Source organism: Oratosquilla oratoria, chromosome 43, assembly GCF_046742065.1.
Source record: "Oratosquilla oratoria isolate Oo_2021 chromosome 43, ASM4674206v1, whole genome shotgun sequence".
NCBI lineage: Eukaryota > Metazoa > Arthropoda > Malacostraca > Stomatopoda > Squillidae > Oratosquilla > Oratosquilla oratoria.
Window position 1 is genome coordinate 17,962,685 of NC_134819.1, and position 144,179 is coordinate 18,106,863.

At 41.6% G+C, this 144,179-nt stretch overlaps 3 protein-coding genes and 1 pseudogene across 7 annotated transcripts in view; 3 read left to right on the plus strand and 1 right to left on the minus strand.

Annotated features, from left to right (window-relative positions):
* The window catches only part of LOC143021950 (uncharacterized), a 62,309-nt gene extending 46,533 nt beyond the window's left edge, over window positions 1-15,776 (plus strand). For 2 of the 3 annotated variants that reach the window (XM_076179864.1, XM_076179865.1), the window contains exons 9-12: window positions 4,112-4,279; window positions 12,888-13,046; window positions 14,901-15,044; window positions 15,149-15,775. In XM_076179864.1, coding sequence (XP_076035979.1) covers window positions 4,112-4,279; window positions 12,888-13,046; window positions 14,901-15,044; window positions 15,149-15,204 — 527 coding nt within the window. In that variant the 3' untranslated portion in view covers window positions 15,205-15,775. Of the gene's footprint in view, window positions 1-4,111; window positions 4,280-12,887; window positions 13,047-14,900; window positions 15,045-15,148 lie in introns of all 3 variants that reach the window. The other variant, XM_076179866.1, reaches the window with a different exon arrangement.
* Window positions 7,115-7,233, plus strand: LOC143022132 (5S ribosomal RNA; annotated as a pseudogene).
* A 20,910-nt stretch (window positions 15,777-36,686) lies between the features above and the next one.
* LOC143021880 (nonsense-mediated mRNA decay factor SMG8) lies at window positions 36,687-119,083 on the plus strand. Of its 3 annotated transcripts, none has more exons than XM_076179675.1 (19): window positions 36,687-36,704; window positions 52,316-52,389; window positions 52,806-52,968; window positions 53,285-53,407; window positions 64,378-64,529; window positions 66,212-66,379; window positions 69,239-69,370; window positions 70,928-71,052; window positions 72,409-72,552; window positions 75,183-75,283; window positions 91,313-91,405; window positions 95,450-95,590; window positions 100,872-101,062; window positions 102,812-103,014; window positions 103,894-104,142; window positions 109,348-109,494; window positions 109,851-109,985; window positions 115,954-116,134; window positions 117,912-119,083. In XM_076179675.1, exons 1-19 carry the CDS (start codon window positions 36,702-36,704, stop codon window positions 118,225-118,227), a joined length of 2,841 nt encoding a protein of 946 aa, XP_076035790.1. In that variant the 5' UTR covers window positions 36,687-36,701; the 3' UTR covers window positions 118,228-119,083. The 3 variants fall into 3 exon arrangements, with proteins under 3 accessions (XP_076035790.1, XP_076035791.1, XP_076035792.1); XM_076179676.1 differs by lacking the exon at window positions 36,687-36,704 and adding an exon at window positions 36,802-36,937 and having other exon boundaries at window positions 117,912-119,082; XM_076179677.1 differs by lacking the exon at window positions 36,687-36,704 and adding an exon at window positions 36,943-36,961.
* An 8,337-nt stretch (window positions 119,084-127,420) lies between these two features.
* The window catches only part of ND-24 (NADH dehydrogenase ubiquinone), an 18,346-nt gene continuing 1,587 nt past the window's right edge, over window positions 127,421-144,179 (minus strand). Inside the window, exons 3-8 of the mRNA XM_076179730.1 lie at window positions 141,059-141,118; window positions 137,669-137,731; window positions 137,361-137,551; window positions 134,412-134,619; window positions 129,022-129,174; window positions 127,421-127,547 (exon numbers count right to left, since the gene is read on the minus strand). Coding sequence (XP_076035845.1) covers window positions 127,530-127,547; window positions 129,022-129,174; window positions 134,412-134,619; window positions 137,361-137,551; window positions 137,669-137,731; window positions 141,059-141,118 — 693 coding nt within the window. The 3' untranslated portion in view covers window positions 127,421-127,529. The remainder of the gene's footprint in view (window positions 127,548-129,021; window positions 129,175-134,411; window positions 134,620-137,360; window positions 137,552-137,668; window positions 137,732-141,058; window positions 141,119-144,179) is intronic.

The window sequence follows — 144,179 nt, forward strand, 5'->3', positions numbered from 1 at the left end:
CCTGGGTCAGAAGCAGTGTCGCAAGACACAGCACAATCCTCTATGCACTCATTTAAATCAATCTAAAAAGCCTCCCTTTCTTCTACACTGTTCTCACTGCCAGGCCCATATGCACTTACAAAAACCCACAACTCCTTTCCCAGTTTCACCATCCACATTATCCTTGAGGAAACCTCCTTCCACTCCACTACACATTTACCTATCTCTTCACTTACTAGTATAGCCACTCCTTCCCTCCCTCACCCTCTCTTCACTCCTGATAACCTCCCACTTACACTCACCCTTCCCTTTCAGCTTAGTTTCACTCAAAGCCAACACATCCATCTTGCTTCTCACAAACATACTACCTATCTCTTCCCTTTTACTCTCATCTGTACCACATCCACGCACATTAAAAGACCCAAACCTTAGGGTGCTGGTCGGAAAACTCATAGACCCTCTTATGTCCCCTGTGGGGCTACAAGGAGAAGGATGCCTAGTCCCAATCCCCGTCCCTTTCTTCTCGCGTCTTACGATCCAAGTGGAAATACTTGGTGGCAGTATTCTTTTCCCCCACCACAAGGGAGGCAAAAAAGGAAATGAATATTCAGAGAAATTGTACAGGACAGTAACAAGGGGTTGGGGGACAGCATAATGGAGGGACAGTCATATTATAAAAGTGTCATCATTTCTCTATGAACAGAGTTTTCCTCTATCACAGACAAAATGATGTGTGGCTCTGGTCCATAGGGGCGCCCCATATAGACCCTAAAGTATCAACTGCATGCTACTTTGCCACAATAAAATGCAGCCAATACCCCTGACGGGGACATCATCCCAAACTCCATCACTCCCTTAATCCCCCATCTTACCTTGCCACAAATGTAGTGTCATCAGCAAACAACTGGCTCACCTCCCACTTTTCTCCATTTTCTGTAATTGTCTCCTGTCCCCTGCCCATTACCCTCACCTTTACCTCCCATGGTGACAATGACACATTCCTGATGCACTCCTCCTACCTTTACCTGAAACCAATGGCGCTCTCCATTTCCCATTCTAATACAGGCTCTACTACTTTCATAAAAACTCTTGACTGCCCTTAACAACTTTCCCCCAATCCCAAATATTTGCAAAACCTCACACAGTCCCCTCTGGTCTACCCTGTCATAAGCCTTTTCCAAATCCATAAAGGTCAAAAAAACATCTACCTTTTGCTAAAGCTTTCACAAAAGCTTACCACAAAAATCTGATCCACATAACCTCTGCTTTTCCTAAACCCACACTGTTCCTCACCAATTCTCCCTATGGTCTCCTAATCCTCTCAATCAGAAATAAGCTTTCCCAACTACACTAAAAAAACTGATCCCTCTGAAACTACTACACTCACATTTGTCCCCTTTTCCCTTATAAAGTGGAACTATACAGACACTCCTCCAGTCCTCTTGTACTCTGCTCTCCCTGAGACACACATTAAACAACCTCACTAGGCAGTCCACTAATACTGTAACTACCTTCTTCAGACACTGCATGACACCCATCAAACCCAGGTGCCTTATCTGCTCTCATCATTTTCAGAGCTACTTGCACTTCATCTTTTCTTATTTTTTCCTCCATTTTCCTCTCCCATCATAGTCATTTCCTTAGTGCCTCCCACTGCTACCACCACTCCCTCATTATTATCTTCCACATTCAACAGCTCACTAAAATACTCTGCCCATCTTCCCCTTATTGCCACCTCTTCTGTTACTATCTGTCCATCTGCACTTATCTTTTCTTCTCTACTTGACTCACCTCCCCTTCCTCTCTTAATTTTCTTCCAAACCATCCTTTAATTGCTTTCAAATTTTTCTGTCATACCCATCCCCCATTTTACATCTGGTCTCCTTTTGCCTCCTTTATCTTATGTTTTGCTTCTCTCCTTTTTTCTTTATACCTATTTTGTGACACTGCTTCTGACCCAGCCAGGGCAGTGGACAAGGTGCACGGATGACCCGTCGTCCAGGAGGTGCTAAGATGAGAGGGAGGGTGGAGGGGTGTGGAGTGTATTCAGAGATGGAATGGGTGGGAATGATTTTATGCCTTTTCCTTTTTGGCTACCTCCCTTGTAAGGGGGAAAAAGCCTTGGTATATGTATGTATGTACCTCATATTTTTCTCTTGTCCTGCTTTGCAACCAGTCCATGAATGCTTGCTTTTCCTCCTCTACTACCTTCTTCACTTCATCATCCCACCACACTCAACCCTTCCTTCTATTTCCTCCCATCCTCCTTTTCCACATACCATCTTGGCATACCTAGTCACTTCCTCTTTGAAACACCCCTATTCTTCTTCCACTCCAACTATTCTATCCTTCTTCACCATCTTCCACACTACTCTCAGCTTCTTGTACTCCTGCTCTTTTTCCATCTCATTTAAACAGTTTGCTCAAAGCAACTCTACCTTCCACCCTTTACCTCTTTCTCCACCTATCCTCCTCTCTCAACTTACCTTCCACCAAAAAAAATTATCTGCTATTCCTCCACTCACTCCCCTAAGAACATACATACATACATATACCAAAGGCTTTTACCCCCTTACACGAGGGGTAGCCAAAAAGAAAAAGGCATAGAAACCACTCCCACCCATTTCATTTCCCATATGTTCCACTCCCCTCCACCTCCTCCCTCCCTCCTATCTTGGCACCTCCTGGATGACAAGTCATCCCTGCATCCTGTCCACTGCCCTGGGTCAGAAGCAGTGTCGCAAGACACAGCACATCCACAGCAAGGCCGCTTCATAAATTCGGCGACCCCCCTCTCCGTCCCCTCATGCTGGAAAGGAGAAGACGGGGAGAAACCCCTCTCTCCGTCCCCTCATGCTGGAAAGGAGAAGACAGGGAGAAATCCCTTTGGGATGTTTTTTCCATCATCATCATCATCACAGCCTCATCTATACACAACCCTTTTCCATTCACCCCTATCTTCTGTCCTCTCCCGTCCTTCCTCTACAGACATTCCTCTCTTTTGTAAAGCCCCTTTCACCCCATCAATCCATCTCATCCTAGGACGCCCTCTCGTATTCACTCCTTCCACCTCCGCCTTCCACACTTCTTTTACTATATATAGTTATGTTTTACAAAGGAAAATGACATGTAAATAAAGTAGTTTTAGTGGGATAAAAAAAATTAAGTGTAGTTGGAAAGGTATATGGGGTGTACTTATCAAGAGGAACAGTGGGCTCAGGAAAGGAAGAAGGTGCATGGATCAAATTTTAAGACACTTGAGAGAATTTTTTTGTGAAAAGTAAGTGTTTTTTAGACCTTTATGTATTTGGAAAATACTTTTGACAGGATAGGCAGGAAGGCATTGTGGGAGATAGTGCAGGTACATGGGATTGAGGGAAAGCTTTTAATGGCATTCATAAGCTTTTATATGAGTAGTAGAACTTGCATTAGGATTGGGAATGGTGAGAGTGAGTGGTTTGAGGTAAAGATGGGTTTGTGTTATGTCTCCATTGTTTTTCCATGTGTACATGTATGGGATGGCACAGGAGGTAGATGTGAGGATGATGGGCAGAGAATTGGAGATGGCTAGAGAGAGAATAGAGGGAATTGAGAAATGAGCCAGTTGTGTTTTGCTGATGACACTGCTTGTGGATGGGTCTGAGGCAGTTTGGGAAAGTATATTATTCAAGAAGCTGAAAGTAAATTAATTAGATGTGCAAGGGGTGTGGGTGGCAGTAAGGAGATCAATCTCACAGGAGAGAGGTTAGAGGAAGTGAATATTTTTAAGTATTTACAGTAATGTGTAGCAGGAAATGAAGTAGTGGTGAGTGGAGGTAAATTAGTGAAGGAAGTAAATTAGAAATAGGTATCTGGGGATGGATGGAAAAAGAAGACAATGAAAGGATGATTGTGCCTGTTTAGGGCACTTCCATCTGTTCATCTGTACCCTTTACATTTTCCTCTACTTGACTCCCCAACCCCCCTCCCTTTTCACTTCCTTCTAAAACAACTATTTATTCTTTAAAATATATAAACTCATGCCCTATTTTACATCAACTCTCCTCTTTGCATGTTGATGTTATTATTATTACTTTTATTTTTCCTTCCATGAAACTTAATAACTCTTGATATCCTTTTATATTGATTTTAGGTTCACCTCTGCCAGATAATTACCTTGCTTCAATTTTGGGTCAACTCAGTCCAGATACAAGGTCCAAAGAAGGATGTAAAGAACAGGAAATGGCTGCACAGGATCCTACATGCACCAACCTGTTAGCAGTACTGGAATCTACATCTTCAACAGATATCACTGATTCAGGTAATTTGGAATTCAACATTTGTAGTGTATAAATCAATTTAGTATACAGTATTGTCATGGTGTTGCAGCATGTTGTATCTTGCTTCTGAACTGTGCATTATTCAGGAGACAGGGATGACCCTTCATCCACAAGGAGCTGAGATGAGAGAGAAACAAAGGGTCAGGGATGGGAGTGAATACATTCCTTGACTAGCTACCTCTCTTGTAAGGGGGGAAGAGGCACATGGTATAAAGATAGATATACATATACCAAAGGCTTTTTCCCCTGTACAAGGGAGGTAGCCAAAACACAAAGGCATAAAATCCACCCCCACCCATTTCATCCCCCCATCCCCCTCCCTCCCTCTTGTCTTGGTTCCTGCTGGATGACGGGTCACCCCTTCATCTCGCCCACTGCCCTGGTTCAGAAGCAGTGTTGCAAGACACAGCTTATCCACAGAAAGGCCACTTCATTAAATCAGCAATCCTCCCTCTCTGTCCCCTTGTGCTGAAATGGAGAAGACGGGGAGAAATCCTTTCAAGCTGCATCAATTTATTTTTCACACATACTCCCTCACTCCCATCCCCCACCCACTCCCTTTCATCTATCACAGCATCATCTATACACAACCATTCTCAATTGAAAAGGCTTATGACAGGGTAGACAGGAAGGCACTGTGGGAGGTATTGCAGATATATGGGATAAAAGGAAAGATTTTATGAGCAGTCAAGAATTTTTACGAGAGTAGTAGAGCTTGTGTTAGAATCAGAAATGGAGAGTTAGTAGTTTGATGTAAAGGTGGTACTTTGCCAGGGCCCAGGGATGTGTTATGTTGCCTTGGTTGTTCAATTTATACATGGATGGAGTGATGCAAGAGTAATGGGCCTGGGATTGGAGATGGTTAAGAAAATGGAGAAAAGTGGGAGATTAGCCAGTTGTTTGCTGATGACACTGCACTTGTAGCAGGATCAGAGGAGGTATTGAGGAAGTTAGTGACAGTTTGGGAAGGTGTGCAAAAGAAGAAAGTTGAAGATAGCTGTGGGTAAAAGTAAAGTGACGAGATGTACAAGGGGTGAAAGTGGCAGCAGACTGGAAGGGAGTATTAATGGAGAGAGACTGGAGGAAGTGGATAGTTTTAGATACTTGGGTGCAAATGTGGCAGGAAAGGGAGGAGTGGGGGTGGAGGTAGAATGTAGATTGAGAGAAGTAAATGAATGCCTTGGGGGGGGTTAAAAAGTGTAATGAGAAATAGACATTTGGGAATAGATGCTAAGAGGGGATTGTATGAATGACTGTATGGGGCAGAAACATGTAATATAAGAGAAGATTTTTTGAGATGAGGTGCCAGAGAAGTATGATAGGGGTTACTATGCTAGATAGAGTGAGAAACAAGGAGGTGAGGAGGAGAACGGGGGTGGAAAAGGAGTTGGGAGATAAGGTTGATGAAAATATTGGGATGGTTTGGACACGTGGAAAGAATGAGTGAAGAAAGATTGGTAAAAGAGGTGTGGAAGGTGTGAACATGAGGGGGCAACCAAGGATGAGATGGATGGATGGGGTAAAAGTGGCATTGGGAAAGGGGAATGTGTTGAGGAAGGACAGAAGAAGACAAAAGATAGGGGTGAATGGAGAATGTGTTGAGGAAGGACAGAAGAAGACAAAAGATAGGGGTGAATGGAGAATGGTTGTGTATGGATGATGCTGTGATGCATTAAAGGGAGTGGGTGGAGGATGGGGGTGAGTGAGTATGTGTGAAGAACAATTTGATGCAACCCAAAGGGATTTCTCCCAGTCTTCTCTTTTTCTGCATGAGGGGACGGAAAGGGGTGGGTTTGTCAATTTAATGAAGCGGCCTTACTGTGGATGTGCTGTTTCTTGTGACACTGCTTCTGACCCATGGCAGTCGGCAAAATGTAGGGATGACCTGTCATCCAGGAAGAACCAAGATAAGAGGGATGGAGTAGGGTGAATGGGAGTGCAGTATGTGGGGATGGAATAGGTGGAAGAGGATTTTATGCCTTTTTTTTTTTTTTTTTTTTTTTTTTTTTTTTTTTTTTTTTTTTTTTTTTTTTTTTTTTTTTTTTTTTTTTTTTTTTTTTTTTTTTTTTTTTTTTTTTTTTTTTTTTTTTTTTTTGCTACCTCCCTTGTTAGGGTGAAAGAGCCTTTGGTATATGTATGATTGCAAGTAGTCTACCTGTGGCACACGCACAAAGAGGTCCACGACCTATGTAGATTTCCACCAAGCTGTCTTGGACAGCTGTGGCCCTGGCTTGGATCAATAACAATATTCTTTAAATTTACTGCTCCATTGAGGAGGTGGGGGGGGTCTCTTTCTCTCTCTCTCTAAGATTCCCCCAATATTTGAAATGTAGTCAATGTAATATCTTCCCAGCAATTTTTGTAGGCACATGAGAATTTTTTTGCATCAAAGATGGGCCAATTTTGGCACGAGTGCTTAAAAAGGTTGCCCACTGTCTCCCTACCCGTGTATTCTTGTGCTGTACTTGGGACTGTTCTTGCTGTGGCTATGCTTGTTCTGCACTTGTGATTGTCCCCCTCTTTACTTCATGACCTACTACTGTAATATGACCACAGTCCTTAAGATACCATCCAAAACATCAGAAGGTACAAAGTGCCGAAAGAAGGTGATGACTTTGCAGAATAAGATAGAAATGGTGGGTAAATTATAGGAAGGAAAGTCCAATTATGTTGTAATGAGACTACTATGTGAACAAGGGCAATTTGTGTACAGTCAACAAGAAAGAACTCTGCTATTGTTTAATCTAATGCTTCATGTACAGTATTTTTATATACTGTATATACAATACATACATGCAGGTATTTTGATACTTTAATGGTATGGCCATACCACTCTGAACACACTGCTTCTCATCCGATCAGCGAAGTTATGCAGCGTTGGGTCTGGTTAGTACTTGGATGGGTGCCTGCCTGGGAACAGCAGATGCTGTTGGTTTTATCCCCATCTGGGGTATTGGCTGCATGTTATTGTGGCAAAGTAGCATGCAGTTGATACTTTAGGGCAGTGGTTCCCAAACTAGGGTTGCAAGGGTGTTTTTGAGGGTCGCCAGAGGGTATGAAATAAAGTTTCCTTTCTTTTTTAACTTTTTTTTTTTTTTTTCCATTCAAGTTTCAAATGTATTTAAATTCATTGTGCTAGTAAATATAAACTGAACTATAAAAACGAAAGTTTATAAACATTATGCAAGTATGTAGAAATATAACATGAAATGGTAGAATTTATTATTACAATTAGGGTCGTAACTCCAGTCTAAGAGTGGATTAAGGGTCGCAGCCAAAAAAGGTTGGGAAACACTGCTTTAGGGTCTATATGGGGTGCCCCTACGGACCAGAGCCACACATCATTTTGTCTGTGATAGAGAAAAAATCTGTACAGAGAAATGATGACACTTTTATACTACAGTACAACTGTACCTCCATTATGCAGTCCCCCAACCCCTTGTTACCGTCCTGTACCATTTCTCTGTTTTTATATATATATATATATATATATATATATATATATATATAGCCTAACCTGTGGTGGGGGCAAAAGAATGCTGCCACCAATTATTTCCACTTGAGTCGTAAAAGGCGACAATAAAAGGGATGGGGGATGGTATTAGGAGTCCTATTACCTGTAGCCCCAAAAGGGGACATTCCTAAAAACAAAAGTAAAGGCATAATAGGGTCTGGGAGCTTTCCAACCAGTACCCTAAGGTTTTGGGTCTTTTAATGTGCATGGATGTGGTACAGATGAGAGTAAAAGGGAAGAGATAGGCAGTATGTTTGTGAGAAGAAAGATGGATGTACTGGCTTTGAGTGAAATTAAATGAAAGGAAAGGGCAACTGTGAGTTTGGGAGTGTAGCTGGGAAGTACTCAGGAGTGAAGAGGGGACGAGGGAGAGAAGGGGCGGCTATACTAGTAAGTGAAGAGATAAGTAAGCAGGTAGTGGAGTGGAAGGTGTCATCAAGGTTGATGTGGGAAAGGAGATGTGGGTTTTTTGTAAGTGCGTATGGGCCTGGTAGTGAGAAGAGCGTAGAGGAAAGAGAGGCTTTTTGAGTATATATAAATGAGTGCATAGAGGGATTAGGGAGAAATGTCAATGTAGTTGTATTGGGAGACCTAAATACTAGGGTAGGAAATGAACCAATTGACGGAGTGATTGGGAAGTATAGAGTTCCAGATAAAAATCGTAGTGGAGAATTGATGGTGGAGATGTGTATTGAAAGAGAGTTGATGATAGCAAATACAGTGTTTCGGATGAAAGTCAAGCATAAGTACACATGGGAGAGGGTGGTGGATGGAAGGGTGGCAGATAGAGCATTAATGGACTATATAGTGGTGACCAGGAGTATGGTAGGAAGAGTTAAGGAATATCAGATCATTTCCTGGTGGAAGGTAAATTGAGAGTGGAGAATAGGTGAAGAAAGAGGAAAAGGGCAGAAGGTAGGGAGGTACTTAGAGTGAACTACTTAAACGAGGAAAAAAAGGAAAATGAGTATAAGAAGTTGAGGAGTGGGAGAGAGTAAAGGATAGAGTAGAACTAGGAGTGGAGGAGGAATGGGGATGGTTCAAGGAGGGAGTCATAAGGTGTGTGGAACAAGGAGGGCAGGAGGAAATAGAAGGAAGGGTAGTGAGTGGTGGGATGAGGAAGCAAAGAAATGTGTAGAAGAGAAGAAGCAGGCATTCATAGATTGGCTACAAATTAGGATGAGGGAATCGTATGAGAGGTACAAAGTAAAGAGAAAGGAAGTTAAGCATAAGATAAAGGAAGCAAAGAGGAGAGCAGATGTGAAATGAGGAAAGAGTATCACAGAAAATTTGGAAAGTAATAAAAAGACATTTTGGAAGGAAATTAAAAGAGGAAGAGGAGGCGAATCAAGTAGAGAAGAAAAGGTAAAAGGTGCAGATGGAGAGATGATAATGGAAGAGAAGGCAGTGAGAGGAAGGTGGGCAGAGTATTTTAGGGAGTTGCTAAATGTGAAGGAGGATAGGGAGGGAAAGGTAGTTGCAGTGGGAAGCCCAAAGAAAATGAGAGTGATGAGTGAGGAAAATGGAGGAGAAATAGGGAAGGATGAAGTGGAAGCAGCTGTTAAGATGATGAGAGCAGGTAAGGCACCTGGGTTGGATGGATGCCATGCAGAATGTCTGAAGAAAGGAGGTACAGTTATGATGGACTGGCTGGGAGGTTGTTTAATGTTTGTTTAAGAGAGGGTAAAGTACCGGAGGACTGGAGGAGTGCCTGTATAGTTACGCTTTACAAAGGAAAGGGGGACAAGTGTGAGTGTAGTAGTTGCAGAGGGATCAGCTTGTTGAGTGTAGTTGTTGTTGTTGTCGTTCCCTAGACTCTGTCCGAGCAGTCCCGTCTCCCCAAGGAAGGCCACAGCCGAAACTGGGTTTTCCCACAAATCCTTTATAGAGTGTATGTTGTGTTGTTTGCGTGCATGATTGTGTATAATGCAGTCTTCCATTATGTGTTGTATGGTATGGGGTGAAGTGTTACATCCTGGGCAGCTGTTCACAACACGGTCGTCCAGCCTCTTCTGGTAGCTTAGAAGTGCTGGGTGGTGACCGCATCGCAGTCTGGCCAAGTGGACTCTGTCCTTTCGTGGGAGAGAGGATTCAGAAGGGTGGATATCAGGGGGTCTGGCATGCAGCAGTGTGTTGTCTTTCAGTGTGTTAATGGAGCGGTGAGTGATATGATTATGAATATGTTTCCGGAGGCTGGTATTTGGTGGTTGTGGAGGAAGAGAAGAGAGTATCTGTGCGTAATAAAGGTCTTTGGGTGTAGTTTTAATGTTTCTTGGTGTGTGTGGGTGTTCTGCTATGTAGTGTAGCGGGTGTGATGTGTTTGTGGTGGCTGCAGCAAGTGTTTGTGTGCCTCTCATGTCGAGGTGGTCCTTGACTTTGAGGACTTTTGTTTCATGGTGTAAATGGTCTGTAGGTGATGTATTTGTGCAGCCTGTGATTGTTTTTAGGGCTTTGTTTTGTATGATTTGAAGGGTGTTGTGGTGTGTCTCACTGAGATTAGGAGCCCATGCAGGACTCGCATAATTCATCACTGAGCGTATGCATTGTTTGTATATTGTTATATTGGTTTCTTTGTTTTGTCCAAATGTTGTTCCAGTGATTGACTTAAGTGCGTTAAGTCTAGGTGTACATTTGTTTTTTATGTTTGTGAGGTGTTGTTTGAAAGACATGGATGTATCGTATGTTACACCAAGAATTTTCGGTGTGTTTGTGTGTGGTATTAGAGTGTTGTTGATGTAGAGATGAGGTATGTATTTGTGTTCTTTTGTCCAGTTGGTGAGAAGTGTTGCTGTAGATTTGGTTGGAGCTATTTTGAGTCTGTTTGTGATGAACCATGTGTTGAGTGTGTCAAGGTAAGGCTGGATTATTTCTGCAGCTTTGTCTGTGTTACGATGTGTGCATGTGATTGTTATGTCGTCTGCGTAGGAAGAGATTTGTATTTCTGAGGTGTCTGGCGTGGGTAAGTCATGCATGTATAGATTAAATAATGTGGGGGATAGAACTGAGCCCTGTGGTACTCCGTTCTTAATGTTTCTGATGTGCGATGATTGGCCATTATATGACACATGAGCATTCCTGCCTGCCAGATAATTGGCCAGCCATCTTTTGGTGTTATTGTGCATGTCTGTGTTATATATTTTATTTGTTAGGTTGTGGCGGGGGATAGCATCAAAAGCTTTACTAATGTCCAATGTTATAAGAAGGGTTCTGTGGTGGGGCCTATCTGAATTGATGCCATCTAAAATTCTTTGTGTGAGGTTTGTCAGAAGAGTGTTTGTGGAGTGTAGTGGCCTAAAACCGTGTTGTGAGTCAGCAAGGGGAATATATGGTGTGACAAGTTTAAGTATTAGGCGTTCAATGACTTTAGAGGGGGTGCAGAGAAGTGTGATTGGGCGGTGCGATGTTGGGATTGTTGGGTCTTTGTTCGGTTTTGGAATGGTGATTATTTTACCATGCTTCCAGATGTCGGGTATAGTGTTGTGTGAATAGCTGTAGTTTGCAATGTTTGTGAGTGCGTGTATACCTTGTGGTCCAATGTGTTTTAGGTGGATGTTGCTTATGTTATCAGGGCCACAGGCAGATGAGTGCTTGAGATTATGCATTATGAGTTTTGTCTGACTGTCTATGAAGGGTGTATAGTCTGAGTCTGTGGGGAAGTCTTTCTTACGTCGAATGGTGCGTCGGTCGTCAGGGTGAGATGTAAGATGGCTCGTCTGTGCAAAATGACGTATGAGTGCGTTTGCTTGTTGTCTGTTTGAGGGTAGATTATCTGTTGTTGTGATTATTGCTGCGTGAGAGCGTGTAGTGTTAGTGTTGGATAGTGTGATGCTGTTGAGTGTTTTGTACAATTTGCTGGTGTTTGTTTTGTGATCAAGTGTATTGATAAAGTTTTGCCAATTTTGTGTTTTTTGTTCATGTATTTTATTGGCAATCACAGTGTTTAGTGTTTGTATTTGGTCTGCTATGTTTTGAGGGATAGGTGTGGGGGTATCGTGTTTAAGTGTGTCACGTTGTCTGATGAGGCCTTGGATTTCTGGTGTGAAGTTGGGGTTGTGTGATTTTCTGTTGCCTCTAGGGATGTATCTCTTGTCTGCGTTTTGTATGATTGAGCTGCAACGTCTACGTCGTGGGACCACCCCCCAACCCCAAGAGTTGGGGGCCAATCAGCAGCAACCACCCCTGGCCATCAGCTCTACGCAGATGTTGAGTGTAGTTGGGAAGGCTTGTGGGAGGGTCTTGATTGAGAGGATTAGGAGAGGAACAGAGGGAGTAATTGGTGAGGAACAGTGGTTTTAGGACAGGTAGGGGATGTGTACATCAGATTTTTGTGGTAAGATATGTGAGAAAGCTATAGGAAAAGGTAAGGGTGTTTTTTGGTCTTTTATGGATCTGGAAAAGGCTTACGACAGGGTAGACAGGAAGGCACTATGGGAGGTACTGCAGATATATGGGATAGGAGGAAAGCTGTTAAGAGCAGTCAAGAGTTTTTATGAGAGTAGTAGAGCTTGCATTAGGATTAGAAATGGAGAGAGTGAATGGTTTGAGGTAAAGGTGGGACTTCGTCGGGGGGGTGTTATGTCGCCCTGACTATTCAATCTTTACATGGATGGGGTGGTGCGAGAGATGAATGCAAGGGTAGTGGGTCGGGTTGGAGATGATTAAAGAAAATTGAGAAAAGTTGTAGGTGAGCCAACTGTTGTTTGCTGACGACACTGCGCTTGTAGCAGGATCAGAGGAGGGATTGAGGAAGTTAGTGACAGAGTTTGAGGTGTGTGAAAGAAGGAAGCTGAAGATAAATGTGGGCAAAAGTAAGTTGATGAGATGTACAAGGGGAGAGAGTGACAATAGGCTGGAAGTGAGCATTAAGGGTGAGAAACTGGAGGAAGTGGATAGTATTCAGGGATGGAATGGGTGGAAATGATTTTATGCCTTTTTCTTTTTGGCTACCTCCCTTGTAAGGGGGAAGAAGCCTTGGTATATGTATGTATGTACTCATTAGTTTTTCATTCCATCTATATGTTTCCTTACTTTTGCTATAAAATTATATATTAAGTTTTTACATTTTGCTCCTACAGAAAATGAAGTAGCTCAATCAAATTTGGTCACACCATTAGTTTCTGAATGGAAAGCTGATAAAGTACGTCGTTCTGTAACATTCAGTGTTGAAAAACCAGAAGACAGTACTTCATTCAAGTTCCCAGTGACACCCCTTCATTCTTCCACCAGGAAAACGGGTGAGGAAAATTATTTCCTGTAAGATATCCTTGATTTCTCATAGGATGATGAACATGCAGAGGGAAGAAACCGTAGTCCTATCACTCTGTCCCACTTTATTGCCTATTGTCAAATTGAATGACTATATCCCTCGCATGGAAAATTACCCTAAAATTCTAGACCCAACACTTGATACTCATGACTTGCAGAAGACCAGTGGCCTTCAGGTAACCTGCAACAGCCACCAGTCAGGACCACAAGTCACTCGTTGTGTTGGTCTCTAGGGATTGTTAATGTGGAGCATTATAGTACAGGGTATTCTGTGTCCTCTGTGTGGTGGCTGCATCTAGGGCATATAGAATCTGTGGCCAGGCCCATTCTGTGATGTTGGCACTGTTTCAGTGCTGGACAGTGTCCTGAATCTAATAGTGCCAGTGTCATTCTTATCAGGTGTAGTAGCAGTAGTAGTATATATATATATATATATATATATATATATGTGTATATATATATATATATATATATATATATATATATATATATCTTTTCCTTCTCTTTTCTTCTGAAATTTCATCAAGCAACCCCGTGTTAAATGAAGGATGCATGTACTTGGAAAGAAGACCCCTTTCCCCTCCAGGATATGAGATACTCATGTTCATAGAGAATGTTGGCCTTTTAAAAAATATGTCTCTCCACTTTGGAACTCTCTCTCTCTCTCTCTCTCTCTTTAATATTTTTCATTATCACATTACTGGGACGGGTTGGACACATGGAAAGAACAAGTGAAGGAAAATTAGTAAAAGATGTGTGGAAGGAGTGAACATGAGGGGGTGACCCAGGATGAGATGGCTGGATAGGGTAAAAGGGGCATTGAGGAAGGATGGGAGAGGACAGAAGACAGGGGTGAATGGAGAATGGTTGTATATGGATGATGTTGTGATGCATGAAGTGGAATGGGTGAGGGAGTATGTGGGAGAAATTTTTGACATAGCCCAAAGGGATTTCTCCCCCATCTTCTACTTTTCTGCATGAGGGAACAGAGAGGGGGGTGTCGCCAATTTAATGAAGCAGCCTTGCTGTGGATGTGCTGTGTCTCACGACACTGCTTCTGACCCAGGGCAATGGACAAGATGTAAGGATGACCCATCATCCAGGAAGTGCCAAGATAAGAGGAAGGGTAGAGGGGAGTGGAGTATGTAGGGGATGGAATGGGTGGGAGTGGTTTCTATGCCTTTGATTTTTTGCTGCCTCCCATGTAAGGGGGGGGAAGCCTTTGGTATATGTATGTATGTACGTTTTACATACTCTTTGGTCTATTCCCTAGTATTCTAGCCCTTTCTCCTTATCTTCTGAATACTTTTGCCAGTTTGCTTTTTGGTAGTTTATAAATGGTCTCTTGATCATAGGTTGTAATTAAATTTCCAGTTCTAATGTAATCTTGATTGGTAAATGACCAGATGATAGATCCATGGTTTCCCATGTAGTTTGAGTTTATAGGGAGGGTGAACACATTGTTATGTTAGGGGAAGTTGGTTGCTGATTGTGACAGAGAAGTTTTCTAGAGGTGTTGTTACTGGAGTAAATTTTGTTTAGGTAGAGGAGTTGTTCAAGAAATTTGTCCTTTGGTCTACTGTATGTGTGTATTAGACTAGACACCACATGAAAGACAAAGCTCCACTCCCCCCTCCCTTTTCCACTCCCCTTATCCCTTCCCTCTTTCTCTCCATACCCCTTTATTTATTGGTAAATATATTTTTTATTCTCTCTCTCCCATTCCTCTTTTTTCCCCTCATCTTTTATAGCTCATTCTCTTTCCCTCCCACTATTTGTCTCTTGAATTACCTTTATCTGTTTTATATTAATTTTTCATACAGCTATCAAGAACCGTTCCCGAGTTAGCCTTCTTCCAGGACTGTCCATTAATTCACCAAATGTTATTGGTGATAGTGTGCATGAAGATCCTCCAACCATGCAGTTCTTCTCTCTTGATACTCCTGTGAGAGATACAAATTCTTCAGGTATGCTTTTCCCAAATAAATTTGTCAGTGGGATTCCATGACTATTTTATATTTGTTTTTATGCCAGAAGAAGTGTCTGACAATGTTTCTTGTTTTATATTCAGGTCCTGTGGCAGTAACTCCCAGAAGATCTCGAAGATTGAGCAAGGCAGTCCTTTAATTGAAATTGAGTTTCATTTTATAATTCAACACTTTATGATATAGAATTACTGTTTTTTATTGCATTTCACTGGTGAATTCCAGTTATTCTCTAAATATAAGAGTGCCAATTAAATGAAGCAGTCTTCCTGTGGATGTGCTGTGTCTTGTTGCATTGCTTCTGGCCCAGGCCAGTGGGCGAGATACAGGGAAGACCCATCATCCAGGAGAAGCCAGGAAAAGAGGGAGGGAGGGATGGTGAATGGGAGTGGATTTGTGCCTTTGATTGTGGCTACCTCTCTTGTAAGGGGGAAAAACCCTTGGTATATTTATGTATAAGCATTTTCATCTTTAGCATATACCAAGGACTATTACACAGGACATGCGCACCTAGATCCCTGGGTCCGCTAGCGGAGGCCATTGCTTTTTTTTTTTTTTTTTTTTTTTTTTTTTTTTTTTTTTTTTTTTTTTTTTTTTTTTTTTTTTTTCATTTTATATTGGACAAATATATCAAAACTAGAAACCTAACATTGTATATAGGACAAATATATCAACTATTGACATATTCAATGCAGTATAAGTTAATATAAACTTTTATAGTGAAATAAGAAACTATTTTGAGGCACTGTTATGCTTTGAAATGGCAATTTTAGCCAGACTTAACAGGTATTATTGTATAAGGTTAGTGGACACCAGGGTTGGTGGTGTGTTTTTTCAGATTTATTTGATTTAGCTCGGTACCCTTTGCCAGAAGCTGTTGGTAGTTTTTCAAAACAATTCCAGACAGGATCATTTTTTCTGCCTGAAGGAACCACTGCCAGGTCCAAAATACATCCTTCCTAGTTGATTTCAAAGCAGCAACTGACTCCGTGAGAAACTGCTTACCTAGAACAAGTTTCAACAAGAATCTTGTTGAAACTTGTTGTGGGCTGCACATGTAGCCTTATACCGTTCCTTGTATACTTGTGGCAAGTCTATATAACACTGCTCCTTATATTGATATGCTAAAAATATCCTTTATCAATCAGATCACATATCAGATAGCAATCCCATAATATTTAAAATCTATAAAAGAAAAAATCTAAATCAAATAAGTATGATTTAAATAAAAGAATATATATATATATTTTATATTTCTTAAAAAGATTTAAAAAAAAAGGCCAACCCTGGTGTCCACTAACCTCATACAATAATACCTGTTAAGTCCAGCTAAAATTGCCATTTCAAAGCATAACAGTGCCTTAAAAATAGTTTCTTATTTCACTATAAAAGTTTGTATTAACTTACACTGCATTGAATAAGTCAATAGTTGATATATTTGTCCTATATACAATGTTAGGGTTCTAGTTTTGATATATTTGTCCAATATAGAATGTTAGGTTACAAAGAAAGCAATGGCCTCCGCTAGCGGACCCAGGGATCTGGGTGTGCACGTCCTGTGTAATAGTAGTCCTTGGCGTATACATACATATACCAAAGGCTCTTTCCCCCTAACAAGGGAGGTAGTCAGAAAACAAAGGTATAAAATCCACTTCCACCCATTCCATCCCCACCTACTCCACCCCCACTTATCTTGCCCACTGCCCTGGGTCAGAAGCAGTGTCACAAGACACAGTACATCCACAGCAAGGCCGCTTTATTTAATCGGCGAACCCCCCTCTCCGTCCCCTCATGCAGAAAAGGAGAAGACGGGGAGAAATCTCTTCAGTCTACGTCAAATAATTTCTTCACACATACTCCCTCATCCCCCACCCTCCCACAGTGCCTTCCTGTCTACCCTGTCATAAACCTTTTCCAAATCTATAGAAGCCAAAAAAAAAACATCCTTACCTTTTCCTAAAGCTTTCTCACATATGTCTTACCACAAAAATCTGATCCACACAATCATTACCTGTCATAAACCCACACTGTTCCACACCAATTACTCTCTCTGTTCCTCTCCTAATCCTCTCAAGACCCTCCAATAAGCCTTCCCAACTACCCTTAACAAACTGATCCTTCTGAAACTATTACACTCACTCTTGTCCCCTTTTCCCTTAAAAAGTGGAATATACAGGCATACTCTAACAGTCCTCTGGCACTCTACCCTCTCTTAAGCAAACATTAAATAATCTCATTACCCAGTCCACCATAACTGTATCTCCACCCCCACTTTTTTTTCTCTCTCCACTCATCCAACCCTGGTGCCTTGCCTGCTATCATCATCTTAACAACTGCCTTCACTTCATCTTTCCTTATTTCTTCCCCATTTTCATCACTTGTCTCATTTTCTTGGTGCTTCCCACTGCAACTACCTTTCCCTCCCTAAAATACTCTGCTCATCTTCCTCTCACTACTGTTTCTTCCATTATTGTCTCTCCATCTGCACCTTTTACTTTTTCTTCTCTACTTGATTTGCCTCCTGCCTCTCTTAATTTCTTTCCAAAACATCTTTTTATTACTTTCAAATTTTTTGTCATACTCTTTCCCCCTTTCACATTGCTCTCCTCTTTGCCTCATTTGTCTTATGCTTTTCTTTATACCTCTCATATGATTCCCTCATCCTGTTTTGTAACCAAACTGTGAAAGTTCGCTTCTTCTCTTCTACAACCTCCTTTGCTTCCTCATCCCACCACTCACTCCCCTTCCCTCTATTTCCTCTCATTCATTCTTGTTCCACACACCATCTCAGCACATCTTGTGACTCCCTCCTTGAACCATCCCCATCCCTCCTCCACTCCTAGTTCTACTCTATCCTTCACTCCCTCCCACTCCTCTCTCAGCTTCTTCTTGTATTCCTTCTCCTTTTCTTTCTTTAGCATATAGTCACATCTAAATACAAGAATTCTCATTTGGAAGTACTTGTGTTCCTTCTTTTTTCTTTCTTTAGTGTATAGTCACACCTAGATATAAGAATTATCATTTTGAAGTACTTGTACTCCCTTTCCTTTTCTTTCTTTAGCATATAGTCACATCTAGATGTAAGAAGTTTCATTTGGAAGTACGTTTCATTAATATCAGTAAATTGCAACTGCTTGGAGTGTATTTTAGTTTACTTTTCCATTATTAGATCAAGTATGGAAATGATGATTTACTGCATCCTTGGATACTCTTTTATCATTTAATTTCTCAGTACATTCTTAAGGTATGAGAATGTATATTATTATAGATTATGGTATTGAATTTGTTCAGATAAAGTTACTTGTAATACCTCTCCCATTTTCTATATTATTAGATATATATATATATTATATTTGTATCTTTGTAATAATAAAGTATGGTAAATTTGAATTTTGTTATATCTGTATCACATAAAGATTTTGCCTTTATATCCTCCCCCTTCCCCTCCTCTCATAATCATTCACTTCTGGGTACCTGCTTGTGGTGGTACAGCAAGATGGACAAGAGAGCTGCCTGGTCCTTGTGTGGTAACATGTATGACCTGGGACCACCTCCAGCAGCAGGATGGGTGATAATGGGAGGGGTCAAACTGCCACAAGAAGCCCTTGCCACCCCTCCTGTAGTAGATGGCACAGATCCCTGGAAGCAGCTTGGTTACCCAGGGAAAGTATGACAACCCTTACCCAAAAATAGGCCTTCGTGTTTTTTTTCAACACTGAGGGGTGATCATCCTTCTATGAGCTGGGGATGTAGAGACCAACCCTAGACCTATCACAAATTATACTCGTCCAACATGCTCCAAACCCATCACCTCAAACCGTCAAAAGGCTCAGTTCAATGCAATTTATGCAAAAAATGAGCCCACCTCACTTGCTGACATAAATCAATAGACAAATACCTGGACCTGTTCCTCATGCCCACCCAAACTGTGAAAGTTCGCTTCTTCTCTTCTACAACCTCCTTTGCTTCCTCATCCCACCACTCACTCCCCTTCCCTCTATTTCCTCTCATTCATTCTTGTTCCACACACCTCCCACCCACTCCCCCACCTAACCCTAATCATCTCCCAACCACAAATGACAACCTAAAACATGTGCAGAACACTCGACCTTTTCCAATTTAACATTCGTGGTATCAACACAAAAACATGAACTTGAACACCTTTTCAAACAACACAACATACATGTTGCCATCATACAAGAAACAAAAATATGACATACATACATATACCAAGGCTTTTTCCCCCTTCCAAGGGAGGTAGCCAAAAAGGGAAAGGCATAAAAACACTCCCACCCATTTCATCCCTAAATACACTCCACACCCCTCCCACCCTTCCTCTCATCTGAGCACCTCCTGGATGACGGGTCATCCCTGCACCCTGCCCACCGCCCTGGGTCAGAAGCAGTGTCGCAGGACACAGCACATCCACAGCAAGGCCGCTTCATTTAATCGGCGACCCCCCCTCTCCGTCCCCCCTTGCATATAAGGAGAGGACGGGGAGAAATCCCTTCGGGCTGCGTCAAAACTCACTCACACACACTACCCCACCCCCCCGCCCATTTCTCCCCATGCAGTCACAACATCATCCATATACGACCATTCTCCACTCACCTCTGTCTTCCGTCCTCTCCCTTCCTTCCTCAACAGACATTCCCCTCTTCCCCAAAGCCCCCTTCACCCCATCCATCCACCTCATCCTAGGACGTCCCCTCATGTTCACTCCCTCCACATCTGCCTTCCATACCTCTTTTACTAGTCTTTCTTCACTCATTCTTTCCATGTGTCCAAACCATCCTAATATTCTTTCATCAACCCTCTCTCCCAAATCCTTTTTCACCCCTGTTCTCCTCCTCACCTCCTCATTTCTCACTCTATCTAGCCTAGTAACCCCCACCATACTTCTCAGACACCTCATCTCAAACACATTCAAACTCCTTCTCTCTTCTTCTCTTATGTTCCACGTTTCTGCCCCATATAGTGCTGTTGGCACAATCACTCCTTCATACAGTCTCCTCTTCGCATCCATTCCCAAATGTCTATTTCTCATTACACTCTTTAAACCACCAAGGCATTTACTCGCTTCTCTCAATCTACATTCTACCTCCACCTTCACTCCACCTTTTCCTGCTACACTTGCACCCAAGTATCTAAAACTATCCACTTCCTCCAGTCGCTCTCCCTTAATGTTCACTTCCAGTCTACTGCCACTTTCACCCCTTGTACATCTCATCACCTTACTTTTACCCACATTTATCTTTAGCTTTCTTCTATCACATACTTTCCCAAACTCTGCCACCAGCTTCCTCAATCCCTCCTCTGACCCTGCCACAAGCGCAGTGTCGTCCGCAAACAACAGCTGGCTCACCTCCCACTTTTCTCCATTTTCTTTAACCATCTCCAATCCCTGACTCACTACCCTAGCATTCACCTCTCGCACCACCCCATCCATGTATAAGTTGAACAGCCAGGGCGACATAACGCATCCTTGACGAAGTCCCACCTTTACTTCAAACCACTCACTCTCTCCATTTCCAATCCTAACACATGCTCTACTACTCACATAAAAACTCTTGACAGCTCCCAAAAGCTTTCCTCCTATCCCATAAATCTGCATAACCTCCCACAGTGCCTTTCTGTCTACCCTATCATAAGCCTTTTCCAGATCCATGAAAGCCCAAAAAACATCCTTCCCCTTTCCTATAGCTTTCTCACATATCTGTCTTACCACAAAGATCTGATCTACACAACCTCTACCCGTCCTAAATCCACACTGTTCCTCACCAATTACTCCTTCTGTTCCTCTCCTAATCCTCTCAATTAAGATTCTCCCATAAGCCTTCCCTACTACACTCAACAGGCTAATCCCTCTGAAATTACTACATTCACACTTGTCCCCTTTTCCCTTGTAAAGAGGAACTATACAGGCACTACTCCAGTCCTCCGGTACTCTACCCTCTCTCCAGCAAACATTAAATAATCTCACCAACCAGTCCACCATCACTGAACCTCCCTTTTTCAGACATTCTGCATGACATCCATCCAGACCAGGTGCCTTACCTGCTTTCATCATCTTTACAACTGCCTTCACCTCATCCTTCCTTATTTCTCCTCCATTCTCCTCACTCATCACTCTCATTTTCTTCGTATTTCCCACTGCAGCTATCTTTCCTTCCCTATCCTCCTTCACATTCAGCAACTCCCTAAAATATTCTGCCCATCTTCCCCTCACTGCCATCTCTTCCATTATCAACTCTCCATCTGTACCTTTTACCTTTTCTTCCCTACTTGATTCGCCTCCTCTTCCTCTCTTAATTTCTTTCCAAAACATCTTTTTATTACTTTCAAAATTTTCTGTCATACTCCTACCCCATTTCACATCTGCTCTCCTCTTTGCCTCCTTTACCTTTTGCTTTACTTCTCTTTTCTTTTCTTTGTACGTCTCATATGACTCCCCTGTCCTCTTTTGTAACCAATCTGTGAATGCTCGCTTCTTCTCTTCTACAACCTTCTTTGTTTCCTCATCCCACTATTCACTACCCTTTCTTCTATTTCCCCCTGTCCTTCTTGTTCCACACACCATCCTTGCACACTTTAAGACTCCCTCCTTGAACCATCCCCATTCCTCCTCCACACCCATCCCTGCTCTATCCTTTACTCCATCCCACTCCTCCTTCAGCTTCTTTTCGTACTCCTTCTCCTTTTCCTTTTCATTCAAGGAGTTCACTCTAAGAACCTCCCTACCTTTTGTCCCTTTCCTCCTTCTCCATCTATCCTCCACTCTCAACTTACCTTCCACCAAAAAATGATCTGATATTCCCCCACCCTCTCCCCTTAGCACATGTACATCCTTAACTCTTCCTATCATAATCCTATTTACCACTACATAATCCATTAGCGCTCTATCTACCACCCTTCCCTCCACCACCCTCTCCCATGTGTACTTATGCTTGACTTTCTTCCGAAACACTGTATTTGCTATCATCAACTCTCTTTCTAGACACATTTCCACCATCAACTCTCCACTACGATTCTTTCCTGGAACTCCACACTTCCCAACCACTCCATCGATTGGACCATTTCCCACTCTAGCATTAAGGTCTCCCAGTACTATTACATTGACATTTCTTCCTAAACCCTCTATGCACTCATTTAAATCTATCCAAAAGGCCTCCCTTTCTTCCATGCTCTTCTCACTGCCCGGCCCATATGCACTTACAAAGACCCACATCTCCTTTCCCAGTTTCACCTTCATCCACATTATCCTTGAGGAAACCTCCTTCCACTCCACTATCCCTTTACCTATCTCCTCACTTACTAGAATAGCCACCCCTTCCCTCCCTCGTCCTCTCTTCACTCCTGATAACCTCCCACTTACACTCCCAAACATACACTCACCCTTCCCTTTCAACTTAGTTTCACTCAAAGCCAACACATCCAACTTTCTTCTCACAAACATACTACCTATCTCTTCCCTTTTACTCTCATCTGTACCACATCCACGCACATTAAAAGACCCAAACCTTAGGGTGCTGGCCCGAGGCCCGCCAGCACCCCTTATGCCTTTTCTTTTTGATTTAGGAATTTGCCCCTTGGGGCTACAGGGAGAAGGATGCCTAGTCCCTCTCCCCGTCCCTTTCTTCTCGCCTCTTACGATCCAAGTGGGAAAACTTGGTGGCAGTATTCTTTTCCCCCACCACAGGGAATTCCCCCAATCAGAAAGAGAATACTCAGAGAAATGGTACAGGACAGCAACAAGGGGTTGGGGGACAGCATAACGGAGGGACAGTCGTAGTATAAAAGTGTCATCATTTCTCTATGAACAGAATTTCTTCTATCATAGACAAAATGATGTGTGGCTCTGGTCCGTAGGGGCGCCCCATATAGACCCTAAAGTATCGACTGCATGCTACTTTGCCACAATAACAAGCAGCCAATACCCCAGACTATATATATAGTTTCATGACCGTCAGACAAGACTGGGCCAACAGCATTGTTGGAGAACTCATCACCCTGATCCACCAATTCATGTTTTGTGGACACACCACCAAATTCCTCCTCCCTCCCACCAACAGCCATTGAAAGTTAATCCAAGTCTGAACTGGTAACAAACCCAGTCACAATAGTTAACATGTACTGTGACCCAACCTCCAACCAACCCCTACCATCTTCCACAGTTTGCAACAAATTTAGGCCTAACCGAACCTCAACCAACTGGCCACCATCCCCAACCTTCTAGGTGGTGACTTCAATGCCAAGTCATTGGCCTGGTATATCAACAACCCCAACACAGACATAGAGTTTGATTTACAAACAACTTGACTCACTTACCATCGTGAACAACACCCATAATCACACACATAACCTTCAAGCCCTCTACACCCCTTTGTCTCCTGATATTACTTTCTGTTCCCTCTGATTAATTAATCCCAACAATTTCTTGGGAGGTCAGAGCCCTTGGATCCAACCCTCTCCCAATCATCACCACCACCAAAACACGATACACCCAATTTGGTCATAGACACACACCCATTTCAAAAGAGCAAACTGGGAAACTTTAACTGAAAAGACAAAACAACACTTCAAGTCACCGAATAGTTCACCAATCACAGATATAGATATGGGTGTGCATGCCTTCAACACAACCATACAAAACACAGATTAGAAATACATTCACTGAGGCAATAGAAAATTACACAATCCAAATTTCACACCAGAAATTCAAGGCCTCATCAGATATTATGACACACTCAAACACCACCCCCACACCTATCCCTCGAAATATAATAGACCAAATCCAAGCACTTAACACTGAGATCAACAAAAGAATATGAGAATGAAAAAAAAATAGATTGGTAAACCTTTGTGTCAGGAAGGTAGTGATGTGGGTCAGGGCCTTGTTGGAAGGAAAGGTGTTTACTTTAACAAGTGAAAAGTGTGGCCCAGAGGACCACAGCTCAAAGGGGTTGGGCGCCGAAAAGATTCTGTAGAGGGAGAGGGACTGGTAGTTTCGATAGTATTAGAGACTGCTGAGTTTGATGTACACGTCGGCAGCAGGGGAAGAGGGAGAGAAGTTCCAGGCGATGATTGCGGCTTGAGAGGTGATGATGCTCGTCGTTTGGGCTCTGAGGCGCTCACTGGATTACCACCTAGAAAAGACCACCTGTGCACACGGGATCGGTGTTTGTGGCACACAGGGAAAGAGAAGTCTGTAGGAAAATGAAAAGATGGTTGTCACATCCCTCACCCACTCCGTTTGCGGCGGTCGTCTCCCGCTCTGCGAGGTTCTTTACGGCGGCGGACGCCCTTCACGGTTATTGGCAGGTGGACCTCGCCACGTCCATCACCCTTTACGGACGGTACAAGCACTGCCGGGGTGACGCCTACTGGCTCCGTGGAGACGCGGCTCTGCAAGGCGTGGCCAACTGCGTTAAAGTGGTGGATGACAACAACCTCCTGTTCGACGAGGACCTCTCCTCCCATCTCCAGAGGATCCACTAGGTGCTGCAACCACGGCATCACCCTTAACAAGGAGAAGTTCGTTCAGGGTCGCTGTGGCTACCTACCGTCTCTTTGCCGACGAGGACAAGGTCAGGGCCACACGGGACTTCCCCACGCCCGCCAACTTGACCGACCTACCTACGCTCCTTCACGGGCCGGGTGAACCAACTGGCGGGCTTCACCCCGGTCATAGCGGCGACGGCTCAACCCTTACGACCCCCGATGAGCTCTAAGCGCTCCTTCACCTGGACCGCGGATCACGACAAGGCTTTCGCCGACGTCAGGCGAGCTCTGTCGTCACCCCCGTACTGGCGCCCTTCGACCCCGACCTGCCGTTGGGACTGCAGACGGATGCGTCGCGCCTCTACGGCATCGGGTACGCCCTACTCCAAGACCACGTGATCAGGGGCGCTTGCGTCTCGTCCAGTGTGGAACGCGGTTCCTGACGGACGCCGAAACCCGCTACGCTACCATCGAACTGAAGATGCTCGCTGTCACCTGGGCCACGTCCAAATGCAAACTATATCTGTTTGGTTCTCCCCACTTCACGTTCAAGATGGGCCGTCGTCCGCTTATCCCCATCCTCAACTCCTACATCCCGGACGCTGTCGAGAACCCCCGCCTACAGCGGCTTAAAGAGAGGCTCTTGCCTTTCGTCTTCACGGCGAAGTGGTGCGCCAGGAAGCAGCTCTATATCCCAGACGCCCTCTCGCGAGCACCGGTTTCCTACCACAGCCGGAGGACGAAACAGACTGTGACAAAGACGCCGTGCGCGTCAGAAGTGTTGTCACCGGCAACGCCGGCGTTCATGGGGACCACTCGACACCGACAGGAACTCCGGGCCGCGGCACGGATGGACCCTGCCTACGGCCACCTGCTTACCTGCGTGTCCTCCGGGTTTGCCCTTCCTAGCTCCGTCCTCCCGTATTAGAAGCTCCGGGACGCCCTCTCCGCTGACGGGGAACTGGTGCTGTACGGCCAGCACATAGTGTGCTGTACAGCACAGTTCGGTGTAACGAGACACGGTGATGCCGATGTCACACGCACGTAACACCCAGAGCGCGGAGCTGCTATGTAGAAATTGCGAACATATCAATATGGAACATCGGCAGCGTCTTCGCCCTGTGAAGCGAAGGACACGTCTCGTTGGGGCACACGTCAACGGGTACCCGTTAGCTCTCCTGCGCGTACCACGCGCCCTTCCACTTTTCTAGGTGTGGAGCGAGGAAGTACAAGGGGCTCGTAGTCTGTGACTGCCCTGTACCACCTCGCCCTCTCTGACACCTCTGCCTCCAGTCTGTGCTGAAGGAATCGTTGTACCTGATTAAGAGCCCTGGTGCGTAGGCGCAACTGATTTCTGCTGAGAGGGACGACAACATCGACTTTGTGTCTTTGGCGCGCCGCTTCTGCTGCGGCGTCGGCTAGCTCGTTACCTGGGACGCCCACATGGCTCGGCACCCAGTTGAGCGTAACACTCCTGCCTTGCTGATGTAGCTTCAGCAGGAGTGCTAGGATGGAGATCAGTAGGCGTACATTGTCCCTGGGCTGTGTCGATTCCAAGCTGCCTAGCAGAGACTGTGAATCCGTGTGAATCACCACAGGACCAGCTCGAGATATTAGAGCATGCTCTAACGCTCTTTGGACCGCTATGGCCTCAGCTTGGAGAGTGGACGCATGATCAGATACTCTCCTGCCGAAGGTCAAACCATCCGTCACGAAGGCAGCCCCCGCACTACGGGGCCTGTTGGGGTCTACGGAGCCATCCGTATAAGACCGCCATTCCAGGTTCCGACGGTGCGCGGATGCCTTGTAGGGCCTGCGCTCGTACTCTTTCCTGGCCACATAACTTCTTACTGGGAAGCTTTGTGACAACGAAAGTTGCAGGTATCGACAGCCATGGTGGTGGGGACTTGAACTCTGAGTGTGGAGAGTCCCTACCCTTCTCAAGGAGAGCGCTGGTGAGCCTGAAGGAGTCCAGGAGCCCAGCCGCCTGTGATAGCCAGGTACCGGAGTGTATCCTCAACTGGTGTTGAGTAAATACATATCACGGCTCTTGGGGCGGCTACACCAAACGCATTGTAAGTTCCTTTCCTTTATTAACAAAGGTCGCTGGTTCACAATATTACACTAAGTCAATCACTTGACACTCCTACCTCACAATGTCGATTAGTAATTTGCACTATCTTTTCTTCTGTACGTATCATCGCACCGACTCCCTCTTCTCCGTCCTGCGTCCTCGTTTCGTTCGACGGAAGTGCTGATAGTGCAAATATAGGAGGCGCCGGCAATTGGATTTATATTACTTTTAATGGGAATGTTTGGTTTCCCGCAAACAAACTATCATGTCCTTAATTACTAGTTATATGTTATTTACCTTATACAATATTTCCAGGGGGAAAGGGTTCATTATCATTTGGTTGTCGTGTATTTTGTGAGTTGGAGGTTGACTGCACTTATGAGTGTGTTCGTGTGTGTGTGTGTATGTCGCCTGGCCGTGGTGGTGGAAATTGCTTGGTCAGCAGGCGCCTGATTGTCGGCTAGGCGTGCTTGGTAGTAATCCGGTGAGGGAGTGAGTGGGTGATATGACTGGGCGATACTACTCGTCATGTATATGAGGCGTATACAGGAGTGGATAAGAGTATCCACTCGTCCCAGAGCTATCACAAGGCTCTGACTCAGCTCAGTTATCCTGGGGCTCTGGACTATCTTGGCAAGAAAGTCGACCTCCAGCCTTCTGACCCGTGATGTTAATGAAGGCAATGAAGCCTCCATCTGGAGGTTAACAATCTTGGCCCAAGGTGGAGCTCCCAGGATAATCCTTGCTGCGGCATTTTGACAAGGCTCCAGGTCTTCAAGCTTGGCAGTCGCCACATTTATGAGAGCTGGGGCAGCATAGTCCACCAAACTGCGGACTGCTTGCACATAGAATGTACGAAGGACCTGATGCGTGGCACCAAGTGCCTTCCCCGTCATTCCTCTCATAACTGGTTCTTGCCTTCAGTCTCTCCTTGAGATAGGCTAGTTCCTTCTGAAAGGTGAGCCTCTCATCAATCCAGACCCCCAGGTACTGAAACTGGTGAACCCAGTCCAGCCTAAGGTCCTGGATGGTGAGGTGCTCCCCTTCTTTCCAGAGTCCTAGTGCCATGCCCTTCGATTTTGTAGGGGAGATCTTTAACCCTAACCTGCAACATTCGGTCGCCACAGTGCTTAAGCAACGCTGGGCCCTGCTGAAGCACCGCCGTTTCCCAGTAATTATGAGCGCAATATCATCTGCATAGCAGATGACCTTGCACCCATTGTGTAGAGGTAGTTCCAGAATGTTGGAGACGAGCACATTGAACAGAGTGGAGTGCCATTCTCCAGCATTCTGGCCTCTGATATGTGACCCTGAGATCGTACTTTCGCAGACCGGTGACTGAGATAGTCAGCAATCCAAGAAAGCAGCTTGCCTTTTACGCCCTTGCGCGCAAGGGTGTCTAATATCACAAGTGGACTGCCAGCTCAAACGCCTTTTCCAAATCCAAAAAGACCACGATGGACGGTGTGCCACTGACAGCATTGAGGGGTGTTGCTATACTGTTTGCTGTGCCAGTGCCCTTGCAATGAGCATGTATATGCTCATGCATTGAGCCCAGTTTCCACAGCAGCCTGTTTAGCACCATCCTCTCCGCTGTCTTTCCCATGCAGCTCGTCAGACTGATGGGGCGATAAGCACTAGGTTCCTTTGGCTTTGAAATTGGCGTTATGATTGCCGTCTTCCAGGCTGTTGGTAGCTTGCCAGTCCTCCAAGACTCGTTTATCACCCTTAGAAGTGCATCGTCACCCGCTGGCCCAAGGTGGGTCAGCATGGAATAGGTGATGAGGTCCTCTCCAGGTGCCGTGTCTGAGCTGGTCTTGTGCGTGACCCGTAGCTCCTGAAGCGTAAAGCTAGCGTCAGTATCATCCGATCGACTCATCATGTCCTCAACACTATGACGCCTCACTCCTTGGAGGTCCTGCAGTGTGTCTTGAACACACTGCGGGAGTGAGGTGCTGCTGGAGCGAGAGACAAACTCCTGCACCAGCCGCTGCGCCTCAGCACCAGGGGCATGGTGAGTGTGTCGCGGTTGAGTCCTGCCAGTAGCTTTACGGAGCTTGGACCACAGCTCTGCTAGGGAGGTGTGAGCGTTAAATCCCTAACACCATTCAAGAAATTTAGCTCTTCTGGCATCTGCAGCTATGACGTGAGCGTCATGAACTGCAGCGCGCAAGTTGGCCAAATTAGTCTGAGTTCGGCGCCGTCGGAAAACACGCCTAAGCATGTTCACCCGATGGTTGGCCTCTCTCACCTCGGGGGTATAATACCAGCTGTTCTTATGTTCTCTGGGGGACTGGCGAGTCTTTGGGATGGCTCTGTTGGCAGCCACCTGAATGACTGCAGAAAAATCAGCTTCCAACGTTTCCACGTCCTGTGGTGGAACGTAGAACGCTGCCCATTCTTCAACAGATCTGTCAAAGACTGGCCAGTTTGCTAAAGCTGTCTTCCACCTGGGAACAGGTAATACAGCTGGTATGGGTGGTGCATCCCGTATGTGCACAGAGACACCGAAGTGATCGCTAGTGACAATAGGATGCACCTCCCAGGTTACCCTAGGGAGGAGAGTGGCCGTCGCCAAGGTCAGATCAAGTCGTCCACCTTGCACGTGCGTCGGATTTCCATAATTCAACAACGCAATGTCAGGGCATTCATATAATACGTAATTTAAGTGGCGCCCAGCGACATTGGACCCTTGGGGCGACATCAAAATATTATGATGGGCGTTGAAGTCCCCTCCTATGATGAGGAGCCTGTCCGCAGCAAGAGCACACACTTTTCCAAGGTCCAGTTCTGCTCTGTGGCCCCTGTATATGTTATAGATGGTATATGTTTCGTGGGCCCGATGGAGTCGAACTACAAGAACTTCCACACCATCTCCACATGATACAGGGTTCACGATCTCACTGCAGGGGATGGATGGTTTGACTAAGATCATGCACCCCCTGACAGTGGGTAAGCGAGGGAGGGAGAAGATGTGATATCCCGGAAATCGCACCTCATCGCTCACCAATATCTCCTGGAGAAGTATGATGTAGTCATGCTCTTGCGCAAGCGCAAGGAGATACGAGCTTTTGCTGCGGAACCCGTTTATGTTCCACTGTAGCAACCTTAAGTGATTATTGAACAGGGCGACTTTCTTCCCTGTCTAGTTCCATTACTGTCTCATCTTGTCCTCCCCGGTCAGAAGACAAGATGGGTTGCGTCTTTGTAACAGTGGGGACATTTCCCTCCTCATCAGAAAAGGAGTCTTCAAGCCTAAGTGCAAAATGACGTTGGGGCTTGGCAGAAGTCTTTCCTTTGAAGTTGTAGGTGTTGCTTTCCCAATGGTAAAAGTGGGGGAAGTGGAAGGGGAGGAGGTAGAGGAAGAGGCGGAAGATGAGGAGGGGGAGGGAGTCTCTCCTTTCGCCTAGGGTTCCTCTTCTCTTTGAGGAGTTTGAGCACATTCTTGACGGCCCTATCCACCATGACTAGCATCTTCTCTGGGTCGCTTTCCCCTAAGGTAGTAGCGACTGCAGAGACGACACCAGTCACAATCAAGTCGATGTCATCCTAAGGGGGATGACATCAGACGGATACTGAGGTGGAGGGAGCTGCCGTTCTTGTGCTCGTGGGGTTGGGACTTGGGGCGTGGGCCTGACTTTAGGTTTGGGGTGGGATTGGAGGTAGGCGTAGGTTTAGAGGTGGGCGCGGTTTTGGAGGTGGGTGCGGGTTTTGGGGTTGTCGTGGGTTTAGATGCGCTAGCTTTCTTGGGAGCTGGTTGTGTCTTTGTAGTTTTCTGTGTGGGAGCTTGTTGGAGTGATGGGAATTGCTCCTGATTGTTCATATCAGGAGCACTAGGTGTAGGTGTCTGTGTTACGGTGGTGGGAGAGTGCTTCCAGCTGCCCCATACAAATGTTCCGGGAGGGGGGGAGGGTGCAGGTATGAAGTCCTGTCGCTTCTCTGTCCTCTCCTTACAGGCAATGGCCTGAACTTTACGCACTACGCATGAGGTATTCCAGGCGTGGTGCTTCTTGCTACAGTTGGGGCACTTGGCCACAGTCTCAATGCCAGCCTTGAACTTGTTGAGACAAGTCTCAGTGGCATGAGGCATGCTGCAAATGCCGCACTTGGGTAGTTTCGAAGTGCACCTCTCCCGCCGTAAAGGCAATTTTCGAAAGAACCACAGGGGCTATGCCGATCGTGCAGGGAGAGTTATACTGGGCATAATCCTGCCAGAGCGAGATTCCACAGGAAGGGGGAATTTTCTCGGGTAGCAGTACTTTCCGATTTCAATGGGTTGTAGCACGTCAAACAGAGCTAGCATCTAGGGTGAGTGACGGCATACAGGGCGTAAACAGCGTGAGGAGCGATCCAGCGTGGATGTTCTCAGTACAGAATCTATCTATCCAATGCCGTGACGCATTCCGACCCAAGCTTATATATGCCCCATAGTGGGCAAGCATAGTCAGCAAGGACGTCTGAACGTAAGGCAGCTGACCAATCAGAAGCCCGGAAAACTCGCCGGAGACCGGCCGGCAGACACTCGACTTAGGCCTACGTACCCCGCTTGTCATAGTTGGCACGCGTATTGAACAAGAGCGTCCACACCAAAATTAAACGGGCCAATCAGGACCCAGCACAAGTTGCCTGTGTCCACACCAGCCTCCTTTATAAGGAGGGGACCAAGCCGAGAGATCCAGCCCCCGACTCTCTTCCCAAGATTCAAGGCTTCAACACTTGGAGTCGGGGTCTTGCTTTGCATTCGGGCGTCTGTATTTTAGCCAGGAAGTCCCTTCAGGCAACTGTACTTGACCAATTTCACAATGAGCAGATGCTCGCGATCAAGTTGAGCACCATTCGCGGTCCCATCCTCCTGTGTACCCTCTATCGCCCTCCCCGTATCCCCTTCCTCCCCTTTGTTGACATTGCCAAGGTGATATCATACAAAGTCCCAACCTTCTTCATTGGCGACTTCAACTGCAGGCATGCTGCTTGGAGCCCTGGAACGCACAACAACAGCTCAGTGAGTCGGCAACTGCACTCTCCTACTATACTTCACCGGCTGAAGTTCCTAAGTCCGGACTTTCCCATATTCATAGGTCATGGATTGCAGGGTAAGCCCGACCTGGTGTTCTCCAACAGCCGTGCTTTCTTCCTCAACTCTACTATCTCACCCGGTGCCCCCACCCTCTCAAACCACATACCCTTAATCCTTCGCATCTCCACCTCACCCATCCTTATCCCCAGTGAGCCTCGGTTACGTTACAGTCAGGCCGACTGGGAAGGTTTCAAAAACACTCTCACGACATACACCAACACAAACATGAACAACGCTCCACATGCGGTGTCACCCCCCCCCCCCCCCGTCGTCTCCTCTAAGAGCGTTTCTATTCTCTTTGTTCTAAAATAGTTCTTGAGGGGTGAATAAAATAGGTGTAGCCGTTCTGATGTTTGTTGGTCTAAATCAGTACACCTCGAGAATCCCACCCGGAACTCCCTACATAACGTCAAGCCACCTTCGTTCTGACATCACTCTTTCATTCATCCAATAGTCTTTTCTCAAACAAGTGCCACACCTTAAGGGCGTGACTTTTCCTTTCTGCACCAATGATTTTTCTCCTCCACCTTCTTCTCCAATTAGAGAGGCTGTTATACTCTTCTAAACGATGTCACAACGTAAGCATTATGTCGTAACAAAAATGGCTTGTCCGCTTACAGTTACAATAGTCAAAACAATATTACACACCAGGCGACACTCCGCATTTTGTTTCATATACAACATATACAAGGCGCGAGTCTGACTGCTATTCCCGTCGCCCGCCGGCCGCCGCCTCACAAGTTTTCATAACAACTGACCCTGGATTAGCATTCATTCTCCATCTACCTCTCGATCTACTCTGATCTACCTTAAATGTCTACCTCTATCTACCGGCCTCTTACATGCGGCGATGGAGCAGGAATGGCGCTCACTTACAAAGTTTGTCAAAAACGCTGTAAAAAACACATTCCTAGTACAAAGCACCGAAAGGTTGCCACGTTCACCGCTTCTATGCGCACTAACAGACTACGCATTGCACTACAGAACAGATTTACAGATCTATTATAAGCACCCCTAGAGGCCCGTGTCGCCATCCTACGAGACATGCACTGGCTACAGAGTAGCCTGAGGAAGTCCCTCTACATCGATTCACATCGTGAGGAGGAGCAACTGATGGCCTCGCTCTCCGGCGCCTGTGAGACGGACCCTTCCAAGTTCTGGAGGACCCTCAAAAGTCAGCTGGAGGAGTGCTCTGTGCCTCCACCCAAGATCATCAACCATCTTAACCACTCTGCACACTCCCCCCAACACCAAGCTGACCTTCTGGCGTCACCACGGAGTGAGGTCTTTAAACCCCATCCTGTGCAAGGACCACATTGCTTTAGCACCTTGCACAGTGTCAACTCCTTCATGAACAGATGTAGTGACCTCATTCCCGACGAGACTGTTGATGTCTCTCAGTTAGATGAAGATGATCCCCTTATTTGCCCCATCGTTTTGGAGGAGGTAAAGGGGGTTATCTCGGCTTTAAAACTGAAGTCCCATGGCCCCTCAGGCATCGATGCACACATACTCAAACGTATGCCAGACAACATAATCTCACACATGACGACACTATACAATAGCTCACTAGCCTCTGGGTACTTCCCACAACTATTCAAGGCCTCCCACACCATCCTCATTCCTAAACCCCACAAACCCGCCTCCGCCCCCCTTTCATACCGGCCGATCTCCCTTCTGGAGTACTTTGGTAAGGTGTTAGAGCACGTCCTATGCCGTCGCCTGACCGTGTACCTAGAGACGGAGAATGTGCTGAGGGATTGCCAATTTGGTTTTCGGCCGGGGCGCGGTGCAGACGACGTAATATCCATGATCACTCAATGGGTTCAAAGACCGCCAGACGGTCGCCCTGGTAAGGCCATTTTGATTTGTAAGGATGTGGAGAAGGCATTCGATACTGTCTGGCATGAAGGCCTTAAGTACAAATTGTACCGCAATTTCGACTTTGCCCTGCCGTTCACAAGGTTGCTCTGCAACTACCTGGACGACAGGACAATAAGAATAAAGTGGCGGGGCTGTTTGTCCCAACCTTTTGTGCCGAAGGCTGGAGTACCGCAAGGGTCAGTCCTTGCCCCCACTCTGTACAATCTATATACGAATGACTTGCCAGAGCCAGCTTATCCACGCAACCAGGCTCTAACTCTTTCGTATGCGGACGACACTAACCACATCAGCAGACACAAAACGCTGCAGGGAGCGTTACACGTAATGCAAAACATACTAGACGGGGCACACGCGTGGGAGCAACAGTGGCGCATTAAGACCAACGCGTCGAAATGCAATGCTGTATACTTCTGCTGCAAGCGAACCAACAGAACAATCACAAACACTCCTCTTAAAATAAGCAACGCAAACATCCCAGTGAAGGACCATACCTGTGTGCTGGGTAGCACACTTGATAGTGGCCTTACCTGGACCCCACACTTCCGCAAGCAGGGAGCGAAGGCTAGGGCTGTGCTGGGAAAGCTAAGATGCTTCAAAACTGCAACACTGACCACCAAACGTCGATTGTACCTAGCCCTCGTCAGACCGATTCTGTGCCAGTCCCCGGGACTAAGCCAGTTGACATGTCCCACTAATAACTACGAGCATCAGAAGGTTCAGAATGCCGCTGTCAAGTTCATCACGGGTTCGCGATGGAGCGACTTCAGAACTACTGAGTCTCTACACTGAATTTCCAACATCCGTCCACTCAACCAACACAAACACAGACTTCACTCAAGACACCTAGAAAAACTGCACGACAGACACAAACACCTGATACAACACATTACACCTAGACCACACCGTACAGACTATCTGTCAGCTGCGCCCGTCCCACGTGCGGTGTACACGATAAGACGTGTATAACCGTACCTATTGATAATACACCCCTTCACCAGCTTTGACTGGTGATAGCAATAATAATGAAATAATAATAATAATAATAATAATAATAATAAGAATGATAATAATGATAATAATAATAATAATAATAACAATAATAATGATAATAATTATAATAATAATAATAATAATAATAGTAATAATGATATTGTACGTAGCCCATTAATTGACAGGCTACAAGCATACACAAACAACTCCAACCCAACCTGGGGAAAAGCAGGAGAGCTCATGTCTTACCTGGGGCTAATCAGGAACGTGCTCTACACGCGGGAAGTGAACTCTACTCACTCCCCGTAAGATACACACACACACACCTCTCACGAACATAGCCACGACCCACACACAAACATCTACACTTTTTCTTTGACCAAAATTCGCTTCCTTTCGAACTTTCTCTTATACTACATCTCATTTCAGTTTACCTCCCACTAAAGATTTTTCCGTTTTTCCACCTTTCCTACTACGCCTCCTACCATTTTCTGAACCTTTGGTGATTATAATCTGTTTTTAATCCCGGTGTCGGCGCCGCCGTCCAAGCTCCCAGTCCATTTCTCCCGTGCCACGACCACCAACAGCCCCTAATCGCTCGCTAAATCTATTATACACTACTATCTTTTCATTTTCTTACAGACATTCTTCCCCCCCCCCCACAAAAATCGATCCCGCGCAAGCGTGTGGTCTTTCCTATGAATTCAGAATTCAGAATTCAGAAGTTCACTCCAGGACACGGCATCTTCAAGCAGCTCTCCGCTCCAAGCAGTACCCTTCTCCAAGCAACAGTCATCTCCAAGCAAAGGTCATCTCCAAGCAACAGTCGCCTCCATGCAACAGTTGTCTCCAAGCAACAGTGGTCTCCAAGCAACAGTCATCTCCAACCAACAGTCATCTCCACACGTCAAGTTCTCCCTTTACGCGTTTAGTTAAGTAAAGCCGAGTACATAGAGTTACTGTGAGTTTCATTCCCCTCGCCTGTCCGAACCTAACCACAACAGGGTATCCAACTTGAGGCTTACCTTTTTTCAAATTCATTCCTTGCGCTTCACTGATTTTTTTCTCAGTGGACTAACTCATGTTTTTGGGTGTGAAGTCTTCGCAATCTTCCATTAATAGTGTAACTACATTAGTGAAAGACAACACATTGTGATGTAAACAAACTAGAGATTTTTTTTTTTTTTTTCAATAATTTCATGTTATGAGCGACTTCGGAAAAAAAGCCCACCGTTTTCCTTCCCTGACTCTCTCCTAAAAGTAAAACCAGCAATGTTTTGCTTCTGCTTTGACCCTGGATACCTCTTCTTTCCTCTTGTCTATTCAGTTGACAATTATTTTCTTCTGGCTTTGCCTGATAGGCATATCTAGGAGCCTCGCTTCGCGTCGCTTTGTCACCGCCGTCGCGTATTAACGAAAATAACTATTTTCCTTCCCTGAAGAAACAGCAATGTTTTGCCTCTACTGTGACTGATATAGCGCTGTTTCCCCCTGTTCACTCAATTGGTATTTCCATCTGACTTTGCCTATGCAAAACTAGGAGCGTTGCGTCCAGTCGCCGTCGCCATAATTGTGTGTGTATTTACCTAACAGGAAAGGTGCAACGCTTGTTGGGTCCCGTCTCCTATTCTCTAATTTTCTAACATACCTAGGCCCAAATTCATGTACAGTTCCAACTTAATATGTATCTTTGATTTCCAAAGATCATGTTTAGATTTGAACTCATGCATTGTTTGAGCTTGGGCTGGATCATCTTCAAACCTATTCCACACATTTATGCATCTATGACTATATGGAAAACTAATTCTTCACATCCGTTAGACATGTGGTCTTTCTTAATTTACTTCCATGACCTCTTAAAGCCTTCCCATTTTTAATCAGGAGATCTCTTCTGCCAATGCAATGTTTAGTGACCTGAATTATAATTTCCCTCTTTCTATTCGATCTTTCAAAGTTGGCAGACCCTCATATGGTTTAGTTTGGTTGCTGCCCTTTGTATGCTCTCAATTTTGCTTACACCCTTTACTCTGCATGGGGACCATACTACTGACGCATATACTAGTCTTGGACATATCAGTGTTTCGATGAGTTGTTTAATCATGTCCTCATCCATATGGTAAAACGCCACTTTAATTTCCCGTAGTAGTCCGTATGTTTCTCCACAACCCTGCTGATATTTTCTTTCACTAGATTAGTCATCGATTTTTACTCCACCTGAAGCTATCGAGTAACTGCTAAAAGCAGCACTTTTTATACGGTGAATTCATAGCGTTTTGTTTACGTATTCATCATGAAACAGCAGTGAGACAAGAATTAGTGAAACGTTAGAAACTATTGGACTTCACATAGGTAGAGAAATTACTATACTAGTTGGTAATGATTCGTGTGCTTATCAAAGTTGGGCATAATTGTATATATATGTTGTTAATAAAGTTACAGCTTGATTTGTTTGTGATATTTTACACAAAATTAGGTTTTATCCGAGTTTATTTCCGCTCTTGCAAGAGTAAAGTTATACATCTGTAACAGGTATTGTGCTGTTGTTACTTCTCAATGAGAGGTTGTTCCAATACTTAGGAAATCAATTTTGGTAGATTCAGACGTTAATATCGCTGTCATTTCCTGAATTTGAGGCCTTCAATGAATGGGAATTGACAAAAAGTTCTGTTCCAGTATGAAAAAATTTATTTTTGAACTAGTTTTGGTAAATTTTTGGAAATATGTACTTACACAATAAAGCATTAGAAAATTAAGTATTATATAAATTACAGTACATACACACCTATGTGATATGGGATTAGAGCAATAGAAAGTTAGGTATTTGTTCAATTTTGCACCTGGATGCAATATAGCAATAGAAAATTAAATATTAATTTTGTCAATTATAATACATGAACGTAATATGCGATTTTCTTGGCAGAAATAAAAAAAAAACTAGCTGAGGGGAAGAACGTAAATATAGTGTTCCTTGATTTTGGAAAGGCCTTTGATAAAATAGGCCATGGAATACTATGTGAAATTTATGTATTTTCATATATTTTTTGTGTTCTTTTTGATTGTAGACCTATTTTGCAATGCGCATTTCTCAATTTATTAGTGCTCCACACCCAAAAATCCCGATTTCCCGCAGGTCCCCCCAGATCATTGGGGAGATGTAGGCATAAGTGCATAACTTCAATAATTAATTACTTGAAAAGTACGCATTTACGACGGAAATGATGTACACCATTGTTCATATCACATTTCTCACCAGAAACACATAAGCCCCATCACAAAATTGTTGGTTGGGTGAAACTATAAATTGTCCTTGATTTCTGCCAAGGAAAATGCATATTATGTTGACGTATTATAATTTACGAATTTAATAATTTTCTATTGCTATATCCTGGAGGTGTGTACTTCTAAAAAGTTATCAAAGTAAATAATAATTTTGTAAATTATAATATATTAATGTAATATATGTTATTCTTGGCAGAAATGAATATTAGGAAAAGTTGCTTAAAGCTAGAAAGAAACTTAGCCGCTTTGACCACTTGAGATGCCATCTTTGTTTTGGTAGAGGCAGAGGTCAAATAAATTAAAGTATACTAAATTCATCCATTCTAACTTAACCAAATCTACCTCCCTAACCTAACCTAACTTGCATTTTGTAGTGCAGTACTTATAATTCTGGAGGTCGTCAGGTCGTCATTGTCTCTGACCTCCAAATCTATCAAAACGTGTAGGGCAGGGGTGGGGAACCTTTTTGTGCATGAAGGCCACCTTACGATTCATCGTCGCACATAGAGGCCGCTCTGAACAATTTTTTTTTTTTCTTTTTTAATTATTTTATCCCTTTTTAGGGGACGGTGACATCACTGAATGCGGTTAACTTTGCTTTCATCTATGTGTGTGGTGTATATTATAAGTTTCAGGTGTATAATGATTTCAGACTTAAAAGATATTCAAGGTCTTTTAAAAAAAATAATATGTATATCAAAGACTGCAGAAGGCCGCACTTGATGGCCCAGAAAGCCGCAGGTTCCCCACCTCTGGTATAGGGCGTCGAAAGGAGTCGACATAACTTTGTTTCTGCATAGCTTTTAGCAACATTTTCTGATATTGATTTCTGCCAAGAAAAATATCTATTACACTGATGTATTCTAATTTACAAAATTAATTTTTTAATTTTCTAATGCTATACCATGTAGGTGTACACTTCTAAAAAGATACCAGTTTTTCTTGGCAGAAATCAATAATAGAAAAGATTGTGTAAAGCAATACTCCTACAAACATAGCCACTGGGGTTGCCTGAGATGCCATCTTTGTCTTAATAGAGGCGGTGGTTAAAGAAATTAAAGTATGATAAATTCAATTATTGTAACCTAATGTAATCTAACCGAACCGACCCAAACTAACCTGCATTTAGTAATACGATACCTGTAATCCTATAGGTCATCAGGGTTGTTGTCGTCATTGTCAGGGATGTTGATGGTAGGTTTTGGTATCATATGTAATTAGACTGCAGAGTATACAGGAGTTGCATAGCTTTAAGAAATGCATGAATCTCTGCTCTGTAGCACTGTTTTAAAAATATGTACCGTGCAAAGTACTGACAAAAAGACTGAGGGTGTATTCCAGATCCTATGGTCACAGCTTCATTTAGTAGTGTATTTGACTGGAAAGACAATATGGTGTCTTGACCCTATGATTGAAGCTTCATTCAGTAGTGTATTTGCTTTTAGCATTTTTTTTTTTTCATAAAGAAAAACGTACATTACAGTGATGTATTATAATTTACGAAATTAATATTTGTGAAATAATATATATACAGTAGAAGCCCGATTTAACGAACTAATTCAGCCAAGGTCCAGTCCGCTAAAGTGAATTTTCCCTTAAATTGAGCGAGTGAGCGTTGGTGTAACAGTGTTGCCAGAGCGGATTGTAAAAATGATACGTACCTAAAAATTCCCTAGTGTACACACACACACACACACATACAGTATATATATTATTGTAAGTGAATTATAGGCAGCACAATCGTGAATTGCAAACAAACAGCAACGTACAGTAATTTGTTGCAACGTGTGTGTGTGTGTGTATTTACCTAGTTGTATTTACCTAGTTGTATTTTACGGGAAGGGGAGCTATGCTCGTGGGGTCCCGTCTTCATATCTCATTTTATCTAAACTATTTTTAAATTCATGTATTGTTTTTGCACACACCACTTTCTCATCTAACTTGTTCCAACTGTCTATTGCTCTGTGAGGAAAGCTGTTCTTTTTAAAATCTCTTCTATAGCTGTCTTTTTTTATTTTCTTTCCGTGTCCTCTTGTATTTCTGTCATCCCATTTTATCAGATTCTCTCTATCAGTAATTTCTATGCCTTTCATGATTCTGTAAATAGCTATCAAATCTCCTCTCTCTCTTCTTTGCTCTAGTGTCTGTAGTTTAAGTTTTTGTAGTCTCTCTTCATATGATAGTTTTGAGAGTGTTGGTGCCAGTTTTGTAATTGCTCTTTGTATCCTTTCAAGTTTTTTTTATACATTTTTTTGTACTTGGTGACCATATCGTTGCTGCATATTCCAATCTTGGTCTTATCAGGGTGATTAGGATTTTCCTCACCATTTCTTCATCCAGGTATGTAAATGCCACTTTGATTGTTCTTATTAAATTATAAGTTTCTCCAAAAATCTTATTTATATGTTTCTCAGGTGACATATTATTCATAACAATGACTCCCAGGTCCTTCTCATTTTCTACTTTTTTTATTCCTTCTTCTCCCAAATTATATGATCCTGCTATTCTGTTTTTGCTTTTTCCAAATTCCATTATACTACACTTTTTTGTATTGAACTCCATCTCCCACTTCCTACTCCATTCTTGTACTTTATTTAGATCCCTCTGTAGTGATTCACAATCTTCTTCAGTTTTCACTCTTTTCAGTAGTTTTGCATCATCTGCAAAGAAGCTCATATAGCTTTCAATTCCTTCATCCATATCATTAATATATATAGCAAACATTATTGGGGCCAGAACTGTTCCCTGCGGGACACCGCTTATTACTTCATTCCATTTTGAGTGCTGATCTCTTATCACTACTCTCATTTTTCTTTCTTGCAAAAAGTCTTCCATCCAATTTAGCAATTTACCTTGTATTCCTCCTTCATATTCTAATTTCTTAAGCAACTTCTTATGTGGTACTTTGTCAAAAGCTTTTTTTAGGTCTAGAAATGCACAATCAGCCCATCCATCTCTTTCTTGTATTATATCTATTAGCCTTGAATAGAAACATATTAAATTGGTGACGCATGACCGTCCTTGTCTGAATCCAAATTGCCTTGGATTTAGTACGTTGTTTTTTTCCAAGTATTTTACCCATCTACTTTTGATAATTCTTTCACAAATTTTTGCTATTGTACTTGTTAGAGAGACTGGTCTATAATTGGTAGGTTCTTCTTTATTTCCTCCTTTATATATAGGTACTATATTTGCTTTTTTCCAATCTTCTGGAACTTTTCCTTCTTTTAAGGAACTGCTTATTATGCTATGTATTTTGTCTGCCAGTTCATTCCTGCATTCTTTCAGAATCCAGTTTGCTATTTCATCTGGCCCATGCGATTTTCTGACATCAAAATTACCCAAGTGTGTCAATATTTCATTCTTTGTTACTTCTATTTCTTCCATAGGGGGGACTTTTTCTTTCCACTCAATCTCTTCAGGTTGTATATTTTCCCTTGTAAACACTGATTTAAAATGTTTGTTCATAATTTCTGCCATTTCCATTTCCTCAGTGTATTCAACTCCTCCTTGTCTCAATTTCTCCAAGTCTTGTTTGTTTTTCAGTTTATTGTTTACAAATCTGTAGAATAGTTTTGGTTGATCTTTACACTTTTCTATAACATCTTTTTCATATTTTCTTTTTTTCTCTCTGCACTTTTGTACATATTCATTTCTATAACCAGTATATATTTTCCATTTTTCAGGTCTTCTGTCTTTTTTCCATCTGGTCCAGGCTTTGTCTCTTTTGTCTTTTAACTCCTTACAACTTTTGTTGTACCAGCATTTTACATATTCTTTTTCTTGTTTTTGTCTTGGGACATACTTTTCCACTCCTTTTTTGTAAATTTTTGTCAAAATATTCCATTTCTCTTCCACTGATGTTTCTTCTTTGTATATTTCTTCCCAGTTTTCTTGTTGGAAGAATTCTCTTATTTTATCAAAGTTTGTTTTTTCATACATCATTCTTCCTTTTCTATATTGTTCATTTCTTTTCATATATTTTTCTTCATTAAGTTCCAGTTCAATCAATATGTGGTCACTTTTACCTATTGGTGTTTTATATTCAATCTTGTCCACTATTCTAGGTTCAGATGTAATTATTAAGTCTAGCCTCGATGGTTCTTCTTCATTTTTATACCTAGTGTTCTCTTGTATCCATTGTGTCATTGAATGGTCAGTAATCATCTCAAGTAGAGCATTTCCCCATGAGTCATCACCACTCTTTGCTGTCATTTCTTCCCAGCAGATTTCTTTGCAATTAAAGTCGCCCATCATAACTATTCTTCCTCCGTCTTCCATTATTTTAGTTAATGCTATCTTTGTGTCCTCTAACATACTTTTATATTCACTCTCCTCCCATGAGGCTGTTTTCGGAGGCACATAATTGATCACAAATTTTCTGCTCTTCTTATCTCTGTCTTCCACTTCTATCATAATCATCTCTACTGTATTCTTTCCATATATGACACCTTTCACGTTTATATCCTTCTTAGTCAGGAACATAACTCCTCCCCCTTGCTTTTTCTCTCTGTTTCTAATCCAATAATTGTATGCATCATGTCCTACACTGTTGGGTGGTAGTGGGCCTTTTAATTTTGTTTCTACAATTCCCATTATGTCCGGTTCTTTTTCTTTCAAATAATCATTCAGCTCATTCAATCCTGTTATTAATCCATCTATATTTGTGTAAGACACTCTTAGTTTTCTGCCACTTCCATTGTGTTCTCTGTTTCCCTTATGTTTTTCTTTTGTATGTCGAACTTCCTTAGTTTCATGTTCACTACTCTCCAATAGAATCTCTCTTTCTCTGACTCCGTTCTGTTCTCGTTTTTTGTCTTAGCTTCCAGTCTTTTCTGCTTTTCTTCCTCTCTTTCCTCTTTATTCATTTCTCTTTTTATCCATATCTTTTTGTGTTGTTCACTTGTTGCTAGTTTCCCTGTTTTGGATAAGATATTCTCTGCCGTTGTTTGTGACTTGAATTTAATCTTAATTGGTCTGGTCTTGTCTGTGCTATACTTTCCGAGTCTAAATTTCTCTTCGATTTGTTTCATAATTCCTGGTTCATCTTCCTGAACTGATTCTAGTAATTGGCTTACTTTTTCATTTTCCTCTTTGATTCTTGTGGTTCTATCTGTGTTGTGTTTCTCTTCCATTCCTAATATAATTATACATTTCTTCTTGTCTGCTAAATCCCTTACTATATTCTCCTTTTGTCTCATCACTTTAATAACTGAGTCTTCAGTATGTTCTTTCAATTGCTGTTTGACTATGTCAGTGAATGAAATCTTATTTCCTTCTTGGGTTTGCTTCCAATTTTTACTTTCTTTAGCTATTGTTTCTCTGTTTTCTTTACTATTCTTCTTCAATTCCTCATTCTCCCCCTTTACCTCTCTTAACTGTCTTTTTAGTTCTTCTATTTCATCAGTTAAGTTTTTATTCGCCTTTTCCAGTTCTTCCAATCTTTCAACCCTTTTTAAAATGGTGTTCATATGACCTAACCTACTCTCCAAGTCCTCGATCACCTTATCAACCTTCATCTCTAGTCTTGTCAGTCGGGGGGGTTTGAGTCCCCCCCACTCTCTTTAAATCCCTTGAAAATATTCTCATCACTTTCTGCTATATTGCTCCTATCTATACCTCTAATCTTCACATTCCTATTAGACATGTTATCATCCAACTCGTCTTGGGGTCTTTTGTCTACCCGGCGGCCCGTCAGGGCCATTTCCTCCACCTCCTCATTACCTTCCATTTCCCCAGTAATCCCTCCCCCTCTCCTCTTTCCTTACTTTCCCACTACCTCACGAGCAATTCCCCCCCCCCTGCAAATACAAAAAGGCACTTCTCTTTGCGTTGGTATCCACAATCTGCACTTTTCTTCAGAGCGTTCGTCAAGCCGTCCGTTCGTTGAAAGTGTGTGTGTGTGTGTGTGTGTGTGTGTGTGTGTCGTGTAACAATGATATGAGCTGTCTGAATTTCGGGGAATATTATTCATAGCTTCGTGTTTGGTTTGATGTACATAATTCTAGCGATTAATAGGACTGGGCAGTTGGTTTGTGGATATTGAGTGTTATTGTTGTGTTGTTGCAGAAAACATAGTTCGTTGTTATAGAAGTGTTGTTCATGGTGATTACTTTCGCGTACTGATTTTGAATTTTTCCATCAACTTACTGTTTCATTATTTTGTTTTCCTAATTATTATACCGTCTATTTCTACTTGAATATATTTCTGCTACAATTATACTTTATACATATACTGAATTATATATTATTGTATATATATATTATAGTACGTATATATATATATATATATATATATATATATATATATATAATATATATATTAGGGTGCTTCTAAGAAATGAAAGTTTGATTTTTAATTTCTTCAGGGCGGCAATCAATTTCTTTTAATCCAAAACTGATACAGAAAAAAGGGTTTTGGAATCAAATGATATTTAAAGGTCGCGCACTAAACTTCAAATGTTTATTTACCGTGCTTCAGTAAAATTGAACTGAACGACCAGCACTACTCAAACAAACGGCACCAAAGCTCATCAAACGATTAATTATTTCCTCCCAATGAGTTGGGATTTACAAATCCCAACACATAAATTTCAGCCTTCAATCTTTCTTCAAGGCAGCTGCTTTGGTCGAAGCGGGGAGAGATTTCCGGTGTGCTTCAACTACTTAAAGGACGAAGTGTTACTGCTCTTCGTTTCTCGTGAGTGAGCCATTGAAAACATGAGCGCCACTCCTCGCTCCGCCAAGTCGTTGACCACCTTCAGAGATCCAACAAGGCATCGAGAATGGCGGTACTCTTCGTCTCCTGCCCACTCCCCAGGATCTTTCCCGAGGAAATCAGCTGACAGCTGGAGGCACTTGAAGAATGTCATTGTGGCTGAGGTGACAAAATCCGAGAGGTCCTTCAAGCTGGCGGAGAGTGGCGGAAGCCTTTTCGGAGGGTCGTTCGGGGTTACCCTTTGAAGATTCGTCACCATTTTCTTCTTCTCTGCCACTGTGACTCGGTCGTCAAAGAAAGCAAAGGCAACAAGCACTTCCAACACGTACCACAAGTGGCGATTGAATGCACTCGAAGCTGCCTTGCCAATGGCTTTGATGGGGAATGCCTCTAGGGCTTGAAGGAAGTCGAGATCGTTCTTCGGAGCGAAGACAGCGGAGGGGACCTCGAACCAGTACTTCACGTAAACTTTTGTGATAAAGATGGCCACTTCCTCCAGATGGTTCCGTGACGGCCGCCGAGAAGGTCCAGGTCGATCTTCGATGGGGGTACTGGGTTTTGAAGAGAACCACCTTGAGTGTGTAGATGGCACAAGCCATCCATCTCGCCCAATGGATTGCTCCAGGCTGCTTGAATCGGATCCCTCCCGGGAGATGATCACCGAGAAAAATTATGGTCAGCTGGAGGAGTTCCTTGTAATCATCCCTCGGTTGTTGCTGCTGGAGCTGTCTTGCAGAACAAGATTACCTCCTCCTTCCATCCTTCGACTAGAGGTCCCAACTTCTCATTTTGAACGCTCGTCGTGAATGAATTCTGGCAAATTCGGGGCCAGTAGTCACGGAACATGTCAATGCTCGGGGATGCGGAAGTTTCGAACATTCCAAACACCTTTTCCAAGGCGATTTCAGCCACATGATGCCAGCAGGCAAGATGAAGGAGATGCCGGTGTTAGAGGTCGTTGTGTCAAAGCACAGCCCGCTGACTCGGTCTCTCACTCCCCATTCATCCACTGTCTCGAGAATCGCCGTTGCCATCACCGAAGCAGTCCCCGAACGAAGTTTCGGAATGGCAAGAAGCTTGACAACGTTGTCACCAGACACAAGGATAGGTAGTCGGTCGACGGTTTCCTTGCCAGGAAGGGAGAAGTCCTCCATGTTCTTTCCGTCCTAGTGGAGAACTAGAGGGACTTGTGGGTTGAAGGCCTTCTTCATTTCAGTGGCCAGGGCAGCTCGGCACTTCATTCGAACCCGCCGGATCCCACTGGGGCTGATGATGAGTTCCTCGACATCCCCTTCGAGGCGGCTGGAGGAGCAAATAATTTAACTTCGATGCGCGACCTTTTACTATACATCGATTGTAAAATGATTATATCTACGACGTTTTTTTGTTAAATGAAACAAGCTAACACCCTGAAGAAAGAAATTTTATTACTTTAAAATTTCGCCTATATACGATGGAAGCACCCTAATATATATATACAGGTAAACGTCGACTTACGATGGCCGCGACTTACGATTGTTCGACTTTACGATGACGACGACGACGATATGATAATTTAACCCCTTCCATACGGTGCCGCACACGTAGGCGTCATGAGGAGCAAGTGGATTCGCGACGCTGCCATATCGGCGTCTTGATTATATTTATTGTAGTCGCCCCTGTGTTTTTACATTCTTTCAAATGTGCCCTGAATCCCATTCTCTGTGGTTTTCAAAATTCGCGGGTGAAAGAGAGAACGATCGATATAAGCGGTGACTATATTTTATGATGCGAGTATTATTACGTCACGTCGTACGGCTGGCATTGGCTGCTGCCCGCGAGATTTAATTTCCGTACTGAAAATACATATTATAGTGTTTGAATATGGTAAAAAGGATAAAAATAATTAAATAAACTACTGTACATGTTTAATAGGCTATATTCAGTATCTCTGGTGGTTAATATACAGGTAGGCTAGGTACAGTGACCACGGAACAGAGTGATACACAAATTGGGGATCGACTTACGATGAAATCGTCTTACGATGGTTCTATCGAAACCTAATGCCATCGTAAGTCGACGTTTACCTGTATATATATATATATATATATATATACATATTTACATACCTCCAAAATATTAAATTATACATTTTTCCTTGACTCCACCACCACAATCTGGTAACATCTGGTAACATTGGACTCTGAGACACGCACATTGCCAGTTAATGGAAAATGCTCAACTTAGCTTACCGTTCCCGCTAAATTGAGCTATTTCCGTAGACGCGCGTCTGGCCAGCTAGCGGAAAATGGTCAACTTAGCGGACCATTTCCGCTAAGTTGAGCATTTTCATTATTGCTATTTGCAGTTCGCTAATTTGAGCTTCCGCTAAATTGATATCCGTTAAATCGGGCTTCTACTATATATATATATATATTTTTTTTTTTCCTATGGAAAGGTTAGGTTAGGAGTTGTTAGACAACAAAAGTTTCATGGTAAATATCCACGCATCTGGAATTTTACCAAATTTGCAGACATGGAATCTCAAAACAGAATTTGTAGTCTGATAACTTTTGATATGACTGTGATACTGTTGTTCCTGGTTTCTACCACAAACTAGTGGTTTCACCCCATCTCCAATCCCACCTACAATATTGGGGACATGTTGGGAAACAAGTTTTTGGGTGGGAAAGTTATGTAGCAGTTTCTGTCTTATGAAAATTAGGTAAGTTTTCTGTAGTGGTCCAACCACACTCCCCAATAAAAAGTGCCAGAAATCAGTGTTTTTCAATGTGATTCATGTTCAGTTTGGTAAATTTTCAGAAGTGCATACCTACGTGATATAGTATTAGAAAATTAAATATAAATTTTGTAAATTGTAATACATATACCATACATATACCAAGGCTTCCTCCCCCTTACAAGGGAGGTAGCCAAAAAGAAAAAGGCACAAAACCATTCCCACCCATTCCATCCATAGATACACTCCACCCCCACCCCCCACCCTCCCTCGTATCTTAGCACCTCCTGGATGACGGGTCATCCCTGCACCTTGTCCACTGCCCTGGGTCAGAGGCAGTGTCGCAAGACACAGCACATCCACAGTAAGGCCGCTTCATTAAATCAGTGACCCCCCTCCCTCTCCATCCCCTCATGCAGAAAAGGAGAAGACAGGAAGAAATCCCTTCGGGCTGCGTCAAATTTTTCTCACGCATACTACCTCACCCCTCATCCCCCCACCCATTCCACCTCATGCATCACAGCATCATCCATATACAACCATTCTTCATTTACCCCTGTCTTCTGTCCTCTCCCGTCCTTCCTCAACAGACATTCTCCTCTTCCCCGAAGCCCCCTTCACCCCATCCATCCTAGGACATCCCCTCATGTTCACTCCCTCCATATCTGCCTTCCATACCTCTTTTACAAGTCTTTCTTCACTCATTCTTTCCATGTGTCCAAACCATCCATAATGCATCCATATAACATGTTTTTCCTGGCAAAAATAAAAAACAAAAGGTTGCTGAAAGTGATATACTTACAAATGGAGCTGCTTGAGACAACATCTTTGTTTTGATAGATGCGGTGGTTGAAGGAATTAAAGCATGATAAATTCATCTGTTCTAACCTAACCTAACCTACCTATCTTAACCTACATTTAGTAATACAATACCTGTAATTCTATAGGTCATCAGGGTTGTTTTTATGGTGAGGAATGTTGACTGCTGGTTTTGGTTGATCCAATTGCAGTGTGTACAGGAGTTGCATAGGTATAAGAAAGTCAAGAATCTCAGCTCTGTAGCACTGTTTTATAAATATGTACCATGCAAGTTACTGATGGAAGTATTAATAGCATATTCCAAATCCTATGGATACAGTTTCCTTTGGTAGTGTAATTGCTTGTAGCAGGACTGGACAGACAACATATAAATAAAATGGAGGGACCCTGCTGTGGATGTGCTGTACCTTGCTGCATTGCTTCTGATATGGGCAGTGGGGAATGGATAGGAATAAGACTTCATCCATATGGAGCTAAGATAAAAGGTAAAGAGGTGAACAGGAATGGGATAGGTTGGGGTGGGTTGCCTTGGCAGGCTCCCTCCCTTATAAGGGGGAAGAAGCCTGTTGGTATAAAGATTGTATTTCCTTGCCATCTTGCATCTCATATTCCTGGAATTATCTTGTATGAAGTAATGAGTACTTCCCAACAGCCAACAATTATGACATGTCTAGTCTCATCAACTACATCTTTAATGAGATTTTTATCTATTTATATATTTGGTCACTTGAATTACTGTGTCCAACCTCACATATTTGCTGCTGTGTTGTAAAAAATAGGCACCTGGGAATGGATGTAAAGAGGAGAGTGTATGAAGGGGTGATTGTGCCAGTGACACTGTTTGGGACAGAGACTTGGAATTAAAGCAAGGCAGAAAGGAGAAGTTTGAATGTGTTTTTAGATGAAGTGTCTTGAGAAGTATAGTAGGGGTTACAAGCAGGGTTGCGGAGTCGGATGGTATAAGGTCCGACTCCAACTCCAACTCCTAGAATTCCTAGGATGCTGACTCCGACACCCGACTCCGACTCCCAACTCCTTAACTCTTTGACCCCTATGTGGAAATCTATTCTGCAGATCCATATACCAGCCTCCCACACCTATTCAGCAAGCATCTTATAAATATTTTTCATGTATATTATTTTTTATGTGAAACATTCACTTGTATGATGAATATACTCACATATACACTCACCCAGCTTTATGTATATGTGCACACAAGCACGTATATTCGTATAAACATATATTAAATATATAATGGTATTATTTATGCTCATGATCATCTGCCAGCTTATGAGCACTTTCAAATCTGTCATGGCAGAGTTGCCACTTCAAGCTATATATTTTCTTTTTCCTTTGTGCCCCTCCCCTCCCCCCCAAAAAAAAAAATCTGTTATTTCATTTGTCCATTCTCATAAACCTTCTATCACAATATTAGGAAAAAATGTGACAAATCATGATGATTAAAGGTTAATGGAAGATGCCCTACCTAATACTTACTGCAGAATTAATTTCACCATGTTATCATAAAAACCAGGAATCAGTTCAGGAAAGAGAGACAACCTTCCCCTGTGCACACTGTTCATAGCTGCTGTTGTTCCTCCCCGTTTCAGTCATCACCAAATGCTGTGACATATGCTCTAATGTCATTCCTATCTAGCCTCTGAGACTGGTCAAAGTTTATCTCAGGGCATTATCCCAGCATGACATAGCTCCTTCAGAACAGTAAGCCACACAAAAACACTTCCATTCACTTTTACATACATGAAGATGTACGTGCATAGTGCATATGTAGTGGATATTTACTATTGTCTACACTGTCATGTATGTGTATACATTATGGAGTTCTAGATGTTAACATAATTTGAATTAATTAGACTGTCAAGAAAGATAAAGTAGCTAGTTTAGATTATTTAAAGATAAAAATCATCACTGTCACTTGACAGTTGACAAATTATTCAGGAATTTGAATTAATAATTATATTTATTGAATATTTATTAAAAATAGAAATACATTCCACTGGCTATAACTCCCATAGTATAGAATGAATGAAACATTAATACAAACCACATTCTGGAAACTTCTGTAAGTGGTATATATCCTGTAACTAGCTATAAAACTATTCTATACTGGATGGTTATTAAATTTTCTCAACACAAAACATATAATTTTTTTTAGATTTTTTAAACTTGGAATAATGAGACGTGCTGCTTTCTATTTGCACAATAGCAACAAATTATTTCTCATACAAACACTGCTAAATTGTGCAACTGGTAAAACCAAACAGGGAAACCATGTTAGAAAAATAATTTTATTGGACTTAAGGAGTTGGAGTCGGATAAAAAAAATTCCGACTCCTAGTACTCTTAGAAATCTGACTCCAACTCTGCAACCCTGGTTACAAGGTTGGATAGAGTGAGAAATAAGGAGGGGAGGACAGGGGTGGACAGGGAGCTGGCAGATAAGGCTGGTGAAAGATTATTGGAGTGATTTGGGCACACATGGAAACAAGAAGTGAAGAAAGATTGGCAAAACAGCTGTGCAAAATTGAGTGGACTTGGGGGGGGGGGGTGACCAAGGATGAGATGGATGAATGGGGCGATCAGGTCTTGAAGCAAGAGGAGAATTTCTATGGACCAAGGAAAGGAGAAGGGAGGGAATAGGGGTGAGTAGAGGATGGTTGTGTATGGATGATATTTTGATGCAGCCTGAAGAGAATTCTCCCTGTCCTCTCTATTTTCTACATGAGGGGACAAGGAGGGAGGTTCAGCAATGAAGTGAAACAGCTCTGCTATGGATGTGCTGTGTTTTGCTGCATTCCTTCTGACCCCCCAGGGCATGGGCAGGAGACAGGGATGACCCTTTATCCGCAAGGAGCTAAGATGAGAGGGAAACGGGGTGATGGATGGGAGTGGAATGGGTGGTAGTGGATGTGTGCATTTTGACTTGGCTGCCATCCATATAATGGGGAAGAAGCCCTTGGAGTATAGATGAATAGATAGAGAAAATTAATCATCTCATTTGTCAAAGGTTTACTTTCACTTTTAAGAAGATGAATTTTTTGCTTCCGAGTCAGATTTGACTTTTTCTCAAGCTTTCATCCAACATTGGGAAACTGACTCTTGGGAGGAGTGTATTAGTAGTAACATTCACATCATTGCAGTCCAAATTGATTCTATAGCTGTCATGTGGCCACCATTTCTATTGTCTGTATGTTGTATGAGATATGTGAGTAATGCTAGTGTAGTGGTCTTCTGTGAGTGCTTGTTGGTATAGTGACAATGGCAAGTAAGTTTTTATTCTTTCATGGATCAGTCATTGGGACCATCTAAACAGCATTATAAGCCCCAAGGCAGAGCAGCACTGGGACACCTGCCTATACAATCACTTACAGGAATAGAAATATAAATAATCACTAAAAAGTAAATGTATATTTTTTGGTACTTCCAACAAAATTGATTGACTAATGAGAGGTACCTGCTTTGGTGGCCCTGCAAAATAGGCAATGATGCTGCTAGTCTTGAAAATCTGTCAACTGCTCACCTCCTCCATCAGGAGGTTTAGCCCTGAGGAGCTGATGACACACCACTCGGTCTGGACTGGTTGGAGATGAGGACACAAGGTTCTCTTATCAACTTCAGCTGTATTTTATACACCTTTTCTTACTTGGAGTGCTCTCAACCAGCAGTTGGTCTCTTCTCTGTACTAGTTACTTTCAGCTAGTGACACAGAAGGTCCCACACCACCAAAACATCACAGACAGCAGTCCAAAATTTCTTGTCAGATAGGGATATGGGAGGGCCAGAGGACCCTTATCAGCTCTTCTGGGGGATGGGTTTCTAACAGAATTAGTTTAAGCATATGCATTCCCACGAATGAGTATAGTTTAATAGAGTATTTACTTGCTTATATACAGCAAGTCTCAGCACACATAGAAGCTTCTGGGGCCCTGGGCCACTGTCCAGTGTAATACCTAATTGTGAGGTACAGGAAGCATGCTGCACATGCATTAAGACAGCCCTGTCTAGTTTTACTTTAATTTGGATCAGGTGAAGAGGAGTGAGATAGCTGTGTGTAATATTGGAAATTCTGGTAGTATATTTTGTTAAAACCTGAATGTTGATATTCATTTATGAGTACATAAGTAGTTTAATGAAAAGAAAGCGTATTAATGAATTTCTTTTATATTTGCAGCCTCCAATGACCTTTGTGGGGAAAAAAGTGCAACAGAGGGGTAACTTTAAGTTTCCCTTAACATGGACACCAAAGTAAGTGACTGAATACATTAGTATTGAATCTACCTTGAAAAGTATTTGTTAGGTAAGCCAGGATCCCCCCCCCTTAATATCAGGCACGTTTGACAAAAATATAAACTTAAGATATGGTCATTTTAAATGTGATAAATTGGTAACCCAAATGGTCACCGGGATCTTTCCGCCAGATTGAGCCTTATGTGTTGGTCAGGTCGATAGGGGTAAGGTCATCCCCCCTCCTCACATTATATTGTGTCCCCCCTTCCCCCCTATGGTTGCACCTGATACTTATATATAAACCTAACTCTGTATCTCTGTCATTTAGTCTGAAGATGTAATATACGAAAGTACTTACTGTCTACAAGTTTCCTTTCTCCTGTGGTTATTTTGCATATATATATATATATATATTTTCTCATTTCTTATCACAGAGATGTAGAGAGAGCAGATCAACGTATTGTTGTTGTGTCTGTGTTTGGGAAGAGCAGTCTTGAATCAGGAGGATGCAAGGCTTCTATCATTGAACACATTCTTGGAAGACAGGTTTTTAACCGGAACCTTATACAGAAGCTAGACCTCAACCAAGATACTTTGGTATGTTTTAAAATATAAAATTGCATGCAGTTATTACACATACAGAATGTCAGGAGGTTTATGAAAGATTTAGAAGAAAATTACATTACCTAATAAAGCTTTTCATTTAGATGCTATTAAGTAATGCAGTATGTGACAGCATAGTTTCTCATCCCTGATATTTTATCAGTTAGACTGTTGCTCCAGATCTCTTGCAGAAGATCCATGCCCCCTAGGTAACCAGTAATCAGATTTAGTATATTGGTCTCCTCTAGATGTTTTATCCATATGTGTGTATGGATGTATGTATATATAAATGTAAGATTTCTTTTTACAGAGTGGGCTTGAGGGATATTATGACCCTGGGGGTAAAGCAGTTTACCTTCACCTGACCGGTGTGTTTGACTCCCCAGCTCTAATCATGGCCTTGGAGAACATGAAAGAAGAGATCCAATCAAAGGTGATTTGATGTTATTTGTATATATAGAAACACTTATGCATGTAAATGTATACACTTGTACCTGTGTGTTGTTTGGGTATTGATTTCCTCCCCACTATGAAAGTAGCCCACCATATATGTTTTGGATTCACCTTACTCTGCAGTAACTAACCTCTCACTGACCTTGAAAGGGAACTTATCCAGATATCTACCATTGTAACACATTCAGAAACTATATAAAATGCATCCTTCACCTCTCAACTCTCTTTTTTTTTCCAGTTGAATCTTTATTTTTAGTATCTGCCTTAACAAGGACATATCTTACTATAAAATATATATATATATATATATATATACTACTGGTGAAAAATATAATACCACATTTGTCGATCTTGTGAAAACCACAGTTGGAGCAAAAAATACTGGAGACAGGTAATTGTATATTTCAATTGCAAACTGCAATCCTCTTAGGTATCTACTGAAGAGGATTGCAGTTTGCAATTGAAATATATAGATTCCCTGTCTCTAGTCTTTGTTGCCCCAACTGTGGTTTTCACATGATATATATATATATATATATATATATATATGAAAGTATTGGGAATATGATAGGGAGCAACTACACCTATTCATCGATTTCAAACAGGCTTATGATAGAGTGAGCTGAACATCTCTATGGAAAATAATGGAAGAATTAGGAATACCACACAAGTACATGTGATTAACAAGAGCATGCTATGAAAACACAAATAGTGTAGTGAGATGTGGGAGTAAAGCTACATCACCTTTTCAGATAGGAGATTGCTTAAAACAAGGATGCATACTCTCACCATTGCTATTTAATTTGGCAATGGAAAAAAATAATCAGGGGTAGCATGAATGGGAGAGACAAAGGAATAAAATTGGAAGATATAACCATAAAACTATTAGCATATGCTGACGACGTTGACATCATGATAGAGAATCAAACAGATCATGATAGAGAATCAAACAGAAATGGAAAACCTGGCGGCGCTCTTTAAAGAAGCTGCAGAAAGTGTTGGACTCAAGATCAATGAGAGCAAGACAAAGATAATGAAGGTAGCAAGAGTCTAATTTGCTGGAAAGGGTACAGATTGCAGGGATGGACATAGTTTTAAAGATTTTAAATACTTAGGAGTAAAGGTGACCAGTGACAGAAGAATGGAACAGGAAGTGGAAGCCAGAATTGGAGCAGGAAATCGATGCTACTACAGCCTAATAGAATTGTTTAAAAAAAGGTCAATATCAAGAACAACAAAACTGAGACTGTACAACTCAATAGTGAGACCAGTCATATTGTATAGCTGTGAAACATGGGCCCTTATGAAAGCTATGGAGAAGAAGTTTGAAGTTCTTGAAAATAAGATTTTATGGAGAATTTTAGGACCTGTGTATGACAACCAAAGGCAAGAATAGAGAATAAGACATAACTGGAAAATTCAAGAACAAACAAAACAACCCCATATTAAAAATGTAATAAGATTAAAAAGATTGAAATGGGCAGGACATGTCACAAGGATGCAAGAAGATAGATGGCCAAAGAAAATGCTCAATAGTGGAGTGTGTGGAAGACGACCACTTGGATGACCTAGAAAAGACTGGAGGAGATGCATTGAAGAAGATGTGCAGATATGCAGAATAGAACCAAGAGAATGGAAGGAGGTGGCACAGGACAGAAAGACATGGTGACATGCTTCAAAAGTGGTAATGGATCACCAAGTGGCCCGAAGACCAGCGGAGCAAGTGCATATATATATATATGTATATATATGTATATATATATATATATATATATATATATACATATATATATATACATATATAATATGTATATAGATATATATGTATATATATATATATATATATATATATATATGTATATATATATATACATACATACATATACCAAGGCTTTTTCCCCTTTACAAGGGAGATAGCCAAAATAGGAAAAGGCATAAAAACATTCCCACCCATTCCATCCCTGAATACACTCCACACCCCTCCACCCTCCCTCTTATCTTAGCACCTCCTGGATGACGGGTCATCCCTGCACCTTGTCCACTGCCCTGGGTCAGAGGCAGTGTCGCAAGACACAGCACATCCACAGCAAGGCCACTTCATTAAATCGGCGACCCCCCTCTCCGTCCCCCCATGCATAAAGGAGAAGACGGGGAGAAATCCCTTCGGGCTGCGTCAAAATTTCCTCACACACACTACCTCACCCCCCATCCCCCCGCCCATTCCACCTCATGCATCACAATATCATCCATATACAACCATTCTCCATTCACCCCTGTCTTCTGTCCTCTCCCGTCTTTCCTCAACAGACATTCCCTCTTCCCCAAAGGCCCCTTCACCCCATCCATCCACCTCATCCTAGGATGTCCCTTCATGTTCACTCCCTCCACATCTGCCTTCCATACCTCTTTTACTAGTCTTTCCTCACTCATTCTTTCCATGTGTCCAAACCATCCTAATACTCTTTCATCAACCCTATCTCCCAACGCACTTTCCACCCGTGTTCTCCTCCTCACCTCTTCATTTCTCACTCTATCCAGCCTAGTAACCCCCATCATACTTCTCAGACACCTCATCTCAAACACATTCAAACTCCCTCTCTCTTCCTCTCTTATGTTCCATGTTTCTGCCCCATATAGTGCTGTTGGCACAATCACTCCCTCATACAGTCTCCTCTTAGCATCCATTCCCAAATGTCTATTACTCATTACACTTTTTAATCCACCAAGGCATTTACTTGCTTCTCTCAATCTACATTCTACCTCCATCTTCACTCCACCTTTTCTTGCCACATTTGAACCCAAGTATCTAAAACTATCCACTTCCTCCAGTCGCTCTCCCTTAATGCTCACTTCCAGTCTACTGCCACTTTCACCCCTTGTACATCTCATCACCTTACTTTTACCCACATTTATCTTCAGCTTTCTTCTATCACACACTCACCCAAACCGTGGCGGACTTAGCCTACATGGCGCCCTGGGCGAACCTCATCTTCGGCACCCCCCCTTCCGCAATGCACATAAAATGCTTTGCTTCTCCCCCTCCACAATGTAAATAAGAAGTTTAAGACGACCAAATCTTTAATAAAACAACTTTTTATTGAAATATTAATTGCTACTACAGCTGTCAAGAGTTTTTATGAGAGTAGTAGAGCTTGTGTCAGGATTGGAAATGGAGAGAGTAAGTGGTTCGAGGTAAAGGTGGGACTTCGTCAAGGATGCGTTATGTCGCCCTGGCTGTTCAACTTATACATGGATGGGATGGTGTGAGAGGTAAATGCAAGATTAGTGGGTCAGGGGTTGGAGATGGTTAAAGAAAATGGAGAAAAGTGGGAGGTAAGCCAGCTGTTGTTTGCGGACGACACTGCGCTTGTGGCAGGATCAGAGGAGGGATTGAGGAAGTTGGTGGCAGAGTTTGGGTGAGTATGTGATAGAAGAAAGCTGAAGATAAATGTGAGTAAAAGTAAGGTGATGAGATGTACAAGGGGTGAAAGTGGCAGTAGACTGGAAGTGAGCATTAAGGGAGAGCGACTGGAGGAAGTGGATAGTTTTAGATACTTGGGTGCAAATGTGGCAGGGAAAGGTGGAGTGAAGGCGGAGGTAGAATGTAGATTGAGAGAAGCGAGTAAATGCCTTGGTGGATTAAAGAGTGTAATGAGGAATAGACATTTGGGAATGGATGCTAAGAGGAGACTGTATGAAGGAGTGATTGTGCCAACAGCACTGTATGGGGCAGAAACATGGAACATAAGAGAAGAAGAGAGAAGGAGTTTGAATGTGTTTGAGATGAGGTGTCTGAGAAGTATGATGGGGGTTACTAGGCTGGATAGTGAGAAATGAGGAGGTGAGGAGGAGAACAGGAGTGGAAAGGGAGCTGGGAGATAGGGTTGATGAAAGAATATTGGGATGGTTTGGACACATGGAAAGAATGAGTGAGGAAAGACTAGTAAAAGAGGTATGGAAGGCAGATTTGGAGGGAGTGGGCATGAGGGGACGTCCTAGGATGAGGTGGATGGATAGGGTGAAGGGGGCTTTGGGGAAGAGGGGAATGTCTGTTGAGGAAGGACGGGAGAGGACAGAAGACAGGGATGAATGGAGAATGGTTGTATATGGATGATGTTGTGATTGCATGAGGTGGAATGGGCGGGGGGGGTGGGGAGTGAGGTAGTATAAGTGAGAAAATTTTGACGCAGCCCGAAGGGGTTTCTCCCCGTCCTCTCCTTTTATGCAATGGGGGGATGGAGAGGGGGGTCGCCGATTTAATGAAATGGCCTTGCTGTGGATGTGCTGTGTCTTGCGACTGCTACTGACCCAGGGCAGTGGACAGGGTGCAGGGATGACCCGTCATCCAGGAGGTGCTAAGATAAGAGGGAGGGTGGAGGGGTGTGGAGTGTATTCAGGGATAGAATGGGTGGAAATGATTTTATGCCTTTTCCTTTTTGGCTACCTCCCTTGTAAAGGGGAAAAAGCCTTGGTATATGTATGTATGTATGTACTACAGAATAAAAGTAGCATTTGGAAGGGGGCAATGCCGCCCCCTCCCAAGTGCTGCCCTGGGCGACCACCCATACTGCCCATAGGAAGAACCGCCACTGCTCCCAAACTCTGTCACCAACTTCCTCAATCCCTCCTCTGATCCTGCCACAAGCGTAGTGTCATCCACAAGCAACAGCTGGCTCACCTCCCACTTTTCTCCATTTTCTTTAACCATCTGCAATTCCTGATCCACTACCCTTGCAATTACCTCACGCACTACCCCATCCATGTATAAGTTGAACAGCCAGGGCAACATAACGCATCCTTGACGAAGTCCCACCTTTACCTCGAACCACTCACTCTCTCCATTTCTAATCCTGACACAAGCTCTACTACTCTCATAAAAACTCTTGACAGCTCCTAGAAGCTTTCCTCCTTTCCCGTATATCTGCAAAACCTCCCACAGTACCTTTCTGTCTACCCTGTTGTAAGCCTTTTCCAGGTCCATAAAGGCCTAAAAAACATCCGTCCCCTTTCCTATAGCTTTTTCACATATCTGTCTTACCACAAAAATCTGATCTACACAACCTCTACCCGATCTAAATCCACACTGTTCCTCACCAATTACTCCCTATGTTCCTCTCCTAATCCTCTCAATCAAGATCCTCCCATAAGCCTTCCCAACTACACTTAACAAGCTAATCCCTCTGAAACTACTACATTCACACTTGTCTCCGTTTCCCTTGTAAAGAGGAACTATACAGGCACTCCTCCAGTCCTCCGGCATTCTACCCTCTCTCCAGCAAACATTAAATAATCTCACCAGCCAGTCCACCATCACTGTACCTCCTTTTTTTAGACATTCTGCATGGCATCCATCCAGACCAGGTGCCTTACCTGCTTTCATCATCTTAACTGCCTTCACTTCATCCTTCCTTATTTCTCCTCCATTTTCCTCACTCATCACGGTAATTTTCTTAGCATTTCCCACTTCAACTATCTTTCCCTCCCTATCCTCCTTCACATTTAGCAACTCCCTAAAATATTCTGCCCATCTTCCCCTTACTGCCTTCTCTTCCATTATCATCTCTCCATCTGCACCTTTTACCTTTTCTTCTCTACTTGATTTGGCTCCTCTTCCTCTCTTAATTTCTTTCCAAAACATCTTTTTATTACTTTCAAAATTTTCTGTCATACTCTTTCCCCATTTCACATCTGTCCTCCTCTTTGCCTCCTTTACCTTTTGCTTTACTTCTCTTTTCTTTTCTTTGTACCTCTCATATGACTCCCTCATCCTATTTTGTGACCAATCTGTGAAAGCTCACTTCTTCTCTTCTACAACCTTCTTTGTTTCCTCATCCCACCATTCACTACCCTTCCTTCTATTTCCCCCTGTCCTTCTTGTTCCACACACCATCCTTGCACACTTTATGACTCCCTCCTTGAACCATCCCCATTCCTCCTCCACACCCAGCTCTACTCTGTCCTGCACTCCCTCCCACTCCTCCTTCAGCTTCTTCTTGTACTCCTTCTCCTTTTCCTTTTCATTTAAAGAGTTCACTCTAAGCACCTCCCTACCTTTTGTCCCCTTCCTCTTTCTCCATCTATCCTCCACTTTCAACTTACCTTCCACCAAAAAATGATCTGATATTCCCCCACCCTCTCCCCTCAGCACATGTACATCCTTAACTCTTCCTATCATAGTCCTATTTACCACTACATAATCCATCAACACTCTATCTACCACCCTTCCATCCACCACTCTCTCCCATGTGTACTTATGCTTGACTTTCTTCCCAAACACAGTATTTGCTATCATCAACTCTCTATCTAGACACATTTCCACCATCAACTCTCCACTACGATTCTTTCCTGGAACTCCACATTTCCCAACCACTCCATCGATTGGACCATTTCCTACCCTAGCATTAAGGTCTCCCAGTACTATTGCATTGACATTTCTTCTTAAATCCTCTATGCACTCATTTAAATCTATCCAAAAGGCCTCCCTTTCTTCTACACTCTTCTCACTGCCAGGCCCATATGCACTTACAAAGACCCACATCTCCTTTCCCAGTTTCACCTTCATCCACATTATCTTTAAGGAAACCTCCTTCCACTCCACTACACGTTTACCTATCTCTTCACTTACTAGAATAGCCACCCCTTCCCTCCCTCGCTCTCTCTTCACTCCTGATAACCTCCCACTTACACTCCCGAACTTACACTCACCCTTCCCTTTCAACTTAGTTTCAATCAAAGCCAACACATCCATCTTCCTTCTCACAAACATACTACCTATCTCTTCCCTTTTACTCTCATCTGTACCACATCCATGCACATTAAAAGGCCCAAACCTTAGGGTGCTGGTCGGAAAACTCCTTGACCCTCTTATGCCTTTACTTTTTCTTTTAGGAATGTCCCCTGTGGGGCTACAAGGAGAAGGATGCCTAGTCCCACTCCCCATCCCTTTCTTCTCGCCTCTTACGATCCAAGTGGAAATACTTGGTGGCAGTATTCTTTTCCCCCACAGCAGAAAATGAATACTCAAAGAAATGGTACAGGACAGCAACAAGGGGTTGGGGGACAACATAACGGAGGGACAGTCGTAGTATAAAAGTGTCATCATTTCTCTATGAAGAGTTTTCCTCTATCATAGACAAAATGATGTGTGGCTCTGGTCCATAGGGGCACCCCATATAGACCCTAAAGTATCAACTGCATGCTACTTTGCCACAATAACAAGCAGCCAATACCCCTAGTTGTGAATAAAGTAAATATATGTATTGACCATAGAATGGTAGGTTGCACTGCAAAATTCAATTTCAGAGCTGAGAGAAATAAAACTAGTTTTGAAAAAGAAAATAAGCCTTGTAAAGGCTAAAGATGAAAACAATAAATTACATTTAGAAAATTAAAGAGAATCAAAACTCCAAGAAATAATGAGGACATTATTGAAGGTGCAAATTTTAATTTATGATTATTAGGGAATAGGCAGAGAAAGTAGGAAGTAAAAAAAATATTTGAGAAAACAAATACTCCAAAGCTACTAAGGACCTAATTAAAATAAGGGTTATACTGATTAAAAGCAGGAGAGACTAAGTAGAGAAATTAGAACAAAACAAGCTTATCAATAAAAGGTAGGGATCAGAGAAAAGAAAGAGATGCATAGAATAGAGAAAACTATTTGGACAGGTAAAAGTATTAAAGGGACTGGGCATAAACTTATTTAGGGAGGCAGCAAATTGTATCTTTGAAAGGTAGAAATGGAGAGATCATTAAATGCAGAGAGAGAATAGTAAAAAGAGTAGAAGAATTTTACCAAGAGCTTGTCAAAGACTGCAGCTGAGTTTGTAAATTCATCCGTAGACTTTAGTAGGGTCCCAGAAGTTGTAAAGAAATAAGTAGCATTTGCTCTAAAAAGTATGAAAAGAGGAAAATCAGCTGGAAGATGGTATGTTGATAGATCTTCAGACAGATGCAAGAAATTAGTTTATATTAAATTAGCTCAGATATACACACAGTGTTTATGTCAAGAAAATGTTCCTTAATCATGATGCAATGCTATAGTTATTTTGCTTCATAAAAAAGGAGATCAGAAAAACATAAATAACTACTAACTGAATAGCTTATCAAATGTATATAAAGTATTGTCCAAGATCCTTACAAATAGACAAAGTAAAGTTTTAGATGGAAAGCAAGAGAACAGGCGGGTTTTAGAAGTGGACATTCAACTCTAGACCATTTACAGAAGATGAATCAACTAATTGAGAAAACAACAGAATAAAGTATACCTCTTTATTTAGCTTTAGTAGATTACAAGAAGGCCTTTGACTATACAACAGTTAGCAATACTAAACTCACTACACAATCAGGGTGTTAACAAACACATAAGGGTTCTAGAAAAAATTATACAAAAGGTACCACTGTAATTTGACCACATAAAAGTACAGAAAATATAAAGAAAGAAAAAGGAGTATGGCTAGGTGATACAGTTGTACCCAAGCTATTTACAGCTTGTTTGATAGAGATTTTCAGAAGGTTGAGTTGGGTAGAGGAAGGATTGGAAATTAATGGAAATGAGATTTTTACCTAAGATTTTCAGATGACATTATTCTTATTTCAAAAAGAGCAGAAGAATTGCAAGATATGCTGAGTGATCTGAACAAGGAAAATCTCAAAATAGGTTTGAAAATTAATCAGAATAAAATCAAAGTAATGTTCAACACAAAAGTTCAAAATAAAGAAATTGTAATTGATGGTGAAATTCTTGAATAAGTTGATGAGTGTAATTATTTAGACTAGATGGTAAAAGTGACTAAAGATCTTGATCTACATATATATATATGTATATATATACACTTTTTTTCACCTTAACCTTATTATGAGTCAGATTCTCGCACATATCATTGACTGCCATATATATGATTCATCACACTACTCGCATTATAAAATCTAAAGTCACCATTGTATTACTCATTGTCTTTTACTCTCAGTAATAAAAACCACACAAAATATGATCAAACTAGTTCACAGAATCTGGGGGTAACTCATGTACAACTACAAAAATATATAATCAAGACGCCAATGCTGGCATCCTTGTGTACTCATCATACAGAAGTGGTTAAAGGGAGGTAGCCAAGTCAAAAGGCATATATCCCCTTCCACCCATTTCACTCCCACCCATTCCACTCCCATCCACTGCCCTTTCCTTCCTCATGGATGGCAGGTCATCCTTGTATCCTGCCCATTGTCCTGGGTCAGAAACATTGCAGCAAGACACAGAATATCCACAGCAAAGCCACTTCACTTAATTGGAGCCCCATCCATCCATCTCATCCTCGGTTGTCCCCACAAGTTCACTTCATCCACCTCTGCCTTCCACACTTCTATTATTAACTTTTCTTCACTCATTCTTTCCATCTGTCCATCTATTACAAGTCTTTCATTAGCTCTACCATCTTTAATACCCCCACTCTTCTCACCTCATTCCTCAGGTCATCCACCCTTACCATACTTTTCAGACATTTCATTTCAAACACATTTAAACTTTTCCTCCTAGCCTCTCTCAAATTACAAGTCTCTGCACCATACAATACTGTTGGTGCAATCACCCCTTCATATCTTTGCATCCATTCCCAAATGCCTAATTCTCATGACACTTTTTTATCTCAATCCACAAGTTACCTCCACTTCTACTCCTCCCTTTCCTGCCACATGCAACCCCAAATACATAAAGCTGTCCACCTCCTCCAGCCTCTCTCCTTTAAGACTTCCAACTTGCTGCCATCCTCTCCCCTTGCACATCTCATCAACTTACTTTCACCCACATTTACCTTTAACTTTCTCCTTTCACACTCCCAAACTTCACTGCCTTAACCCCCCCTCTGACCCTGCTACATGTACAGTTTCATCAGCAAACAACTAGCTCACCTCCCACTTTTCTCCATTTTCTTTAACCATCTCCAGTCCCCTGCCCATTCCCCTCACATATACCTCCCACACCCCTTCCTGTCTACCCTGTCATAAGTCTTTTCCAAATATATAAAGGCCCAAAAACCTCCCTACCATTTGCTAAAGTTTTCTCACATTTCTGTCTTACCACAAAAATCTGATCTACACAACCCCAACCTGTCTTAAACCCACACTGCTCCTCATCAATTACTCCCTCTTTAAATAAAATAAAAAGATGTGTTACAGTTGATCAGAAAATGTTTGGTAAGTATAAGAAGGTCATCAGAGGCTCTCTATCTTAATGTTTGAAATACAAAGTCTGCAATGAACATATAATGCCAGCCAATATATACAGATGTGAAACTTGGGAAACTGACAAAGGCAATAGAGGCAAAGCTAAGGAGTCCATATAGGAGAATGAAGAAATCAATAGCGGGAATAATGCTGAAAGACAGAGAGCAAGTTGTGTGAGAGAGCAGACTGGGGTGAATGATATTGTGGAGGCTGTAAAAGAGAGGAAGTGGAATTGATCAGGTAAGTTAGTGTGAATGAATGATGAGTGATGAAGCAAATGTGTTACAGAGTGAATGGCACAGTATGGGAAGTGTGCAAGAGTTAGACCAAACATAAGGTGGAGAGATGATATAGAGTAATTTACAGGAGTAACATGGCAGAGGTTGAAATATGTAAGACAGATGAGTGGATGGGTGGTGAGATAAACACAGGGAACCGTTTAGGGATTTATTCTGACGTTTCGTCCTTACCAGGACTTCTGCAGAGTACATGAAGAAGTCCTGGTAAGGACGAAACGTCAGAATAAATCCCTAAACGGTTCCCTGTGTTTATCTCACCACCCATCGACTCATGGCAGAGGTTGGTGCAGTTGTGCAAGTCATGGAATGGTATGAAAGAGGCCTTTGTTTAGCAATGGACTTAAAATGGCTGATTGATGGATGGATTGAAACATTGATGAACTAAGGGTACATCCATTTTGTTTTGCATAACCATATCTCTCATCTTCAGGGCTTCCTGATGGCATGGTCTAACTTGAAACTGAGCTACGCTAGAAGTCTTCTATTTTTGTTTTCAATATCACATATCCTCTTGCTGTATCATCCCACCCACATCTTCGACATGAGCTCCATCCATCTTTTCCGCACCTTGGATAGTGTCAGGTTAGTGTTTTTACAGGATGTTTGTGTATGTATTAATGTTTGCATTCCAACTTACAAAATGAAAGTAATTTCTGGCTAATGTTTCACTGATTGGAAATACTGAGCCCCACAGCAGTTAACAAGTCCTCAAGCTCTTGTAGATCTCTGGAAGGAAGTATTGGACTGCAATGTTCAATTAATGTGAAAATTCACGTGTCACCAATTTGTAGTAGTAGTAGTAGTAGTTGCAAGGGAGCAGTCACCAGTTGTCAGTTCTCCTTTTGTGAAAAATCAGAAGAAATGGAGTTGGAATTTGGCTTTACACATAGACAAAGTGTCATCTCTTAAAGGTAAACGTGTTGATGGGTTTTGAAGATGATCAGTAGGAGATAATCTCTGACATATGTCTCAGGACCACCAATTGCAGGTACCCTCAATAGTTTCCAAGAATTATTAAAGAAATGACCAATGATAGGTTGTTGCTGTTGTCCCACAGCATCTTCATCACAGGACCACCCTCCAACCCTCAGCATGAAGTAATTGGGGGCCAAACCGTCACAAGAAGACCTAGCTGTAGGTATTTGGGGTCACATGTGGCAGAAAAAGGAGTGGCAGTGGAATTAAATTGCTGGGGTTAATTAAGTCTAGGTTGGGGAGATGTTCCAGGAATTAGTGTCATCTTTGATTTGTTGTTTGTGTGTTGAGCTATACTGAACATTGAGCATTCAGATCATCTGTTTGTTTATTTTTGAGTTGAATGGTTAGAGTTGTGGGGTTATTGTTGTTGTTGTTCCCTAGAATGTCTGACCAAGCAGACCCAACTCCCTGAGGAATGCCATGGCTGGAATGGGGTTTTCCCACAAATCTATTATAGTGTATATTGTGTTGTTGGCATGCATGATTGTGTACACTGCAGTCTTTCATGATGTGTTGTCTAGTAAGGGGTGAAGTGTTACATTCTGGACAGTTATTTGTGATATGGTCATCCAGCCTGGTGTGATGGTGTCTGTGTCGTGGGAACACCCCCAACCCCCAATATGGAAAGAGTTGGGGAGGCCAAGATGCCACAAGAAGCCCTTGCTACCCCTCCTGTAGTAGGTGGCACAGATCCCTGGCAGCCTTTCCTTTATGACTATAATTAGATAAATACTGTCTATATACCAGAAGGATTCTTCACCCTTATAAGGAGATAGCCAGCTGAGGTACACACACAACCCTTATCCATTCCATGCCTATCCAATACACATGGCTTCCCTTTTGCCTTGGCTCCTTGTGGATGAAGGGCCATTGCCCTCCATCCACTGCATGGGTCAAAAGCACTGCAGCAAGAGAAGTCAAGATAAATACCATTAGCTAAGTGCAATAGAACGAACTGTAGGAGGACCCAAGGTCATTGCTAGCTACTGTGGGGCTGTAGGATTCTTGCAGTAAAAGTTGTTATTGTTATAAAAAAACAATTCAGTTGAACATCTGTAGTCCTTGCATGTACATTTGATATACATAATAGGGAAGAGAGAAGCACACAGAAGGAATACATGTATGATTCTGAGTTTTATTGTATTGAAAACCTATGCATATTCATTGTTCTTGTTTATAGTACAAGTCATTTTAATCCTGTTAAGCTTCTCAGACACATTGGGTCTTGGATGTTCCCACATTTGAGTTGGATATAGGTAATGTTTTGTATAATTTTCCCTGAATAGGTCTAAGGCCCAGAGTGTGATGGGGGAGCTTTTGCGTGGAGTGCCTGGCATCAGCAAAGAGTGGGTTTCCTTTGGAAGGCCATGTTCTCCCAGGGTCCTCTTCATCTTTTCTTCCCGACTGCTGCCCCTTAGTGACTTCAAAGCTTCTATAGCAAGTGCATCTGGAAGGTAAGCTATTGGGTAACTTTCTAAGTACAGTAGACCTCATTATAATGTATTAAATGAAGTAAATTCTGATAAAAGTGAAACACCATTAAGATAAAAATCCATAGTTTGTCCTTTTCTGAAATATTTCTGCTGTACCATATAAAAGTCTACTTGCCACACATGCATGCTTATCTTACCAAGGGTTCTGCCTTCCTTAACTTTTCTTCTTGCAGTATGTGCTTCATTTTAAACAAGGAATAAATATGATATATTCCTGGCTATGCTGAACTGTGCTACATACTATATATATATATATATATATATATATATATATACACATATACATACATATATACAAAGGCTTTTTTCCCCTTTCATGGGAGGTGGCCAAAAAGGAAAAGGCATAAATTCATTCCCACCCATTCCATCCCTAAATACACTCCACTCCCCTCCACCCTCCCTCTTATCTTAGCACCTCCTGGATGATGAGTCATCCCTGCACCTTCTCCACTGCCCTGGGTCAGAGGCAGCGTTGCAAGTCACAGCACATCCACAGCAAGGCCGCTTCATTGTATATATATATATATATATATATGTATATGTTCATGTTCTTAGGGGAGAGAGTCGTTGAGTGTCAGATAAATTTTTGGTGGAAGGAATGTTGAGAGCAGAGGATAGGCGGAGAAAAGAAAAGGAGGGAAGGTAGAGAGGTGCTTGGAGTAAACAATTTAAATGAAAAGAAAAAGGAGAATGAATAATACCTGACTCACCCTGTTCACTCCTTTATGTTCCCTCCAAAACCTTTTTTTAACCATGTGTCAAATTTTTTTTGTCATCCTCCTGCTGTATTTTACATTGCTCTCCTCTTGCCTCCTTTACCTCGCATTTTGCCTTCTCGCTATTTTAATCTTGCATCCCTCATATGTGTGCTCCCTGAGTCCTACTTCCCAACCAATTCATACATGTCCTCTTTTCCCTTGTACAACCATCTTGATTCATCATCCCACCACTCACTACCCTGACTTCTAGTCCCTTCCATACTTCTTGTTCCACATACCGTGTTTGCACACCTTGTCACTTCTTCCTTGAAACAAACCAACTCCTATTTCTACCTCTACTCTATCCTTCACTACCTCCCACACTTTTCTCAGCTTCTCCTGGTAATCCTTCTCCTTTTTCTAGTCTCTCTCCCTCTATACTCACTTCCAATTTGCTGCCATCCTCTCCCCTTGTACATCTCATCACCTTACTTTTACCCACATTTATCTTCAACATCCTTCATTTGCACACCTTCCCACACTCTATCACTAGCTTCCTTAATACATCCTCTGAGTCTGCCACAAGTGCAGTGTCATCAGCAAACAACAACAGGCTTATCTCCCTCTTTTCTCCATTTTCTTTATCTCCAATCCCTGGCCCACTACCCTTGCATTTACCTCTCACACCATCCCATCCATCTATAAATTGAACAGCCAAGGTGACATAACACATCCCTGGCAAAGTCCCACCTTTACCTCAAACCACTTACTCTCTCAATTTCTAATCCTAACACAAGCTCTACTATTCTTGTAAAAGCTCTCTTGACTGCTCTTAAAAGTTTTCCTCCTATCCCATATATCTGCAATACCTCCCACAATGCCTTCCTGTCTACCCTGTCATAAGCCTTTTCAAAATCAATAAAAGCCCCAAAAATATCCTTACCTTTTCCAAATTTATGAAGCGGCCTTGCTGTGGATGTGCTGTGTCTTGTGACACTGCTTCTGACCCAGGGCAGTGGACAGGATGCAGGGATGACCTGGCATCCAGGAGGTGCCGAGATGGGAGGGAGGGTGGAGGGGAGTGGAATGTATGGGAAATGGAATGGGGGGGAATGGTTTCTATGCCTTTTTCTTTTTGGCTACCCTCCATGTAGGGGGAAAAAGTCTTTAGTATTTGTATGTATGCATGTACCTTTTCCTACAGTTTTCTCACATATCTATCTTACCACAAAAATTTGATCTATGCAACCCCTACCTGTCCTAAACCCACATAGTTCCTCACCAATTACTCCCTCTTTTCCTCTCCTAATCCTCTCAATCAAGACCCTCCCATAAGCCTTCCCAACTACGCTTAATAAACTACTGAAACTACTGCACTCACACTTGTCCCTGTTTCCCTTTTAAAGTGGAACTTTACTATATATCTTTTTATTTCTTTCAAAACTTTGTCATGATCCTCCATTTTACATCTGTTCTCCTTTATCATATATTTAGCTTCTCTTTTTTTTTTTTTTGTACCTCTCATATGTTTCTCTCTTCCTACTTTGCAAGCAGTCTGTGAATGCTTGCTTCTCTTCAACAACCTTCTTCACTTCATCATCCCACCACCATCCACTACCCTTCCTTCTATTCCCTCCCCATCCTCCTTGTTGCACACAGTATCTTTGCACACCTTATTACTCCCTCCTTGAAAGACCCCCATTCCCCCATGCACTCCTACCTCTATTCTGTTCTCCCACACTTCTCTCAGCCTTTCTTTGTACTCCTGCTTCTTTTCCTTTTCATTTAAACAGTTTACTCAAAGTACCTCCTTACCTTCTGTTCTTCTCCTCTTTCTCCACCTATCCTCTACTCATAACTTAACTTCCACTGAAAAATCTGATATTCCTTCACTCTTTCCCCTAAGATCTTACATGGACATCCAGAACTCTTCCTACTCTTCTTCTGGATACAATTACATGGTTCATTAAAGCCTTATCAACCACTCATCCATTAACAGTACTGTACAAAAAAAAATCAAGCTTAAGAAAGACCTTCAGGAATATGTTATTTCCTTAAAAAGGTGATTATCTTTAAGCTGACTTCATTACTTATAGCCATTTAACAGTTATTGGTGTTCCAGGATGGGTGCAGGTTTCGTGGGGAAGGGAAGACCTTCAGCCCTTCCACCAAATCCATTGCGTAATCTGGAGCATGCTCTGGAAGACCAAATCTACCGCCTATTGAGGAAGAGCAGGGTGATCACAAATATTAGGTAAGTATATGCCTTCCAACCCCCCAACCCCCCCTGCAGCAGACATTTGCCTACCCCTCTTATTTTCTTCTTCCTTTTTGTTCCTCAGTTGTGAGCTAATATCCTTCACCCAGCCGATTTTTCCATCTTATCCTTAACCTTTCCTGTTTCCAGACATTTAGTCCACCTTCTCCTAAACCCTTCCTAATATTCAGTGACCCCCTCCCCCGTACCTCCCTTCTTCTTTCCTTCCCTCCCTCCCTCCCCCCATTCTCCCAGTTCTTCTTATTTAATCTCAGTCATGTGTATTATTAAGACTAGTAAGTACTTGGAAAAGCTATAACAAATGAAACATCATACTAATAAAGGCTCCATCCATCCTCACATTCAGGTGTTTATTTCAGTAGGCTTGACTTCCCTAAACACCATGTTTGCTATCATCAACTCTCTAAACACATCTCCACCATTAACTCTCCACTATGATTTTTACCTGAGACTCCACACTTCCCAACCACCCGTCCATTGTTTCATCCCATACTCTAGCATTGAGATCTTCCAAAGCCACTACATTGCAATTTTTCCCAAAACTCTCTAAGTACCCATTTAAATCTATCCAAAAAACCTCCCTTTCCTCTTCACTTTTCTCACTACCAGGCTCATATGCACTTACAAAGACCCAAATCTGCCTTCCCAGTTTCACCTTTGTCCACATTAACCTTGAAGAAACCTCCTTCCACTTCACCACATGCTTACCTATCTCCTTGCAAGTATAGCCACCCCTTCCCTCCCTTGTCCTCCCCTCACTCCTGACTCCCTCCCCACTACACTCCCATACTCAAACTCACCCCTCTCTTTTAACTTGGTTTCACTTAATGCCAATACATGCATCTTCCTTCTCACAAATATACTGCCTTCCTCTTCTCTTTTATGTTCATTTCACCCACAGACATTGAAAGACCCAAACCTTTAGGTTCTGTCTGGAAAACTCCTCTCTGACCCTCTTTTGCTCTGACTTCTTGTAGGAGTGTACCATGCAGGGTTACAGAGAGCAGGATGCCTAGTCCCATTTCTCCTTACCATTTTAGCCACCTTTTACAACCCAAGTGGAGAAAGTTGGTGACATTATTCTTTCTTCCCCCTACCATAGGGGACAAAAGACAAAAATGGAAACATATACTCAAAGAAGTGGTACAGGACAGTATTAAGAGAGGGAGGACAGCATAATGGAGGGACAGTCAGAATACAGTAAAGTAACATCATTTTGCAATGAGTAGAGACATAGATGAAATGTTGTGTCTCTATTGGTTCATAGGGATGCCCCATATAGTCCCTAAAGTATTGGCTCCATGTTACTGCACAAATTATACTGCATACTGACATGCAGCCAATACCAGACAACAACACGATATTCCTGCCTGATGTTGCTGGTTATTTGGGAGCCATGTATTGATTGATATGTAAGTGCTCATTGGGGTTTAGAACTTTGCAGTTGTTTGTTATGATATGAATGTTAGTTGTTGTTATTATTATTATTTTATTTATTTATTTATTTATTATTTATTTATTATTTTTTTCCAGTGCCAATTCACTCTTTGCACTACCAAACAACCAAGCTTATGTGTACATCTTGGAAGAGGATCAGGAAACTCCCCAACCTACATCTCTGATTCAATCAACTCTTGAAGGCCTTTGTTCTGCACAAGGTTGGTTGAATATTTGATTAAGGTGTCACTATTAATTTGTTTTCCAATTTGTATTGAGTGTTGAGTACTTGTGATAAGCGATTTGAATTTCTGTACTGGAGTATTAATTGTATAAATTATATAAGGTCAATACAATAGTTGAGATTTTAATGAAACCTCTATGGGGATTGAAGATGGTTAGAGATAGTGGAGGAAAGTAGGTGAGCCAGTTGTTGTTTACAGATGACACTGCACTTGTGGCAGGGTCAGAGGAGGGTCTAAGGCAGTTAATGACAGAGTTTGGGAAAGTATGTGACAGGAGGGAGTTGATGAGATGTAGAAGGGGGTGGCAGCAAGTTGGAAGTCTTGGAGGAAATAAGATCATTTTTGGGATTGCATGTGGCAGGAAATGTAGGAGTGGGAGTGGAGGGAACATGTCTGGGGAAGCATGTAAAGAGAAGAAGGGGTGATAGTACCTATGACACTGTGTGGGGTGGAGACAGAATTTAAGAGAGGCTAAAAGGAGAAATTTAATTGTGTTTTGAGATAAAGTGTCTGAGAAGTATGGTTAGTGGGTTAGGAGGAGAGCAGGGGCTGAAAGGGAGCCTGCAGATAAGGCTGTTGAAATATTATTGGGATAGTTTGGGCACATGGAAGGAATTAGTAAAGAAAGATTAGCAAAAAGAGTGTGGAAAGATGAGGTGGAAGGAGTGAACTTGAAAGGACGACCAAAAATGGAATGGATGGATGGATGGATGAGGGTCAAAGGGGCTTTGAGCAAATGGGGAATATCTGGTGAGCAGGGAAAGGAAAAGGCAGGGGATAGATGATGTAAGTGGAGAATACGAAGCACTAGGATCAGATTAGTTGTTGTTGTTGTCATTCTCTAGACTGTGGCCAAGCAGTCCCATCTCCCTGAGGAATGCCATGCCTGGAACAGAGATTTCCCACAAATCCCACATAGATTTTCTTTGTACCCGCTTGGACTGTAACTTTGCCATTGGTCCAGTACTGTTCATACATGAGCACAGTATGCCACTGCAACAACAATAGCTGGAGGAAGTTAGTGTTTTACACAGTGATGTCCAAGTCACCTCTGGTCCAAGGTGAGCAGCAGTTGGGTGCTAGGTAGCCATTTCTTTTGTTGATTTGCTGGGTAAGTACCATCAAGTCCTCAATATGGTGATATTTTTGGTGTTATATTTTGGACCTGGTGTTGGCAGTACTTGTGAAGAATATGAATTATGTAGGTATTCCTTTGGGGGGGGGGGGGCTCCATTTTCCAATTTTTTGGTCCATATTTTTTGTTTTGTTTTCTATTCTTTCATAGATGTGTGGATGCAGTGTCTCATCTTTAACCTTGTTTGTATTTTGCAGACACCCTTTCCAGTGATCTGAGCCAGCTGTGTCTGGACTCATGGGATTCTTCTTTGTCAATGATGGACAAAGGTAGTTCTATGGCCAGTGTACTCAGCAGCAATGTACTCAGTGCCATTGCCATTGAGAAGAAAAGGAATTTAGGTAAAAGGAAATTCCTACTAATATTATTGGTTCCTTTGAGTAATAAATATACAGTAAAAGTTCATTAATCTAAACCTGGATCATTTGAAAATCCCAACAGTCCAAGCCATGTCTAGTATTAGGAAGAAAGAAAAAAAAAAAAAGACATATCATCAGATTAGTACTCTCCCTGTCAAGTTCACCATTTTCTATCTATTTACACATTCCAAAAGACTTCTTCACCTTGTAGCCAGCCAAGCCCTGCAAAACCCCATCCCCCTGTCACAGACCTGGGGTCTTTTTGATGAATTGATCTACTCTGGCTGAAATTTGGACAGTTCTATCAATCTGCTTAGTGTGATTTGTTTACCCTTTTTCTTTAGAAATTTCCTGTTTCTCTAGGGAGAAACAAAGGTGAAGTACAAAATATATTCAATTTTACTTATATAGAGTCAAGGTGAGGGCAAGGGTGCAAGAGAGTTTGAATGGCATGGAACTCTCCAAATATTGGGCACTCGCAGATGCCTTGACTTCTCATAAAATAATTTTACAGAGAGCAAGACATCTAGTTCCATCACCCTGTTCCACTGTGCCTTTGGGAAACAAGGTGGCAAAAATCTTTCCTTCCCTTAGCACAGGAGACAGAGGCAAAAAGGAAAAATATACTTAGGAAGTGGTTCAGGACAGTCTTAAGAGGGAATAACTTAACAGAGGATTACTTGCAGTAAAATCTTAGCATCATTCTTGTAGGAGTAGGTCAGTACCTCAATATGGGGTTACAAGTTACTATTAATTTCATATTTGGTAGCTTAGCTATAAATGGTTTTAAATGGTATCCAGTAAATTTCTCAAAATAAATTGCTTGAAATAAATTTCTTGAAAAAAAAAAAATATATATACATACATATACCAAAGGCTTTTTTCCCTTACACAGGGGGTAGCCAAAAAGAAAAAGGCATAGAAATCACTCCCACCCATTTCATTTCCCATATATTCCACTCCTCTCCACCCTCCTCCCTCCCTCCTATCTTGGCGCCTCCTGGATGACAGGTCATCCCTGCATCCTGTCCACTGCCCTGGGTCAGAAGCAGTGTCGCAAGACAAAGCACATCCACAGCAAGTCCGCTTCATAAATTCGGTGACCCCCCTCTCCGTCCCCTCATGCAGAAAAGGAGAAGACGAGGAGAAATCCCTTCGGGCTGCATCAATTTTTTTTTCTCATACTTCCTTACCCCCCATCCCCCACCCACTCCCCCTCATGCATCACAGCCTCATCTATACACAACCCTTCTCCATTCACCCCTATCTTCTGTCCTCTCCCGTCCTTCCTCTAGAGACATTCCTCTTTTTTGTAAAGCCCCTTTCACCCCATCCATCCATCTCATCCTAGGACGCCCCCTCATGTTCACTCCTTCCACCTCCGCCTTCCACACTTTTTTTACTAATCTTTCATCACTCATTTTTTCCATGTGTCCAAACTATCCTAATACTCTTTCATCCACCCTATCTCCCAGCTCCCTTTCCACCCCTGTTCTCCTCACCTCCTCATTTCTCGCTCTATCTAGCCTAGTAACCCCTGTCACTTCTCAGACATTTCATCTCAAACACATTCAAACTCCTTCTCTCTTCCTCTCTCATGTTCCATGTTTCTGCCCCATAGAGTGCTGTTGGCACAATCACTCCTTCATATAACCTCCTCTTAGCATCCATTCCCAGACGTCTGTTTCTCATTACACTTTTTAATCCACCAAGGCATTTACTCACTTCTCTCAATCTACATTCTACCTCCACCCCCACTCCTCCATTTCCTGTCACATTCGCAACCAAGTATCTGAAACTATCCATTTCCTCCAGTTTCTCACCCATAATGCTCACTTCCAGCCTGCTGTCACTCTCTCCCCTTGTACATCTCATCACCTTACTTTTGCCCACATTTATCTTCAGCTTCCTTCTTTCACACACCTTCTCAAACTCTGTCACTAACTTCCTCAATCCCTCCTCTGCTACAAGCGCAGTGTCGTCAGCAAACAACAGCTGGCTCACCCCCCACTTTTCTCCATTTTCTTTAATCATCTCCAACATCTGACCCACTACCCTTGCATTCACCTCTCGCACCACCCCATCCATGTAAAGATTGAACAGCCAGGGTGACATAACACATCCCTGACAAAGTCTCACCTTTACCTCAAACCATTCACTCTCTCCATTTCTAATCCTAAAGCAAGCTCTACTGCTCTCATAAAAACTCTTGACTGCTCTTAACAGCTTTCCTCCTATCCCATATATCTGCAGTACCTCCCACAGTGCCTTCCTGTCTACCCTGTTTTAAGCCTTTTCCAGATCCATAAAAGCCCAAAAAACATCCTTACCCCTATAGCTTTCTCAAATATCTGTCTTACCACAAAAATCTGATCTACACATCTCCTACCTGTCCTAAAACCACACTGTTCCTCTCCTAATCCTCTCAATCAAGACCATCCCATAAGCCTTCCCAACTACACTCAACAAGCTGATCCCTCTGTAACTACTATCAAGCAATTGAATAAGAGAAATTTACCTAGATTCGTTTTACATAGATCTTTCTAGAACATTGTTCTTTTATGAAAAATTTACCATTGTTTTAACACAATACTTATGTTTGTCTACTACAGATCACAGCTTCCGAGTGTTTCTTCAGCAACATATGGACCAGGCACAGGGCAAAGGTTTTGATGACAATGTGGGCAGACATCCAGGGCCGGGCTTCTTTGAGGTTAGGCCATTTCGTTACACCTGTATGTTATTATTATTATTTTATTTATTTGTTTTTTTCATTTTTTCAGACTGTACAATGAATATCAATTGAAGTTTTATTTAAAGCGACCAACAGTAGGAACTTGCAAGATGGATGTTAGAATCAACCACCTGTAGCCTATCTTCAGAACTCGTTAACTATGATGGAGTTGGAGCCATGAAAGGCTGATACATGATCTCTGGGTCCAAATTCTGAATTCCTTCACCTTTTCTCTTAAGAACTGACATCTGGAAATAGCTCTCCCACTACTACAGACTGGTGGTAGTATTCTTTCTCCTTAGTTGAAGGAAAGTGTGGGTGAGGATAAGGTGGAGAGATGTGCAGGATGGGGAGGGTGGCAGAGAGCTAGAGGTGGGTCTGGAAGGAGCGAGGCTGGAGGAGGTGGATGGTTTTGTGTATTTGGGATCACATGTGGCAGAAGGTGGAGGGCTCAGGATGGAGGTGGATTGTAGATTGGGATAGGCAGCTGGATGTTTTGGGAGATTGAAGGGAATCATGAGAAGTGGGCGTCTGGGTGTATTTACCTAGTTGTATTTTACGGGACGAGAGCTGTGCTCATAGTGACCTGTTTTCATATCTCTCCATGTTCAGTTTTTTCTTAAAATCATGTATAATTCTGGCATTTACTGTTTCTCTGCTCAGTTTCTTCCAGACATCGATCACTCTATTTGGGAAGCTATTCTTTTTCAGGTCTCTTCTGTAACTGTCTTTCTTTAGTTTCTTTTTGTGTCCTCTTGTTTCTCTTCTGTCCCGCTTTAATAGGTCGTCTCTATCGAGAACTTCCATCCCTTTCATAATTCTGAAAATGATCAACAAATCGCCTCTTTCCCTTCTCTGTTCTAGTGTTGACGACTGTAATTTCTCCAATCTTTGTTCATATGTCAGATTTGACAGTGTGGGTGCCATTTTTGTTGCTGCTCCTTGGATTCTTTCTGATTTTCTTATGTTCTTTTTTGTGCTAGGTGCCCACATTAATACAGTATATTCTAATTTCGGCCTTATCAGTGTAACAATTATTTTTTTAACCATCTCCTCATCTATGTAATCAAAGGCCACTTTCATTGATCTTATTAAGTTGTAAGTCTCTCCAAATAATTTATTTACATGTTTGTTAGGTGTCAAGTCACTTGAAATGATTACTCCTAGATCCCTCTCTGAGTTTACTTTTGTGACTTCTTTGTTTCCAATCTTATATTGTCCCGAAACTCTATTTTTACCTTTTCCAAATTCCATTATGTTACATTTTTTGTTGTTGAAGTTCATCTCATATTTCTGGCTCCATTCCCATATTTTATCCAGGTCATCTTGCAGTGATCTACAATCTTCTTCTGTTCTTACTCTCTTGAGTAATTTGGCATCGTCACCAAAAAAGTTCATATAACAATTTACTCCTTCATCCATATCATTTATGTATATGGCAAACATTAAAGGATCCAAAACAGAGCCTTGTGGTACGCCACTTTTCACATCTTCCCATTTTGAATTTTTGTCTCTAAGTATCACTCATTTTTCTCCCAGTTAAGAAGTCCTTCACCCATTCCAACACTTTGCCTTGAATTCCTCCTATTTTTTCAATTTTACTTATTAATTTTCTGTGTGGTACTTTGTCAAATGCTTTCTGCAAATCCAAGAAGATGCAGTCTGCCCATCCATCCCTTTCTTGTATTATCTCAATTAATCTCAAGTAAAAGCAGATTAGATTTGTGGTGCATGATCTTCCACTTCTAAAACCAAATTGTTTGGGTTTATTATTTCGTTATCTTCCAAATGTTTGGTCCTTTTGTTTTTGATGACCTTTTCGCATATTTTTGCTACTGTGCTTGTGAGGGATGCTGGTCTGAAGTTTGCAGGATCTTCCCTATGTCCTCCTTTATATATTGGTACTATGTTTGCATCTTTTCAATCTTGTGGTACCTTTCCCTCTTTGAGTGAGAAGTCAATTATCTTGTGTAGTTTGTCTGTCAGTTCATCTATACACTCAGTATCCAATTTGCAATTCCATCTGGTCCGTGCAATTTTCTGACATCTAGGCTTTTTATTTGATCTCTTATTTCTTTTATGACGTGGCCTTGCTGTGGATGTGCTGCATCTTGCAACACTGCTTCTGACCCAGGGCAGTGGACAGGATGCAGGGATGACCCATCATCCAGGAGGTGCCAAGATAAGAGGGAGGGAGGAGGGTGGAGGGGAGTGGAATATATAGGAAATGAAATGGGTGGGAGTGGTTTCTATGTCTTTTTCTTTTTGGCTACACCCCCGTGTAGGGGAAAAAAGACTTTGGTATATGTATGTATGATGTATTTCTTTTTGTGTTATATTTCTTTCTTTCATCATGGGTGATCTTTCTTGTTTTCCATCCTCCCAGTGTTATGAGCTCTCAATTGTAAAAACAGACCTGAAATGTCTGATCATAACTTCTGCCATCTCTGTGTCATCTATGTATTCTTTATCTCCTTCATGCAGTTTCACTATTTCATGCTTATCCTTTAGTTTGTCATTTATGTATCTGTAAAAAGAGTTTTAGTTGATCCTTACATTTGTCTAGGATATCCCTTTCATATTCTCTATTTTCTTTCCTGCATATATTCATATATTCATTCCTAAGTTTACAAAGGATTACAAAGGATTACAAAGGCAAAGCATGCCGACAGGAGACCTTTTGATCCATATCTAGGTCGGATGCAAAAAAAAAAAAAAAAAAAAAAAAAAAAATCATATTAATAATAAATTAAAACTATAACAAATTAAAACTATAACAATGTAAATAACAATTAAAATACATAAATAAATGCATTGGTATAGTTGAATAACAAACAAACAGGTAAATAGTAAATGATAATAAATTGACATAACTAATAATAAATGAAAATCAGACAGACAAATTATAACAAAACAAAAACAAATAATATAACATAAATTATAATCATTACAGCATCTTACTTAGGTATTTATCTAAATGATTCTTAAAGCTTCGAACTGAACTACATTGCACTACCTGTGCAGGAAGTTTATTCCATTCATTAACTACACGGTTGGCAAAGTTGTTTCTACCTACTTCCAAATTGAATCTATTTCCGGACAGTTTGAGACCATTGTTTCTTGTCTGATTCTCATTCAATGTGAAAATTTGGTCACTTTTGATGTTGTCAATTCCCTTTAAAATCTTAAAGACCTGTATCAAGTCACCTCTGAGTCTACGCTTTTTTAGGGAAAACAGATTCATGTGCTTAAGTCGATTTTCGTATGATTTATTTTTTATATTTGGAATCAGTTTTGTGGCTCGCCGTTGTACTTTTTCCAGTCTGTCAATGTCTTTAATGAGATTCGGTGACCATACGGAAACAGCATATTCCAAATGTGGACGAACTAACGATTTATATAGCTTGTTAATGAGTGATGGACTTTTGAAATCAAACGATCGCGCAATCAATCCCAGAATCTTATTTGCTTTCTCAGAGGCTGAAATACACTGCTTGGATGATTTGAGGTCGTTACTGATAATTACGCCGAGATCTTTTTCACTATCCACTTTTGTTAACGAATTTCCAAATAATTTGTAATCGTAATTGCTGTTATTTTTACCTATGTGCATTACCTTGCATTTACTTGTGTTAAATTTCATTAGCCACTTTTCAGACCATTGCTGTAATTGATCTAAATCTTCTTGAATATCTAATTGGTTTGAGTGATCATTTGCCACTCCGCACAGTTTTGTATCATCAGCAAATTTGGAAACAGTAGATTTTAGTCCATGGTCTATATCATTTATATATACTATGAATAGAAGTGGCCCAAGAACGGAACCCTGAGGAACTCCACTTGCAACACTTTTCCATCCAGAAGTTTTTCCATTTAAAACAACTCTCTGTTTTCGACCTTTCAACCAATTACTAGTCCAACCTAATAGGCTACCACTTATTCCATGCAAAGCTAATTTAGTAAGTAGTCTTTCGTGTGGGACGGTATCAAAAGCTTTTGCAAAGTCTAGATATATTAAATCTATATTGTTTCTTTTGTCATAATTCGAGATAACTGTGTTGTAGAATTCGAGTAAGTTAGTCACGCAAGAACGTTTCCGTCTGAAACCATGTTGGCTATCATTTATCAAACGGTTACTTTCTAAATGATATTCGATAGCATCTCTGATGATAGTTTCCATTATTTTTCCTACGATCGAAGTCAAACTAATAGGCCTATAGTTATTTGGTTTCTTTTTGTCACCTTTTTTGAATATGGGAGTAACGTTAGCTAGCTTCCATTCTATTGGGACATCTCCGGATATGATGGATTTCTTGAAAATAATTTCTAATGGAACAACAATCTCATTTTTAATTTCCTTTAAGATTCTTGGATGCCAACCGTCAGGCCCTGGTGTTTTGTTAACTTTGAGTTTGTCTATACACCTTTTAATTGTTTCTTTTGTTATATTTACCGTAGTGAGTAAGTTTACCCCAGACTTTTCACAGGTTTCAGTTTGGAATTCACTTTGAGGTGTTTCGTTTACGAATACCGAGCTAAAATAATTGTTTAAGAGATTACACATTCCTTCATTTGAATATTCAAGTTGACCGTCAGCAGATAATAGTGGACCAATGTGATTCCTAACAACCTTTTTATCTCTAATGTAACTATAGAATTCTTTGGGATTCTCTTTGGATTTCTCAGCGATGTTCATTTCGTATTGTCGTTTTCTTTTTCTTATTGTCTTTTTTAAATCTCTCTGTATTGATACATAACTTTCATAGTCATTAGATGCACCCGAGCACTTATATTTCTTATAAGCCTGTCTCTTTTTAGCAATACTTTTTTCAGTTTCTTTGTCGAGCCACTTAGGGCGAGCCTGATTTGGGGGACGTCTGTCCTTAAAAGGAATGTAAGTTTGAATCATCTTAGTGAGCGTATTTTGAAATATTTCCCACATCTGATCTACAGGCCTTTCGTTTAATTTTTCCTCCCAATCTGTAAGCTGAAGCTCCTGACGTAGTTCTATGAACTGAGCTTTACTGAAATCGGGTATTTTAGAAGCACAAGTATCTATTCTAAAATTGTTTAGGAGTTTGAATCTGACTAAGTTGTGATCGCTATTTGCAACAGATTCACCGACTTCTACATCAGTTGCCATGCTTTCGCGGCTAGTGATCAATAAATCGAGTAAGTTTCCATATCTTGTGGGCTCTTTTACATGCTGAATTAAGTAATTGTCACCAAGAAAATCAATCAAGCGACTACCTATATGGCCATGTTCAAGGGTCATCCAATCAATGTCAGTAAAATTGAAATCACCCATTATCAATAAATCCCGGTTGCAGAAACTAGACAGTTCTTGAAATAACAGTTTGTCGTCTGCTAATGATAATGTCTTTGGCCTATATATTACACCTATATTCATTTTTTGTCCATTTGTTTGGGTTAACTCAACCCACAAACTGTCATATGCATCCTGTTTCACTTTCTCTAAAACACAAGCATGAACATTGTTTTTAACGTACAATAGAACACCCCCACCTTTCTTGTGGTTTCTATCCTGATGAAAGTGTTTAAATCCCGCAATATTAAATTCAGCTTCGAACTCTGTACCATTTAACCATGTCTCAGTTATTCCTATCATATCGAGATTTTCGCTTTTGACATACGCCTGTATTTCTTGAAATTTGTTCCTAATACTACGAGCATTAAAGTACATAGTTTTAAGAAACTCCTGATTATTTCTTTTTGACACATTTTGAGTTTCAATATCATGTCTTATATTATCATTTTGTTTTTTATTTATGCCTTGCTCTATATTATTATTATTTGGTCCTTCATTGACATTCAATGTCTCATTAACATTTCTCCTATCAAAATTAACATTTCCCCCATCACGGACATCTGGTCGATTACGGTCATCCGATCTATTTTGTACATTTTGTCCCCCTACGTCACCGTGATTCACGCCGGCCTCCCGTCGTTCAGTGACATTATGTCCGGCATCCCTTTCTAAAATTATATTTTGTCCTCCAGTGACATTATATCCTACCGTGATATTTTTTCCTCCACTATAATTACATCCCATCGTGATCTTTTGTCTTCCACTGTCATTACATCCTATCTTGATATTTTGGCCTTCATTGACATTCTGTCCGGTATCTCTTCCTAAAATTATATTTTGTTCTTCACTGAAATTATATCCTACCGTGATATTTTCTCCTCCATTATCATTACATCCTATCGTGATATTTTGTTCTCCACTATCATTATTTCCCATCGTGATCTTTTGTCCTCCACTGTCATTACATCCCATTGTGACATTTTGTCCTAAGACATTACATCCTAATGTGTCATTTCGTCCTCTAGCGATATTACATCCTATCATGATATTTTGGCCTTCATTGACATTCTGTCCGGTATCCCTTCCTAAAATTACATTTTGGCCTTCAATGACATTATATCCTACCGTGATATTTTCTCCTCCATTATCATTACATCCTATCGTGATATTTTGTTCTCCACTATCATTACTTCCCATCGTGATATTTTGTCCTCCACTGTCATTATATCCCATTGCGACATTTTGTCCTATGACATTATATCCTAATGTGACATTTCGTCCTCTAGCGACATTATATCCTAAAATTATATTTTGTCCTATACTGGTACATTGTTGTACATTAATGCTATACTCTACACTGTTTTCCCAAGTACATTCTATTTCCCCTTCCCTTTGGCCTTCTACCCTAAAAAAGGAGCTAGTTCATTACAAACTCCCACAATGAGGTTTGTAAGAACATCTTTGCCTCTGCGGGTAAGGTGGATCCCATCAGAAGCGTAAAGGTCATGGCGCCTAGAAAAGAGATACCAAGGATCAAGAAAGTGGTATCCCAATTGTGTGCACAACTGCGATACCCTATCATTGATCCCTATGGCTCTACTGTTCCAACACGAACCTGCGTAGATCCTCGGAAGGATCCCACAGACTACGTGACGGCTCCCACGTTCCTTCATCTCCTGAAGGAGGACCTTGTAATTCCGAACAAGCTCCTCTGATCTCACCCTACCTACATCGTTACTACCCGTATGTACAATCGTAACCGTGTTCTTCCGTCCTTGCTCCCTGATGGACCGGGTACAATCAACGATCCCACGGCCCGGTTGACATACAAGCTTGCAACGTCGCTTAGTCTTTCGCTGCAGGATGTCGTCATAGCCTCGAACCATGGAGTCCCCCACCACCAAGAACTCCCGGTTTTCAGCCACTTCATCCTCCAGTAGAGCAAAACGATTGACTAGAGCCAGCGGTTGCTCCACAGGGCACACGTCTACCGAACGCGGGCTCGACAAACGGGACCCCACGGAGCGCCACTCGCTCATGGCAGTGACAGTAGGTAAAGAAGTGGAACGCTCTTTGGGTTGTGGGGAGGGTTCACTCTTCTCACAGAGCGCACTCCTGAGAAGCCGAATTTCCTCCTCACACATCCTGAGACGGACCTCTAGGTTCACGCAACCTTCACAAGCCATTTCGCTCCCCCTTTAGCAATAAAAACGGCAAAGAGAAAATACAAATCAACAACAAAAAATCAAAGCGGTCTCTAATAAACTAAATACGCGAAGCTTACTCTGCTTACCTTATACTATTTCTCCTACCTTTGGAATACGGTAACAGAAAACTGTTTTGAAATTAAATAGAACCTTGCACTTTATCTTATATCTGTAACTGTATAGCGCTATACGTATACAATTACAAAAACACAACACAATCACTTAACACTATTAGGAGATATAAAATTCACAGGTATTCACTAGCTGGTGTCTATGCAGAAAAACGAGATCTCTAGCTGAGGTCACGAGCGGACTGAGCTGAGGTCACGTGTGGACTGAGCTGAGGTCACGAGCGGACTGTTTGCCATTTAGATGTTTTTCTACCTTTTCCATTTTTTCCTGGCTTTGTCTCTCCTGGCTCTAGCCTCACTACACCTTTTGTGAGATTATTTAATGTTTGCTGGAGAGAGGGTAGAGTACCGGAGGACTGGAGTAGTGCCTGTATAGTTCCTCTTTACAAGGGAAAAGGGGACAAGTGTGAATGTAGTAATTTCAGAGGGATTAGCCTGTTGAGTGTAGTAGGGAAGGCTTATGGGAGAATCTTAATTGAGAGGATTAGGAGAGGAACAGAAGGAGTAATTGGTGAGGAACAGTGTGGATTTAGGACGGGTAGAGGTTGTGTAGATCAGATCTTTGTGGTAAGACAGATATGTGAGAAAGCTATAAGAAAGGGGAAGGATGTTTTTTGGGCTTTTATGGATCTGGAAAAGGCTTATGATAGGGTAGACAGAAAGGCACTGTGGGAGGTTATGCAGATTTATGGGATAGGAGGAAAGCTTTTGGGAGCTGTCAAGAGTTTTTATGTGAGTAGTAGAGCATGTGTTAGGATTGGAAATGGAGAGAGTGAGTGGTTTGAAGTAAAGGTGGGACTTCGTCAAGGATGCGTTATGTCGCCCTGGCTGTTCAACTTATACATGGATGGGGTGGTGCGAGAGGTGAATGCTAGGGTAGTGAGTCAGGGATTGGAGATGGTTAAAGAAAATGGAGAAAAGTGGGAGGTGAGCCAGTTGTTGTTTGCGGACGACACTGTGCTTCTGGCAGGATCAGAGGAGGGATTGAGGAAGCTGGTGGCAGAGTTTGGGAGAGTATGTGATAGAAGAAAGCTAAAGATAAATGTGGGTAAAAGTAAGGTGATGAGATGTACAAGGGGTGAAAGTGGCAGTAGACTGGAAGTGAACATTAAGGGAGAGCGACTGGAGGAAGTGGATAGTTTTAGATACTTGGGTGCAAGTGTAGCAGGAAAAGGTGGAGTGAAGGTGGAGGTAGAATGTAGATTGAGAGAAGCGAGTAAATGCCTTGGTGGTTTAAAGAGTGTAATGAGAAATAGACATTTGGGAATGGATGCGAAGAGGAGACTGTATGAAGGAGTGATTGTGCCAACAGCACTGTATGGGGCAGAAACGTGGAACATAAGAGAAGAAGAGAGAAGGAGTTTGAATGTGTTTGAGATGAGGTGTCTGAGAAGTATGGTGGGGGTTACTAGGCTGGATAGAGTGAGAAATGAGGAGGTGAGGAGGAGAACAGGGGTGAAAAAGGATTTGGGAGAGAGGGTTGATGAAAGAATATTAGGATGGTTTGGACACATGGAAAGAATGAGTGAAGAAAGACTAGTAAAAGAGGTATGGAAGGCAGATGTGGAGGGAGTGAAGATGAGGGGACGTCCTAGGATGAGGTGGATGGATGGGGTGAAGGGGGCTTTGGGGAAGAGGGGAATGTCTGTTGAGGAAGGAAGGGAGAGGACGGAAGACAGAGGTGAGTGGAGAATGGTTGTATATGGATGATGTTGTGACTGCATGAGGAGGAATGGGCGGGGGGGTGGGGGGTGGGGTAGTATGTGTGAGTAAATTTTGACGCAGCCCGAAGGGATTTCTCCCCGTCCTCTCCTTATATGCAAAGGGGGACGGAGAGGGGGGGTCGCCGATTAAATGAAGCGGCCTTGCTGTAGATGTACTGTGTCTTGCGACACTGCTTCTGACCCAGGGCGGTGGGCAGGGTGCAGGGATGACCCGTCATCCAGGAGGTGCTCAGATGAGAGGAAGGGTGGGAGGGGTGTGGAGTGTTTTTAGGGATGAAATGGGTGGGAGTGTTTTTATGCCTTTCCCTTTTTGGCTACCTCCCTTGTAAGGGGGAAAAAGCCTTGGTATATGTATGTATGTATGTATGTAACATTTTATATACATCTCTTTTTGTTTATTTTTTGGTACATATTTATTAATTCCTTCTTTGTACTTTTCTTTGAATATGTTCCATTTGTCATCCATCTTTGTTTCCTCTTTTGAGAATTTTTCCCAATTTGTGTTTTGGAAAAATTTTCTTAGTTTTACGAAATCCGTTTTGTTGTACATAAATCTTCCTGTTCTTTGCGGACGACACTGCGCTTGTACCAGGATCAGAGGAGGGATTGAGGAAGTTGGTGACAGAGTTTGGGAGAGTGTGTGAAAGAGGGAAGTTGAAGATAAATGTGGGTAAAAGTAAGGTGATGAGATGTACAAGGGGTGAAAGTGGCAGTAGACTGGAAGTGAGCATTAAGGGAGAGCGACTGGAGGAAGTGGATAATTTTAGATACTTGGGTGCGAATGTGGCAGGAAAGGGTGGAGTGGAGGTGGAGGTAGAATGTAGATTGAGAGAAGCAAGTAAATGCCTTGGTGGATTGAAAAATGTAATGAGGAATAGACATTTGGGAATGGAGGCTAAGAGGAGATTGTATGAAGGAGTAATTGTGCCAACAGCACTGTATGGGGCAGAAACATGGAACATAAGAGAGGAAGAGAGAAGGAGTTTGAATGTGTTTGAGATGAGGTGTCTGAGAAGTATGTTAGGGGTTACTAGGCTAGATAGAGTGAGAAATGAGGAGGTGAGGAGGAGAACAGGGGTGGTAAGGAAGCTGGGAGATAGGGTGGATGAAAGAGTATTGGGATGGTTTGGACACATGGAAAGAATGAGTGAAGAAAGACTAGTAAAAGAGGTATGGAAGGCAGATGTGGAGGGAGTGAACATGAGGGGGTGACCTAGGATGAGATGGATGGATGGGGTGAAAGAGGCTCTGGGGAAGAGGGGAATGTCTGTTGAGGAAGGACAGGAGAGGACAGAAGATAAGGGTGAATGGAGAATGGTTGTATATGGATGATGTTGTGATGCATGAGGTGGGATGGGGGGTGGGGTAGTATGTGTGAGAAAAAATTGACACAGCCTGAAGGGATTTCTCCCCATCTTCTCCTTTTCTGCATGAGGGGACAGAGAGGGGGGGGGGTCACCGATTTAATGAAGCGCCCTTGCTGTGGATATCCTGTGTCTTGCGACACTGCCTCTGACCCAGGGCAGTGGACAAGGTGCAGGGATGACCCGTCATCCAGGAGGTGCCAAGATAAGAGGGAGGGTGAAGGGGAGTGGAGTGTATTTGGGATGGAATGGGCGGGAATGGTTATTATGCCTTTTTCTTTTTGGCTACCTCCCTTGTTAGGGGGAAAAAGCCTATGGTATATGTATGCTCTATGTTTATCATTCCTATCTACATTGTTCTGTTCTTTTAATTCAAACTCTATTGGTATATGGTCACTCTTTCCAATTGGTGTTTTATACACCATTTTGTTCACAATATCTGGTTCAAAAGTTAATAGTAAGTCTAGTTTTGATGGTTCCTTGTTGTTTCTATATCTAGTATTTGCCTTAACCCATTGCACTAGGGTGTATTCGATGGTCATATCCAGTGGAATGTTGCTCCAAAGTTCATCTTCCCCTTTAACTATCATTTCTTCCCACATTGTGTCTTTTGCATTAAAATTGCCCATGACTATGTTTCCACCCTCTTTCAATAACTCATTTAGCACATTCATTGTTTCTTCCAGTAAATTAGAATGTTCGCTGTCCGACCACACATGGGTTTTTGGTAGTACATACATACATACATACATATACCAAGGCTTTTTCCCCCTTACAAGGGAGGTAGCCAAAAAGGAAAAGGCATAAAATCATTTCCACCCATTCCATCCCTGAATACACTCCACACCCCTCCACCCTCTCTCTTATCTTAGCACCTCCTGGATGACAGGTCATCCCTGCACCTTGTCCACTGCCCTGGGTCACAAGCAGTGTCACAAGACACAGCACATCCACAGCAAGGCCGCTTCATTAAATCGGCGACCCCCCCCTCTCCGTCCCCCCATTGCATAAAAGGAGAGGACGGGGAGAAATCCCTTCGGGCTGCATCAAATTTTGCTCACACATACTACCTCACCCCCCCATCCCCCCACCCATTCCACCTCATGCAATCACAACATCATCCATATACAACCATTCTCCATTCACCCCTGTCTTCTGTCCTCTCCCATCCTTCCTCAACAGACATTCCCCTCTTCACCACCATCCATCCACCTCCTCCTAGGACGTCCCCTCATGTTCACTCCCTCCACATCTGCCTTCCATACCTCTTTTACTAGTCTTTCTTCACTCATTCTTTCCATGTGTCTAAACCATCCTAATATTCTTTAATCAACCCTATCTCCCAGCTCCTTTTCCACCCCTGTTCTCCTCCTCACCTCCTCATTTCTCACTCTATCTAGCCTAGTAACCCCCATCATACTTCTCAGACACGTCATCTCAAACACATTCAAACTCCTTCTCTCTTCCTCTCTTGTGTTCCATGTTTCTGCCCCATACAGTGCTGTTGGTACAAGAACTCCTTCATACAGTCTCCTCTTAGCATCCATTCCCAAATGTCTATTCCTCATTACACTCTTTAATCCACCAAGGCATTTACTCGCTTCCCTCAATCTACATTCTACCTCCACCTTCACTGCTACAAATTTTCTGCTTTTCATCTTTTCGTTTGCAATTTTAATCATAATTACTTCTACATTGTCTAGGCCTGTAATAATCTTTGTCACATTTAAACCTTTTTTGGTCAATATCCTGACACCTCCTTGCTTGTCTGTTCTATTTTTTGCCCAGTGGTTATATAGACCATGTCCCACTATGCTTGTCTCTACTATGCCCATGATATCAGGTTTTTCCGTTTCTGGATAGTTATTTAGTTCGTTGATTCCAGAGATCATACCATCAATATTTGTGTATGCCTCCGGAGGACTGGAGGAGTGCCTGTATAGTTCCTCTTTACAAAGGAAAAGGGGACAAGTGTGAATGTAGTAGTTTCAGAGGGATTAGCTTGTTAAGTGTAGTTGGGAGGATCTTGTTTGAGAGGATTAGGAGAGGAACAGAAGGAGTAATTGGTGAGGAACAGTGTGGATTTAGGACAGGTAGAGGTTGTGTAGATCAGATCTTTGTGGTAAGACAGATATGTGAGAAAGCTATAGGAAAGGGGAAGGATGGTTTTTGGGCTTTTATGGATCTGGAAAAGGCTTATGATAGGGTAGACAGGAAGGCACTGTGGGAGGTACTGCAGATATATGGGATAGGAGGAAAGCTTCTGGGAGCTGTCAAGAGTTTTTATGAGAGTAGTAGAGCTTGTGTCAGGATTGGAAATGGAGAGAGTGAGTGGTTCGAGGTAAAGGTGGGACTTCGTCAAGGATGCGTTATGTCACCCTGGCTGTTCAACTTATACATGGATGGGGTGGTGCGAGAGGTAAATGCAAGGGTAGTGGGCAAGGGATTGGAGATGGTTAAAGAAAATGGAGAAAAGTGGGAGGTAAGCCAGCTGTTGTTTTGCGGACGACACTGCGCTTGTGGCAGGATCAGAGGAGGGATTGAGGAAGTTGGTGGCAGAGTTTGGGAGAGTATGTGATAGAAGAAACCTAAAGATAAATGTGGGTAAAAGTAAGGTGATGAGATGTACAAGGGGTGAAAGTGGCTGTAGACTGGAAGTGAGCATTAAGGGAGAGCGACTGGAGGAAGTGGATAGTTTTAGATACTTGGGTGCAAACGTGGCAGGAAAAGGTGGAGTGAAAGTGGAGGTAGTATGTAGATTGAGAGAAGTGAGTAAATGCCTTGGTGGATTAAAGAATGTAATGAGGAATAGACATTTGGGAATGGATGCTAAGAGGAGACTGTATGAAGGAGTGATTGTGCCAACAGCACTGTATGGGGCAGAAACATGGAACATAAGAGAAGAAGAGAGAAGGAGTTTGAATGTGTTTGAGATGAGGTGGCTGAGAAGTATGATGGGGATTACTAGGCTAGATAGAGTGAGAAATGAGGAGGTGAGGAGGAGAACAGGGGTGGAAAAGGAGCTAGGAGATAGGGTTGATGAAAGAATATCAGGATGGTTTAGACACATGGAAAGAATGAGTGAAGAAAGACTAGTAAAAGAGGTATGGAAGGCAGATGTGGAGGGAGTGAAGATGAGGGGACGTCCTAGGATGAGGTGGATGGATGGGGTGAAGGGGGCTCTGGGGAAGAGGGGAATGTCTGTTGAGGAAGGACGGGAGAGGACAGAAGACGGGTGAATGGAGAATAGTTGTATATGGGTGATGTTGTAATTGCATGAGGTGGAATGGGTGGGGGGATGGTGGGTGAGGTAGTATGTGTGAGCAAATTTTGACGCAGCCCGAAGGGATTTCTCCCCGTCCTCTCCTTTTATGCAATGGGGGGACAGAGAGGGGGGGGCTTGCCAATTTGATGAAGCAGCCTTGCTGTGGATGTGCTGTGTCTTGCAACACTGCTTCTGACCCAGGGCAGCGGACAAGGTGCAGGGATGACCCGTCATCCAGGAGGTGCTCAGATGGGAGGGAGGGTGGAGGGGTGTGGAGTGTATTCAGGGATGGAATGGGTGGAAATGATTTTATGCCTTTCCCTTTTTGGCTACCTCCCTTGTAAGGGGGAAAAGCCTTGGTATATGTATGGTTTCTTTTGTCATAATTCGAGATAACTGTATTGTAGAATTCGAGTAAGTTAGTCACGCAAGAACATTTCCATCTGAAACCATGCTGGCGATCATTTATCAAACGGTTATTTTCTAAATGATGTTCGATAGCATCTCTGATGATAGTTTCCATTATTTTTCCTACGATTGAAGTCAAACTTATAGGCCTATAGTTATTTGGCTTCTTTTTGTCACCTTTTTTGAATATGGGAGTAACGTTAGCTAGCTTCCATTCTCTTGGGACATCTCCGGATATGATGGATTTCTTGAAAATAATTTCTAATGGAACAACAATCTCATTTTTCATTTCCTTTAAGATTCTTGGATGCCAACTGTCAGGCCCTGGTGTTTTATTAACTTTGAGTTTATCTATACACCTTTTAATTTTTTCTTTTGTTATATTTACCGTAGTGAGTAAGTTTACCCTAGACTTTTCACAGGTTTCAGTTTGGAGTTCACTTTGATGTGTTTCGTTTACGAATACCGAGCTAAAATAATTGTTTAAGATATTACACATTCCTTCATTTGAATATTCAAGTTGACCGTCAGCAGATGATAGTGGACCAATGTGATTCCTAACAACCTTTTTATCTCTAATGTAACTATAGAATTCTTTGGGATTCTCTTTGGATTTATCAGAGATGTTCATTTCCTATTGTCGTTTTCTTTTTCTTATTGTCTTTTTTAAATATCTCTGTATTGATACATAACTTTCATAGTCATTAGATGCACCCGAGCACTTATATTTCTTATAGGCCTGTCTCTTTTTAGCAATACTTTTTTCAGTTTCTTTGTCGAGCCACTTTGGGCGAGCCTGATTTGGGGGACGTCTGTCCTTAAAAGGAATGTAAGTTTGAATCATCTTAGTGAGCGTATTTTGAAAAATTTCCCACATCTGATCTACAGGTTCTTCATTTAATTTTGCCTCCCAGTCTGTAAGCTGAAGCTCCTGACATAGTCCTATGAACTGAGCTTTACTGAAATCGGGTATTTTAGAAACACAAGTATCTATTCTAAAAATCTAAAAAAATTTAGGAGTTTGAATCTAAGGTGTGATCGCTATATGCAACAGATTCACCGACTTCTACATCAGTTACCATGCTTTCACGGATAGTGATCAATAGATTGAGTAAGTTTCCATATCTTGTGGGCTCTTTTCTATGCTAAATTAAGTAATTGTCACCAAGAAAATCAATCAAGCGACTACCTATAGGGCCATGTTCAAGGGTCATCCAATCAATGTCAGTAAAATTGAAATCACCCATTATCAATAAATCCCTGTTGCAGAAACTATGAAAGGGTTCACAGAGACCAATGAGGTCTGGTGCTAGTTGGAATGAAAGGAAAAGTGTGGCATCCAGGTAAAAAGGAATTGTGCCATGCAATACACAAAGGGTTGATATGGAAATTTATTGGAGTTTACTTGCAAGCAGTGTTACTTAGTATACAGTGTACAGGATTACTGTTAATAATGTATGAAGAATTGAATCATGAAAATTTGGACTTGTAAAAGATATTGCTATATGTGTTTAACTGAAGCAGGTCAGCCAGTATATGTAATTAAAGGGAGACAGAAGTTGACTATGCCATTTTTGTAGGTACCCAAGGCACGTGTGTGGTTTGAGGCATCAAGTCGCTTGTACAAGTTCTTTGTTATGGAAGCTGGAGAGAAGGAACTTAAAGCTAAGCAGGTAAGTCAGATATTAATTAAACTATATTGAAAAGGTTAAGTTGGAACTACATGAATGAGTCCAGGTATGATAAAATTGGGGACTAGGAGATGGGACTCAACAAGTGTTGCTCATTTCCTGTATATTGCAATTAGGTAAATGCAGTTAAGTAAATACATGTTGGGAGAGAGTTAGGGAGGGAAAATGGTGAATTTTCATCTTCAATATCACTCATGATAGGAAACAAAATGTCAAATTTCATACAAAGTATTTTACATTCCTAAGTAATGTAGACAATATACAGGAAGGCACTGTAGGAGATATTGCAGATATATGGGATGGGAGGAGAGCTGTTAAGAGCAGTCAAGAGTTTTTACAAGAGTAGTAGAGCCTGTGTTAGAATTAGAAATGGAGAGAGTGAGTGGTTTAAGTTAGAGGTGAGACTTTGCCAGCTATGTGTCATGTCACCATGGGTGTTCAGTTTATACATGGATGGGATGGTGTGAGAGGTAAATGCAAGGTTAATGGGCCAGGGAATGGAGATGGTTATAGAAAATGAGAAAAATGGGAGATAAGCCAGTTGTTTGCTGCTTGTGGCAGGATCAGAGAAGGGATTAAGAAAGTTAGTGATTGGAATCTGGGAAGATGTACAAAAGAAAGAAGTTGAAGGTAAATATGGGTAAAAGTAAGGTGATGAGATGTACAAGTGGAGAGGATGGCAGCAAATTGGAAGTGAGTATAGAGGGAGAATGACTGGAGGAAGTGGATAGCTGTAGATATTTGGGGGCAAATGTGGCAGGAAAGGGAGGAGTGGAGGTAGAATGTAGATTGAGAGAAGCAAGTAAATGCCCTGGGGGATTAAAAAGTGTAATGAGAAAGAGACATTTAGGAATGGATGCTAAGAGGAGATTGTATGAAGGGGTGATTGTGTTGACAGCACTGTATGGGGCAGAAACATGGAATATAAGAGAGAAAGGGTTTAAATGTATTAGACTTGAAATGTCTGAGAAGTATGGTAGGGGTTACTAGGCTGGAGGAAAGGAGAAGTGGGTCTTTGTAAGTGCATATGGGCCTGGCAGTGAGAAGAGTGTAGAAGAAAGGGAGGCCTTTTGGATAGATTTAAATGAGTGCATAGAGAATTTAGGAAGAAATGTAAATGTAATAGTACTGGGAGACCTTAATGCTAGGGTAGGAAATGGTCCAATCGATGGAGTGGTTGGGAAATGTGGAGTTCCAGGAAAGAATCGTAGTGGAGAGTTGATGGTGGAAATGTGTCTAGAAAGAGAGTTGATGATAGCAAATACAGTGTTTCGGAAGAAAGTCAAGCATAAGTACACATGGGAGAGAGTGGTGGAGGGAAGGGTGGTAGATAGAGCGCTAATGGATTATGTAGTGGTAAATAGGATTATGATAGGAAGAGTTAAAGATGTACATGTGCTAAGGGGAGAGAGTGGGGGAATATCAGATCATTTTCTGGTGGAAGGTAAATTGAGAGTGGAGGATAGATGGAGAAAGAGGAAAGGGACAAAAGGTTGGGAGGTTCTTAGAGTGAACTCTTTGAATGAAAAGGGAAAGGAAAAGGAGTACAAAAAGAAGCTGAAGGAGGAGTGGGAGGGAGTAAAAGATAGAGTGGAGCTGGGTGTGGAGGAGGAATGGGGATAGTTCAAGGAGGGAGTCATAAAGTGTGCAAGGATGGTGTGTGGAACAAGAAGGACAGGGGGAAATAGAAGAAAGGGTAGTGAATGGTGGAATGAGGAAACAAAGAAGGTTGTAGAAGAGAAGAAGTGAGCTTTCACAGATTGGTTACAAAATAGGACGAGGGAGTCATATGAGAGGTACAAAGAAAAGAAAAGAGAAGTAAAGCAAAAGGTAAAGGAGGCAAAGAGGAGAGCAGATGTGAAATGGGGTAAGAGTATGACAGAAAATTTTGAAAGTAATAAAAAGATGTTTTGGAAAGAAATTAAGAGAGGAAGAGGAGGCGAATCAAGGAGAGAAGAAAAGGTAAAAGGTGCAGATGGAGAGATGATAATGGAAGAAGGGGAAGATGGGCAGAATATTTTAGGGAGTTGCTAAATGTGAAGGAGGATAGGGAGGGAAAGATAGCTGCAGTGGGAAATGCGAAGAAAATGAGAGTGATGAGTGAGGAGAATGGAGGAGAAATAAGGAAGGATGAGGTGAAGGCAGTTGTTAAGATGATGAAAGCAGGTAAGGCACCTGGTCTGGATGGATACCATGCAGAATGTCTGAAAAAGGGAGGTACAGTGATGGTGGACTGGTTGGTGATGTTATTTAATGTTTGCTGGAGAGAGGGTAGAGTGCCGGAGGACTGGAGGAGTGCCTGTATAGTTCCTCTTTACAAGGGAAAAGGGGACAAGTGTGAATGTAGTAGTTTCAGAGGGATTAGCTTGTTAAGTGTAGTTGGGAAGGCTTATGGGAGGATCCTGATTGAGAGGATTAGGAGAGGAACAGAAGGAGTAATTGGTGAGGAACAGTGTGGATTTAGGACAGGTAGAGGTTGTGTAGATCAGATCTTTGTGGTAAGACAGATATGTGAGAAAGCTATAGGAAAGGGGAAGGATGTTTTTTGGGCTTTTATGGATCTGGAAAAGGCTTATGATAGGATAGACAGAAAGGCACTTTGGGAGGTACTGCAGATATACGGGATAGGAGGAAAGCTTCTGGGAGCTGTCAAGAGTTTTCATGAGAGTAGTAGAGCTTGTGTCAGGATTGGAAATGGAGAGAGTGAGTGGTTCGAGGTAAAGGTGGGACTTCGTCAAGGATGCGTTATGTCACCCTGGCTGTTCAACTTATACATGGATGGGGTAGTGCGAGAGGTAAATGCAAGGGTAGTGGGCAAGGGATTGGAGATGGTTAAAGAAAGTGGAGAAAAGTGGGAGGTGAGCCAGCTGTTGTTTTACGGACGACACTGCACTTGTGGCAGGATCGGAGGAGGGATTGAGGAAGTTGGTGGCAGAGTTTGGGAGAGTATGTGATAGAAGAAAGCTAAAGATAAGTGTGGGTAAAAGTAAGGTGATGAGATGTACAAGGGGTGAAAGTGGCTGTAGACTGGAAGTGAGCATTAAGGGAGAGCGACTGGAGGAAGTGGATAGTTTTAGATACTTGGGTGCAAACGTGACAGGAAAAGGTGGAGTGAAGGTGGAGGTAGAATGTAGATTGAGAGAAGCGAGTAAATGCCTTGGTGGATTAAAGAGTGTAATGAGGAATAGACATTTGGGAATGGATGCTAAGGGGATGGTTTGGACACATGGAAAGAATGAGTGAAGAAAGACTAGTAAAAGAGGTATGGAAGTCAGATGTGGAGGGAGTGAACATGAGGGGACGTCCTAGGATGAGGTGGATGGATGGGGTGAAGGGGGCTTTGGGGAAGAGGGGAATGTCTGTTGAGGAAGGACGGGAGAGGACAGAAGACAGGGGTGAATGGAGAATGGTTTTATATGGATGATGTTGTGATTGCATGATGTGGAATGGGCGGGGGGATGGGGGGTAAGGTAGTATGTGTGAGCAAAATTTGATGCAACCCGAAGGGATTTCTCGCCGTCCTCTCCTTTTATGCAATGGGGGGACGGAGAAGGGGGGTCGCCGATTTAAGGAAGCGGCCTTGCTTTGGATGTGCTGTGTCTTGCGACACTGCTTCTGACCCAGGGCAATGGACAAGGTGCAGGGATGATCGGTCATCCAGGAGGTGCTCAGATAAGGGGGAGGGTGGAGGGGTGTGGAGTGTATTCAGGGATGGAATGGGTGGAAATGATTTTATGGCTTTTTCTTTTTGGCTACCTCCCTTGTAAGGGGGAAAATGCCTTGGTATATGTATGTATGTATTTTATTTTTTTCTTCACAGAATGAAATTACTGTAGATGCACTCACCATACAGAAGACACTATCATCCTACAACTGTCCCATTAATTATCACTAAACAACAACAACAGTATTTCTTCCTTGAGTAACATAATGACAGTTATGTGGGAGCTGTGGGTATCTTGCAAGAAAGATCTGGCACAACAAACTTATTTATTTATTTTATTAGTATTATGTTTTCTTCAACAGGTTGTCAGTCGCTTGCGAAGTTTACTGGAGACAGAGTTGAGGTTCAGTAGTGCTAGGTGCTACAAGGTTTTACCACTTGCCATTGCTGCATACAAGGAAGGCTTGCCACCTCACTACACTCAAATGCATCACCAGGAGATGGTCAGTGTACATTTATTTTATTGACTGAATGGTTTTTAGTTTCCTCTCAGTCAAATAAAACAATATTTCATTTCTTGGAATGCAATCCCAGAGTATAACTGAGGTGCTTGTGAGTTTATCAAGGTGACTTTAACTCATTCATGCCCAGAGTTCCATCTCAAGTTAAAGTCTGGGGTTGGCTGTAATGAAATTCCTGAAGTGCCACAAATGGGTTAATATATATATATATATATATATATATATATATATATATATATATATATATATATATATATATATACACATATATATTTTTCCACTATTTTTGTTGTTCAAAAAATATGAGTGTAGAGGATACAGATGGTTTACCAATTTTGCTGATGTCTTGTTCCAAAATGCCGTGCTATCTATTTATTTCATTTAATTTATCTTATTTTTTTTTTTTTTTTTTTACTATATAGTGGTAACCAGAAGAAGAATAGAAAGAATTTTGGATGTACATGTTCTAAGGGGAGAGAGAGTGGGGTATTGGCTGCATGTTATTGTGGCAAAGTAGCATGCAGTTGATACTTTAGGGTCTATATGGGGTGCCCCTATGGACCAGAGCCACACATCATTTTGTCTATGATAGAGGAAAACTCTGTTCATAGAGAAATGATGACACTTTTATGCTACGACTGTCCCTCCGCTATGCTGTCCCCCAACCCCTTGTTGCTGTCCTGTACCATTTCTCTGATTATTCATTTTCTGTTTTTGCCGACCCTGTGGTGGGGGAAGAGAATACTACCACCAAGTTTTCCCACTTGAGTCATAAAAGGTGACAAAAAGGGACAGGGGATGGTATTGAGTCCTACTACCTTTAGCCCCGAAAGGGGACATTCCTAAAAACAAAAGAAAAGGCATAAGAGGGTCTGGGAGTTTTCCCACCAGTACCCTAAGGTTTGGGTTTTTTAATGTGCGTGGACATGGCACAGATAAGAGTAAGAGGGAAGAGATTGGCAGTATGTTTGTGAGAAGAAAGATGGATGTGCTGGCTTTGAGTGAAACTAAAATGAAAGGAAAGGGCAACTGTGAGTTTGGGAGTGTAGCTGGGAGGTACTCAGGAGTGAAGAGGGGACGAGGGAGAGAAGAGATAAGTAAGCGGGTAGTGGAGTGGAAGGAGGTTTCATCAAGGTTGATGTGGATGAAGGTGAAGCTGGGAAGGGAGATGTGGGTTTTTGTAAGTGCGTATGGACCTGGTAGTGAGAAGAGCGTAGAGGAAAGGGAGGCTTGTTGGGTAGATATAAATGAGTGTATAGAGGGATCAGGGAGAAATGTCAATGTAGTTGTATTGGGAGACCTAAATGCTAGGGTAGGAAAGGAGCCAATAGACAGAGTGATTGGGAAGTATGGAGTTCTTGGTAAAAATCGTAGTGGAGAAATGATGGTGGAGATGTGTCTTGAAAGAGAGTTGATGATAGCTAATACAATATTTAAGAAGAAAGTCAAGCATAAGTACACATGGGAGAGAATGGTGGATGGAAGGGTGGCAAATAGAGTGTTAATGGACTATATAGTGGTGATCAGTAGTATGGTTGGAAGAGTTAAGGATGTACATGTTCTAAGGAGAGAGAGTGGTGGAATATCAGATCATTTTCTGGTGGAAGGTAAAATGAGAGTGGAAAATAGGTGGAGAAAGAAGAAAAGGACAGAAGGTAGGGAGGTACTTAGAGTGAACTGCTTATATGGGGAAAAAAGGAGAGTGAGTTTAAGAAGAAACTGAAAGAGGAGTGGGAGGGAGTAAGAACTAGGAGTGGAGGAGGAAAGGGGATGGTTCAAGGAGGGAGTCATAAGGTGTACAAAGATGGTGTGTGGAACAAGGAGGGTGGGAGGAAAAAGAAGGAAGGGTAGTGAGTGGTGGGATGAGGAAGCAAAGAAATGTGTAGAAGAAAAGAAGCAGGCATTCATAGATTGGCTGCAAAATAGGACGAGGGAATTGTATGAGAGGTACAAAGTAAGTTAAGCATAAGATAAAGGAAGCAAAGAGGAGAGCAGACGTGAAATGGGGTAAGAGTATGACAGAAAATTTTGAAAGCAATAAAAAGATGTTCTGGAAGGAAATCAAAAGAGAAAAAGGAGGCGAATCAAGTAGAAAGGAAAAGGTAAAAGGTGCAGATGGAGAGATAATAATGGAAGAGAAGGCAGTGAGAGGAAGGTGGGCAGAGTATTTTAGGGAGTTGCTAAATGTGGAGGATAAGGAGGGAAAGGTAGTTGTGGTGGGGGCCGCTAAGAAAATGAGAGTGATGAGTGAGGAAAATGGAGGAGAAATAGGGAAGGATGATGTGAAAGCAGCTGTTAAGATGATGAGAGCAGGTAAGGCACCTGGTCTGGATGGATGCCATGCAGAATGTCTGAAGAAAGGAGGTACAGTGATGGTGGACTGGCTGGTGAGGTTGTTTAATGTTTGTTTTAGAGAGGGTAGAGTAAATGAGCCTGATATTTTGTGTTAAGTGGAGACTAGACTCCCAAAAAATATTGACCTACAGTTAAGTAACAATAGATACACCTGTATAGTTCCACTTTATAAGGGAAAGGGGGACAAGTGCGAGTGTAGTAGTTTCAGAGGGATCAGCTTGTTGAATGTAGTTGGGAAGGCGTATGGGAGGGTCTTGATTGAGAGTATTAGGAGAGGAACAGAGGGAGTAATTGGTGAGGAACAGTGCGGGTTTAGGACAGGTAGGGGTTGTGTAGATCAGATCTTTGTGGTAAGACAGATATGTGAGAAAGCTATAGGAAAAGGTAAGGATGTTTTCTGGGCTTTTATGGATCTGGAAAAGGCTTATGACAGGGTAGATAGAAAGGCACTGTGTGAGGTACTGCTGATATATGGGATAGGAGGAAAGCTGTTAAGAGCAGTCAAGAGTTTTTACGAGAGTAGTAGAGCTTGTGTTAGGATTAGAAATTGAGAGAGTGAATGGTTTGAGGTAAAGGTGGGACTTTGTCAGGGATGTGTTATGTCACCCTGGCTGTTCAATCTTTACATGGATGGGGTGGTGCGAGAGGTGAATGCAAGGGTAGTGGGTCAGGGGTTGGAGATGATTAAAGAAAATGGAGAAAAGTGGGAGGTGAGCCAGCTGTTGTTTGCTGACGACACTGCGCTTGTAGCAGGATCAGAGGAGGGATTGAGGAAGTTAGTGACAGAGTTAGAGCAGGTGTGTGAAAGAAGGAAGCTGAAGATAAATATGGGTAAAAGTAAGGTGATGAGATGTACAAGGGGAGAGAGTGACAGCAGGCTGGAGGTGAGCATTAAGGGTGAAAGACTGGAGGAAGTGGATAGTTTTAGATATTTGGGTGCAAATGTGGTAGGAAAGGGAGGAGTGAAGGTGGAGGTAGAATGTAGATTGAGAGAAGCGAGTAAATGCCTTGGTGGATTTGAAAAGTGTAATGAGAACTAGACATCTGGGAATGGATGCTAAGAGGAGGTTATATGAAGCAGTGATTGTACCAACAGCATTGTATGGGGCAGAAACATGGAACATAAGAGAGGTAGAGAGAAGGGGTTTGAATGTGTTTGAGATGAAATGTCTGAGAAGTATGATAGGGGTTACTAGGCTGGATAGAGTAAGAAATGAGGAGGTGAGGAGGGGAACAGGGGTGGAAAGGGAACTGGGAGATAGGGTTGATGAAAGGATATTAGGATGGTTTGGACACATGGAAAGAATGAGTGAAGAAAGATTAGTAAAAGAGATGTGGAAGGCAGATGTGGAGGGAGTGAACATGAGGGGATGTCCTAGGATTAGATGGATGTATGGGGTGAAGGGGGCTTTAGGGAAGAGGGAATGTCTGTTGAGGAAGGATGGGAGAGGACAGAAGACGGGTGAATGGAGAATGGTTGTATATGGATGATATTGTGATGCATGAGGTGGAATGGGTGGGGGATGGGGGGTGAGGTAGTATGTGTGAGCAAAATTTGATGCAGCGGGAAGGGATTTCTCCCTGTCTTCTCCTTTTATGTATGGGGGGACGGAGAGGGGGTTCGCCAATTTAATGAAGCAGCCTTGCTGTGGATGTGCTGTGTCTTGCGACACTGCCTCTGACCCAGGGCAGTGGACAAGGTGCAGGGATGACCTGTCATCCAGGAGGTGCTAAGATGAGAGGGAGGGTGGAGGGGAGTGGAGTGTATTTAGGGATGGATTGGGTGGGAATGATTTTATGCCTTTTTCTTATGTGGCTACCTCCCTTGAAAGGGGGAAAAAGCCTTGGTATATGTACGTATATACTAGTGAGGGACACCAGTCTAAAGTTTGTAGGATCCTCTCTATTTCCTCCTTTATGTATTGGTACTATAATTGCTTTTTTTCAATCTTGCGGCACCTTTCTCTCTTTTAGTGAGAAGTCTATTATCTTGTGTAGTTTATTTGACAGTTCATCAATACACTCTTTCACTATCCAATTTGCAATTCCATCTGGTCTGTGCGACTTTCTGACATCTAGGCTTTTTATTTGGTGGCTTATTTCCCTTTGTGTTATTTTTATTTCCTTCATCATGGGTGAACTTTCTAGTTGTCCATCCTCCCAGTGTTATGAGCTCTCAATTGTAAAAACAAACCTGAAATGTCTGATCATAACTTCTGCCATCTCTGTGTCATCTATGTATTCTTGTCTCCTTCACGCAATTTTACTATATCATGCTTATCCTTTAGTTTGTCATTTATATACCTGTAAAAGAGTTTCGGTTGATCCTTACATTTGTCTATGGTATGCCCTTTCATGTTCTCTTTTCTTTCCTGCGCATGTTTACATATTTGTTTCTAAGTTTTTATATGATTGCCATTTAGATGTTTTCCTGTCTTTTTTCCATTTTTTACAGGCTTTATCTCTCCTGGCTTTAGCCTCACTACATCTTTTGTTGAACCAACATTTTACATACATCTCTTTTTGTTTCTTTTTTGGTATATATTTGTTAATTCCTTCTTTGTACTTTTCTTTGAATATGTTCCATTTGTCTTCCATATTTGTTTCCTCTTTAGAGAACCTATCCCAATTTGCATTTTGGAAATATTTCCTTAGTTTTACAAAGTCCTTGTGTGTGTATTTTTACCTAGTTGTATTATTTAGTTTTACAAAGTCCTTGTGTGTGTTTTTTTACCTAGTTGTATTATAAGGGAAGGGAGCTATGCCCGTGGTGACCCATCTTTGTATCTTTCAGCATCAAGTTTATTAATGTGTGTGTGTGTGTGTGTGTGTGTGTGTGTGTGTGTAAGGGGTTAAAAGTCATTGGGATATGTATTGTTATTAACTTTTTTTTTTCTTCTGTCTTTAGCTGGAGGTGGCTATGAATGTGCTTAGCACTCAAGCCCGTGGACCCATGTATGAATCATTTGTCGGCCAACTTGAAGAGGAATGTGAACACATCTGGAGAGACAGTCGTATGGGTTGTGAAGTCTTATCCCTGACAGGTAGCACCTGCAAGCATCCCAAGCACCGGTTGAATGGTGAAGAAGATCCAGACAGGTAAAGACTTGAAGTTGTTGAATTTATAATACTTTATTGTGTGGACACCTAAGAATAGTTTTTCACTCCCACTTGGGATTGATGGGTAAGATTGAAATCACATTAGAAGTGAATCATTTGTTATTTGTAGATGACGCTCTGCCTGTGGCTGATTCAAAGAAGAGACTGAAATAGCTGATTACTGAGTTTGGAAGAGTGTTTGTGGAAAAAACTTAGGAGTCATTGTAGGAATCTGTTCGGTATGTTGAATCTGTAGATGTGAAGGGTGAGAGGGCATTTTAACTATCTGGGATTGTATGTGGGTGCATCTTTAGGAGTTTAGTTTGCACAAAAGATAAATAGATAAATAGAAAATAAATAGATAGAAAAATAATAATAAATAAAGAATAGAAAAGAAGATGAAGGAAACGAATTGCATAGTTAGGAATGTAGTTCTATCCAGAAGAAAATTAACAATGTAATCACCAATCACCCAGACCAGCTGGTACCTACATCTCATTAGTAAGCCATGAGGAATCCCATCTTTGTCACCTATGAAGTATGTGTAAGTACATCCATACACAACAGGATGGAGGAGGGGGGTTGCTGATTAAATGAAACAGCCTTGCTGTGGATGTGCTGTCTTACTGCACTGATTCTGACCCAGGGCTATGGGTGAGATATAGGGATGACCTGTCATCCAGGAGGAACCACACATATTTACCTAGTTGTATTATATGGGAAGGGAGCTATGCTCATAGTGACCCATCTTTGCATCTTTTAGCATCTAGTTTGTTCTCAAGTTCTTGTATGGTTTTTGCACACATTTTTTTTTTGTCTAATTTGTTCCAGACATCTATCAATCTGTGTGTGTGTGGGGGGGGGGGGGGTTGCCAAATAAATGAAGCGGCCTTGCTGTGGATGTGCTGTGTCTTGCAACACTGCTTCTGACCCAGGGCAGTGGACAAGATGCAGGGATGACCCATCATCCAGGAGGAGCCAAGATAAGAGGGTAAAGGGGAGTGGAGTATGTAGGGGATGGAGTAGGTGGGAGTAGTTCCTATGCCTTTTTCTTTTGGCTACTTCCTGTGTAAGAGGGAAAAAACCTTTGGTATATGTATATGTATAACCCTATCAAATGCCTTTTGTAAATCTAGAAAAGCACAATCCACCCATCCGTCCCTTTCTTGTATTATGTCTATTAGCCTTGAATAAAAACAAATCAAATTGTGTGTGTGTACACACACATATTTTTTTATCTGAGCCAGGGCAGTGGGTAGGATACATGGATGACCCATCATCCATGAGGAGCTAAAATGGGAGGGGGAAAGGGTGGTGGATGGGAGTAGGTATGTGCCTTTGACTTGGCTATCTCCCTTATAAGGGAGGGAAGCTCTTGGTATATAGATTATTTTCTCTCTCTTTTTAAGAAAAAGATATACATTTTGCAGTAAAGGTAATTATCTACTATATTCTTCCAACCCATTGTAACATTATTTCATTGCCTCTTCATCTTTAGAAATACGTTTTCTTTAAGTATGATTAACCTTTGTACTACCATAGCACATTGTACTGCAAGCACCTTAAGGTTTCATTCAGTTAAGGGTCAAACCCAAATTAGAATAGGGTATCATTCAATCAAACATGACCGTGTTCAGTTTTGGAACTAATCCTCAACTGAAAGATTATCTGGTGTTTGCCATGAATTCTGTCAAAGATGCCTGCATCACATAGAAGTCAAATCTTGGTAATGAAATGTTCCTATTACAGTTCTTTGCCAGTTATGAGCCACTCTTCTGGTGTTGTGTATACATCTGTATGCAACTGTGGACGAAGGCAAGGACAGCGTGAAGATCCATTCAGTCTGAAGGCTGCCAATTTGACCTTTTACCAGCAGTTATCGGAATCCTGCTGTTCCCGCCTTGACTCTTTCCAATTTGCAACATTCAAGCCCAGTATCAGCAATGCTAAAGGTGAACTTTGTCTCTTCTTTCTTCTTTTCATCTTCCTCATATTAATCTATGTAAATGGCATAGGTTGGGGAAAAGATGATTCCACAAATTTCTCTTGTAAGCAACTTTAGTGTTATCTGTAGCAATATGGGTTTGTTTCTGTCACTGGCTGGTAAGAGATAAATCATGGGTTGTCAGCTCTCCTTTCATGAAAGAAAAAATGATGGAAAGTTTGTCAGAACTGAGTGAATTCTTTGGCCCAGTCTAGAGACTGAATGGTGGCCCCTTAGGTTTGCACCACCAAATGGAGGTGAGTTATGATGGAGGGATGATGATGATGATGATGATGTCCAACTTGCAGGACCATCACAAGGAGGTACCCATCATTGGTCCCAGGGCTAAAGTAAATCATTAATAGGTGATCCAATGTTTAGGAAAAATAGATGTCATTAGTGGTACCAGTGCTGCAGTGTCATTACAGTTTATGTCATACCTTTTCCTTATTTTATTCATCTTGGTTCTATTTGCTTCTTTTTCATAATAATATTTGTTTTTTCCTCTCTTTTATTCTCTTAATTATGTTAATTGTTTAGGTTCTACACTTCATTTTGATACTCTCTCACCTTTCCTGTGGCCTCCAGAAAGCTTTCTAGAAGCTGCTAGAATCCCTTAGATATGACCAAAAAAAAAGCTATATTAGGTCAGTCTCTCCATACCTTCCTTTCATTATTAAGCTGTACTAATTTGGTTGTGTCCCATTTGCTGAAGTTATGCATTCCATTTCTGGTATAGAGTGGTGTGTGTGACTTCCATCTCAAGAATGGATTTTTTTCTTTCTTTCTTTTCTTTTTCTTTTTCTTTCTTTCCTTTTAAGCTGAACCATAGTCTTTCTACCTACAGCTGCATCATTTTCCACCTGTTCTGACAAAATGGCTTCAAGCTACAAAGACCAGGCTATGAAGCAGGAGAATAAGGAAAAAGATGATCCAACTACCTCTGAGCACAATACCCCAGGATTGAGTCTTGGACAGAGTGGGGGAGGCCTAAGTGAAACAAGGGACGGAACTAGCATGACAGCTGACAATTCTAACACTGGTTCACAGGTGATCATTACACTCATGAAAGAAGACACCAAGGCAGCTCCAAAAGGTAAGGTTGGAAGGTGTTTCTCAGAGGATCTTGAAACCACTTGAGTGGGACTGTGTTCAGATGTACAGGGTCATAATAGGTTTTATTCATACACCACAGTTATAAGTCATAGTCCAGGTAGTTGTTATTGTCCACTCAAATATGTAGTGGATATTCTCCTGTTAGGTTATTTTGTTTGTATGTTCACTTTTCCCAGCAGCCAGGTTCTACATTGGTTATGCAAAAACAAGAACATCATGAGAACAATTCAATGCTATATTTCTCCCCATCATCTTTTCTGCATGAGGGGACGGAGAAGGGGGGGTCACCAATTTAATGAAGTGGCCTTCATGTGGATGTGCTGTGTCTTGCGACACTGCCTCTGACCTAGGGCAGTGGACAAGATCCAGGGATGACCCATCATCCAGGAGGTGCCAAGATAAAAGGGAGGGTGGAGGGGAGTGGAGTGTATTAGGGATGGAATGGGTGGGAATGGTTTTTATTCCTTTTTCTTTTTGGCTACCTCCCTTGTAAGGAGGAAAAAGCCTTTGGTATATGTATGTATGATTTTGTACACTATTGTCAGTGAATGTTTGATTGAGATAAATTATTTTTAGTTGGTTATTTTTCACCCTGTCTGGGGTACTGGCTGCATGTTATTGCGAGGTTAAAATCAGCTCAGTAGCATGCAGTTGATACTTTAGGGTCTATATGGGGCACCTCATTTTGTCTGTGATAGAGGAAATCTCTATTCATAGAGAAATTATGCTACTTTATTATACTGCAACTGTCCCTCTGTTATGCTTCCCCCCCCTGTTAATACTGTCCTGTACCACTTCTCTTATTTTAGCACCTCCTGAATGACGGGTCATCCCTGCACCTTGTCCACTGCCCTGGGTCAGAAGCAGTGTCGCAAGACACAGCAAGGCCGCTTCATTAAATCGGCGACCCCCCCTCTCCGTCCCCCATTGCATAAAATGAGAGGACGGGGAGAAATCCCTTCGGGCTGCGTCAGATTTCGCTCACACATACTACCTCACCCCCCATCCACCCGCCCATTCCACCTCATGCTATCACAACATCATCCATATACAACCATTCTCCATTCACCCCTGTCTTCTGTCTTCTCCCATCCTTCCTCAACAGACATTCCCCTCTTCCCCAAAGCCCCCTTCACCCCATCCATCCACCTCATCCTAGGACGTCCCCTCATGTTCACTCCCTCCACATCTGCCTTCCACACCTCTTTTACTAGTCTTTCTTCACTCATTCTTTCCATGTGTCCAAACCATCCCAATATTCTTTCATCAACCCTATCTCCCAGCTCCTTTTCCACCCCTGTTCTCCTCCTCACCTCCTCATTTCTCACTCTATCTAGCCTAGTAACCCCCATCATACTTCTCAGACACCTCATCTCAAACACATTCCAACTCCTTCTCTCTTCTTCTCTTATGTTCCATGTTTCTGCCCCATACAGTGCTGTTGGCACAATCACTCCTTCATACAGTCTCCTCTTAGCATCCATTCCCAAATGTCTATTCCTCATTACACTCTTTAATCCACCAAGGCATTTACTCGCTTCTCTCAATCTACATTCTACCTCCACTTTCATTCCACCTTTCCCTGCCACAATTGCACCCAAGTATCTAAAACTATCCTCTTCCTCCAGTCGCTCTCCCTTAATGGTCACTTCCAGTCTACTGCCACTTTCACCCCTTGTACATCTCATCACCTTACTTTTACCCACATTTATCTTTAGCTTTCTTCTATCACATACTCTTCCACCAACTTCCTCAATCCCTCCTCCGATGCTGCCACAAGCGCAGTGTCGTCCGCAAACAAACTTGTGGCTAATTACCAAAAGAAAGAGATTAGATATTTTGTGTTGGTTTTCATTTGTCCTGCCGTTGTTCCGAACTAAAACTACTACAAGTGCAGAAGAAATATTATCTAGAACAGTAAGATTAGCAAATAGCGAACAGTACAAAAATATATGGATAAAAAAAGAAATGAGTGAGGAAGAAAAAGAGAAAGAAAAAGAACTTAGGAACAAGGCTAACGAAAAGAATGAGAAAAGAACTGAAAAGAAAAGAAAAAAAACTTTTTTTGGAGTGATAGATATGAGGCTTAGAAAAAAAAAGATATATAAGGAAAATGGAAACAAAACGGAAAAAGAAGAGGAGAAAAGAAATTAAAAATAGCTTATACTAGTATAGATGGAATAATCTCAGGAATGAACGAATTAAATGATTATCTAGTCTTAGAAGAACCAGACATAATGGGAATAGTAGAAACTAAAAGTATACCCTAACTCCCTACACTGTGGGACAAGGTTTATACAATTGTTGGACAAAAAATAGAAAGAACAAACAGGGCAGAGGAGTTCTAATTTTGACCAAGAAAGATTTAAATGTAACAAAAATAACTAAAGGAAAAAATAATGTAGAATCAGTTATGATACAAGTCAAAGGCAAACAAATGAAGAAAAGAAAATTTGCAGTGGTATATGTGCCCCCCAAAACACAAGCCTGGACAGAAAGGGATCATTCCAAGTTACTAGAAGATACAAAAGATGAATTAATTGAAATACTGAAAGACGGAGGAAATACAGTAATTATGGGTGACTTTAATTCAAAAGAAATATGTTGGGAAGAAATGACAGTGAAGGGGGGAAGAGGAACACTGGGGCAATGTCCTCCATGACTTGACCATTGAATACACAATGACCCAGTGGATTAGAGAAAATACTAGATATAGAGGAAATGAAGAACCCTCAAAATTAGACTTAATACTTACGACAGAACCTGAGATTGTCGAAAATTTTTATTACAAAACTCTGATAGGAAAAAGTGACCACATACTAATAGAAATGGAATTGAAAGAACAAATGGATCAAAGCAAAAACGATAAACATAGAATAGGAAGATCAATGTATAACAGAACAAATTTTGAGAAACTTAAAATATTCTTTCGCAATGCAAACTGGGAAAAATTCCAAAACGAAGATACAGGGATAGAAGAAAAATGGAACTTACTAAAAGAAATTAATAATGAAGGAGTGAATAAACATGTACCACAATAAAAAATATAAAAAACATATATAAAAAGCTGGTACAACAAAAGATGTAGTGAAGCTAAGGACAAAAGAGAGAAAGCTTGGAAAAATGGAAAAGAGATAAGAAACCAAGCAAATGGCAAACGTACATCAAACTAAGAAACGAATATGTAAAAATACGCAGAGATGAAAAGAGAAACTACAAAAAAAATATAATAGATAAATGTAAGGAAGAACCCAAACTATTTTACAAGTATGTAAATGGAAAACTGAAAAACAAACAAGAAATAGAAAAATTGCGCCAAGACAAAAAGGAATATACAGAAGAACTGGAAATGGCTGAAATTATGAACAACCACTTCAAATCAGTATTCACAATAGAAAACTCTCCTAACTGTGTAGAAAAAGAGAGAATTATCCCTAGCAATGAAAGAAATAATCATAACACAAAAAGAAATCAGTGACCAAATTAAAACCCTTGATGTGAGAAAATCACATAGCCCAGACGGAATTGCAAACTGAATACTGAAAGAATGTATGGAAGAATTAACTGACAAAATATATAATATAATTAAATTCTCACTTAAAGAAGGAAAAGTACCATTGGACCGGAAGAAGGCAAACATCATACCAATTTATAAGGGAGGTTTAATAAGGAAGATCCATTTAACTATAGACCGGTCTCACTAACAAGCACAATAGCAAAAATTTATGAAAGAGTTGTCAAAAACAGATGGGTTAAGTACCTGGAAGAAAAATCTATACTGAATCCAAATCAATTTGGATTCAGACAAGGGAGATCATGTACAACAAATTTTATCTGCTTCTACTCAAGATTAATACACATAATACAAGAAAGAGATGGATGGGCGGACTGTACTTTTCTGGACCTACAAAAGGCATTTGATAAGGTACCACATAGGAAACTTATAAAAAAGTTAGAGTCAAAAGGTGGCATCAGAGGAAGATTATTGGAATGGATGAAAGACTTCCTGATTGGGAGGGAAATGAGAGTTGTAATTAGAGAAAAATCCTCCAACTGGGAAGAAGTAAAAAGCAGTGTCCTGCAAGGATCAGTACTGGCCCCGATCATGTTCGCCATATACATTAATGACATGAATTAAGGTGTGGAGTGCTATATGAATTTCTTTGCAGATGACGCAAAATTACTAAAGAAGGTAAAAAGGAAGAGGACTGCAACTCATTGCAACAAGAACTGGACACAATCTGGAATTGGACTCAAAAGTGGAAAGTAAAATTTAATATAAAGAAATGTAGTATAATGGAATTTGGAAAGAGTAAAAACAGAATATCAAAAGATTACAGAATTGGGGAAGAAAAAGTAAATAAATTATTCGGAGAAACCTAAAATTTATTGAGGTCAAAGTGGCATTTGCTTAATTGGATGAAGAAATGATGAAGAAAATACTAACTACACTAATAAGACCAAAACTTGAGTACGCAGCATCACTTTGGACACCCAGTACCAAAAAGAATATTAAGAAACTAGGAAGAATACAAAGAGCACCAACTCTCGCCGAACAAACATATGAGCAAAGACTGTCCAAATTTAATCTACCAACTTTGGAACAGAGAAGAGAAAGAGGTTTGCTGACTATCTACAGAATAATGAAAGGAGTGGAAGTTTTAGACAGGAATGACTTGTTAGTGTAGGACAATGGGAAAATGAGAGGACATGGAAAAAAACTGAAAAAGGACAGTTATAAAAGAAACTTGAAAAGGAACAGCTACCCACACAGAGCGATAAGTACATGGAACAAATTAGACAATGAAACAGTATGTGCAAACATTATACAAGATTTCAAGATAAAACTTGATACGGAGAGATACAATGACGGGGTCACCATGAGCATAGCTCCCTTCCCATATATTACAACTAGGTAAATACAATCTCCTCTTATCCTCCATTCCCAAATATCCATTCCTCATTACACTTTTTAATCCACCAAGGCATTTCCTCGCTTCTCTCAGTCTGCATTCTACCTCCACCTCCACATTCGCACCCAAGTATCTAAAACTATCCACTTCCTCAAATTCTTATTAAGGAGAGGATTATAATCAAATAACATAAAATTATTAAGGTGAGTCATACTATGTTTAAAAATATATACAAATTTATGCAATTGGTACAGTGAAATGAATAATTTCAGAGCGAGGGATGATGGTGCGTCAGGCCTCCACTACTGAATACTTGCCTGGGATGCTTCACTCAGCCTCCCACCCAGGTCTTCTGCCACGTTGGTCGTCTTGGTCACTTGTCTGCCTGGGACCATCGTCACTTTACTCACACAACATTGGTTAGTCAACTAATACAATTATACAATTTCCAGAATTGTTGCATTTTCTTGGATTAATGATGGGTACCACACAAATACAACACTGAGAGCAGCCCAAGGTTTCTTCACAGAGAGTTCTATGTGAGGGTCTAAAGACTGTTGCCAGCTGCTGTGGTGCTGCAGGTTTCCAGTCAATGTAACCCAAGACAGTTATCATCATCATCAACATCTTCAGGGGATGTATGGGGGGTGGGTGGATGCAGGGGTGTCCACATGAATTTATGTAGGGGAGGTAAAATAAAAGTTGGTAGTAACTTAGAATATTTGTTAATTTTACATTTCTCTCTAGCAATAACTCAAATTTTCTTTCCTTCAAGGTATCTGTGACCAGCCTGGTTTCCTTACGGGCACGAACTTCCTTTTGCCATGGGATGTTACTGTCAAGATTGAAGATAGGGATAAGTGGCCAGCCATTGCAGACACTCTAGGAAAAAAAGCCCACCTTCTAAAAAGTAAGGATATATGTACACCTTTCCAACAATAGAGTGCTTTACAATGACATCATACTGTGATCACTTATGGAAACAAACATGGTTGAACTGTGTGTATATATCAGGTTCCTTTCAACTTTCAAAGCTATTTTAGCAATGGATATAGTAAGCTACAATTTATTAGCATGATATTATAGTACTTTGGTGCCAGTGCCAAACATACATAGTATTAAATGACTGCAGTGATATTAAAACAGCAACAACTGGAGAAGGGAGGGCTGACTCTGCTTACCACACCACACATGCACTGCACACATACATTATACCTTTAAATTAGCTGTCTTTTGGTCATAGCTTTGATATGTGATGCATATTGAAATGTAATATACACAGTATTTTGTTGTCAGATGATGGTTGAATCAAGAACCAGTTTTCAGTACTTTATATTATTGTTTTTGTTATATTGATGTCCCTATCTGGGGTATTGGCTGCATGTTATTGTATTACCTAGTTGTATTATATGGGAAGGGAGTTATGCTCGTAGTGACCTGTCTTTGTATCTTTCAGCATCTAGTTCGTTCTTAAATTCTTGTATGGTTGAGTTGTTTGGTAACATTGCAGAAATTAATCATGTTTAGGTTGGGGAGTTGTCCAAGAATTTTGTTTCCCTTTTGATATGCTGCCTTTGTGATAAGCCAGTTTGGGTGGAGTGCCAGTGTTGATCAGTGCCAGATCTCCTGCCAGTAGGTGGTGCTTTGTTAAGGGGTTGAAACTGTGGGATGGATCCTCTTGGGGTAGATATATTGGGAGGGATATGTATATATGTTGGTGATAGTGTAGGTTGTCTATTTTATTTGTCTTTGTATTGAAATTATTTCAATGATTACCGTATTTTACGGCTTACAAGACGTATTGTAAGGCAACACCCAGGTTCAAGTGAGCTTGGACACTTGACCAATAGCGACCTGGATTTGTATGTTGAGTCATTACACTATGATGTTAGCTTAAGTACTATTTAATTCAGCCTTTTATATGATGTAAACTCAGTACTTAGCTGTTACAAGTATTTCCAATACCATAATCCTTCCAGTAGTGACGAGTTCTCGGTATTTGAGGATGAATAAATTTCTTTCAAATTTCATATTTGTACATGCATATTTTTTATTTTTTTTTTATTTATTTTCATGAAAATAAAACCACCCTTGGACAATGAAAAATGTATAGTATATTTACTAACCGCCAACTAGTATGTCATCACCATACAAACAAAATCGGACAAGTGATTACGTTATGTAAACAATATGTGCTGTCGCCTGCCACTGAAACCTTTAAAAATTGTACCTATGGTATTTTTATTTACATAGTTGTAAATTTATGATGAGTGCTCCAGCAAATTTGTGATGAGTGCTGGGACAATAGAGTCTTGCAGACTCCTTTCTTTTTATGTTTTTGTTCAGTGGTCAGATATTATGGTGAATGTGTTCTTGTATGTTCCACGTTTCTGCCCCATACAGTGCTGTTGGCACAATCACTCCTTCATACAGTCTCCTCTTCGCATCCATTCCCAAATGTCTATTTCTCATTACACTCTTTAAACCACCAAGGCATTTACTCGCTTCTCTCAATCTACATTCTACCTCCACCTTCACTCCACCTTTTCCTGCTACACTTGCACCCATAAGAGAAGAAGAGAGAAGGAGTTTGAATGTGTTTGAGATGAGGTGTCTGAGAAGTATGGTGGGGGTTACTAGGCTAGATAGAGTGAGAAATGAGGAGGTGAGGAGGAGAACAGGGGTGAAAAAGGATTTGGGAGAGAGGGTTGATGAAAGAATATTAGGATGGTTTGGACACATGGAAAGAATGAGTGAAGAAAGACTAGTAAAAGAGGTATGGAAGGCAGATGTGGAGGGAGTGAACATGAGGGGACGTCCTAGGATGAGGTGGATGGATGGGGTGAAGGGGGCTTTGGGGAAGAGGGGAATGTCTGTTGAGGAAGGAAGGGAGAGGATGGAAGACAGAGGTGAGTGGAGAATGGTTGTATATGGATGATGTTGTGACTGCATGAGGAGGAATGGGCGGGGGGGTGGGGGGTGGGGTAGTATGTGTGAGTAAATTTTGACGCAGCCCGAAGGGATTTCTCCCCGTCCTCTCCTTATATGCAAAGGGGGACGGAGAGGGGGGGGTCGCCGATTAAATGAAGCGGCCTTGCTGTGGATGTACTGTGTCTTGCGACACTGCTTCTGACCCAGGGCGGTGGGCAGGGTTCAGGGATGACCCGTCATCCAGGAGGTGCTCAGATGAGAGGAAGGGTGGGAGGGGTGTGGAGTGTATTTAGGGATGAAATGGGTGGGAGTGTTTTTATGCCTTTCCCTTTGTGGCTACCTCCCTTGGAAGGGGGAAAAAGCCTTGGTATATGTATGTATGTATGTGTTCTTGTATGAGAATTAATTTTCTCTTAGAAATTTCATTCAAATATTAGGGTGCATCTTCCAAGATGCATCGTCTTGCAAGCCGTAAAATACGGTACTTACCTACCTAGTTGTATTTACCTAGTTGTAATATATAGGAGGGGAGCTATGCTCATGGTGACCCATCTTTGTATCAAGTTTTATCTTAAAATTTTGTATAGTGTTTGTACATACTGTTTTGTTGTCTAATTTGTTCCATGTATTAATCGCTCTGTGTGGGAAACTGTTCCTTTTCAAGTTTTTTCTACAACTATCTTTTTTTTTTTTTTTCCGTTTTTTTCCGTGTCCTCTCATTTTACCGTTGTCCCACACTAACAGGTCGTTCCTGTCTAAAACTTCCATTCCTTTCATTATTCTGTAGATAGTCAGCAAATCTGCTCTTTCTCTTCTTTGTTCCAGAGGTGGTAGGTTCAGTTTGGATAGTCTTTGGTTATATGTTAGTTCGGTAAGAGTCGGTGCTAGTTTGGTTGTCGCTCTTTGTAATCTTTCTAGTTTCTTAATATTCTTTTTGGTACTGGGTGTCCAAAGTGATGCTGCGTACTCAAGTTTTGGTCTTATTAGTGTAGTTAGTATTTTCTTGATCATTTCTTCATCCATATAAGTAAATGCCACTTTGATTGACCTCAATAAATTGTAGGTTTCTCCGAATATTTTATTTATATGCTTATCAGGTTTCATGTCCTTTCCAATCATCACTCCAAGATCTTTTTCATTTTTTTTTTTTTTTTTTTCCCTTTCTCCAATTCTGTAATCTTTTGATATTCTGTTTTTACTCTTTCCAAATTCCATTATACTACATTTCTTTATATTAAATTTCACTTCCCACTTTTGAGTCCAATTCCATATCGTGTCCAGATCTTGTTGCAATGAGTTGCAGTCCTCTTCCGTTTTTACCTTCTTAAGTAATTTTGCATCATCTGCAGAAAAATTCATATAGCACTCCACACCTTCATTCATGTCATTAATGCATATGGCGAACATGATCGGGGCCAGTACCGATCCTTGCGGGACACCGCTTTTTACTTCTTCCCAGTTGGAGAATTTTTCTCTAATTACAACTCTCATTTTCCTCCCAATCAGGAAGTCTTTCATCCATTCCAATAATTTTCCTCTGATGCCACCCTTTGATTCTATCTTATTTATTAATTTCCTATGAGGTACCTTATTGAATGCCTTTTGCAGGTCCAGAAAAGCACAGTCCGCCCATCCATCTCTTTCTTGTATTATGTCTACTAATCTTGAGTAAAAGCAGATCAGATTTGTTGTACATGATCTCCCTTGTCTGAATCCAAATTGATTTGGGTTCAGTATAGATTTTTCTTCCAGGTATTTAACCCATTTGTTTTTGAAAACTCTTTCACAAATCTTTGCTATTGTGCTTGTTAGTGAGACCGATCTATAGTTAGATGGATCTTCTTTATCACCTCCCTTATAAATTGGTACAATGTTTGCCTTTTTCCAGTCCAATGAATGTGTTTGAGATGAGGTGTCTGAGAAGTATGGTGGGGGTTACTAGGCTAGATAGAGTGAGAAATGAGGAGGTGAGGAGGAGAACAGGGGTGAAAAAGGATTTGGGAGAGAGGGTTGATGAAAGAATATTAGGATGGTTTGGACACATGGAAAGAATGAGTGAAGAAAGACTAGTAAAGGAGGTATGGAAGGCAGATGTGGAGGGAGTGAACATGAGGGGATGTCCTAGGATGAGGTGGATGGATGGGGTGAAGGGGGCTTTGGGGAAGAGGGGAATGTCTGTTGAGGAAGGAAGGGAGAGGACGGAAGACAGAGGTGAGTGGAGAATGGTTGTATATGGATGATGTTGTGACTGCATAAGGAGGAATGGGCGGGGGGGTGGGGGGTGGGGTAGTATGTGTGAGTAAATTTTGACACAGCCCGAAGGGATTTCTCCCCGTCCTCTCCTTATATGCAAAGGGGGACGAAGAGGGGGGGTCGCCGATTAAATGAAGTGGCCTTGCTGTGGATGTACTGTGTCTTGCGACACTGCTTCTGACCCAGGGCGGTGGGCAGGGTGCAGGGATGACCCGTCATCCAGGAGGTGCTCAGATGAGAGGAAGGGTGGGAGGGGTGTGGAGTGTATTTAGGGATGAAATGGGTGGGAGTGTTTTTATGCCTTTCCCTTTGTGGCTACCTCCCTTGGAAGGGGGAAAAAGCCTTGGTATATGTATGTATGTATAAGTGAGGATTTAATTATATTGTATATTTTGTCAATTAATTCTTTCATACATTCCTTCAGTATTCAGTTTGCAATTCCATCTGGGCCATGTGATTTTCTGACATCAAGGGTTTTAATTTGATCACTGATTTCTTTTTGTGTTACGTTTATTTCTTTCATTGCTGGGGATAATTCTCTCTCTATCTACACTGTTAGGCGAGTTTTCTATTGTGAATACTGATCTGAAGTGGTTGTTCATAATTTCAGCCATTTCCAGTTCTTCTGTATATTCCTTTTTGTCTTGGCACAGTTTTTCTATTTCTTGTTTGTTTTTCAGTTTTCCATTTGCATATTTTTAAAATAGTTTGGGTTCTTCCTTACATTTGTCTATTATCTTTTTTTCATAATTCCTCTTTTCATCTCTGCGTATTTTTACATATTCGTTTCTTAGTTTGATGTACGTTTGCCATTTGCTTGGTTTACCTCTTTTCCACTTTTTCCAAGCTTTGTCTCTTTTTTCCTTAGCTTCACTACATCTTTTGTTGTACCAGCTCTTTATGTATGATTGTGTAGTGTCTTGGGGTTTTGTTGGAGAAGGGTGCACTGTCATGTACTAGAGTTATGGGTCCACCTATGTATCTTCTTGTGTAAGCTGTGAATGCAGGAATAGTTATTTGAGGGGTCAGTGTTGTTTTTTGTGTGAGTGCAATGTGTGTGCTGTGTTCATGTAGGACGTGGAGCAATTGTGTTTGTTGCTGAGGCCATTTATGTTTAACTGTAGTATGTTTAGTATGTGTTTATGTATTGTTGTGTTTGTGGGTGAGAAGGTGATTTGTATGTTCAGTGCAGCTCCATTGTTTCGTGTACTGGTTTGGGTTTGTGAGTTTAGTACATTTCAGATGGAACTTGTGGCATGTTTTACAGTGAATGGATGTATGTGTATAGTTAATATTTTTAGTTCGGGTAGGACAAGTGTTTTGGCTTGGGTTGGTTTCTATGTCAACAGCTAATAGGAGAAGTGGGAGGGCAGGCACCAGTGTAGACCTCCTGAAGTAAAAAATTGGCTTATAGGAGTATGTTAGGAGAAGAGTGCGAGTGTAAAAAGTGTCTCTCTGGCCTGTTCTGTAGACTTGGTGCACATGTTAGGTGGAATCAGTTGTGGCATTTGTTGCACCTCTGTAAACCAGAATCATTCAATACTCTTGTATGACTGAAGATTACTTTTCACTTATCATCTATCCCACCTTTGTGCAACACTTGTGCAATCAATATTTTCTTTTCCACCTTTATGACTCCATCTCTGTGGCATGATACTGTATCTAGAATAATTTTCTGCATACCTTTATTACAGATCATAATGAATTCAATGTAAAGATCTTCCTTGGAGTGGAGTATGAATGTGGCAGAGGTCACCGCTTCATGATGGCCAGTCCAGATAGGCCCTTGAAGGCATCACCTCTTGGTCTCGTGAAGGATAATGCAACAAAGATTGCAAATGCTGATATGCCTTTGTACTTCCCCTGTCCTTGCAGGTAAGTGTTTCATTAACTATATGTAGGGACCAATGACAGGTACCTGCTCATGGTGTTCCTGCAAGATGGACAGCAGAGCTGCACATTTTCAAGACTTGTCAACCCTCTCATGTCCATCAGGAGGTGCAGCCCTGAATGACTGACACTTGGTTTCTCAATTGGGCCTAGAATACCTCTATCAATTTTAACTGTATTTCATAAACCTTTACAGTATACACAGAGTTGTAAATTATTTATTACTATATGACAGCCCAAAAGAATTTCTCCCAGTCTTCTCTATTTTCCACACAAGTAGATGGGAAGGGGAGGGGGGGGTCACCTACTAAGTGTCTTGCTGCATTGTCTCTAACCCAGGCAGTGAGTAGGAGACAGGGATGACCCTTCATCCACAAGGAGCTGAGATGAGAAGAAAACAAGGGTGGTGGATGGGAGTGAGTGTGTGCCTTTGACTAGGCTACCTCCCATACAAGGATGATGATTATGACATTCCCTAGGCAGAGCAGTCCCATCTCCCTTAGCAATGCTATGGCTAGAACAGGGTTTTCCCATAAATCCCTTATAGAGTCTTCCCTCCACTGTGGTGGTGTGTGTGTGTGTGTGGTTGGGGGGGGGGGGGTTCTGGGAGAAGTGTCAATGTAATGGTATTGGGAGGTCTATGCTAGAGCAGGGGGACCAATAGAGTGGTTGGGAAGTGTGAACTGCCAGGTAAAATTCATTGTGGAGAGTTAATGGAAATGTGTTCAGAGTTGATAACCAACACAGTGTACAAGAAAAAAGTCAAACATAAGTACACATAGGAAAGGGTGGTTAATAAGGCATTAATGGACTTTGTGGTGGTATCCAGGAGAAGAGTAGGAAGAGCTCTGGATGTCCATGCTCTTCAGGTAGAGAGTAGGGGGAATATCAGATCATCTCTTGGTGGAAGGTAAGTTGAGAGTGGAGGATAGATGGAGAAAGAGGAAAAGGGTGAAAGGTAGAGAAGTGCTTAAAGTAAACTGTTTAAAGGAGAAAGAAAAGGAGCAGGAGTACAAGGAGAAGCTGAGAGAAGTATGGGAGGTGGTGAAGGATAGAGTAGAGGTAGGAGTGGCATTTATTCCCATCTTCTCTATTTTTCACATGAGGGGACAGAGATGTGTGGGGGGGCAATTAATTGAACTGGCCTTGCTGTGGATGTATTGTGTCATGCTACATTGATTCTGATCCAGGGCAGTGGGCCGAAGACAGGTATGACCAGTTATCCATGAAGGGCTAAGATTAGAGGGTTGAAAGGTTGGTGGATAGTAGTGGAATGAGTTGGACTGGGTACATGCATGTTGATTTGGCTACCTCCCTTATAAAGGGGAAAAGAGCCGTTGGTATATAGGTAGATATAGAGTATACATTGTGTTGTTGCTGTGTATAATTGTGTACAATGCAGTCTTCCATAGTGTGTTGAATAGTATGGGGTGAAGTGTTACATCCTGGACAGATATTTGCGATGCGTTCATCCATCTGCCTCTGGTAATTTAGAAATTTATAAGGGTGAAGCAGCCCTTGGTGTATAGATTATTATTATTATTATTATTATAGGACCACCACATGCAGGTACCTGTCATTGGTCCCAGTTATTATTAATACAATTATTGATAATATATGAAAATATATTTTATGCATTAAAGTTTCTTAGTTATAATTTTTCATCAAATGTTTAGTAACTCAACAGTACTTTTTTGGTGTGCTTGCTATAATCATTGACCATGGTCCCTTTCACTAGGTTTTCATGACTACTCATTTTCAGCCGTGGTGGTAATGTAATCAATGGGCAACTCCTTCGGATCCACGTAGTAACACCAAAGGCTCCTGTCAATGTCATTCTCAAGCCTTATGTGCAGCCAGGTCCTGACCCAGGCTGCCCTCAGTACACTCCTCAACCTTCAGCCTCACCCCCTATCAAGCTTTCTCCCTCAACCTACTGGATACTCAGGCTCCCATATGTTTATGTCAGTGACAGTGGACCACATTACCCACCAGACCCTCGCCAGCCTGCTCCCCCAGCATGGGCTCGGTTGCTGAAAGGTTGTTATGGCATCTCCCAGGTTACTCTTGACAGGTGAAAGGATGACTCGTACCCCTGCTGGTCCAAGATATAACTGCTGATCACATTATATCTGGTCTTGACCCCGGTAAGCCCATGGAGAGTGGAAGGCATGCCACCCTTTACCTAATATTGTGGCAGCAATGTCAGGAGGAACTGAGTTCATAGGAGGAACTTTGTCCAGTTCTAGGGATATGCAAGGATGCAGTATGAGATTAATGCCATATTATATATATATATATATATATATACATATATATATATATATATATATATATAATGTCTGTGTGTGTACATATATATATATATATATATATATAGTCACACCATGACTCAAAGAATGTTGTGCCATCATTATTGCCATGACATGGCAGACTGCTGAATAACACTTGGGAACAGGTACTATTTTACCTGAAAATAAAATGTGATTCTGTGCAATGCAAGTTACTAAGATAGAACTTGGTCTGGAGCATTGTTCACAGTTTAGGGCAGGAACCATATATTAATTCTCAGCATGGTACCCAGGAAGCATCTGGGTTGTCATTGCCAGACTATGCCAAAAGTTTTCCTCGTATAATTCACACCCAAGTGTTTATTAACATGTCATTTTCCCCAGCTGAACATATGACCCTAGAGTGGTCCTATACTGGTTAGTCATCTTTACAGACTGCATCCAAATATCCTTGCTGGATACACACAAATGAACATGAAGCATCTCATTGTTAGGTGCCTGTTGAAATGAGGTATGACAAGATTATAGATATTTGATGTCATCAGGGTATCCATGGAGGTGGCAAGAACTAAAGACTCATTTTGAAGTCATGCTCCAAATTCTGTTAGAAAAAAGATGAATAAATGAATAAAAAAATTATCAAACAAAATTCATTAACCTTAACTTTGAAATCAGGATTAAGCTTTCTGTCTTGACTATTTCATTATTCATGCTATGCAAAAACATAAAGAATAACAATTCCAGGACATTATGTTACATTAAAGTTCAATTTCAAAGAAATGCTTGAGAACTCAAACTTTTAAGAAATCAAATGTCCCTGAGGATGAAACTAATTTCAAGTTGTGAGGTACTACTGTGTTTGTATTTACATTGGGTGCAAATGTGGCAGGAAAAGGTGGAGGTAGAATGTAGATTGAGAGAAGCGAGTAAATGCCTTCGATTAAAAAGTGTAATGAGGAATAGACATTTGGGAATGGATGCTAAGAGGAGACTATATGAAGGAGTGATTGTGCCAACAGCACTGTATGGGGCAGAAACATGGAACATAAGAGAGGAAGAGAGAGGAATTTTGAATGTGTTTGAGATGAGGTGCCTGAGAAGTATGATGGGGGTTACTAGGCTGGATAGAGTGAGAAATGAGGAGGAGAACGGGTGGAAAGGGGGTTGGGCAGTAGGGTTGATGAAAGAGTATTAGGATGGTTTGGACACATGGAAAGAATGAGTGAAGAAAGACTAATAAAAGAGGTATGGAAGGCAGATGTGGAGAGAGTGAACATGAAGGGACGTCCTAGGATGAGGTGGATGGATGGGGTGAAGGGGGCTTTGGGGAAGAGGGGAATGTCTGTTGAGGAAGGACAGAAGACGGGTGAATGGAGAATGGTTGTATATGGTTGATGTTGTGATGCATGAGGTGGAATGGGGGGGGGGGTTAGGGGGTGAGGTAGTATGTGTGAGCAAATTTTGACACAGCCCAAAGGGATTTCTCCTTTATGCATGGGGGGACAGAGAGGGAGGGGGTCGCCAATTTAATGAAGCGGTCTTGCTGTGGATGTGCTGTGTCTTGCAACACTGCTTCTGACCCAGGGCAGTGGACAAGGTGCAGGGATGACCCATCATCCAGGAAATGCTAAGATGAGAGGGAGGGTGGAGGGATGTGAAGTGTATTCAGGGATGGAATGGGTGGGAATGATTTTATGCCTTTTCATTTTTGGCTACCTCCCTTGTAAGGGGGAAAAAGCCTTGGTATATGTATGTATGTATGTAGTATACAGAAAAGTAGCAATGCTCATTGGGTACCTATTCTATTCTCTAAATTTCTTATCTTGACTCAAATTCATGTATGGTTCCAACTTAATCCATATCTTTGATTACCAGTTATCATATTTAGATTTGAACTTGTGTATTGTTTGAGCTTGGGCTATACCACCATCTAAGCTATTCCACATTACACCTATATGGAAAACTATTTCTTCATATCCTTTCAACATGTGGTCTGATTAATTTACTTCCATGACCTCTTAAAGCCCTCCCATCTTTAATCAGGGGATCTCTTCTATCAATGCAATTTCCTTTAAATGAACTGAGTACTGTAATCTGCTCTGACCCAGGGCAGTGGACAGGATGCAGGGATGACCCGTCATCCAGGAGGTGCCAAGATATGAGGGAGGGAGGAGGGTGGAGGGGAGTGGAATATATAGGAAATGGAATGGGTGGGAGTGGTTTCTATGCCTTTTTCTTTTTTGCTACCCCCATGTAAGGGGGAAAAAGCCTTTGGTATATGTATGTATGTATGAGTGCTGTAATCATGACACCTCTTGCTCTGCCAACTTCGAAAGATCAAAGAGAAAGTATTATTAGTCTTTCCTCATGATTTATCTGTCAGGCTGGGGACCAGTTTGGTTGCTGCCTTTTGTATTCTCTCAATCTTGCTTATATCCTTCACTTTGTGTGGGGACCATGCCAGTGACCCATGTTCTAATCTTGGACATTTCAGGGTTTTTATTACTTTTTTCATCATCTCTTGATACATATTGTGAAAAATAAATTAAATCTTCTGCAGTAGTCCATACATCTCCCCCACAATCCTGCTATGTCAGGTGACAGGTCATCTTTTATCAATACTGCCACATCTTTCTCTTATTTTGCTTTTGAAATGGATGTACTTGCCAAGGAATAGTTTAAGGATGGTCTTTGGTAGCTGTTGCCCATATACAGTATACCCCCCCTCCCCACCTGTTATTGTGGGGTTAAAAGCTGCTAAGTAGCATGCAGCTGATATTTTAGGGTCTATATGGGGTGCCTCTACAGACCAGAGCCACACATCATTTTGTCTGTGATTGTACCTCTGTTATGGTGCCCCCCCCACTCTTGTTACTGTCCTGTACCATTTCTCTGAATGTTGATTTTCTCATTTCACCGAACCCTGTGATGGGGGATAAGAATACTGCCACCAAGTCTTTCCACTTGAGTCATATGAGGCAACAAAAATGGGATGGGGATAGGACTAGGCATCCTTCTCCTTGTAGCCCCAAAGGGGACATTCCTAAAAAAAGTAAAGGCATAAGAGGGTCAGGGAGTTTGAGTCTTTTAATGTGCATGGATGCAGTACAGTTGAGAGTAAAAGGAAAGATATAAGCAGTATGTTTGTGAGAAGAAACTTTAGAGTGAAACTAAGCTGATAGGGAGGAGCGAGTTTGAGTTTGGGAGTGTAGTTGGGAGGATCTTAGGAGTGAAGAGAGGGCGAGGGAGAGAAGGGGTGGCCATACTAGTAAGTGAAGAAAAAGGTAAGCATGTAGTGAAGTGGAAGGTTTCTTCAAGATTAATATTTGGATGAAGATGAAACTGGGAAGGGAAATGTGGGTTTTTGTAAGTGTATATGGGCCTGGTAGTGAGAACTGTAGAGGAAAGGGAGGCTTTTTGGATAGATTTAAATGAGTGCAGAGAGAGATTAGGGTGAAATGTCGATGTAATGGTATTGGGAGACCTCAATGCTAAGGTAGGAAATGAACCAATAGATGGAGTGGTTGGTAAGTGTGGAGTTCTAGGAAAAAAATTTAGTGGAGAGTTGGTGGTGATGTGTCGATAGAGCTGATCATAGTAAATAACGTGTTTAGGAAGAAAGTCAGTTATAAGTACACATGGAAGAGGACCATCTCTCATATATGATTATGCTTGAATCTCTTCTTAAACCATGCTTGCTATCATTAACTTCCTTTCTGGACACATCTAAACAACTCTTCACTACAATTTTCACCTCACATTCCAAAATTCCCTACTACTCCATCTATTAACTCATCCCCTACTCTAGCATTGAGATCCCCCAACACTACTACACTGACATTCCTCCCAAGACTCTAAACACACTTAATTCTATTCAAAAAGCCTTCCTTTTCTCTTAACTCTACTCACTACCAGGTCCACATGTGCCTATAAAAACCCACATCTCTTATCCCAGTTTCACCTTCAAGATACTTCCCTTCACTCCACCATATGCTTTCCTATCTCATCACTTACCAGCAGAGCTACTCCTTCCCACCCTCACCCTCCTTATCACTCCCAACACTTTCCCAAACTCAAAATCATCCCTCCCTTTCAACTATGTTTCACTTAATACTAACACATCCATCCTCCTTCTTACTGCCTAATCTCTTCCCTTTTACTCTCATCTGTACCACAACCACATATATCTAATGACCCAAATTTTAGAGTTCTAGTTGGAGTTCTCCTCTTAGATCCCCTTATGCCTTGACTTCTCATAGTGTGAACATACAGAAAACAGGATCTCTTATCTCATCACTGTCCCACTCTGTTGCCTTTGAAGACTTGCATGGGAATCACAATGGCAGAATTCTTTTCTCCCCATACCACAGGGGTCAATCTATTCTAATCTACTCTCCAATCTACTTCAAAGTATTTCCTCAGAACTATAAAATCAGTTTTCCCAGAGTGTATTTACCTGGTCGAGCGGGTTAGGGCGTCGTTATTTGTGGTGGACGTCAAAATGGTGACAATTCGAGTCTTGCTCAGGGCGAGTTGAACTAAGGGCATGGTTTCTTAAATTCCACACTGCAAAGTCAACTGTAAGGGGCACCATCCTAGCCTCAGACAATAGGGGGTAGTTTATGATGTTAAACCATACATACATTCATATACCAAAGGTTTTCCCCCTTACACGGGGGGTAGCTAAAAAGAAAAAGGCATAGAAATCACTCCCACCCATTTCATTTCCTATATATTCCACTCCCCTCCACCCTCCTATCTTTGCACCTCCTGGATGAGGGGTCATCCCTGCATCCTGTCCACTGCCCTGGGTCAGAAGCAGTGTTGCAAGACACAGCACATCCACAGTAAGGCCACTTCATAAATTCGGCGACCCCCCCCTCTCCACCCCCTCATTCAGGAAAGGAGAAGACGGGGAGAAATCCCTTTGGGCTGCGTCAAATTTTTTCTCATACATATTTCCTCACCACCATCCCCCACCCACTCCCCATCATGCATCGCAGCCTCATCTATACACAACCCTTCTCCATTCACCCCCATCCTCTGTCCTCTCCCGTCCTTCCTCTATAGACATTCCTCTCTTTTGTAAAGCCCCTTTCAACCCCATCCATCCATCTCATCCTAGGACACCCCCTCATATTCACTCCTTCCACCGACGCCTTCCACACTTCTTTTACTAATCTTTCTTCACTCATTCTTTCCATGTGTCCAAACCATCCTAATACTCATTCATCAACCCTATCTCCCAGCTCCTTTTCCACCCCTGTTCTCCTCCTCACTTCTCACTCTATCTAGCCTAGTAACCCCTATCATACTTCTCAAACATTTCATCTCAAACACATTCAAACTTCCATTCTCATGTTCCATGTTTCTGCCACATACATTGCTGTTGGCACAATCACTCCTTCATATAACTTCCTCTTAGCATCCATTCCCAGATGTCTATTTCTCATTACACTTTTTAATCCACCAGGGCATTTACTCGCTTCTCTCAATCTACATTCTACCTCCACCCCCACTCCTCCCTTTCCTGTCACATTTGCACCCAAGTATCTGAAACTATCCACTTCCTCCAGTTTCTCACCCTTAATGCTCACTTCCAGCCTACTGTCACTCTCTCCCCTTGTATATCTCATCACCTTACTTTTACCCACATTTATCTTCAGCTTCCTTCTTTCACACACCTTCTCAAACTCTGTCACTAACTTCCTCAATCCCTCCTCTGATCCTGCTACAAGTGCACTGTCATCAGCAAACAACAACTGGCTCACCTCCCACTTTTCTCCATTTTCTTTAATCATCTCCAACCCCTGACCCACTACCCTTGCATTCACCTCTCGCACAACCCCATCCATGTAAAGATTGAACAGCCAGGGCAACATAGCACACCCCTGACAAAGTCCCACCTTTACCTCAAACCATTCACTCTCTCCATTTCTAATCCTAACACAAGCTCTACTACTCTCATAAAACTCTTGACTGCTCTTAACAGCTTTCCTCCTATCCCATATATCTGCAGTACCTCCCACAGTGCCTTCCTGTCTACCCTGTCATAAGCCTTTTCCAGATCCTTAAAAGCCCAAAAAACATCCTTACCTTTTCCTATAGCTTTCTCAAATATCTGTCTTACCACAAAAATCTGATCTACACATCCCTTACCTCTCCTAAAAACACACTGTTCCTCACCATTTACTCCCGCTGTTCCTCTCCTAATCCTCTCAATCAAGACCCTCCCATAAGCCTTCCCAACTACACTCAACAAGCTGATCCCTCTGTAACTACTACACTCACACTTGTCCCCCTTTCCTTTGTAAAGCGGAACTATACAGGCACTCCTCCAGTCTTCTGGCACTCTACCCTTTCTTAAACAAACATTAAATAACCTCACCGGCCAGTCCACCATAACTGTACCTCCTTTCTTCAGACATGCTGCATGGCATCCATCCAACCCAGGTGCCTTACCTGCTCTCATCATCTTAACAGCTGCTTTCACTTCATCCTTCCCTATTTCTCCTCCATTTTCCTCACTCATCACTCTCATTTTCTTGGTGCTTCCCACTGCAACTACCTTTCCCTCCCTATCCTCCTTCACATTTAGCAACTCCCTAAAATACTCTGCCCACCTTCCTCTCACTGCCTTCTCTTCCATTATCATCTCTCCATCTGCACTTTTCTTCTCTACTTGATTAGCCTCCTCTTCCTCTGATTTCCTTCCAAAACATCTTTTTATTACTTTCAAAATTTTCCGTCATACTCTTTCCTCATTTCACATCTGCTCTCCTCTTTGATTCCTTTATCTTATGCTTAACTTCCTTTCTCTTTACTTTGTACCTCTCATACGATTCCCTCATCCTAATTTGTAGCCAATCTATGAATGCCTGCTTCTTCTCTTCTACACCCTTCCTTGCTTCCTCATCCCACCACTCACTACCCTTCTTTCTATTTCCTCCCGCCCTCCTTGTTCCACACACCATCTTTGCACACCTTTTGACTCCCTCCTTGAACCATCCCCATTCCTCCTCCACTCCTAGTTCTACTCTACCCTTTACTCTCTCCCACTCCTCTCTCAACTTCTTATACATTCTCCTTTTTTTCTTCATTTAAGCAGTTCACTCTAAGTACCTCCCTACCTTCTGCCCTTCTCTTTCTCCACTCTCAATTTACCTTCCACCAGAAAATGATCTGATATTCCCCCACTCTCTCCCCTTAGAACATGTACATCCTTAACCCTTCCTATCATACTCCTGGTCACCACTATATGGTCCATTAACGCTCTATCTGCCACCCTTCCATCCACCACCCTCTCCCATGTGTATTTATGCTTGACTTTCTTCTTAAACACTGCATTTGCTATCATCAACTCTCTTTCAAGACACATCTCCACCATCAACTCTCCACTACGATTTTTGCCTCAAACTCCATACTTTCCAATCACTCCGTCAATTATTTCATTTCCTACCCTAGCATTTAGGTCTCCCAGTACAACTACATTGACATTTCTCCCTAATCACTCTATGCACTCATTTATATCTACCCAGAATGCTTCCCTTTCCTCTACGTTTTTCTCACTACCAGGCCCATGCGCACTTACAAAAACCCACATCTCCTTTCCCAGCTTTTCGTTCATCCTCATCAACCTTGATGACACCTCCTTCCACTCCACTACCTGCTTACTTATCTCTTCACTTACTAGTATAGCCACCCCTTCTCTCCCTCATCCCCTCTTCACTCCTGAGTACCTCCCAGCTACACTCCCAAACTCACAGTTGCCCTTTCCTTTCATTTTATTTTCACTCAAAGCCAGTACATCCATCTTTCTTCTCACAAACATACTGCCCATCTCTTCCCTTTAACTCTCATTTGTACCACATCCATGCACAAAAAAAGACCCAAACCTTAGGGTTGGAAAGCTCCTAGACCCTCTTATGCCTTTTCTTTCTTTTTTAGGAATGTCCCCTTTTGGGGCTACAGGTAGTAGGACTCCTAATCCCACCCCCGTCCCTTTTTTGTCGCCTTTTACAACTCAAGTGGAAATACTACTGTAGATGGCAGTATTCTTTTCCCCCACCACAGGGTACCTTACCTTACCTTACCGTTGTGCCATATCCTCTTGGACTTCGGCAACCATGGAGCGCCACCGTTCACAGTCCCTAGTTACTTGTAACATTTGTGCTGGTTTGAGTTGTTTTCCCGTCGCCCTCATCAGCCCGTCCATATACTTCTCCCTTCTACAGGGTAGGTAGGCGAAAAGAGGAAATGAATATTCAGAGAAATGGTACAGGACAGTAACAAGGGGTTGGGGGACAGCATAACGGACAGTCGTAGTATAAAAGTGTCATCATTTTTCTATGTACAGAGTTTTCCTCTATCACAGACAAAATTATGTGTGGCTCTGGTCCATAGGGGCACCCCATATAGACCCTAAAGTATCAACTGCATGCTATGTTGCCACAATAACATGCAGCCAATACCCCACATCACGTAATTCATCTCGGGTTGATAACCTCCATCCAAATAAAAGTAGAGAGTACTATGTGATCACTTTTTCCTTTGGGGTAAGTGCATCTTGAAGAATCTCCATTGTCTGAATGAGGCATCATGCAAACTCCAAGGCCGATTAAATGAAGTGGCCTTGCTATGGATGTGCTGTGTCTTGCAACACTGCTTCTGACCCAGGGCAGTGGATGAGATGCAGTGATGTCCCATCATCCATGAGGAGTCAAGGTAAGAGAGAGGGAGGAGGTTGAATGGGAACAGAGTATGTGGGAATGGAATGGGAATGAATTTTATGCCTTTGTTTTTTGGCTACCTCCCTTGTCAGGGGGAAAAAAGCCTTTGGTAGATGTATGTATTATTTGCACTTGTTATTTTTCTGCATGAAGTCAGGTCTCACAAGTGAAACAAGTGCATTACCACCAAGCTATATGGAGCACCACCTTACTTGATAATAAAGGGAGGCTATGAACTCATACACGTACTATAGAATATACACAGTTTATTAAATCATATGTACATACACGTTTCTACTGGAAACTCTTTGCTCAGTCACTATTTCTAGCTTCATCTCCAAATTTCACTGAATTTTTAAGTCACAGATCATCCCGTACCTGAAATTAATAGATAAAATTATTTCCTTATATACATGTTATTGCAGGAAATTTTCTTTGTTCAATCAATATCTCTAGTCCCATTTTCACATTTCATTCAACTTATGTAAAAATCGATCCCTATTTGTGGCCACAAAATCTAGAATTTTTCATAAACCTTGTCTATAAATTGGCCCTAGTTTTTCAAGCCAACTGTAGTTGATCAACATTGATGATGCAGTAATCACTCTTACCATATACACAGCCTCATATTATAGTGTTTGTTTTTTTACCAAATTAAATGTTATGCCCTGGTTATAATTAAAGTACTTGTTTACATCTCTAACCAGTTATAACATTATAATCCATTTTTTTATTCTTTCTTTTAACCGGGAAACACCGAAGATCATGTCCCTTCTGCAGTTACAAGGAACAGCTCAAAGCTACATTCAAGTAAACTGGAATTAATTTGAGGACATGGGGGACAACAGTGGCAAGTTGAGATGTTTGGCAACAGAGCAAGAGACCATTTTCACTAGGAGGACTGACATGTCTGAAGCCAAAGAGAAATATGAGGAATGAAAATGCTGCCAACTCTGCTGTGCCTCACTGCCCTCACGAATTCCAAACAAGAATCTGCCTCCAAGGTCACCAAAGAAGGGGTGATTGAATGGATAGTAGGAACTAATGCTGGCTGTGACAATCTTTGAATATTTTTTCCCTTCTTTTTTTAGCGTTTAAATTATTGTAATGTGTGTGTTCCATGTGAACATACTTTTTTAAAATAAAATGACATCTGTACTTTATATTTTTCTTTTGTTTTTACTGCCCCCTTTTTTCATGAAGTGTGATGTTGTACCAACAGATGGACCTGGTGATAGAAAATGTAGAATGGCTGTGTATGGATGATGCTGTGATGTATGAAAGGGAGTGGGTGGGGGATGGGGAGGTGAGGGAGTATGTGTGAATAATATTTTGACACAATCTGAAGGGATTTCTTCCCATCTTCTCTTCATCTGCATGAGAAGGGGTCACCAATTAAATGAAGTGGCCTTGCTGTGGATGTGCTGTGTCTTGCTACATTGTTTCTGACCCAGGGCAGTGCATGTGATGCACGAATGACCAGTCATCCAGGAGCCAAGATATGAGGGAGGGGGATGAATGGGAGTGGAGTATGTGGGGATGGAATGTGTGGGAGTGGATTTTATGCCTTTTTTTTTTTTGCTACCTCCCTTGTAAGGGGGTAAAAAAGCCAATAGTATATGTATGTATGTATATATATGTGTGTGTGTATGTGCATGTGTGCATATATACACATATACATATACCTCATGTTTTTGAAAAATCCTTTCAAACTTTCTCTTTTTCTTATACTCACCTGCATTTCCTCTTCAGCCTCACTTCTTTGACCTCGTGATAGAACGTCTTCTTTGCTTGGACCCTGAGAGAGTTTTATCTCATACATCAATAATTTGGTGAAGTACTATAGACTTACCATAAATCCTGGACCAGGAGGTGGTGCGTTCAAAGAAGTTAGACCTCCAGCAGGCTCAGCTGCAAATCGACCAGAACGAGGTCCTGCCCTGGGCTTTTTTCCTTCACTCAGCATGTCTAATATTTCTTCTGTATCAGCCACAGTTAAATCCTCCTAAAACAGAGTAATGTAAATTTTAGAAGGGTAGCGATCCATTTATTCTCATGGAAAACATGTTATTTCATAAAAGTTTATATTTTCTGGCAACCATGATGTTTTGGTTGACAAAATCATAATAACTGAGGATGAACAAAGAGCTGGGTAGATGAAAGACAATAGAGGAAAGGAAGATATAGACAGGAGAAAGGGGAGAGTGAGAAGAGAAACAATATATACATATATATACCCTCCATCCCTTGTATAACAATATTATGTATACACATTCTCCACTCGTCCCATCTCAAGCCTCCTCCCTTCCTTGCTCAACAGACATTCCCCTCTTGCTCAATGCCCTTTTCACCCCATCCATCCAGCTCATCCTTGATTGTCCCCTCAAGTTCACTCCCTCTCTGCCTTCCACACATCTTTTAATAATCTTTTATCACTCTTTCCATGTGTCCAAGCCATCCTAATAATTAATCTTTCATCAGCCCTATCTGCCATCTCCTTTTCCATTCCCACTCTCCTCACCTCCTCATTTCTCACTCTATCCATCCTAGTACATACATACATATACAAAGGCTTTTTCCCCCTTACAAGGGGGGTAGCCAAAAAGGGAAAGGCATAAAATCATCTCCACCCATTCCATCCCTGAATACACTCCACACCCCTCCACCCTCCCTCTTATCTGAGCACCTCCTGGATGACGGGTCATCCCCCTGCTCCTTGTCCACTGCCCTGGGTCAGAAGCAGTGTCGCAAGACACAGCACATCCACAGCAAGGCCGCTTCATTAAATCGGCGACCCCCTCTCTCTGTCCCCCCATTGCATAAAAGGAGAGGACGGAGAGAAATCCCTTCAGGCTGCGTCAAATTTTGCTCACACATACTACCTCACCCCCCACCCCCCTGCCCATTCCACCCCATGCAATCACATCATCATCCATATACAACCATTCTCCATTCACCCGTCTTCTGTCCTCTCCTGTCCTTCCTCAACAGATATTCCCCTCTTCCCCAAAGCCCCCTTCACCCCATCCATCCACCTCATCCTAGGATGTTCCCTCATGTTCACTTCCTCCACATCTGCCTTCCATACCTCTTTTACTAGTCTTTCTTCACTCATTCTTTCCATGTGTCCAAACCATCCTAATATTCTTTCATCAACCCTATCTCCCAGCTCCTTTTCCACCCCTGTTCTCCTCCTCACCTCCTCATTTCTCACTCTATCTAGCCTAGTAACCCCCATCATACTTCTCAGACACCTCATCTCAAACACATTCAAACTCCTTCTCTCTTCTTCTCTTATGTTCCATGTTTCTGCCCCATACAGTGCTGTTGGCACAATCACTCCTTCATACAGTCTCCTCTTAGCATCCATTCCCAAATGTCTATTCCTCATTACACTCTTTAATCAACCAAGGCATTTACTCGCTTCTCTCAATCTACATTCTACCTCCACCTTCACTCCACCTTTTCCTGCCACATTTGCACCCAAGTATCTAAAACTATCCACTTCCTCCAGTCGCTCTCCCTTAATGCTCACTTCCAGTCTACAGCCACTTTCACCCCTTGTACATCTCATCACCTTACTTTTACCCACATTTATCTTTAGCTTTCTTCTATCACATACTCTCCCAAACTCTTCCACCACCTTCCTCAATCCCTCCTCCGATCCTGCCACAAGCGCAGTGTTGTCCGCAAACAACAGCTGGCTTACCTCCCACTTTTCTCCATTTTCTTTAACCATCTCCAATCCCTTGCCCACTACCCTTGCATTTACCTCTCGCACCACCCCATCCATGTATAAGTTGAACAGCCAGGGCGACATAACACATCCTTGACGAAGTCCCACCTTTACCTCGAACCACTCACCCTCTCCATTTCCAATCCTGACACAAGCTCTACTACTCTCATAAAAACTCTTGACAGCTCCCAGAAGCTTTCCTCCTATCCCATATATCTGCATAACCTCCCACAGTGCCTTTCTGTCTACCCTATCATAAGCCTTTTCCAGATCCATAAAAGCCCAAAAAACATCCTTCCCCTTTCCTATAGCTTTCTCACATATCTGTCTTACCACAAAAATCTGATCTACACAACCTCTACCTGTCCTAAATCCACAGTTCCTCACCAATTACTCCTGTTCCTCTCCTAATCCTCTCAATCAAGATCCTCCCATAAGCCTTCCCAACTACACTTAACAAGCTAATCCCTCTGAAACTACTACATTCACACTTGTCCCCTTTTCCCTTGTAAAGAGGAACTATACAGGCACTCCTCCAGTCCTCCGGCACTCTACCCTCTCTCCAGCAAACATTAAATAACTTCACCAACCAGTTCCCCATCACTGTACCTCCCTTTTTCAGACATTCTGCATGGCATCCATCCAGACCAGGTGCCTTACCTGCCTCATCATCTTAACTGCCTTCACCTCATCCTTCCTTATTTCTCCTCCATTCTCCTCACTCATAACTCATTTTCTTTGCATTTCCCACTGCAGCAATCTTTCCTTCCATATCCTCCTTCACATTTAGCAACTCCCTAAAATATTCTGCCCATCTTCCCCTTACTGCCTTCTCTTCCATTATCATCTCTCCATCTGCACCTTTTAGCCTTTCTTCTCTACTTGATTCGCTCCTCTTCCTCTCTTAATTTCTTTCCAAAACATCTTTTTATTACTTTCAAAATTTTCTATCATACTCTTTCCCCATTTCACATCTGCTCTCCTCTTTGCCTCCTTTACCTTTTGCTTTACTTCTCTTTTCTTTTCTTTGTACCTCTCACATGACTCCCTCATTCTATTTTGTAACTAATCTGTGAAAGCTCGCTTCTTCTCTTCTACAACCTTCTTTGTTTCCTCATCCCACCATTCACTACCCTTTCTTTTATTTCCCCCTGCCCTTCTTGTTCCACACACCATCCTTGCACACTTTATGACTCCCTCCTTGAACCATCCCCATTCCTCCTCCACACCCAGCTCTACTCTATCCTTTACTCCCTCCCACTCCTCCTTCAGCTTCTTTCCATACTCCTTCTCCTTTTCCTTTTCAATCAGAGTTCACTCTAAGAACCTCCCTACCTTTTGTCCCTTTCCTCTTTCTCCATCTATCCTCCACTCTCAACTTAACCTCCACCAAAAATGATCTGATATTCCCCCACACTCTCCCCTTAGCACATGTACATCCTTAACTCTTCCTATCATAATCCTATTTACCACTACATAATCCATTAGCGCTCTATCTACCACCCTTCCCTCCACCACCGTCTCCCATGTGTACTTATGCTTGACTTTCTTCCGAAACACTGTATTTGCTATCATCAACTCTCTTTCTAGACACATTTCCACCATCAACTCTCCACTACGATTCTTTCCTGGAACTCCACATTTCCCAACCACTCCTTCTATATTTCTCAAACTTTTCATCTCAAACACATTTAAACTTTTCCTCTCTGCCTCACTTAAATTCCAAGTCTCTACCCTCTTTTAGACAAACATTAAACAAATCTCACCACCTAGTCCAACATAAATATACCTCCCTTTATTAGGCACTCTGCATGACAACCATCTAATCCAGGTGCCTTTCCTGCTCTCACCATTTTTAATAACTGCTTTCACCTCATCTTTTCTTATTTATCTTCCATTTTCCTCATTCATCACTGTCATTTTCTTAGTGTTTCCCACTGCAACTAACTTTCCCTCCCTATCCTCCACATTTAACAACTCCCTAAAAAAATAAAATAAACACACACACACACACACACATATATATATATATATATATATATATATATATATATATTATATATATATATATATATATATATATATATATATATATATATATGCAAAATAGACCATTTGGAAAAAGAAACTGCTTTTTTAGTTTCTTTTTTCAATTGGTCTACTTTGCATAAGTGAACACATGTACCCATGTTCTTATTAGCATATATATACATGTGTGTGTGTATTAATGGTATATATGGCAGATTTTTTTCTCTCATGCATATGTCACTGAAAGTGAGGGCCATGGTGAAGTCATAAAGCTCCTTTCAATTACCAATAATGACTACCTACCTAGAGTGAACTCATAAACCTCCTTTCAAAGGAGAATAAGTCTACAGTAAGGCATATGGAAAATACATCATACAGATCACATGGGTTTTTTCTCCCTTGTACAGGGAAAAGTCATTGGTATATGTCAATTTTTGCCTTATAATAACTAAGAGAGGGTACATGCAAAGTATGCTAAATACATGTTCCTACCACGATGCAGACCATGATACAGACCACTCATTGGTGTGCTGCAAAATCAAGCTGGAGTCCAAAAAATTTCACATTGCAAAACCACCTAGAAAACCTCAACTGCACACCAGCAAAGTGAGGGATCACACAGTACAAGTAGCACTGATCAGCAGTCTCAAAGCAGAGTTGCAGACCTAACTCCCTCGGGGAAATACAAAAGTACACTGGGAAAGCCTCAGAGACTAGATCTACTAGGTCCACACTGGGGAAGGAAAAGATGAGACAGAAAACTGGTTTGAATAAATGCAACAATCTTGAATCCTGTAATTGACGAAATGCGAGCTACATGCCTAAAATAATAACAGGAACCAAGCCAGTCAAACCTACAAGCTCTGGGAGCACCTAAAAGTAAGGTGAAACAAGCAGCCAGAGAATGTGCTAATAACTACTGATGAGCATCTGTGGAAAAAAATCAGATAGCAGCAGACACTGTGAATATCAAGAGTGTTTATAACAGCATCAAACAAGCCATAGGCCCTACACAACAGATTGCCATCCTCGAATCAATAGCTGGGGATGTCATCACAAACAGAAACAACCAAATGGAACACTGGGTTGAGCACTATGTAGGTCTCTATGGCAGTGGTTGCTCTATATATGATACTGCTATCCAAGCCCATGAAGAACTACTCATCATAACAGAGCTTGACAACACACCATCAACTGACATTGACAATCTACCATCAAGCAAAGCACAAGGCTTAAGACAGAATTCCAGCTGAAGTGATTAAAATTGCAAAAGAACCACTCCTTAAGCATCTCCACAGATCCACAGATCTGCCAGAACAATGGGACTCCTGCAAGCGAGACCTGGGGCAATGGATTGACCGACTGGTACCGAGCTTTTGATCCTTCCACATTAATCTATAATAATGCAACTAATGAAAAAATTAATCTTAAAACCTACTTTATATCACACAAATTTAAATATAAATAGCATTACTTACATAGTAGTCATCATTAACTTGAAACATTGGTGCATTAACACAGGCACCTAAGCACTCCACTTCTGATAATGTGAACAGGTTGTCTTTTGTTGTTTCACCAACTTTGATTCCCAGCTTATTCTTTATGGCATCCATAACTTCCTCTGATCCCCGCAGCCAGCAAGGTGTAGTTGTACAAACCTGGATATGATATTTTCCAACAGGGTTTCTGAAAGAGAGCAAATGGGTAAAAAGTACCATAAACATCCCCCTAATACATACCATAATTTTAGTACATATTATACATGCATATACATGCCAAGGACTTTTTCCTCCTTACAAGGGAGGTAGCCAAAGTCAAAAGACATCATTCTACTCCAACACACTCCACTCTCATTCACCACCCCTCCCTCTTTTCTTAGTTCCTCGTGGATGATGGGTTATCCCTGCATCTTGCCCATTGTCCTAGGTCAGAAGCAACACAAGACACAGCACATCCACAGCTAGGCCACTTCATTTAATCAGTGACCTCCTGCTTCCCCTCCTACAGAAAAAGAGAAGATGGGGAGAAATCCCTTCGGGCTGCGTCAAAATTTCCTTCACACATAACCACTCCCTAACCCCCCATCTCACACCCACTACCTTCCATGCATCACAGCATCATCCATACACAACCATTCTCCATTCACCCCTATTACTCCCTGTAATTCCAAATCTTTGGTATATATATACATTTAGAATACCAAAGAAATTTTAAAAGAAAACCAAGACAGCCTATATAGGTGAAAGATGATTATGATAAGTTAAAGGAATGAAAGGTGAATCTAGAAAATATCAGAGATCAAACATGAACAACGGTGGATAAAGATACACGAGGAAAAGTCCAATCTAATAAGATTGTGGAGCAGCAAGAGATTAAAGGAAAAATGTTGAGTTAACAAAAGTATCTAATACTGGAGAAATGCTAAAAAGAAAAACTAGACAAAAAAGTATGATCATGGAAGGATAGAAAGAGGATTCACCAGTAATAACAGCAACAACAAAAAAGTCCAGCAGAAAGCTGCAGAAATTGTGGTGAAAGGAATTACAATGAGAATAGCATAAACGAGTTCACATAAAATATTCATGTTTGGCAGATATGACCCAAAAGTTATACACACACACCTACACACAATGGACAAAAGATTTCTTTGAAGGGAAGACACATGAGGACAGTGGTAAAGGATAAGACAACTTGTCAGGAGCTTCATGCTTGCACCAATAATGTTTCTTATCTATGTCAGTGACATACTGAAGGCACAAGCTATGCTAACAAGTCTGTAGATGATGCAAACATCATGTGTAGAGTGAAAAGCCAGGCTATTGCAGAAATATCTAGATACTATTTTTGCATGGAGCCAGGAATGGAAAATTAATTTCAATACACAAAACTCCTGGAAATGGGAAACAGCTGCTAAAGACCATCTTCAAAGTATTCTTTGGGAAGTGAACCCACTTCAAACACAAAAGACATGAAAGTTTGGGAGTTTTGATAGAAGACAACCTATCACATGACAGACCTATCAGCAAGCTCCCATGTAGCCACCCTCCCAACAGCTCTCAACAAGCTTGATCAAATTGCCCCAGCCATGAATATATATGCGAGTGTCCCCATTTGTCTCTTCCACTGAGGGTTGTGACTTGTGGAGACAACCCTATGAGGAGTAGGATCAACATCCGGGAAATGTACCACATGCCCATGCAGCCAGAGTTGACATTCATGAATTATGCTGGTAACTGGTGGGTCAGGGATTGGAGATGGTTAAAGAAAATCGAGAAAAGTGGGGGTGAGGTAGTATGTGTGAGCAAATTTTGACACAGCCCAAAGGGATTTTTCCCCGTCCTCTCATTTTATGCAATGGGGGGACGGAGAGGGGGGGTCGCCGATTTAATGAAGCGGCCTTGCTATGGATGTGCTGTGTCTTGCAACACTGCTTCTGACCCAGGGCAGTGGACAAGGTGCAGGGATGACCTGTCATTCAGGAGGTGCTAAGATAAGAGGGAGGGTGGAGGGGTGTGGAGTGTATTCAGGGATGGAATGGGTGGGAATGATTTTGTGCCTTTTTCTTTTTGGCTACCCCCCTTGTAAGGGGGAGGGAGCCTTGGTATATGTATGTATGTATGTAACTGGCATACACTGAGTCTCACAGCACTGCCTATGGTTTGATACAAAATCATTCCAATGATGCCACATGATTCTCTGAAGGTAATTAGGGTTCTGGTTGGAGTCTTCCTTCGAGACCCTCTTATGCCTCAACTCTTTGGAAAAGGAGAATAGAGGGGATACCTACTGGTAGTTCCCTTGTTACATCCAAAGTATCTATAAAGTATGGAAACACACTCACAACACTGTTCTCTCCACCCCCAACAACCACAGGGGGATCAGAGAATGAAGAAAAGTGGTCTTGTAAGTAGTAAAGAATATATTAACCTCTTCATTACAAGTCAACTATTTGCGCGCATATTAAGTTGCCTGATGTACAATGATACATCGCAATACACACATCAAAAAATATAAAGTTACAGCTGTTATACTTGTTCTCTTGCACCCAGAATGTTTATAACCACAGAAAATGTGATTAAGCCTTTTCACAGAATACAGGGAACACTCAGTTACAACTACAAAATAAATATAATCAGGATGCCAACACTGGCATCCTTGTATACTCATTTTCACCTCATGATGCCTACATAGGCACCATCATATTCTAGGGGTTAAAGGGAGTAGCTGAAACGTGGGACAGCAACAGTAAAAATGTATATCTCATCATTCCTTTCTAAATAGATCTTTACTCCAACACCAACAAATGATGCATGGCTCTAGTCCACAAGAGGTGCCCCAAAACTGTCTCAAAAGTATCAACTGCATGTATCCATGCAGTAGTACCTCTGTACAGAGGCAGCTACTTTTGAGAGAGAGAAAAAACTAACCTCATATACATAGTATAAAAGGTTGCCACTTCATAGACACGCATCCTTGGCATACTCAAGAGCTTGGCAACAGCATGCATTGCACTGAGGGGAAGCCAACCACCCACTTGTCGTTGTGCTAGATCTAAGAGAGGAATCACTGCTGCACGTTTATGGCCATCAGGATAAATGGACATTATAGCCTCTGCTCTCTGAATGAAGAAAAAGAAAGATTATATCTATTTCTCATACTAAGATTTTAATAGTAGCAAATATGTATATTAAAAAGCAAATGCCTGTAAATATGACAAGGCAATGCAAACACTGACCTTCAAGTTATCTGAAGTAAATTCAAAGGATGTATCCACATTATTTGATGTACTATCACGATGCTGCAAAAATTAAGATTCAAAATCAGTTTTATCAATCAATCCATTGTCTCGGGTCTCTCTTGCAGGAAACTCGTGTCTCCCAAGTAATCTGGAAGAGACAACAGATGGGCCCACAAGTAACTCGTCTAATCTTACGCTAGTATCATTAAGGTTAGTAGGAGGGGATACACGGTGTATTGTGGTGGGAGGGCAATTAGCTGGGTAGCAGTGGGATGGTGACCTCTTCACACTTGGGTGCAGTGTGCAATTAAACAGAGATTGTAGATGTCATATCAGATTGTATGTTCATTGATGGGGAATTCTCATGAATTAACAATGCTTCTAGCAACTGTAATCTTTGGAACTTCACAATGCAAGCAATTATTGTTGTGTTATTTATCAATTCATCTCTATTGATTTCCTTGTGATCATGCTGATATACCTAACACCTACTCCCTTCGATCAATGGATGAATTTATAGACATACAGAGAGTGAATAAATCTAATGGCTTCATAGCCTTGTTGGATGCAGCCAGTCTGTTTACTAATGTCCCAATGAACAACTGAGATAATTTTAAACTATAGATATAATCACCCTGATCTTACACCAACCCCCTACTAAAAAAAAAAAAAAAAAAAGCTTAAAATCTGTACACCAACGGCTCCCTTCAGATTTCCTCAAGGATACCTCCTATATGTCCAGCGTGGTTGGTGTTGTGATAGGGGGGTCACCCCTTGGGATCCTCTTTCCTACCAGGCTTTCATGTCAGCAGAAGAAACAACATTTCAGGATACTGAGGTAAACCCCTAGTTGTACTGTAGGTGCATATTTTTTTTCTGTACAAATTTCCTTGACCTCTTACAAACTTTAAGATTGCTGATGCAAGAGAATTCAGGCATAGTATTCACAATAGTGATGAATATTAATGGTAAACTTTTTTTATGTTCTTGTAAATTCCAGTTCAGGCGAATTTGCTACCAGTGTGTATGGCAAACTTGCCAACTCAGATAAATGTATGAATGGTAATGGCAAATGAGGTAAAGGTGGGACTGCATTAAGACTGTGTCATGTTACCATGGCTGTTCAATGAGCAAGGGTGATGGGCAGGGGGTTCAAGATGGTTAGAGATAGTGGAGGGAAGTGGGAGGTGAGTCAGTTGTTTGCACATGACACTACACTTGTGGCTGGGTCAGAGAAGGAATTTAGGCAGTTAGTGACAGAGTTTGGGAAGTTATGCAATAGGAAAAATTTGAAGGTACATACATATACCAAAGGCTTTTTCCCCCTTACACGGGGGGTAGCCAAAAAGAAAATGGCATAGAAATCACTCCCACCCATTTCATTTCCCATATATTCCACTCCCCTCCACCCTCCTATCTTGGCACCTCCTGAGTGATGGGTCATCTCTGCATCCTGTCCACTGTGTGATGTAGTACAAGGAGAGGGGGTGGCAGCAAGTTTAAAGACTTAAAGGAGAGAGACTGGAGAAGTGGACAGTATTTGGGGTCGCATGTGGCAGGAAAGGGACAAGTGGAGGTGGAGGTCAATTGCAGAGCAGGTAAATATTTTGGGAGACTGAAAAGTGTCATGTGAAATAGGCATCTTGGCATGGAGGCAAAGAGAAGGGGTTGTGCTTACACCATTGTACTACAAGGCAGGGACTTGGAATCTAAGACAGAAAGGTGAAGTTTAAATGTGTTTGAGATGAAGTGCCTGAGAAGTATCGTAGGGGTTATAACATTGAATAGAGAGAAATTAGGTGATGAGGAGAGCAGAGGTAGAAAATGGGTTGGCAGATAAGGCTGATGAAAAAATATTGGGATGGTTTGGACACACACAGAGAATATGTGAAGAAAGAGTAGCAAAAAAGAGTGGAAAGCAGAGATGGATGGAGTGAATTCAAGAGGACAACAGATGATGAGATGGATAGATGAGGTGAACGGGGCTTTGAAGGGAATGTCTACTGAGCAGGGAAGGTAAAAGGCAAAGGATAGGTGTGAGTGGAGAGTGGTTTTGTATTGGATGATAGCTTGATGCAGCCCAACCCAAAGGTATTTCTCCTGGTCTTCTCTATTTTCTGCACGAGGGGATGAGGAGGGAGGGTCTACATGCAAGTGAAGCTGCCCTACTGTGGATGTGCTGTGTCTTGTTGCATTGCTTCTGATCCCCCCAGGGCAGTGGGCAGGAAGGAGACAGGGATGATGACCCTTCATCCACCAGAAGCTGACATGAGAGGGAAATAAGGAGTCCTAAAAAAAGTACAGACGCTCCTCAACTTACGTTTTAGTTACGTTCCGAACGGCCGAACGTAAGTTGAAGATGAACGTAAGTTGTTACTGTACTATACATCCGTAAATTTTATTACCGTATCTTATAAAACACCCCTAAATCATTAATTATACACATAACATTGTAAAATAATAACATTAATTTCAAATAAATTAAATTCAAGCAACATAAATTGAGATGGTGGAGGAAGAGGGGGAGGAGGAGGCAAGGCATGTTCAGTTTGTCGTTTGTGCAATGTAAACAATAGACGCAGCGTCATGCGCAAGTATAGTTTGAACTAAGGAGAGCTCGCTAAAGTAAAAAATTCACTCAATTTTTTTTTTTTTTTTACAATTTTTTTTTAGTCAGTTCAAACATAAAATCGAAAAAACGTAAAACGAATGAACGTAAGTAGAGGAGCGTCTGTACTCGCCAAAATTTTCTCCGTGACTGCTAGGCAAGAATTTTTTTCATACTGCTGAAATTGAATCATGACACACTAAAAGGAGATGTCTTTTTTCTTTAACATGTGAATATTACAGGAGACTTACCTGTCTCTTTAATAATAAGTGGGAGATATTAAATTGTTTCCACAGCCTTTTTATGCTTTTGTCTTGTCTTGTCTTTGTTGTTTAGAACTTACCCTTAAACTTGACCAAGTAGGCTTACTCAATTAATATACCACAATGCTCAGCTTCATTCTGTGGTAACATCATCACTGAGGCGCACAAAATTTGAACTTCAACTTTTCGAAGGTGCACGTTTTAGTGCCCCTTATTTTGAATTTAGGCGCATTATGGTGCGGGCGTGAAAATGCGCACCTTATAAGACAAGCCCTGAATAAGTAGAATGGGTGTGTGCCTTGACTAACTACCTCATTTATAAGGGAAAGCCCTTGATGTATACAAATATTCACATTAAAAAACAATAATAATAATGTCTAACTGGAATTTGTGTACCATTCAACATAATAAAATCAAAAGAAGTTTCCACAAGAGTGGCAAAGACTCTGCAAGGGAGTCTTTTCTTTGAATCTTTCCAAAATGCTGCTCAAACACTCTAGTGAGGAAAACACTTACCACAAACAAATTGTCACTCGATAAAACAGCACTATGCTGGATACTGCGCACATTTCGAGCCTGTAAGAAGAAAAGAAAAACTCTTATGACCAAATTGACAAAAATAATTCTAAAATAGAAACAAGCTGCCATATCTCAGGTATATCCCAACAAGCCTTCACAATTTATGAGGGTTAGGTTTTCCTTATCTGTTTCAGGGTCTTCACCCCTATCTCTTACCTAAGAAGTAGTAGGGTGCAAGATACACAAAAATGATTTGAAAGCAAGTGGAGGGGTAATCAACTGCTAACTCACCACCTCCAACTGGTGCCCCCATGGGCTAGGCCACAAGCGAGGAGGTGACAAACTGACAGTATATTCAATAACAGTCTCTCCCACTAACAATAACTTCATTCTGAATTGGTTATCTGAATTTCTCAGTAGCATGAAGCAATGGATAGTTGTCAATGGTTCAGTCAGATTGGATGGAAGTCGTCAGTGGACTGCCCCAAGGTTCTGTGGGCCTGTTGCTGTTTGTCCTATATATCAACAATCTTCCAGAATGTGCACAGAATAGTAAAATGTTTTTATATGTGGATGATACAAAGGTGTTCAGAAAAATACATAGCAGGGGTGATTGCGATGAATTACAAGAAAACCCAAAAAGGATGGATAAGTGGTCAATAAAATTATTATTATGATTTCACCCCAAAAAATTTAATATGATGAGAATTGACAAGTCAAACATTGTGAGCTACCAGCAATTATTGATAATGAACTCAATGAAATCAAGGTAGAGAAGGACCTGGGGGTTAAGCTAGACTGAGTTTTACAGAACATATAGCAGAAAAGATAAACATTGCCAAACGAGTGGTTGGACTAATAAGAACATTTATTACATTAGATGAGAATATATTCAAGTTCCTATTTGTGGTACTGGTCCAACCGCATCTCGAATATACCAACCAAGCATGTAGTCCCCACAAGAAGAAAGACATGGAAACAACTGAATGTGCTCAAAGAAGAGCTACAAAGGGGTCTCACTAATTGCTGAACAAACCGAACAAAACCGATAAAAGCCGAACATACCAACAAAACCCAAACAAGGACGGTTTTTGCTCAAATGCACACTTCTATATATATATGGTTGCATTATTTGAACTATTTTCTTTAAAATGTGTGATTTCCATTAAATATGATCAAAGAGAAGTTACGTTTTTATCCTCTGCAAAATTACCGAACACAGCTACGATTCGACCCAGCCCGTCTATGATCACTGGTGGTATGGATCAAACTACACTCTTTTAAGTTTCTTACTATTGTGATATTAGTGTAATTGACTGCATATAGTTGAATTATTTCAACTATTTTCTTTAAAATGTGTTACGTCATACTGCAGAGGCTAAAACATAACTTCTCTTTGGTCAAATTACATGAAAATCACACATTTTAAAGAAAATAGTTGAAATAATTCAACTATATGCAGTATATTACACTAATAACACAACAGTAAGAAACTTAAAAGAGTGTAGTTTGATCCATACCACCAGTGATCATAGACGGCGGGCTGGACGAATCATACCTGTGTTCGGTAATTTTGCAGAGGATAAAAACGTAACTTCTCTTTGATCATATTACATGGAAATCACACATTTTAAAGAAAATAGTTCAAATAATGCAACCATATATATATATAGAAGTGTGCATTTGAGCAAAAACCATCCTTGTTTGGGTTTTGTTGGTTTGTTCGGCTTTTATCTGTTTTGTTCGGTTTGTTCGGCAATTAGTGAGACCACTACAAAGCTCCTTCCTTCAATGAAAGAGTTATCCTACCAAGAGTCTGAGGAAACTGAAACTTTCAACCCTGCTGGCATATAGAAGATCAAGAGGAGGTATGTTGGAAACTTTTAAGGTAATGGATGGGATTTATGATGAGGAAGTCTGTGAAGATTTATTAAAGTGACAAACTGGACTGAGGGTGGGACATAAGAAAAAAAAATCTTCAAACAATGACCTAGGTTAGATATATATATAAGAAAATATGCCTTCTCATTGTGCAATAGGGTACTGAACAACAGATTCTATGATAAATGCAAAAACAGTTAAAGAATTTGACAACAACTTAGATAAAACCTGGATAACACAAAGCGGAAATATGATTAGGTAGGTCAAACACCACCAGAGGCGCCACCGTCGATGACGAGCCCAATAGCGCATCATTTTATGTGCACGCCGTGCAAACGGCCAAATTTACATACCGCCGGAAATTTCATTCATACAAATGTTATGCAAGTGTATTTACTACGATCATAGTAAATTTCAAACAATTACATCATCAGTTACATGTTGGTACATAAAAACAAAAGATAAACATGGCGGCTTGCATTCAGCAGTAAATCGAAAATTGGTTTATGTTTCAGCATAAAAAATGAGCTAAATAAATTCAGAGTTTTGGCAACTACCCAAAATAAACGAAAACTACTAGTCTCGCGGATTATTCTAATACCAAAATAAAGGCAGCGTGTTACGGAAGAGCTGAGAAATCGGTGGTACTAATTAGTTCTTTTTTCTATCGGGTCGGATTATCGGATAACATCAACATCCATCCCGCCATCTTATCTATAACTGGTGGTATGGATCAAACTTCACTCTATTAAGTTTCTTACTATTATGTTATTAGTGTAATAGACTTATAGTTGAATTATTTGAACTATTTTCTTTAAAATGTGTGATTTTCATGTAATTTGATCAAAGAGAAGTTACGTTTTTATCCTCCGTAATATTATGGACCACAGCTACAATTCGTCCTGCCCGCTATCTATGATCACTGGTGGTATGGATCAAACTACACTATTAATTTAGTTACTATTGTGTAATTAGTATAATAGCTTGCATATAGTTGAATTATTCAAACTATTTTCTTTAAAACGTGTGATTTTCATGTAATTTGACGGTATTCGTGGCTGTGGTGGGTAATTTTGCAGAGGATAATAATGTAATTCTATGATCAAATTACATGGAAATCACACATCTTAAAGAAAATATGTCAAATAATGCAACCATATGCTAAATTTTTTATATAAAATTGTGCCTATCAGTAAAATCATCATTGTTTACGTTTGATCGGCGATTGGTCAGACTG

Bases quoted from the DNA above. Each gene is read 5' to 3' on its own strand.
- LOC143021880 (XM_076179675.1), top strand. The intron at 53,408-64,377 runs GTGATTTGATGT...TCTCATCTTCAG, and splicing joins AAGAAGAGATCCAATCAAAG to GGCTTCCTGATGGCATGGTC. The intron at 95,591-100,871 runs GTCAGTGTACAT...TTCTGTCTTTAG, and splicing joins AAATGCATCACCAGGAGATG to CTGGAGGTGGCTATGAATGT.